The 140,834-nt window shown below is 32.3% G+C and overlaps 16 protein-coding genes across 30 annotated transcripts; 12 read left to right on the forward strand and 4 right to left on the reverse strand.

Annotated features, from left to right (window-relative positions):
* The first annotated feature begins 16,008 nt into the window (after positions 1-16,008).
* Positions 16,009-31,538, forward strand: LOC107944374 (kinesin-like protein KIN-12D). The gene is made up of 38 exons (XM_041089216.1): positions 16,009-16,207; positions 16,304-16,937; positions 17,116-17,271; positions 17,353-17,436; positions 18,041-18,160; positions 18,254-18,367; positions 18,447-18,539; positions 18,658-18,818; positions 18,926-19,000; positions 19,116-19,203; positions 19,291-19,349; positions 19,454-19,517; positions 19,605-19,670; positions 19,753-19,932; positions 20,034-20,138; positions 20,222-20,457; positions 20,535-20,604; positions 20,692-20,757; positions 20,950-20,994; positions 21,079-21,158; positions 21,268-21,349; positions 21,561-23,948; positions 24,068-24,517; positions 24,891-27,137; positions 27,233-27,340; positions 27,423-27,544; positions 27,640-27,727; positions 27,894-27,968; positions 28,076-28,318; positions 28,605-28,703; positions 28,899-28,973; positions 29,055-29,113; positions 29,231-29,342; positions 29,800-29,910; positions 30,009-30,179; positions 30,264-30,329; positions 30,414-30,533; positions 31,289-31,538. The coding sequence occupies exons 2-38, from the start codon at positions 16,305-16,307 to the stop codon at positions 31,415-31,417; spliced, it is 9,240 nt and encodes a 3,079-aa protein (XP_040945150.1). The 5' UTR covers positions 16,009-16,207; position 16,304; the 3' UTR covers positions 31,418-31,538.
* A 291-nt stretch (positions 31,539-31,829) lies between these two features.
* On the reverse strand, positions 31,830-36,143 carry LOC121214847 (serine/threonine-protein kinase SRK2E). Of its 3 annotated transcripts, none has more exons than XM_041089217.1 (9): positions 35,505-36,140; positions 35,116-35,190; positions 34,444-34,545; positions 34,307-34,360; positions 34,121-34,213; positions 33,894-33,986; positions 32,676-32,780; positions 32,493-32,591; positions 31,830-32,394 (listed from the first exon to the last, which is right to left on the reverse strand). In XM_041089217.1, the coding sequence occupies exons 1-9, from the start codon at positions 35,679-35,681 to the stop codon at positions 32,101-32,103; spliced, it is 1,092 nt and encodes a 363-aa protein (XP_040945151.1). In that variant the 5' UTR covers positions 35,682-36,140; the 3' UTR covers positions 31,830-32,100. The 3 variants fall into 3 exon arrangements, with proteins under 3 accessions (XP_040945151.1, XP_040945153.1, XP_040945152.1); XM_041089219.1 differs by having other exon boundaries at positions 35,513-35,580; XM_041089218.1 differs by lacking the exon at positions 35,116-35,190 and having other exon boundaries at positions 35,505-36,143.
* A 7,195-nt stretch (positions 36,144-43,338) lies between these two features.
* Positions 43,339-48,666, forward strand: LOC121214848 (trichohyalin). Of its 4 annotated transcripts, none has more exons than XM_041089220.1 (9): positions 43,339-43,756; positions 44,133-44,247; positions 44,366-44,540; positions 45,481-45,787; positions 46,212-46,323; positions 46,448-46,622; positions 47,193-47,252; positions 47,402-47,577; positions 48,376-48,666. In XM_041089220.1, exons 1-9 carry the CDS (start codon positions 43,458-43,460, stop codon positions 48,499-48,501), a joined length of 1,545 nt encoding a protein of 514 aa, XP_040945154.1. In that variant the 5' UTR covers positions 43,339-43,457; the 3' UTR covers positions 48,502-48,666. The 4 variants fall into 4 exon arrangements, with proteins under 4 accessions (XP_040945154.1, XP_040945156.1, XP_040945155.1 ...); XM_041089222.1 differs by having other exon boundaries at positions 47,199-47,252; XM_041089221.1 differs by having other exon boundaries at positions 45,484-45,787.
* Positions 48,667-53,446: 4,780 nt separating this feature from the next.
* Positions 53,447-56,870, forward strand: LOC121214849 (la-related protein 6C). Of its 2 annotated transcripts, XM_041089225.1 has the most exons (9): positions 53,448-54,006; positions 54,568-54,649; positions 55,267-55,361; positions 55,466-55,617; positions 55,716-55,794; positions 55,888-55,935; positions 56,017-56,085; positions 56,170-56,295; positions 56,388-56,870. In XM_041089225.1, the coding sequence occupies exons 1-9, from the start codon at positions 53,584-53,586 to the stop codon at positions 56,619-56,621; spliced, it is 1,308 nt and encodes a 435-aa protein (XP_040945159.1). In that variant the 5' UTR covers positions 53,448-53,583; the 3' UTR covers positions 56,622-56,870. The 2 variants fall into 2 exon arrangements, with proteins under 2 accessions (XP_040945158.1, XP_040945159.1); XM_041089224.1 differs by having other exon boundaries at positions 53,447-54,006; positions 55,716-55,935.
* A 14,557-nt stretch (positions 56,871-71,427) lies between these two features.
* On the forward strand, positions 71,428-72,052 carry LOC107927914 (uncharacterized). The gene has a single exon (XM_016859037.2). The coding sequence runs from the start codon at positions 71,591-71,593 to the stop codon at positions 71,954-71,956; it is 366 nt and encodes a 121-aa protein (XP_016714526.2). The 5' UTR covers positions 71,428-71,590; the 3' UTR covers positions 71,957-72,052.
* A 4,949-nt stretch (positions 72,053-77,001) lies between these two features.
* LOC121214850 (peptidyl-prolyl cis-trans isomerase CYP40) lies at positions 77,002-80,597 on the forward strand. 2 transcript variants are annotated; one of them, XM_041089226.1, is made up of 10 exons: positions 77,002-77,400; positions 78,401-78,901; positions 79,021-79,108; positions 79,192-79,244; positions 79,383-79,487; positions 79,706-79,781; positions 79,919-79,956; positions 80,051-80,114; positions 80,211-80,216; positions 80,409-80,597. In XM_041089226.1, exons 1-10 carry the CDS (start codon positions 77,227-77,229, stop codon positions 80,531-80,533), a joined length of 1,230 nt encoding a protein of 409 aa, XP_040945160.1. In that variant the 5' UTR covers positions 77,002-77,226; the 3' UTR covers positions 80,534-80,597. The 2 variants fall into 2 exon arrangements, 1 of the variants encoding a protein (XP_040945160.1); XR_005910582.1 differs by lacking the exons at positions 80,051-80,114; positions 80,211-80,216; positions 80,409-80,597 and having other exon boundaries at positions 77,003-77,400; positions 79,432-79,487; positions 79,919-79,949.
* Positions 80,598-81,879: 1,282 nt separating this feature from the next.
* LOC121214851 (sodium channel modifier 1) lies at positions 81,880-84,583 on the forward strand. Its single transcript, XM_041089227.1, has 3 exons — positions 81,880-82,409; positions 83,577-84,029; positions 84,269-84,583. The coding sequence occupies exons 1-3, from the start codon at positions 82,218-82,220 to the stop codon at positions 84,311-84,313; spliced, it is 690 nt and encodes a 229-aa protein (XP_040945161.1). The 5' UTR covers positions 81,880-82,217; the 3' UTR covers positions 84,314-84,583.
* A 5,432-nt stretch (positions 84,584-90,015) lies between these two features.
* Positions 90,016-91,113, forward strand: LOC121214852 (uncharacterized). The gene is made up of 2 exons (XM_041089228.1): positions 90,016-90,339; positions 90,612-91,113. Exons 1-2 carry the CDS (start codon positions 90,148-90,150, stop codon positions 90,744-90,746), a joined length of 327 nt encoding a protein of 108 aa, XP_040945162.1. The 5' UTR covers positions 90,016-90,147; the 3' UTR covers positions 90,747-91,113.
* Positions 91,114-95,286: 4,173 nt separating this feature from the next.
* On the forward strand, positions 95,287-100,274 carry LOC107944406 (CDPK-related protein kinase). 3 transcript variants are annotated; one of them, XM_016878240.2, is made up of 11 exons: positions 95,287-96,060; positions 97,462-97,592; positions 97,756-97,797; positions 97,898-98,006; positions 98,201-98,279; positions 98,359-98,655; positions 98,728-98,840; positions 99,198-99,302; positions 99,382-99,444; positions 99,529-99,696; positions 99,785-100,274. In XM_016878240.2, exons 1-11 carry the CDS (start codon positions 95,572-95,574, stop codon positions 99,923-99,925), a joined length of 1,737 nt encoding a protein of 578 aa, XP_016733729.1. In that variant the 5' UTR covers positions 95,287-95,571; the 3' UTR covers positions 99,926-100,274. The 3 variants fall into 3 exon arrangements, with proteins under 3 accessions (XP_016733729.1, XP_040945163.1, XP_016733730.1); XM_016878241.2 differs by lacking the exon at positions 95,287-96,060 and adding an exon at positions 96,412-96,710; XM_041089229.1 differs by lacking the exon at positions 99,785-100,274 and having other exon boundaries at positions 99,549-99,621.
* A 316-nt stretch (positions 100,275-100,590) lies between these two features.
* LOC107944404 (pentatricopeptide repeat-containing protein At5g39710) lies at positions 100,591-103,959 on the forward strand. 2 transcript variants are annotated; one of them, XM_016878237.2, is made up of 2 exons: positions 100,591-103,365; positions 103,676-103,959. In XM_016878237.2, exon 1 carries the CDS (start codon positions 101,064-101,066, stop codon positions 103,299-103,301), a length of 2,238 nt encoding a protein of 745 aa, XP_016733726.1. In that variant the 5' UTR covers positions 100,591-101,063; the 3' UTR covers positions 103,302-103,365; positions 103,676-103,959. The 2 variants fall into 2 exon arrangements, with proteins under 2 accessions (XP_016733726.1, XP_016733727.1); XM_016878238.2 differs by having other exon boundaries at positions 103,696-103,959.
* Positions 103,960-105,004: 1,045 nt separating this feature from the next.
* Positions 105,005-106,852, reverse strand: LOC107944405 (protein ALP1-like). The gene has a single exon (XM_016878239.2). It carries the CDS (start codon positions 106,609-106,611, stop codon positions 105,238-105,240), a length of 1,374 nt encoding a protein of 457 aa, XP_016733728.1. The 5' UTR covers positions 106,612-106,852; the 3' UTR covers positions 105,005-105,237.
* Positions 106,853-108,159: 1,307 nt separating this feature from the next.
* LOC107928010 (zinc finger protein ZOP1) lies at positions 108,160-111,636 on the forward strand. 3 transcript variants are annotated; one of them, XM_016859167.2, is made up of 7 exons: positions 108,257-108,457; positions 108,727-108,927; positions 109,016-109,097; positions 109,816-109,911; positions 110,018-110,432; positions 111,102-111,217; positions 111,338-111,636. In XM_016859167.2, the coding sequence occupies exons 1-5, from the start codon at positions 108,449-108,451 to the stop codon at positions 110,380-110,382; spliced, it is 753 nt and encodes a 250-aa protein (XP_016714656.2). In that variant the 5' UTR covers positions 108,257-108,448; the 3' UTR covers positions 110,383-110,432; positions 111,102-111,217; positions 111,338-111,636. The 3 variants fall into 3 exon arrangements, with proteins under 3 accessions (XP_016714655.2, XP_016714656.2, XP_016714657.2); XM_016859166.2 differs by lacking the exon at positions 111,102-111,217 and having other exon boundaries at positions 108,160-108,457; XM_016859168.2 differs by lacking the exons at positions 111,102-111,217; positions 111,338-111,636 and adding an exon at positions 110,597-111,095.
* A 1,794-nt stretch (positions 111,637-113,430) lies between these two features.
* Positions 113,431-115,106, reverse strand: LOC107927845 (uncharacterized). The gene has a single exon (XM_016858970.2). The coding sequence runs from the start codon at positions 114,870-114,872 to the stop codon at positions 113,568-113,570; it is 1,305 nt and encodes a 434-aa protein (XP_016714459.2). The 5' UTR covers positions 114,873-115,106; the 3' UTR covers positions 113,431-113,567.
* A 3,182-nt stretch (positions 115,107-118,288) lies between these two features.
* Positions 118,289-121,693, reverse strand: LOC107927939 (polyadenylate-binding protein RBP47B). The gene is made up of 6 exons (XM_016859073.2): positions 120,948-121,693; positions 119,716-120,196; positions 119,371-119,438; positions 119,163-119,293; positions 118,857-118,953; positions 118,289-118,601 (listed from the first exon to the last, which is right to left on the reverse strand). The coding sequence occupies exons 1-6, from the start codon at positions 121,302-121,304 to the stop codon at positions 118,455-118,457; spliced, it is 1,281 nt and encodes a 426-aa protein (XP_016714562.2). The 5' UTR covers positions 121,305-121,693; the 3' UTR covers positions 118,289-118,454.
* Positions 121,694-128,089: 6,396 nt separating this feature from the next.
* On the forward strand, positions 128,090-129,467 carry LOC121214853 (B3 domain-containing protein At3g17010). The gene is made up of 3 exons (XM_041089230.1): positions 128,090-128,276; positions 128,468-128,927; positions 129,019-129,467. Exons 1-3 carry the CDS (start codon positions 128,215-128,217, stop codon positions 129,265-129,267), a joined length of 771 nt encoding a protein of 256 aa, XP_040945164.1. The 5' UTR covers positions 128,090-128,214; the 3' UTR covers positions 129,268-129,467.
* Positions 129,468-137,377: 7,910 nt separating this feature from the next.
* Positions 137,378-140,644, forward strand: LOC107927970 (B3 domain-containing transcription factor VRN1). 3 transcript variants are annotated; one of them, XM_016859111.2, is made up of 5 exons: positions 137,378-137,732; positions 139,110-139,551; positions 139,621-139,677; positions 139,747-139,946; positions 140,037-140,644. In XM_016859111.2, exons 1-5 carry the CDS (start codon positions 137,673-137,675, stop codon positions 140,307-140,309), a joined length of 1,032 nt encoding a protein of 343 aa, XP_016714600.2. In that variant the 5' UTR covers positions 137,378-137,672; the 3' UTR covers positions 140,310-140,644. The 3 variants fall into 3 exon arrangements, with proteins under 3 accessions (XP_016714600.2, XP_016714599.2, XP_016714601.2); XM_016859110.2 differs by having other exon boundaries at positions 137,389-137,732; positions 139,603-139,677; XM_016859112.2 differs by having other exon boundaries at positions 137,391-137,732; positions 139,110-139,467.
* The last annotated feature ends 190 nt before the right edge of the window (positions 140,645-140,834 follow it).

Genomic DNA, 140,834 nt, shown 5'->3' on the forward strand with positions numbered 1-140,834 from the left:
TATTTTCCTCCATTCTTCATTTCTTTTAACATATTTTTTCTATGTTTTCCATTTGTAACTAGTCTACAAGCTCGCCTCACTCGAAAAAATTAAATTGTTCAAAAAAATTAAACATAGAAAAACTACGTTGAAAGAAATAGAGAAGAGAGGAAAACAAAGGGAGAAGCATAAGAGAAAGGAAAAAAAATAAAGTTAAAAAAACATAAAAGAAAAAAATTAAATTGCTCCAAACAAAAAAATATGGGGATCGATTGTATAAATTAACCTAGAATTTTTTTTTTGAAATGATGATTTAACGTGCTACATCAGTTTACCGTTACACCGTTAATAAAAACTAACGGCTCAGTGACTAAAATGTTACAACGTGATAACATAAATGACTAAAACGTAACATTTCAAACATAGGTGACTAAAATGTAACCTGAGCCAAACAAAAGTGATTATTTTGATAGTTTACCCTAGAAATTAAAACTAGACTAATAAATTTTTTTATCTATTTTAGAAAATCAAAATTTTGAAAAATTCAAAAAAAAAAGCCAAAGGATGAAACTTTGGCGGTCATCGATTTAAATGATGATTGCGGTATGAGTATTGTTGTCAATATAAGAGAACGTGAATTTACTGTTAATACAAAAGAACGTGAATTTAAGTGGTTGAAATGTATTATTCTCTTATATAAAATTTGAAAGTTTGATTTGAGCTATGGTAATTCCAAAATAAAAAAATTAAAAAGGGTTAGTATAGGAAATTAATATTAAATAAAATATATATTTAATTAAATTATACAAATAGAAACTTTAAAATTACAAAAAGAAATTTAAAAAATATATCTTCATTGATAAAAAGAATACCTAATCAAAATTCAAAATTCTCATATAATGAAGCAAAAATCCAAAAAAAATTGTTGAAAGTTAAAGAAATTCAAATAGAAAATAGACTTTTCCAGTCCTTAAAATACATGATTAGCCTAAATTTACACATTCAAATTCCCAAACGTAGCTAGTAAAGCAACAATAGCAAAAATTTGAAGAGGATTCAAACCGATCATTTTCTCTAATGAAAAGGAAAAAAGAAGAAAAATTCAGAAAATTGAAACTGATCATCAAGGAAGAAACCCGACTAAGGGAACCGGAGTAGCGAAGGACCGGCTAGCCGTCATTACTGGCGGCGAGTGGTTTTGATGAATGACTATTCCGACTGCTTCGGCCACAACCACGACGAACTCTACGGCTAGTTTCATCAATTCAACGCACATCTCCAATCTTTGAAGCACCATTTTTGCAAAGCTCTTTAATCTTTTCTTTCTTCTTTTTTTCCCCTTTTTTTCTTTTCTCTTCTATCAGCTGACCTCTAAGATGCCTTTATTTATAAACAATTAGGTGTGAGTACTTTTGTATTTTATTGGGTAAATTTCATAATTATATATGAACTTTTGTCAATTATGCAATTTGGTATATGAACTTAGGTTTGGTGTAATTGTACACACGAAACTTTAATTTTAATTCAACTGCATACATTTAAGAAAATAAATATACTAATTTATTTTAATATTTAATAAAAAAATTATTTGTGTATGCAATATATAAATATAAAACGGTAATATACTAAAAATTAATCAATCAAATTTTCATATATAAAATTACACAAAATCGAACTCTAATTATATTATATGAAATTTAAATTATTCATGTATTTATATTAATGTTCATATTACTTTGGTTTAATTGCACCAAGTGCTCCTAAATTATGGCTTAAATTTGAAGTTCAGCTTTAAACCTCAAAATATTTCAATTAAAATTTTATTTTAAAAATATCGTTTCGATAAGGTAATTCAACCAATCTAACTATCAGTTTTGATATTAAATTTCGGTTATGTGTTTATAAATATTTATTGATTCATATGTGTTTAATAAAAGAATCCGAACATACCTAAACTAATATTTAATACCAAAGTTGATGGCTTAACTTACAAATAGCATGGTTAAAATGGTACTTCAATTGAACTCCGTGTGATGGCCTGATGATCAAAGGTGTTCATTGGTCTAGGTGTGGCTTGGGTTCGAGTCACGCTAGTCGCGTTTGTTGTTGTTTTTGTAATTAAAAACAAAAACAAAAAAAGATACTTCAATTAAAAAGTTCAAATATATTGTATTGAAGTTTAAGAATCAACTTGAAATTTAACCTATAATTTAAGGACTTCTGATGACTTTAGCCCTTTTTTTTATGTTGTATTTAAAATATTTATATATTTAAAATAAATGATCTAATATTATTTGGGAGTTGGGAAAGAGCAAGAAAATGATTGCTTCAAGTAGATAAATATGGCCTTTTGAAACACCTAAAGGTCGGATTTTGCCCTCTCTTTTTTTTTTGGATAATTCAATTATCCCAAAAATAAATAATAATGTTTATTAAAAACTGTGTTATATGTGTATATATATTTGTTGAATTTAATAATATAACATACTAATTACGTATAATTTTTAAATTATAAGTTTTGAATTTAAGCTGATTGAGTATTATTTCGATTGACACGTATATTGTTGCCAATGTAGGATGACATAAGTTTAAGTGCGCTAAAACGTATTATCTTCCTATTTATGAGTTGGGAGGGACTATAGATAATTCTAGACATTATGTAAAAAAATAGTAAATATAATCAAAATCTACGAGGTTGTTAAAAAAAGTTATGAATTTAAGAATTATAACATACTAATAAAAACACTTTCTTACATTCCTAGGTTGTCGTCTACTTTCTATATTAGTCCTTGATTTTTAAAATGTTTTAATTGAATTCTAAAAGTACAAATATTATATCAATCATATCTTTCTATCGACTTGAGCATTAAATGTTAGTTCGAATTTGATGTAGGCATATTTAATGTGGATTAATTTGTAAACATGTTTATATCTATCACATAGACATATTGAATATGACGTGTTAAAAAAAACCCTCTTTAATATTAGTGACGCCGTCTGTTTTTTAGCATATTAAAATCGAATTGACATTTAATACCCAAGTAGACGTTAAATTAATAAAAAACATAATTAAATCATAATTTAAGGGAAGGGATTAATTTAAATTTTAAACCATAATTTGAAGAAATATGATAAAACTAACCCTTTGAAAAATAAGTAAACATTCATTAAACAAACCCATTTACCAAAAAAATTGAATTTTGATAAAAGTGCCGTGGAGGTCCCTATATTAAGAGCTAGATTGCATTTTGTCCCTTTATTTAAAAATGAACAAAGTGGTCCATTCAATTAAAATATTCATCCATTTCTACTAGTAAAAACTAGTATGGCTGACAAAATAACCAAATAGCTAGACATGGCGTACCATGTGCACCTTATACATGTACCAATTTTTAACAGTAGAAATAGATGACTTTTTTTAACAAAATGGCCAGTTTATTTTTTAATCTAATATATAATGACTAATTTACTCGTTTTTTGAATATTAAAAACAAAATACAATCTATATTTTAATATAAAAACTTCCATAATACTTTTACTCGAATATTAGATTAAACAACCACATACATAGTTGGCAACAATAATTTTGCAAATCTGCATCTTATCCAAATGAAAGGGAAATGTGGGATAAAAAAACCATAAAAGCAAAATAAAATATTGTTGCACTTGTAAAAGGCAACTGCTAAGAGAAAAAGACATCAAATTTTGTTCAATTTTGGTATATAAAATTTATTATTAGTTTATTCTCCATTCCGTACAGTGATTTAATTTTAAAATTATAGTAATAGCAATTAGGGTTCTTATTTATAAAATTCCCCAAATTACAAAACAACCATGCCATTTTTTTATTTTGTTTGTGGATAAGATTGAAGATTTATTATGTATTCGATTAGGACATCTATTATTTAATTAAAAGGGATTTTAATAATTGATTTGGGATGCTTTATTGGGTCTAGCTTATTCGACTTGAAGGGCCCATATATAGTGGTATTTAAACGGTCAGTTCGGTTATTAATTGAATCGAATTATTTGGAATGTAAAAGTTTTTAACTATTAATCGAACCGATTTTTTTAAATACATTAATCGAACCGGAATATTTCAGTTAATCAAATTAACTGAAATTTATATGTTTTTGTCTTTTGGTTAAAATAAGTATAAAACATATAAAAAATAATAGTTCAAAAAAATATATTATTTATTTAAAGTAAAGTAAAAATAATGTTCAAAAAATATATTACTAATATAAAAAATACTATATATAATATATATTATTTATTTCGGTTAATTCTGTTAATTACTCGATTTCGAACCGATTTAACTTATAATTGAAATTTCAAAAGTTCATTAACCGACCTCCGACCAAACTAAATTTGATCACCGATTGATTAACCGAATTAGATCGATTTAGTTGGTTAATTCAATTTTAACCAAAATATGAACTCTCCTACCCACCCATTTTATATATATAGGCTTATTTCGAGGTTTTCATGGGTTAAGCAGTCCACTCAACATGGTTGGTTCGTCTTGCTTTAGGCTAAGTTTGGGTTTATGTTTTTCAACTTTAAGTTGATTTGGATTAATCCATTTTATCGTTCAAAAACAATAAAAATTATTATTTTTTCGAACAGAGCAATTTGAACAAGTTAAGATCGAATTTGATTTTTTTTAATTGGGTATTGATCTGGTTCAACTCAGTTTATGATCACTTTTAATTAAAAGGTCAAGTTGATTATTCATTGAAGTCTAAATGTTTACCTGATTTTAGAAAAGGCTTCGGGTAAAGATATAAATCCCCAAAAATGAGTTTAGACAAAAAAAAATGTTAAACTTATTTAAAATGTGGACCAAATTGAGTTTTAATAAACTTAAGCTTATCCTGTTTTGAAATTTCTAATGTTGAATATGATTTTTTTTTCTTTTATGTACTATTAAAATTATGTTAAGCTATTTATATTTGGAAATTTAATAAAATAAAACATACATAATGATGGATAAAGAAATGTATATATAGAAAATTAAGAAATATTAAATAAACATAATTTATTTAAATAATTTTTTAAAAAATATGGAGAGACCTAAATAGGTTTGAGTTAATTATTTATAAATATAGATAACTTTGTGCAAGTTTTGAATCTTATATTTCTAACCGAATAAGGCTTAAACAACCGTGCATGCTTTTAATACCATGCATGATCTCAACCCAAACCTAACCCTTCCTTTCCCTTATTCAAGGTTGTTTGAACTGGACCAATTCAGATGGTCGAATCGGTTAGTTCAGGAACTGATCAGGATATCAGTTCAGAGAAGGGCATTGAATCGAGTGACTTGAGAATCGATACGAACCAGTTGAGTCAGGGGAAAAACTAGTTGAACTGAGAGGCTGAACTGGTTGAATCGGATTTAAAATTTTTATTATGAATTTTTAATGATTTATTTAATCGAACCGGTGACCTTACTGGTTCAACCGTCAATCTAGTTATGAAAAACTCTCCCATATTATAATTATTGTCGTTAATTTTAAGAAAAAAAAATCAATTCTATCCCAAATTTTAAATAAAATTCTTATTTTTGCAATGCGATTGCATTGAAGAGCTCAAGGCCAATAATGGTTAGGAGTAGTATTGGTTTAGTTCAATCACGTATTTTTTTATCTTTGAATCGTGTATTATAATTCGATTCGGTTCTCGGTTTTTTCATATATTTTTTTTGGAGTTTAGACTATGATAGAACAAGCTTTGTTTATAGTTTTTGAATATGATTTAACAAAATTTAAAGTCATTTTCATAAATATTAAAAAAATAATTTTTCAAGTAAATAAAAAAAATCAATAACTTTTATATGGTGTTTTTTTAAAATACTTTTTTATATAAAATATTTATTTTTATATCATAAAATTAAAATTAATTATATATATTTAAACAAATTGATTTGTTGGATGCAATGGTAAAACACATTATACCTTCGAGTGTCATAGTTAAAAACTTTAAATTGAAGGGTAAGTTGGGAGAGTGAATTCATTCTAAATGTACAAGAACGAGACTTGAATAGTTAGTGATTGGTTGGGGTTAAATAATTGTTTACACTATTGTTTTATAGTGGATTTGTCTTCGAGCAAAACCCTGTAAATGTAGAATAAACCTAAATTGTATAAAAAATTGTTGTATTTTTTCTTATGTATTGCACAATACTTGTTACAATAAATAAATATAACAACTCACTACCAAACAAGTTTTATTTTACACTACCAAAATATAACTTATAATGAAGGTTCTTAGAATTAGATTGGTGGTCAAACTAGGCAAGCCACTGATTCGTCAGTTTGTCTAGTTTGATTAAATAATTTATTAAAAAATAAAAATTTAGTTCAACCTTTTTTTAGTCCAGTTCAACTAATCTGAATTAATTTTTAAGTAAATCGATTTGATGTCTCTCTCCAAATCGATATCTTAATCAATCCAGTTGAAAGAACGATGTTTATAATGTCAAAAGAAAAAGGGGTTTTAGGCTAAGGAAACGTCCTAACATAACTAACAATATTGCTTATGTTATATAGTTGTCCCACCGTGTGTGAATTTGATATACTACCTATTTCTATCATGATCCTTTCACAACTTTTAAATTTAAAAAACGCGTTTAAATGCGTTTGAATTTATGTCTTAATTGGAGTAAAAATACGTTTTAAGCACACTTAAACATGTCTTACTAATTATTATAATAGCAACAAATCCAACTAAACCTAAACTATTTTGTTTTATTAGTTTTTTTTCCGAATAATCTCATTATAGGTTATGCTCATATCTACTCTTTTTGATACGATGCTTAGAACTATCCATAGTCCCTCCTCAACCCATAAATAGGAGGATAATGTGCTTTAGCACACTCAAACCCACATCATCCTACATTGGCAACAATGTCCATGCCATTCGAACTAAGACTCAATCGACTTATTTTATTCATTTTTTATGTAGCCTTTTACAAAGGAACCATTTTCATCACGAATCACAATAGAAAAAACATAAAAGTTGGACCATACTAATAGACTAGCATTAAAGGTGTTCATGGGTCGAGTTAGGTTGGTTCAAGTCGGGCCTAGACGTGATATTAACTTACTTTATGTTTGTCAAAGCCCGACTCGACCTGAAATCAAGGCCTACAATTTTGTCCAAACCCGTCCATATTTGCAAAAGACTAAACCAAGTCCATCTTAAGCTCGCCATATTATTTTAATGTGTTTTAAATTACATAATATTTATATTAGAATTAAGTGACCCAAATTTTTATTTAAATAAAATACAGTGGTAAACTAAAATAAAAGTAAAATCCATATAGAATTATACTTCTTTTATTTTATTTTAGAATAATGTTTTTTAAATTTTATTAAACTCCATCTATTTGATATTTATTAGAATAAGGAGTTTCACTCCTATTAGAATAAGGTTTTACAAGCCTATAAATAGACATAGTCTACTCTTCTTGTAAAAAAATTCGAATTTGACATAGTGAATTTTCTTCTCCTCTGCTCGTGGTTTTTTCTTGAAATGGTTTCCACGTAAAATCTGTGTGTTCTTTATTTTTATTTCTCTTTTCTCTGTGATATATTGTCATTATCGATATTCAATTTTTACAAACTGGTATCAGAGCTCCTGGGTTGTTCATCTCAATTACGGTAATGGTTTCTTTGAAGTATGAAATTTCGCTGTTGGATCACAACACCAAATTCGCGTTATGGCAGATAAAGATCAGGCAGTTCTTGCACAGATAGGCTTAAAGTAGAGGTGTTCATGGGCCGGGTCGGGCCGGGCCCAGAAAAAAGTTTTGGCCTGGGAAAAAATTCATAAGCCCGGCCCGACCCGTTTTTTAAATAAATACCAAAAATTTATTTTAAAAATTAAAATAAAAATTAAAAAAAGTATTTTAAAATTAAAAAAATTAAAAAAAAAAGGTATTTTAAAAAATTTTAAAATTAAAAAAATTAAAAAAATGTATTTTAAAAGTATTTTAAAATTAAAAAAATAAAAAAAAAATTATTATTCGAGCCGGGCCCGGGCCAAAAAAGTGGTGCCCGAGGCCCGGCCTGTTTTTAATCGGGCCTCGTTTTTTTGCCCAAGCCCATATTTCGGGCCTATATTTTTACTCAAACCCTCCCATATTTCGGGCGGGCCATCGGGCCGAGCCGGGCCACCCGACCCATGAACACCTCTAGCTTAGAGGAAGCCCTGCTAGGGGTAGATAATATGCCTTTAACATTAACGGAGGAAGAGAAGAGCAAGGATCGAAAGGCGTTAACATAATTACATCTACATTTGTCTAACTAAATTTTGTAGGATGTGATGAAGGAGAAGACAGGCGCTGGATTATGGAAGAGGTTGCAAATATGTATGTCGAAAACTCTAACTAGTAAGCTGCATATGAAGCAGTGTCTTTATGCTCATCGTTTGGAAGAAGGTACGTCTGTACACGAATACTTGACAGTGTTTAAAGAAATTCTCTCAAATTTGAAGGCCATTGAGGTTCAGTATGATAATGAAGATCTAGTGTTGATTCTACTTTGTTCGTTGCCCCCGTCTTATTCAACCTTTAGAGATATGATTTTATATAGCCGTGAGTCTCTCACAGTTGATGAGGTTTATGATTCTTTAACCTCGTATAATAAGATGAAGCATCTTGTGGTTAAAACCGACTCTCACAGAAAGGGTCTTATTGTTCGTGGGAGACAAAATCGGAATGCTGATAATGATCGTGGAAGGACACAAGAACAGAATCCTCGTAGTAAATCTAAGGGTAGATCAAAGTCTTCAAAAAGAGGTAAAACTTGTAACTTCTGCAAGAAGAAAGGACACATTAAATCTGAGTGCTATAAGCTACAGAAAAAGATCAAAAGAGAGGCTGCGAATCAAAATGGAAAACAACCAGAAAATTCTGGTAAGACTGATGGTGTAGAAGATTACAGCGATGGTGAACTTCTAGTCGCTTCTGTCAAAAATTTTAAAGTGAACAAGGAGCAGATCCTTGATTCGGGTTGCACCTTCCACATGAGTCCCAATCGGGATTGGTTTACAACTTACAAAATAGTGTCTGAAGGTGTTGTTTTTTATGGGAAATAATGCTTCATGTAGAATTGCAGGTGTTGGAACAATTAAAGTTAAGATGTTTGATGGAGTTGTCAGAAAACTTAGTGACGTACGACATGTTCCAGAATTGAAGAGAAATTTAATTTCGTTGAGTACTCTTGATTCAAAAGGGTATTGTAACACCCCTAACCCGTATCTATTGCCAAAATAGGATTATAGAGCATTACCGGAGTTTACAAATTAATTTACAGACATTTTATTTCATCAAGAATTCATATTTAAAATCAATCAAAATCAAAACATTAATGAGCTAACGTTGGCCAATTTAACTTATACATGTCATTCAATGCATTATTTCCCTAACATGCATAAACTCAACATTCAAGTTAGTTCAATAATTTCCATGTATCAATAATATATATACCAAGATTGATGAGCTCATCAATACCATGATTTCCATTTTCTTATTATTTTTCCATATTTATCCCGTTGAATTTCTCGAAATTTCGATGAATTTTCAGGGGTACACCTAAGTGTACAAATCCGGATCCGTCAATTCATATTCACGTGCGTACATTTCCATTTCAGAGAGCACACTCCCGCGAACCTTATCCTTACAGAGGGATTACTAGTCCAGGCCAAATCCCTTGTAATATAAACTCATAGAGTATTGTCGGGATTACCAGTCCAGGCTAAATCCCCTGCAATGACAATTACTCTAATGAGCTTGGATCCGAATTACCAGTCCAGGCTAAATTCAGACCCTAATTCGGATTACCCGTCCGGGCTAATTTCATTTTCCACATATTCTTCGAGAGGGCTATATCAGGATAGGATCACCCGTCCGGGCTAGATCCTTTTTTTACCATCAATTCCTTTTTAGAGATCCATCGAATTTTCTTTCCATTCAACCGGATTTCTTCCCCTTTTTATCAAATATATCAATGTTTCATCAATTTTCATACAATGAACATTCAAATCATATTCACATCAATAACAAACATTTCAGGCATTTAAGAATATAATTCAAGTTACATGAACTTACCTGGCTAAATTGCAAAAATACCAGAATTCAGGGACATTTTAGAAATTTTCTATTTTCCTTGAATTTCCACCCAATCTTGATCTAAATTAATATTTCATTAAATTTATTAATTTAAATAATAAAACAATTCATTTCATGCAATTTGGTCACTTTTTGACATTTTTACAAATTTACCTTTAAAATATTACTTTCATTCAATTTAGTCCCTAAACCTAAAACATGCAAATTAGCCATTTTTAATGCAAACTCATGCTAGTTGAATACTCATATATTTTTCTCCTCCTCCTCCCCATTCCACATCCTTAATGTATATAACATGCTTATATGTAACATTATCTATAATTTCACTATTTATTTATTTGTTCATTCAAAGCTATCCACTTGAGTTATAGTCACAAAATTATTTATATCTTGAGCTACTTAACTCCGAATTGAGATCCGTTAATTTTTTATGAAACTAGACTCACATGTCTTCTTACTATAAAATTTTTAGAATTTTTGGTTTAACCAATAAGTACATTTTATTCTTTAAAATTTCCCCTATTTCACTATTTGACAGTTCCGACCCCTCTTCACTAAAAATTAATTATCTCTTTGTACAGAATTCGGATGATGTCCCTGTTTGATTTTATTGAAAATAGACTCATTAAGGATTTTAAAAATATAAATTATAACCCATAATTATTTTTATACAATTTTTAATGATTTTTCCAATTCAGAACAGGAGAACCCGAATTCATTCTGACCTTGTCTCACAAAATTTATTATATCTCATGATTTACAGTCCATTACTTACACCGTTTCTTCTATGAGAAACTAGACTCAATAAGATTTAATTCATATTTTATTTATACTCTAATTCAATTTTCACGGTTTATGGTGATTTTTCAAATTTAACCTACTGCTGCTGTCCAAAACTGTTTTAGTGCAAAATGTTGATTACTAAATTTATAACACCCTTATTCCCTTTCTCTATAATATTTACCATCACTTTATCTTATTTTCCTTCACTAATATATCAAAAACATAAGACCTTATATAAGAAAACTCTACTATAACATCATTTTCCTACTTTTTCAATAATATCACACTTAAAAATACGTTGAAATCTTGATGTTCTTACCTTGTCCTATTGGTTTCAACCTTTAACTTGATTTTCTCTCTTCTCCAGCTTCTATTACTTGAATCTAACTTGATATTCTAGCTCCCCATAGTCTTCTTGTTATCTTTCTCTCTTGATGGTTATGGAAATTCTTTTGATTTCTAGGTGAAAATGGTAAATTTTTGGTGGAAAGACCAAATTGTAAAGAAAGCAAAACTTTCTTTCTTCTCTTCCCTTCTAACGTGAAATGCATGGGAAAGATGATGATTTCTCATCTTTCCTCCCTTTTATATTAATCATTTAATAATAAAATAATACTAAAATCTTAATAAAATATTAACTAAATAACATTTATCTAATTAATTAATTAAAAATATCACCAACATCATCATTACCTTCTAGAATTCTCTCTCTCTAATTGACCATTTTGCCCTTTATAATATTTTAAAATTCTATCATTGAGTCATCACTTAATTTGGTAAAATTATAATTTAGTCCCTCAAATTTCTTCACATTTTTAATTTGGTCCTAATTCATCCATTTTCCTTAGTTTCTAGATTATTCCACCATTAAAATATTTACACTATTGGTCCTTCAACGTTTTTGTATTTACACTTTAACCCCTCAAATTTTGAGTATTTACTCTTGGGCAAAAAAAACTTTTCTCACTTTTGCGATTTAATCCTTTCTTGAATTAATATGTCATAATATATTTCCCAATGTTGACATAACTCAAAATTACCCTTTTTATCACTTTATTTCCTTATTTTTCTATATCGAGAATATTATCTTACTTTCTTATTGTAGTAATTTTTGGGGTATTATAGGTACAAATACACAACTGAAAGTGGGGTTTTGAAGATTTCCAAAGGTTCCCTCGTTGTGATGAAAGGGCAGAGAAAGACTGCCAAGTTATATATTTTGCAGGGTTCTACTATTACGGGTGATGTAGCTGTCGCATCCTCTTCCTTGTCAGATGATGATATTACTAAACTTTGGCATATGCGCCTAGGGCATATGAGTGAGAATGGTATGACAGAATTGCGCAAAAGAGGACTTCTTGATGGGTAAGGAATTTACAAATTGAAGTTCTGTGAGCACTGCGTTTTTGGGAAGCAAAAGAGAGTTCGATTCACCAGAGGAATCCATAACACAAAAGGAACGTTGGAGCATATTCATTCTAATCTGTGGGGGCCATCTAGAATGCCTTCGAGAGGTGGAGCTAATTATATTTTAACTTTTATTGATGATTTTTCCAGAAAAGTGTGGGCGTTCTTCCTGAAGCAGAAAAGCGATGTGTTTTTCACATTTAAGTCTTGGAAAACCATGATTGAAAAACAAACGGGAAAGTGAATAAAATATCTCTGCACAGACAATGGCTTAGAGTTCTGTTTTGAAGAGTTTAATAAACTGTGCAAGTTAGAAGAAATCGCGAGACACTTGAAAGTTCGTCATACTCCACAGTAAAATGGCGTTGCAGAATGAATGAATAGAACGATCATGGAGAAGGTTCGATGTATGTTGTCAAATGCCAACTTACCAAAGTCATTTTGGGCAGAAGCAGCCTCTACTGCATGTTTTTTGATCAACCGATCTCCATCCATTGCCAATGAGAAAAAGACTCCATAAAATGTATGGTTTGGTAATCCTGCTGACTATTCTGATTTAAATATCTTTGGTTGTCCTGCGTATGCTCATGTTGATAATGGAAAATTGGAACCGAGATCCTTTAAATGTGTTTTTCTTGGTTATAAAGCTGGTGTAAAAAGGGTATAAGTTATAATGTCCTGAAATTTGAAAAGTTGTGATTAGCAGAGATGTTGTTTTTGATGGAACTGCTATGCTACCTAAATTAAAGAAAATCAGTACAAAAATAATACAGAAAATCAAAAGCAGGTGTAAAAGGGTATAAGTTATGGTTATAAAGTTGTGATTATCTCTTAAAGACTCTTCCAATAAAGAAAATCAAAAGCAGGTGGAGCATCAGATTAATACAGAATATACAATAGAGTTGACTACTGAAACTAGTACAAAAATTCAAAATAGAGTTGCTTCTTCACCACAATACTCTATTGCCAAAAACAGAACTAGAAAGGAAATTAAACATCCAAAGAAGTATGCCGAGGTTGATCTAGTTGCTTATGCTTTAAATGTGGCTGAAGATATAGACGCAAACCAAGAGCCATCTAATTATTCTGAGACGGTTAGTTATGAAGACTCAGAAAAGTGGATGTTTGCTAGGCAAGATGAGATGAAATCACTCCACAAAAATAAAACATGGAATCTTGTGAAACTTCCTAAAGGTAAAAAGGTTGTTCTTTGTAAATCGGTGTTTAAAAAGAAATAAGGGACTCCAAGAGTTGAAGAACCCAGATATAAAGTAAGGCTTGTTGCAAAGGGTTACAGTCAAATTCCAAGAGTGGACTTCACAGATGTGTTCTCTCCAGTTGTGAAGCATAGTTCGATTCGAGCTTTGCTTGGTATTGTGGTCATGCATGATTTGGAGCTTGAGTAATTAGGTGTAAAAATTGCATTTTTGCATGGAGAACTTAAGGAGGATATTTATATGCAACAACCAGAGGGTTTTACGGTCTCAGAAAAAAGTACTATATTTGCTTGCTGAAAAAGTCATTTTACGGTTTGAAACAGTCACCAAGACAGTGCTACAAGAGGTTTGATTCCTTTATGACTTCTCATGATTTTAAAAGAAGTAGTTTTGACAGTTGTGTTTACTTTAAGAAAAATAGTGATGGTTCTTTTATGTATCTACTCATTTATGTTGATGACATGTTGATAGCAACGAAAGATAGATGAGAGATAAGAAAGGTCAAAGCCCAACTAAGTGAAGAATTTGAGATGAAAGATTTGGGACTAGCAAAGAAGATACTTGGTATGGAGATTTTTAGAGATAGAAAAACAAGTAAATTGTACCTAAGTCAGAAGGGGTACATTGAGAAAGTTCTTTGCAGATTCAATATGCAGAATGCTAAGCCTGTTAGTACTCATTTAGCAGCCCATTTTAGACTTTCATCGGTTTTGTCTCCACAATCAGATGATGAGATTGAGTACATACTCTAGTACAGTGAGATCTCTCATGTATGCTATGGTTTGTTCACGTCCAGATTTATCATATGCAGTCAGTGCAGTTAGCAGATACATGGCGAATCCCAATAAAGAACATTAGAAAGCAGTTCAGTGGATTTTAAGATACTTACGAGGTACTACTGATGTTTCTTTACAGTTTGGAAGAACTAGAGATGGAGTCATTGGGTATGTTGATGCTGATTTTGCTGGAGACATTGATAGAAGAAGATCTCTCATAGGTTATATTTTTACAATTGGAGGTTGTACAATCAGTTGGAAAGCCACTTTGCAAACTACAGTTGCGTTTTCTACCACTGAAGCTGAGTACATGGCGATTACTGAGGCTTGTAAATAAGCTATTTGGTTGAAGGGACTCTTTAGTGAACTCAATGAAGACCTTCAAATCAATACAGTATTTTGCGACAGTCAGAGTGCTATCTTTCTTACAAAAGATCAAATGTTTCATGAGAGAACAAAACACATTGATGTTCGGTATCATTTTGTTCGTGATATTATTGCTCGTGGTGATATGTTGTGAGCAGAATTAGTACTCATGAAAATCCTGCAGATATGATAACTAAGTCACTTCCTATAATCAAGTTTGAGCATTGCTTAGACTTGGTTGGTGTTCATTGTTGAAGTTAAACCTTTAAGGGGTTTTATGGAAGAGGTGGAGAACTTGTTTGTTGATAGTTCGCGATGAAGAACTTGTTCATTAAGAATTTGTGTCAAGGTGGAAATTGTTAGAATTAAATGACCTGAATCCTTATTTAAATAAAACACAGTGGTAAAATAAAATAAAAGTAAAATCCCTATAGAATTATACTTCTTTTATTTTATTTTAGAATAAGGTTTTTTAAATTTTATTAAATTTCATCTATTTAATATTGATTAGAATAAGGAGTTTCACTCCTATTAGAATAAGATTTTACAAGCCTATAAATATACATAGTCTACTCATTTTGTAAAAAAAATTGAATTTGACATAATTTTTTTCTCCTCTGCCCGTGGTTTTTACCTGAAAGAGTTTTCACGTAAAATCTATGTGTTCTTTATTTTTATTTCTCTTTTATTTGTGATATATTGTCATGACCGATATTCAATTTTTACAATATAAAAATAACATAATATAAAATATTATAAACTTAAAACAAGCCAGGTCAGGCCGGGCTAGGGCTTTGAGCCTGACCCATATTTTAAATGAGCCTAATTTTTTTGTCCAAACTCTCCTAAATGTCGAGTGAGTCTTCGAGCTTGGACGGATAGTATATGTTGCATGCCATTTAAACCATTCGACACTTGATTTCTTTCAAGCCTACATTACATTGTTGTAATAATTATTGAATGAGTATTAGCTTAGTTGATGTTATTACTATTGTAATAATTTAAAGGACCTAAAAATTTAACATGCTTAAGTGCCTAATATCTATCACTTTAGGATAGAAAATTATTGGTAATTTAAGCATCTTTTAATTCAAAATTTGAATGTAAATAAAAAAGTTTAACTCATTCCCAGGGCCTAGAGTACAACCAAAAGAAATTCCACAAATTTGAAACTTTAGCCGTTGAAAATTTTTAAATCTGTGTCATAATTGCATATTACACCCTCGTACTTTCCCCTTTTTATAACCCAAAGCGATTCGCAAATTCAAATAAAAGAACCGCCAATTACGTCCATTTTTCAAAATCTAGAACCCAATCTCCACCGTCCATTTTAAATTTTAATTCCCTTTTCCTCCCATCCAAATGGACCCCTTTCACTGAAAATCCAGTAACAAGCAAAACCAGCTTATAGCTTAGCTAATTCATCACCAAAATCTTCCAAGATCTGACATGAAATGAAACCCTAATATCTTATTTTTCTTATCTCAAGAACATATTGCAGGAAATCGATTTCGTATTCTGTTTTTCAATTCCACTTTCAGGTTCACATTTTAATCTTTTTATTCTTGGAAATTTTTATTTTTATTTTATGGATTTTCAGCACTTTTTTTTTATGTTTTCTAACATTGTTTTAGCAGAATGTTGAGAGATTTCAAATTCTTGAGGCGAAACACAAGCAAGAACGAGGAAGTGGAGAATGTTCCAGTAAACCCTAGAGATTCACTAGCTTCTCAACAGAGCAATGACGGATCGAGTAGGCCTCCTCTCAACACGATTCAAGATCCAACGACAAAACCTAAACTGGAGCAAGAAGGAAGTGTTCGAAGCCGAATCGATAGAACTCCGACTAAGCCTAAACCTAAACTGCCGGATTCGACATTGCCTCTCAAAACACCAGATAAACATGGGTTTTTGTCGAAAACTAGGTATGGTTGGGCGAAGAATGAAGCAGCTGAATCGGATTCGCGTAATGCGGGGACTACAAATATGACACCAAGGGTGAGTAGGGGAATAGGGAAGGCAACTTCGAGTTGTTATTCGGAGAGTAATTCAACACAGAGTACGCCAACAAAGAGTGTTAGTAAGCCTCCGGTTTCGGGTTTTAGGAACAAATTTGATGGGAATGGAGGGATGCGTGGAGGGAATTTTGCTGCATTGTACAGAGGAGTGCCTAGTTCTTCTGGTGGCCCGGTTACTGTTGTCAGTACTGTTGAAGTTCCTCACTTCGACCTTAAGGAAGACCCGTCATTTTGGATGGATCACAATGTACAGGTAAATAATCCTAAAATCCATTTTTACATTAATTTATACATAATTTTTCGATTTTTTTTTTGTATAGAAATAGGAATGGCTGTTGTCTCAATTGCCCAATTTATAGTTCATTGTGATAATTAAGGACAATTCTGGACTAAATTGCTGATTTTGGTGATGAATGTGAAAACTTACTCAGGTTCTTATTCGTGTCCGTCCTCTTAATGGAGTAGAGAAGAGCACAAATGGCTATAACAGATGCTTAAAGCAAGAAAATTCTCAGACTATCGCTTGGATTGGGCAGCCAGAAACTAGATTCACGTTTGATCATGTGGCATGTGAAACAGTAGACCAGGTTTGGTTAAAGACAAATTCACATTTGTATGCAGAAAGATTTTCTTTTTCTGTAATCTATTTTTCACATTATCTTTTGCAGGAAATGCTTTTTAGGATGGCTGGTCTGCCAATGGTTGAAAATTGCTTATCAGGCTATAATAGCTGTATGTTTGCCTATGGCCAGGTACTTTCTTTAAAGCTTAGGATGTTATCATAATTTCATATCATTTTGTTTTAGCTGGTATTGCTAAACAGCAAAGTAGCCAGCAGTAATAGTTCGGCATGTGTGGGTGAGAAAAATATAGGTGCAATTCCCAACTTGGTTTCCTGTGATATTATAGACTTATTTAACGAAATCACTACATCAGTGTTGGGTAATCAAGTGCCATATGCTCCTTACAACTTGTGTTTTTTTCTTTTGAGCTTATACCATGATAATGTAACACCCTTGTCCAGGTACCTTAAGCTTCATTGTCAGAGTTTCAAATAGTATGTATGTGCTAAAACTATGACGAGAACTAGGAAAAAAAACTTATCTGAAGGAAAGTAATTTTGTTTGTTAGGCAACTTTTGTTCTCATTGCTAATTGTGGAAAGATATGCACCATGAATCTTACCTTTCTATCACAAGCCTAAAGAAAATGATAACCTACAGTATCCAAATTCCAAAGATCGGAATTGGTTGCTTAGTTCAACTCTCATGACTCAAGCCACTGAAGCAACAAATATTTTATTCCCTTCTTCTTAACTATATCAGTTATCTTGATATTACTGTGTTTGGACATGCAGACAGGAAGTGGAAAGACATATACAATGCTCGGAGAGATTGAAGATTTGGAAGTCAAGCCAAGTACACAACGGGGAATGACACCACGGATATTTGAGTTTTTGTTTGCAAGAATTCAAGCTGTAATTGTCTGAAGTTCATGCTAGCTTCTTGAATTTTAATGCATAAGCATGGAAACCATTTTATTTAACGATTCTCTATCTCTTTAATCACAGGAAGAGGAAATCCGAAGAGATGAGAAGTTAAAATACAATTGCAAGTGCTCTTTCCTTGAGATTTACAATGAACAAATAACTGATCTTCTTGATCCTTCTGCTACCAACTTACTTGTGAGTTTACTACTTTCTTTACCTTTGCCATTTATTTTTTTTCCCAGCTATTTTTCATTATGTAATTCTTAATTTTTAGCTAAGGGAGGATGTTAAGAAAGGAGTGTACGTGGAAAATCTCACTGAATTTGAAGTTCAGACCGTGAGCGATATTTTGAAGCTTTTATCTCAGGTGACAATCCTTATCAACACTTTGTGTAGTAGGAAACTACTTCTTACTCTCTCATTACATTTTATTTAAATTTTATATATATTATTGTTTTAAGTCGCTGTATGTTTTTTTTGCATAGGGTTCTCTAAATAGGAAAGTTGCATCAACAAATATGAACAGGGAGAGCAGTCGTTCACATAGTGTTTTTACATGCGTTATTGAGAGCAGGTGGGAAAAAGATTCCACAACTAATTTACGGTTTGCAAGATTAAACCTGGTTGATCTTGCTGGTTCAGAAAGGTGCGGTTAAACCAGTTTGTTGAACTCTCTCTCTGCACCTGTGTCTATATATATATGTTCTAGCTTGTATTTGTGTAATGAAATTCCTGTTTGATATTCTACTATAGGCAAAAAACTTCTGGGGCTGAGGGTGAGCGTTTAAAGGAAGCAGCTAGCATAAATAAATCTCTATCAACACTAGGGTACTTAAAACCATTTCAGTTTTTCTTCATCAGATGTTGATTTTTTTTATATATCGCCTTTGCTTTACCTTTAGTCCTTGCTAGTCAAATTATGAGTACATATTATCATTTGCAGTCATGTAATTATGATTCTTGTGGATGTGGCTAACGGAAAGCAACGACATGTTCCATATAGAGACTCAAAGCTCACCTTTCTTCTTCAGGTCAGTTTCTGATTCTCTTTTATTCTTTGTCTTTATGTATTGTGGTTACGGTTTATGATGTAACGTTTGATCTTAAATGTGATACAGGATTCACTTGGTGGAAATTCTAAAACAATGATAATTGCTAATGTCAGCCCTTCTATCTGGTTGGTTTCTATTTGTGACACTTCCAACTTGAACACGAATATCTACGGTGATTCTGATTAACTTCCATTATCTTACATTTATTTATCTCTCTCTTTTTTTTCAGCTGTGCAATTGAAACGCTTAACACTTTAAAGTTTGCTCAGCGAGCAAAATTAATACAAAACAACGTGAGTTTACTCCTATTGCATGTTGTCACATATTGTATAAAAATACTTCAGTTTTCACTATTGAAGTTTCTCCTGTTGATGGTGTAGGCTGTGGTGAACGAAGATTCCACTGGAGATGTCATTGCACTACAAAACCAGATACGACTTCTAAAGGTGTGGGACATTCATCATAGTGTATTTATTTTTTCTTTCGAAATTCATATGAATTATATTCTGAACTGGTTTTCTTAAACAGGAAGAGCTTTCTGCTCTTAAACGTCAGAATGTGTCCCGGTCCCTGTCTTTTGGTGCAGCAATCACTGGTACAGTGCAATTGGAAGAAAGTCTTGATGATGGTAACACGTATGATATGTGTCTGGAAGAAGATGATTTGGGATATGAATCCAAAGGCACTGTGAGAATGTCCTTTAAGCAGGTATCTGGCATGTGCTGCAATTGTGGTTATTATTTCTTTTACAGAGTGTCAAATCAAGTGTATTAACATTTATGCTCTTTTGAACTCTGAAAACTTTGCAGTTAAACTCTTTGGAAGCAACACTTGCTGGTGCCTTGAGAAGGGAGAAAAAGGCAGAAACTTCTATCAAAAAGCTTGAAGCAGAGATTGAACAACTGAATCGTTTGGTATTCTTTTGTGCCTCCTGACTTTCCAATTCTGTTCTATCTTAAACTGCTACCTTAATTTTTCAACACCAAGTACTTTACAGGTTCGTCAAAGAGAAGAAGACACCAGAAGCAGTAAAATGATGCTTAGGTTTCGTGAAGACAAGATTCAAAGAATGGAATCACTTGTTCGTGGCTCATTACCTGCAGATTCTTTTTTGCTCGAAGAGAATAAAGCACTCTCTGAAGAGATTCAGTTACTTCAGGCTAAAGTTGATAAAAATCCTGAAGTAACTCGTTTTGCATTGGAGAATATAAGGCTTTTAGACCAACTTAGAAGGTAGATTCTAAAAACACTTGATAGTGCCGATATTCTACAAATTATTTTTCTATTTATTTTCTTTGTGGGACTTATAGATTTCAAGAATTCTACGAGGAAGGGGAAAAAGAGATACTATTGGACGAAATATCCAAACTGCGGGATCAGGTATTAATTCTGGCCCAAAATCTTGTTATTCTTTTGTTTGATTTTTTTTTTTTGGATAATGGCATAATGCAAAATTTGTACATGCAGCTGCTGCGATTTCTTGATGGGAAGTCTAATCATCTTAGCTGCCCGAGCTCAAATGATCGTCTGCAGGTTCACTTTATATACAACCTATTATAATATTTTTAACACTTTTTGTCACCCAAACTTGTTTGTATAGAGAACCTACAAGAGGAAGGAAAAGTTCGTTTTTCTTTACATTAGTTTTTTGAATGGAAACAGAGGCCTCAAAGTTTATGAATATTGGATTACCTAGGATTTATTTCGTTCTTCTTCTAAATGCAGGAGGCTGTTCGCATCAGCAAAGAAAATGACTCCCTACAGTCTGAGGTTTGTTTGTTCATTGTTTGGCAGAAATATGCATTTAAGATTAGTCTTTGAGGCTTACATGTTGTTCTTTGTTCATTGTTTCAGTTAAAAAACACTCTCAATGAGTTAGAAGAATGCAGGCACAACCTTAATTCTTGCTTGGAGGAGAATGCAAAACTTAGTAGGTTAGATAATCTGGTCTTCTTTTCAGCTAAACTATGTCTTTCATTATTGAATGTTTAAAACAGGCATTTTCTTTCTTTCTGAGGTAATTTTCTCTTGCTTCTTCTGCAGAGAAATTAACAATTTACATGCTATGTTAAATAGCCTCAAGTCTTCAGCTTGTCATCAAGATGGCAACTCCAAAGCCGTAAAGGTACTTTTTGTTTTGCTATTTCTGTTGTTTTAGCTAATGGGATCTCAAACTAGGATAGAAAAAAGAACACACACAGGTGCCGAGTTTATTTATTGATTTAAGGATGATTGTAATACCTATGTTGCTAACAAAATGGTTGTATTTGACCAGCCATTTGTTGCCATTTATTTTTGCAACCTACTTGCTAACAAGAGGTAAACATCAATTTCAGGATTCAGACAGAAATGGGGAAACAATGGAGATGAGTTCAGTTCAGAAAATGACAAGTGAGGAACAAATTATGGATTTGCAGTTGGAATTGGATATACTAAAGATTATTCTTCAAGAAGAGAAAACATCTCATGCTGTAGTTGAAGAAAGAGCGGACTGCTTGACTAGAGATCTTGAGATGGCAAAAGGCAAACTTGTGATGCTGAACAAAGAAATCGAGGATGCAAATGGCGAACTAGAGGAGGCAAAGTCTGTAATTGAAGCACTTGAGTCCCAACAAATTTTTTCAATCAACGAGATGGAGGACTTGAGGAAAAGCAAAAGTGATCTTGTAAAGCTTTTGAGTGAACAGGAAGCTGAAATTGCTGCCTTGAAAAAGCAACTTTCCGGTAGAACTTTTAAAGATGCTGCACCACCTAAAAAGATAGAGAGTGAAGAATCCAGCCTACAGCTGAAATTGAAGAGGATGCATGAATCCCTTGAGAATGCCAAAAAGATGAATATCTGGTACCAAACTGATCGTGCTTTTAAGGCATCTAATGAAGAAGAAGTGGATGAAATCTGTCGGCAGGCTGAAGCTGAAACTGCTGAGGTTATTGTCTGTTTGCAGGAAGAACTTACTCTTCTTCAGCAACAAATCCAAGATTGTCATTTGAAGGAGGTGGAGGCTCAAAATGGTGCTGTCTTTTTAGAAACTGAGTTGAAGGAATTGCAAGAAAAGGTAGGTATGTTGACTGAGGATAATAAACAGTTACTTGGAAGGCTTGAAATGAAAGATGGGGAACTAAGAACATTAATGGAAGAGTGGGAACTGCTAAGTTCTGAGATTGAAACTATACTAGCTGATGGTCACGAGGAACTTGTTGATGCTGGTAATCAACTGGAACTCCTTTCCAGTTCTTTTCCACAGAGAAGGATTTGGATTTCTGAGAAAGTTGGTAGGGTGGTCAGAGTACTCTCAGAAAAGGAATTACTGATTGAAGATCTTGGAAGATGCCTGGAGGATGCAACAGATAAAAGAAGTGAGCTGGAGTGCATGCTGAAGTCTTTGAGAGGTGCTGCACTGATTCTTAATGAAGCACAGCAGCAAGAATGCAATGAAAAAGAGAAAGAAATTGTTCTACTGAAGAAAGAACTGAACGTAAAAACATCAATCATTAGAAAGCTTGAGGACAGAATGAAGATGGCTGAAGATGACCTGAGAAATGCATCTACTTGTGCAACTGTTGCTTTTGTACTTGTGAATAGATTATCAGAGGCAAACCATAATCATCTCAATGCATTGAAGGGTAAGGACGAACAACTTGCAGAATCAGCGGAGGCGATCTTGAGTAAGGATGCTCTTTTGATCAACCAAGCTACCATGATTGAAGAAGCAGAAAAACATATTCATTCCCTTGAAACTGAAGTTGAAAAGTCAGAGGAAGCTTGCACTGAACTTAGCCAGAGGCTTCTGGAGGAGGAGCAGCGTGCTGCTGCTATTGAACAAAAGCTTGAAGATATGGTGGAGAATGACATTTTGAAGACACAGGAGGAGCTGTCTAATCTTAAGGACAGAATGAAGATGGCTGAAGATGACCTGAGAAATGCATCTACTTGCGCAACCGTTGCTTTTGTACTTGTGAATAGATTATCAGAGGCAAACCATAATCATCTCAATGCATTGAAGGGTAAGGACGAACAACTTTCAGAATCAGCAGAGGCGATCTTGAGTAAGGATGCTCTTTTGATCAACCAAGCTACCATGATTGAAGAAGCAGAAACACGTATTCATTCCCTTGAAACTGAAGTTGAAAAGTCAGAGGAAGCTTGCACTGAACTTCGCAAGAGGCTTCTGGAGGAGGAGCAGTGTGCTGCTGCTATTGAACAAAAGCTTGAAGATATGGTGGAGAATGACTTTTTGAACACACAGGAGGAGCTGTCTAAACTTGAGGACAGAATGAAGATGGCTGAAGATGACCTAAGAAATGCATCTACTTGTGCAACTGTTGCTTTTGTACTTGTGAATAGATTATCAGAGGCAAACCATAATCATCTCAATGCATTGAAGGGTAAGGATGCTCTTCTAATTGACCAAGCTACCATGATTGAAGAAGCAGAAAACTATATTCGTTCCCTTAAAATTGAAGTTGCAAAGTCAGAGGAAGTTTGCACTGATCTCCAGAAAAGGCTTTTTGAGGAGGGGCAGCATGCTGCTGCTATTGAACAAAAGCTTGAAGATATGGTGGAGAATGACATTCTGAAGACACAGGAGGAGCTGTCTAAGCTAAGAACAGGTGTATCCACACTCAGGGCTCACATGGGCATGCATAGAGATAGTGACAGAAGCCCTGAAAGAAGTGTTAAAGAAAACCTTTATGCCTCTAATGATGGCAGGGATGAAAGACGGGTAAGCTAATGCTCTTGGTTTCTGATAGACAGCTCATTCACTACAGATATTCACTTCTGTTGTAGTTATTCTTTGAAATGGGTGATCAATTTTTTTACTCCACCTGGATGTTATTGCAGTCAAACAAAAGGGCAGATCCCAAGAATTTGCACTCTCTTCAGAGGCAGGAAACTGGTACACCTGATTGTTCTTTAAAAGTTGTAGAGAGTCTACATGGATCTCGATGTGATGAGAAAACTATTGAGTCTGGAAACACTTGCAAGAACAAGTGCAATAGAGATGTGACTATTATTCTTCTGAAAAAGGAAATAGAATCTGCCATGGAAAGCTTGAAAGAGGTTCAAGCTGAGATGGCCAGAATATGCAATGAAAAAGAGGAGATTCGGTTGTCTGAGAAACAGAGCAAGGAAGGCCTACAGTGCCTTGCAGCACATGCGCTTGCTCTGGAAGAAGCAATGAATGACTACGGAAAGCTGTTGGAAGTCAAGATTGGAGCTGTCCATCAAAAGATAAATACTGTTGAGCAAACCATGCAAGAAATCTGTACTCATTGGTGCCAGACAAAAGAGGTAAATTGTTTAAAATGTTTAGATGTATAATTTTAGAACCATGAAAAAAACATTTCTGATGTTGTTTACGTCTCTCTGAGTGTTTTTAAAAGGTGACTATTTGCAAGGGTTAGATTTTTCTTGCCCGTTAGTTTTTAGGCTAGCCATCCCTCTGTTTTGGTTGGTTTGGCCGTTTCATCATCCACAGAGCTTTTTTATCCACTAATCAGCCAACAAAAGAGCACTTTGCAAGAGAAGAGTGGAGTGGCTTAGTCAAGTGGACAATCACAATAACACATTCTCATTTACTTTTACCTTATATGTAGAAGTAACCCATATTTTAGTTTAAATAATAATTAATCTTATATTTTCCTTTTTCAATGTTCTTGGGCAGTTCCTTGAACTTGAAGTTGGCGATGCAAAGATAATTGCAACTCAGAAAGCTTCAGAGGCTTCTTGTATTCTTGCTAAATTTGAAGAGGCGCAAGATACCATAACAGAAGCAGATATTATGATCAATGGGCTCATGATTGCTAATGAAAAAATGAAACTTGATATCAAGAGGCGGAAGCAAGTGGAAACTGCGCTACTAAATGAGAGGGATGAACTAATTAATCAGGTTAAAAGTTTGCAATCCATTAATACTGTGAAGGACCAGCAACTTGAAGACCTTGAAGAGCAGTTTGGTTCAAGTTTGACAGAGACGAGATTTATGGTTGCTGAACTGGAGGGTCTCATCACTGAACTGCAAACTGCTTTTTCTCAGAGTGTCAAGGCTGTAGCTTGTGATAGTCATTGCCTTAAGTCTCTTCTGTTTGATTCAATGAAGCTAGCACGCTCATGGCTTGAAGATGTCTGGTCAGAGATAATTGTGAAAGACTGTGCAGTGTCAGTTCTTCACTTGTGTCATATGGGAATTTTGTTGGAAACTTTGACAGGGCTGAATGCAGAAAATGGTTTGCTTCAGCATGGATTGTCAGAGTCAAATGCTGTTATAGCTGATTTGAGGGAACACAATTCCAGGTCAAGAAGAGAGCTTGAAATGTGTAGAGATATTAAGGGAAAACTTCTAGCTGATATTAAGAATAGTTTTGATCGAATATCAAAGAAGGAAGAGGAAACTGGTGAGCTTAGTATCAAATTAGTCACTTTTGAGAAAAAGATATCTGCATTACAGTTTCAAGAGGAAGTTATGTTGCAAAGGTCTAACTATATGGGATCTCAGCTTGCAGTTTTAATGAAGGAATTAGATTTGAGTAACACAAATTTTGTATCTTCCCTTCTTGATCAAGAGCAACTGCTCAAAGATAAAGAAGTGCAGCTGGAATCTCAGGCTGAGATTTCTATGGTAGACTTATGTACAAAAGACTTTGAGTCTCTTATTTTCTCTTCAGAGATGAAACAAAAGATTGTCCACTTAGCTGACTCTGGGAAAAAGCTTACCAATGCTTATGCTGTCCTTGATGGTTTAAAGAAAGAAATGACTTTTACAAAATTAGATGCATGTTTGAAAGAGCAGCTATTGGTGGAGCGGGAAAGTGAGTTGTCTTTTCTCCAAGAAAAAGTTGAAGAAGCACAGATTGAGTTAAGAATGTTGAAGAAAGAGAACTGTCTACTTCTCCAGGATTTGGAGGAGCAGAAAGCTGACTCTGGAAAAAAGCTTGCCAATGCTTATTCTGTCACTGATGGTTTAAAGAAAGAAATGATTTTTGCAAAATTAGATGCATGCTTGAAAGGGCAGCTATTGGTGGAGCAGGACAATGAGTTGTCTTTTCTACAAGAAAAAGTTGAAGAAGCACAAATTGAGGTAAGAAAGATGCAGAAAGAAAACTGTCTGCTTCTCCAGAATTTGGACGAGAAGGAAGCAGACACCGGAAAAAAGCTTACCAATGCTTATGCTGTCATTGATGGTTTAAAGAAAGAAATAATTTTTGCAAAAGTAGATGCATGTTTGAAAGAGCAACTATTGGTGGAGCAGGAAAGGATATCAAAGTTTATAGAAGAGTTTGAGTTCTTAGAGAACCGAACTGAAGAGCTGGAATCTGAAAATATGAATCTTCATGCAGAGTTATCAAGGAAAGATGAGGTTTTAAAGGGTCTTTTATTTGATCTCAGCCTGCTACAAGAGTCTGCTTCTAATACCAAGGATCAAAAAGATGAAATGGAGGAAATGGTTTCTACTTTGGAGGCTTTAGAAGACGAGCTTGCTGTAAAATCAAGTGAACTTAGCGAGGCTGTTAGTCATAGTCATATGCTCAAAGTGCAACTGCAGGAGAAGCTAGAGACGATCACCAGTCTTCAGTTGGATATTAAAGGCGAACGTGAGTCTTTGAAGCTTCTCTACTCTGAAAATCAGGAGCTGAAATCTCATCTTGAGGATGCCTTGGCAGTAAAAAGTTCTCTTGAAGATGAATTAACAGAGAGAAAGAAGATCACTGAGAGCTTAGAGGTGGAAATCTCAGAAATGAATAATGCCCTTTCCGAAATGAAAGATACCATAGAGTTCTTGAGTAGTAATCTAAATGAAGTTTCGTGCGAAAGAGATGAGCTTCACATGGAGGTGCTTAGCTTGGAAGAAAAGCTTAGAAAGGCACAGGCTGAGGCGAAACAAAGTGAAGCCATTGCAATGGAAGCTCAACAGGTACGGTCTATTTTAACAATGTGTAAAATATTATTTCTGTTTCCTTTTAATATATAATCTTATCTTATAATTGTATGGATACAATTTGATGATAGATGGCTGAATCAAAGAAGACCTATGCTGAAGAGAAGGAAGCTGAGGTAAAACTATTAGAGAGATCTGTTGAAGAGCTAGAATGTACTATAAATGTATTGGAGAACAAGGTAAGATGTCGCACAATTATAAAGCTGTATGAAGGTACTACTTCTATCAAAAACCTGTTAATAAATCCCAAACTTGTTTTAGGTTGACATTATCAAAAGGGAAGCTGAACGTCAGCGATTACAAAGAGAGGAGCTAGAATCAGAGCTGGATGCTATAAAAGTTCAGATGCAGAATGTTAAAAATGCTGATGCAGACATGAAAAGGTATGCCAATTCTATCTCATTTGTAATGCCTATACCCTTGCTAAATGATGACAAATTGTTCCAATTGGCAATATATGATTTCTTTCTATCTGTAGGTGTTTGGATGAGAAGACGAAGGATCTTCAACAAGCACTTGATCAGATACAAATTCTTGAAACTGACATATCTGACAAGGATAGAGAGGTGAAACCTTTTTGTTTAGATGTGGTTTAGTTAGTTATCATTGACTTTCTCTTGAGCTTATAATCCTGAAAATGCAATTTTCTGAAAAATTCTTGACGTCTTTGGCTTCTGCTTTTCAAGATATGTTCTGTGTTTCTATTGATAAGTCTTCATTATTGTTCAACAGATTGCCCAATGCATAACACATATTTCTGAACTAAATGTGCATGCCGAAGCCCAGGCAAAGGAGTATAAGCAGAAGGTATGCTAAAGGTTCTTGATTGGATTAGGGTGTTCTGCTGCATTTTTTTCCTAGCCATTTTTCCTTGATTTTCTAACCATTTCAAGAATTATTAAAATTGGAAACAGTTCAAGGCATTGGAAGCCATGGCTGAACAAGTTAAACCTGAAGGTTATGCCAGCAATGCCCAAAGTCATTCATCAAACAAGTTAGAGAAAAATGTGGCAAAGCCTCGAGGCTCTGGTTCCCCATTCAAATGCATTGGTTTGGGTTTGGCACAACAAATGAAATTAGAGAAGGATGAGGATCTTACTGCTGCAAGGCTGCGCATTGAAGAATTAGAATCCTTAGCAGCAAATCGCCAGAAAGAGGTAAGCTTTATCACATGGATGCTGGTTCTACAACTTTCTTATAAACTTTAGAGTATGGTTTTTGGAACCGGACGGTGATCGAACTGGTCAGGTCACCAGTTCTTGGTCTGATCGTCAGTCTAGTTTAAATTAAAAAGTTATAAACCTGGTTTAACCATCGGCACAACTGGTTCAATAAATTCGACCTCTTAACCCAGGCCAGTATACCGGCCAGTTCAGTTCCAACAACTATGCTTTTGAGTTTGCACTTGCTAATTACTTTCTCTAAACATGTTACTTGCCACAGATATTTTCTCTCAATGCAAGACTAGCAGCTGCAGAGAGCATGACCCATGATGTGATTCGGGATCTGTTGGGAGTCAAATTGGACATGACCAATTATGTGGTAACCAAATTTACTTATATCCATCATTTTAACAATGGGTCTTGGAACTGAATAATATATGTTGAATTTCCGGATCAAAGAAGAAATTACTTTTTCCTCATTGGAAGAATTTCAATAATACACCCTGCCCCCAGCAAAAAAAACAACAGTCTAACCAAATTTTCCTATCTTATTATTCTCTTCCTTTTAATGCAGTCATTGTTGGATAATCAGCAAGTGCAGAAAATAACAGAGAAGGCTAGACTTGATAATTTAGAATCTCAAGTGAAGGTATGGATTTCTGGGGTACTTTGAAATTATTTTGGGCACTATTATCTGTTCAGATTTATTTGAATTATGTCATGCCGATAGGATCACGAGGTTGTCAAGCTCAAGCAGCAGCTCAATGAATTTGTTGAGGAGAGGCAAGGGTGAGCAAACATAACTTTACAAATAGAACTTATGATATGTTAATGTGGGCTAATCAACCTATTAGTTATTTCATATTGTTCAGTATGTTCAGGTTTTGTTGCATCTTATTTTGACAGGTGGCTTGAGGAAATTGATAGAAAACAAGCTGAGCTAACTGCAGTGCAAGTAGCATTGGAGAATGTTCGTCAGCGAGATCAGTTGCTTAAAACCGAAAAAGAAATGCTCAAGGTTAAGATCTTGAACTTTTGTACTTAATAAAGGGTTAAAATACCTGGAAAGTCCTGTGGACTGGATCATATTAGTCCCTCTATTATTAAATGAATCAATTTAATCCCTATACTGGTAAAAAGAATCAAATAAGTCCAAATTGTAACAGAATTGATATTTATTGTTATAAAAAATGTTTTGAAAATTACTTTTTTCAATTGCAGTTCAATTCCAAACAAAAATTTCATTTACAGAATCATAATAATTTTAAAAATATTAACTCTGGTAAATAGTAAATGTTAATTCTATTCCAATTTTGACTTATTTTAGTAGTACAAGGACTAAATTGATCCATTTAATAGAAGAGGGACTAATTTAATCCAGTCCCTATAATACAAGGACCTCTCAGGTACATTCATCCTTAGTGAAGTGTCAGTTTTAGTTGCTTCCTGGACCTAATTCCCTATACTATCCGCAGATGGAGAATGTAAACTACAAAAAAAAGGTATTGGAACTTGAAGGAGAAGTAAAGAAACTATCTGGCCAACAAAACCTCCAACAACGAATTCATCATCATGCCAAAATTAAGGCAAGTTTTTATGCATTTTCTTCCTCTAGTGGACTATCTCCTTCAAAATCAATGCCAATTCTGAATCTATTTTTATTATGTTTTGAACAATGCATTAGGAAGAAAATAATATGCTAAAAATCCAAAATGAAGAGCTTGGCGTCAAGCTGCGGCGAACAGAGGTTGTACTTTCACGTGTAAGAGAAGAGCTAAGTCATTATCGTGCTTCTATCGGGAAAAGCCCTTGCATTAATTTCGACGAGGAGCAATGTTTGAATAACAAACTGAGGGTTAGTCCCTAGAGGTGCCCTTTTTATAGTAGGCTTAGCAGAGTATTAAGAGTTTGTTTAAAATCATCTTTAAATCATTTACAGGAGTCTGATGAAGATCGGGTGCAACTAGCGCACAAGTTACTGGCATTGTGTACAAGTGTTTTAAAGGTAAAGTCAATGGTGATTGATGTCTAAGGATTTCTTTTATCACGATCACGGATTTCGTTTATCTCATTCAAACCAAACTTTCAGGCTGCCGGTATAACAATGCCTATTTCTGATATATGCCCTGCGGCTGCTGAAGAGGCACTTGAACAACTCCAGAATAAAGTCATCTCACTTGAAAGAGAATTGCAAAGTTTGACACTAAAGGTAAATAACACACACTAGCTTTTTACTTGATTATACTGTTATATGCTGGAAGCTGGTTTTCGAGTTAACTCAATTTACATTAAATTTCTGATGATAGCTTGTAATCACATTACAAGCATGCTAATATACCCGAACTCGTGATGAGTGTTGGATAGAAGTATTATTGTCCGATATGTACATGCAAGTTTCATACATGCATACACATGCATATGTACATGCTTGCTATATGCCTGAACTCGCGATGTGTGTCTGATAGAAGTGTGTAAATATAACAGACACACTAGCTTTTTACTTGATTATATTGTTAGACACTGAAAGCCGGTTTCCGAGTTAATTCAATCAACATTAAATTTCTGATGATAGCAAGTGTGTAATTACATTACATGCTTTCAATATGCCCGAACTCATGATCAGGGTTGAATAAAAGTGTGTAAATAACAGACAGATAAGCCTTTTACTTGATTATATTGTTAAATATTGAATGTTGATTTTCGAATTAATTCAATCTACATAAATTTCTGATGATAGCATGTAACTAATTACATGCTTGTGATGAGTGTCGGATAGAAGTATGTAAATAATAAACACACTAACTTTTTACTTGATTATATTGTTATAAACTGGAAGCTGATTTTCGAGTTAATTCAATTTACATTAAATTTTTTATGATAGCAAGTGTGTAATTACATGCAAGTTTCATACATGCATACACATTTTTTCTCAACTGATATAAATAAACAAATATTGTTGTGCAGAATAAGATTTATAGTGAAAGAAACAGATTGTCGGAACTAATGCCGCAGACTTCCCCTCCGGCGAGTGCAAGAACAGATGAAAACTGTCATACCCCGAAAAGGCCATTTCTTTCCACATTAGATCGATAGCCTAAGTCGTAAAATTTGATCTTAATTATTACATTTTGTGTATATATATTAATCTATCTTATTTGTATTTTTACACAATTGTATATCTAATCAAAGAAAGTATACCTCGCGATTTCTTTTATTCAAAACTACGTATTTTGAGTATTATAGAGATGATTTATGCTAAAAGTTAAATTGTAATTTGTTTTTATTTAAAAAATAAGTAAACTAAACTCTATATTTAGATAAAAAGCAAACTGATATTTTTTGTTAAAAATTTATTTATTTTTACTGTTAAAAACTAATACGATGCAACTCTCTGTACAAAAATTTTCATGATACTTCTACCCGTATTTTAATCCTTTTTCTCACATCATGCTAATTTAGTAGAAGGTGCTCGGTTAGCTCAGTTAGGGTTTGCACATAGGATTCATTTCATGAACTGTAAAAGTCTATATAAAACAAACTTTGCTAGAAATGGAGACAATGAGTCACCACACCAGTTGCAGTTTAAAGACAAATTTCAACACTTTCATTACATTGTGTTACAAAAAACAGTACATAATGGACACTTCAAACAGAAATTCCTTACCCTATATTTTTCGGTCTCTCATTTTTCGTCCCTGGAAAAGGTTGTTCAAAGGGTACACACTTCGATTAACATTGGATGATCATCCTTCTCAGCATACGGACACGATTCACAATCACATTGCATATATTATCTCTCCACTACTATCAATGTCAAGTTCGGGATCGCTGTCCAGGTCCTCTTCCATATCATCGTCAATGTCAAGGCTACCGGTTAAATAATGATTGAGACTATTCGTATTGGCTGCAGGGATAGTAGCTTCGGAAATGATCTGCATGATTTCGTCGACACTCTGCATCGGTTGATCAGCTTCTTCAAACTGGTTGTTCATTGTGTTCTCGTCCATGAGATCTGCCGGTAGGTTCTTTAGAAACCACTCATGGTTCCTAATTTCGGGAATGGATATCCTCTGTTGCGAAAAAAATCGAATCGAAGTTCCTACAATTAGAATTTAGGAACCAAAAGGCAAGAAAAATTAACTTGGGTTTCAACAAAGAGAGAACTAACTTTTGAGGGGTCGGCCACAAAGATCCTCGAGATCAGATGACGGCACTCGGGAGATATATGGACATAGTCAGGGATCGAGTACTGGACATTTAAAATCCGCTGCAAGAACGAATCGATTATTTCAGTCAGTCAACATTCTATAGTAGTTTCCACTTTCGGTTACTGAACAAGGAATGCATTTACATGAATTGTTTTGTGGAAGTTCTTAGGATCCTCGGGGTCTTCAAAAGGATATGCTCCGACCAACATGACATATAAGGTTACCCCACAAGACCAGACATCTGCAATCTGACATATTTTGTCAGAAAAGAAGATTTTAGCGTATAATTTTAACCATAAAACCTTAAGCAGAGCAACAATCGAGTGACACGACCATCGAAACTATTAAAAATAACCTCGGCAAGTAAGTGACAACGTCATTCCTGCCAGACTACAATTCTAATCGGCCTCTACAGTCCTACGTTATCCGTTGATCCTAACCATAACCAATACGGCTATCGATGATTCAAACAATTCTACATCCCTCGTTCTACATATTATCAAGTTGTCACAATTGCTAGGATGCATCGCTAGCGGCTATTCTTAACCTGTCCGAACTAGACACTGTAGATGACGTGTAGTAACATAAAAGCATGGAAAACACGGACCAAACTCGATGTTGAACAGTTTACATTGCCTAATCCCTGAGATTTGCACTGTTCATTTTTGGCCACATTATAGTAAGACATACGGGGTAAAAGCACCATAGAGGCTCCTGTACTAGGAGTCAGATTGCATTTTGCACTCTATACTCAAAAAATAGGCAAATTAGTCCTTGTACATTAGATCAAAAATCAACTTAGCCTTTCCCATTAAAAATTTCATCTATTTGTACTATTAAATACTGGTGTGCCTAACAAAATAACTAGATAGTAACATGTGGCGTGCCACGTTTACGTCATGCTAACATACAAAGACCAGTTTTAACAGTAGAAATGGATGGAATTTTTAACAGAAGAGCTAGTTTGCTCTTTGATCTAATGTATAGGAGACTAATTTGCCCTTTTTTTTTAGTAGAAGAAGTAAAATGCAATCTGACTCCTACTACAAGGGCTTCCATAATACTTTTGCCAACATACTGTTAATGTTATTACTCTGAAATGACAGGTAAAGAACTTTAAAACACGAGGCCAGCAAAACAGTATAGCAATGGAATAATTGAGACAGGAGAGTATGGCAACTAATAAACGACAATCGGAATAGATCATTAATGCTATTATCAAATGTTTAAAACAGGAAAAGGGTGCACATACCGCAAGACTAGAATAAGTTAGTTGAGAACATAACGTTCGTGGTTAGACGTAAGTTGCACTACCACTGGTATACAGAAGTTTAAATCAGGAAAATACAAAGCAATATTACCTTTCCATCATATTCTTTCTTGAGTAACACTTCCGGAGCTATATAAGCAGGAGTTCCGACCGTCGATTTTGGTTGAGAATGCAGCACTGAGGACTGGAAAAAAGCATGCGATGTCAACATAAATGTATACAGGAAATCAAGATAATGATGTTTGCATGCTTTGCAAACAACCTTTGAGGCAATAATCAATAATGGTACAAGCAAATGGTAATAGGCATATCTTGTACCTTAGAGTACCCGAAGTCACAAATCTTCAAACGAGGAGCAGGACTCCCATCGAGTAGCGTGTTCTCCAATTTCAAGTCTCGATGGCATACTTGCTTTAAATAGAAAATCAGCAAAAAGGGAGGTCAGTTGAATCATAACTCGAATTCTCTTCCAGATAAGGCACAAACAGAACCAAAGTTACTCACCATTGCATGACAATAACTAACTCCCGATATAAGCTGTTGAAAGAAGAAACGTGCCTGCAAATACACCAAGACAGGTAAATGAAAATTCCACATTACTATCACTAAAACAACAAAGACGGGGGTTGGAAGATAGTAACCTCATCCTCACTAAACCGGCCTGCATTACATATCCGCTCGAATAGCTCGCCACCGGAAGCATATTCCATCACAATAGCCAAATGGGTTGGTGTTAATATTACCTATATGTGACATAACAGTTTCACAAGTTTAAAAACCTTTCTCGAGGATGATAAACATTGCCAAGACTTTCTTCGAGCAGTGTTTAGAGCTTTTGTCTGGCAATTAGATGATACAGGTTCAAACCCTGCATCCCTTTCCCCAGTTTTTGATGTTACTAATTTGGTAAAAGTACCAAGGCCCTTATACTAAGAGTCAGATTGCATTTTGCCCCCTTTACTTGAAAAACAAGCAAATTAGTCACTGTATGTTAGATCAAAGAGCAAACTTGTCATTTTATTAAAAATTCCATCCATTTCTACCGTTAAAAACACATAGCACGCCACGTGTAATTATTTGGTTATTCCATCAGCTACACGAGTTTTTAACAATAAAAATGGATGAAATTTTACCATAAAGGGCTAGTTTACTTTTTGACCTTATGACTAATTTACCTATTTTTTGAGTAAAAGGAGTAAAATTCAATCTGACTTAGGCATCCATGATACTTTTACATACTAATAATATTAGTAGTTAAGCAAACATCAACTTAAATAAATAAAAAATGATAAACATTTAACAATGGAACAAACCTCTTTGAATCTAACAATATTAGGGTGCCTTAGTGATCTATGGTTGATAATTTCCCTTTGTACATTTTCATCTATCTGTTCACACACAAAAACAATGAAAATAAACACAAAATCAAACTGATAAACATGAAATTTCTAAATGTGAATACCATTTATGTAATAAATTGGAAGTATGAATCAAAATTTGCAGCTGCAAAATTGAACTCAAATAAGAAATGCAATTAAGTTGATCACCAGAACTAGCGATAAACTTAACAAAAAATTCACCTAACTCCTCACCAAATTAAACTCCATTCAGGCTCTCAATCACCAAAACAAGAAAAACCCAGAAAAATTACTAAAAATTTTAGAAAAATTTTAGGGTTTTTTGAAATTAAAAGAACACTAACCTTCTCACCTCTCTCGATATACTTAACAGCAACAAGCTCCTCTGTTTGTTTATCTCTCATCAACCTAGCTACACCAAAATTCCCAGAACCAATATCCTTAACAAGTTCATAACGATCACTATCATGCATGATTGGCATATCCATCCCTGGTCCCACTGTAAGTGCTGATCGATCCATTTGCTAAACTCAAAGCTTAAACCTTTAAAAAGAGGCAAAACCCAAAGCTTTTTTTCACATTATCATCATGTGGTAGTTTCAGGAAAAAAAACACAAACCCAGTTTGAGATCAAGCTTGGCGGTGATGTTGGTGAGGGTAACGTGGCAATACAAGAATTGTTTGATGGGTTTTTTTTTTAAATTTAAGCTTTGGTTGGTGATGAAATGGGATTTTGCCCGTGAAATCTTCACCAACTTGAAAAAAAAAATTCAAAAGGGTCTGATGACAGATTTTTGAGAAATAAACACAGAAGAAAACTCGTGAAATTTTGTGGCTTTTTTTTTTTTTTTGCCTTTCGTTCTTCTAAATTCTGATCCCAAATTTTTTTTACCTTCTTTTTATAATAATAAAAAGAAGGTTGTGATCTTCTTTTTTTTAAGAAAAGTTACCAACTTTTGTTTTTGGTTATCCAAAACTGACATGAAGTGTGACAGAAAGGAAAATTTTTTGGGAAAAATTCTCAGTGGAAAGAAAGTTTTATGAACGATGATTGGTCCATGAACACAGTGAAAAAAAATATAGGTTTAATTTTAGATTAAGTCCCTGTATTTTTAAATTTTTTTAAATTTAATCTCTTTCCTTTTGATTTTAAGAATTTAATCCCTCAACTTATTAGATTCAACCAAAAACATTATTAATGTTCTTTGGTTAAATTTGGTTTAATTTAAAAACTAAAGTTTAATTGATAATGTAAATTCAAATTTAATATCTGCATTTGTGAAATTTAGTCTTTTTATTTTTATTTTTATTTTTAAGAATTTAGCTCATCTACTTTTTAGATTTTAAATTTTAAGTCGATAAAATTCTTTTGTTAAAACCCCCATAAAATAGAAAATTTTCCATTTAAGTCATTTATAATTTATAAAATTTAAATTAATAATGGTAAAATTGTACTTTGACCCCCAAAAATGATAAAAAAAACTTGATTTAATCCTTTAAAAATTATAAAAAGATATAGACTATTAAAATGGTGAAATTTCATTTTTACTATCATAAAAATATACAATTTAATTTTGGCTCTCCAAAACAAAACTTTCTAGCTCTGCCACTATTGATAGTTCAAATGTGTACTCTTCATATTTGTGAAATTCAGTCCCTTTATTTTTATTTTTAGGAATTTAGTCCATCTACTTTTTAGATTTTAAAATTCAAGTTTAATTGTTAACATTGATAAAATCCTTCTATTAAATTCGTTGTTATGACATTTTAAAATGATAAAATACTCCATTGATAATCATGTAACGGAAAAAAAATGTTGTAGAACCTGAATTTAAAAGAAAATTTTTAATAATGTTAACAACTTGACCTAAATTTAAAAGTAAAAAAAATCTAAATTCTTAAAATTAAAAATAGACGAACTAAATTCTAAATGTAGGAATAAATAGTACAGGGATTTGGAGCGTATTTTAACCTATTACCTACGGAAGGATTAAATTACGAAAATTGAAAGAGTATATAGATCGAGGAAAGAATTAAACTAAAAATAAAGTGTGGTGGAATTACATAAATGTCCCGGGTTGTCTTTTCAAGTGAGGGACAAGTGATGTTATTTCACCTTCCTTGGATAAGGTTTCGCAACTTACGAGGCCAACTTCTTTTTCTGGATTGACACCGAAACTGAACCAAACTTACGGAATAATATAATTTTTAGCCCTTAAACTTGATAATTAAGTTCAATTTGATACTTCTTCTTTATTTTTGTCCACTTTGATCCTTAAACTTGGAAACTCTATCCGTTTTTATCCCTAAACTCGGATTTTGACAATATTTAATGATGTGATTGATGTGACTGGAACAATACCAAGTCAGGTATATTGAGAACCGATCGATGTAACGGTCTGAACAAAAGAGTTCAACCAATTAATTCAAAAAGTGCTTGAAATTGGTAAGAATTGAAAACTGAAACAAAAATCAACTGTTGAACAAGTTAAACCGATTTATCAGTTTTTAGTTTTTTACACTTTTTATGAATTTTTTATTTATCAGTTTTTAATTTTTTACATTTTTATGAATTTTTAAGTATTTATTTAATTATTGTTGGTTTGACGGTCAAACCAATCAAATTAGTTGAATTCAGAATCGGTGGTCTGACCTATTCAACCATTGTTATTAAAACATTGTGCTACTTTAAGATTGTACCATACCATCACCTGAAAATTTATATTTAAAATTTTCAAGTGATGATGTAACACAATCGCATAGTGTTATATCATCAAAGTCTTATATTTTTCCGGACTAGGGATCAAAATGGACCTAACTATCAAGTTTAAATGGCAGAGTGGACAAAAAAAAATACAAGTACCAAAATGAACTTAATTGCCAAGTTCACGAATAAAAAATTTATATAATCTCTTTATTATAAAATTAATGCAATTTAATATTGTTGTTGTTGTTGAAAAACGTCTAGGATGTATTTGGTGTTGTTTTTTAATGTCTCGAGAAAATCGGGATAACAATGCTAAACAATGGATTTTTTCTTTTTTTAAAAGTAGTTTTGAAAAATTAAGTTAATTTATTCATTTTGTTTCTATTTAAGTTTGAAAGTTTGTCCGAAATTTAAGAGTGTTCGGCAAAAGTATTAAATAGAGGTGAAGTTGAAAATTTTGTTTGGGGAGTCAGAATTAAATTGTATATTTTTACGATAATAGAAATACATTTTCACCATTTGAATGGTCTATATCTTTATAAATTTTAAATGATTAAATTAAATATTTATCATTTTAGGGGTTAAATTGTAACTATACTATTATTAATTTAATATTTTATAAATTATAAAGTAACTTAAATGAAAAAATTTTCATTTTAAGATGTTCGGACTTACCAGTCCTCTTAACCTTACCACTGGTATTTAAGGCTCGAGATTTTGTCGGATTTTTTTTAAGTTTATAATATATTGGTTTATGCAAAGGTGATGTTTGAGCCATGGCCAAATTCCCAAACATAGAAAAGCCTGTCATTGCCAAACTATGGGCGACCCACTGTTTTCAGCATTGCCTATTGTCTCCTTATTTCATGGTCCCCAAATCCCAATAGGAAAAAAAAAAGTCTAATTTCTTTGGTTAATTTCCTCGGATGTCCTTAAATATTATTCAAATTTTAAATTGGTCCCTGAATCATAAAACATTTTAATCGAATCTTTAAAGTAATAGTATTACATCAGGCAGGTCCTTTCTTTAATCTAGCAGTTAATTTGGGTATTAAATGTTAACTCAAATCTGTCATGAAGCATATTTAAGATATATGGATCATATTATAAATAAGTATGTGCCTATTGTATAGATATATTAATAGCTAGCCCCTTAAATTTTATTGATATTGTCTATTTTTTTAATACGTCATGTTCAAGCTTTATATGTAGTAGCCAGAAATGTGTTTATTATTTAATCTACTTATTTTAAATAGGCTTAATATAATATTTGGTACATGAACTTGACACTTTTTTCTAATTTGGTATCTAAACTTTTATTGGTTTAATTTGATACTCAAACTTGACACTTTTTCCTAATTTAGTACCTAATTCGACACTTTCTTTTAAGTTGGTACAATTTGGTACATGATCTTGATTCTTTTTCCTAATTTGGTACCCTTTTTTTTGTTCGATTTGGTACTTAAACTTGTTAAACATTGTACAAATTACTCCAATATATTAACAATGTTTTTTTTATAAGGTAGCAAAAATGATTAATGTATGACTGACATGTGATGGATGATGATATATTTTTTTGTAGTTTATTTGTTCAATTACTTTTAGTTTTATTTATTTATTTATTTATTAATTAAAAATAATTAATTTATTTCAAATTGGGTTTTTAAAACTCTCTTTTTCTTATTTAATATTACTTCGTTAAGTATAGCTCAATACTTTCTTTTTAACATGAATTTCCTCTAATACAAACAATATTTTTGTAGTATAATAAAAAATTTAACACCATTAGTGTTTTGCGTAATTTGTATAACATTTAATAAATTTAGATACCAATTTGATCCTAAAAAAAGCTTAGGTACCAAATTAGGAAAAAAAAAGGTCAAGTTCAAGTACCAAATTGAGCTAAAAAATTTAGGTACCAAATTAGGAAAAAGTGTCAAGTTCAGGTACCAATTTGGGCCAAATAAAAGTTCATGTACCAAAATAGAAAAAAAAATACAAAGTTCAAGTACCAAATGTTATATTAAGCCTTTTAAATATGTTCCATTTCATATCCAAATCAACATTTAATGTCTAAATTAAGGGCTAAGATGGTTAAAAGATCTTTATTAATACGATATTGATGCTTTGAGGACTCAAATAAAACGTTTTAAATTTTTAAAAACCAATTTAAAATACGAACGATAGTTCGAGGACACTTGGTAAATCAACCCATAAAAAATGCTCCAGCTCCCTAAGAGACCTTTATTGATACAATACTAATACATTAAGGACTTGATTAAAACATTTAAAAATTTAAAAATCAAATTAAAATCTGAACAATAGTTCAAGGACACTTGATGAAATTAACCCATAAGAATTGCCCAAGAGATCAGGTGATGAGAGTCATTTTCAAGCTTTTTAGTTATACGTTGGTGGTGGGGATTTTGCAGCCCAAAAAGTAGATATAAATTTGCCAACAAGGACTTCAAATTGATGCCCCCAAATTATTGGAACTTTTTAGAAGAAAAAAAATTAGGGTTTCCCTGTCAAAGAGGGAAAAGCCCAAGCATTAATATTATGTTGTTTGGCTGAAATGGAAACTTTGTGATTTCCTTAATTCAAAAACCCATCAAATTAATTTATAAAGCTATCCATACATTATCCAAATGAACTACTTTTTGTTTACCCTATGAATCCCCTATCTAGGTTCTAGAGAGCTTTGAATATGTGTCAAAATTATAGTGGCTTAACTGTGAGAGATGAAAATTGATTATGTAAAAAGTTTATTTCTATGTTTTGATCCTTGAATTATTATTTTTTTCATTTTGAGACATGAACTATCATTTTTGTCTCACTTTAACTTGAAATTCGGGGCTAAAATGGATGGAAATGATAATTTGTGTACTAAAGCGAGATAAAAAAAAGTTTAGGCTCTTAAAAAAAACATGTATAATTCAAGGGCCAAATAATGAAAAATGTGAAGTATGACATATTCTTATTGGTCATCGGTTAGGGTAAAATGGGTTGAAAATAATAATTCAAATACCAAAGCGAGATGAAAAAAAAGTCTAGATGTCAAAATAGAAAAATAGATATACTTCAGGGACCAAATAATGAATAAAACCCAAGTGAAAATGGGGTCATTGTATAGGGACAGCCTTTTGCAATTCAGGTTTATGATGATCTTTTAGTTAATTAATGCCAACAGAAAAGAGCTCTGAGGATTAAATTATGGCAAAAAGATTAAATCATGGACTGAAATAGAAATATCCGTAGATTCAAAAAATACTTTTGATGCCTGAAGTAATTACTACTCTCTTTTTTTTTGAATGACAAGCTAAAGTCCAAACAACAAACGCGACTAGCGCAAATCAAATCCAAGACACATCTGAGGCAGTGAACACCCTTAAGCCTTGACCATCATATGAGGTTATACTTAATTTAGTTTTTGAAAGCGAGTTTACATAAATATGAATATTCGTGAATATTAATTTGAATTGTTTTCGGGAATTTAAATACTGTAAATTCAGATTTTAAAAATATTATTTATAGTAAATTCAGAGTAAATACAAATAGATATTATGAATATCCAATTATTTGAATTTACAAATAGATGTAAATTTGAATTTGAATTTTTATGGATTTAGATGTCAAAAAAATATTAATAAAATTAAAATCTTTTTTTTTAATTCATATATCTAACTAATAATAATATTTAATTTGAAATTTGGTATGTAAGATTTTTTAATTTGAGTTATTCTTTATTCCATACAAGTACTTAAATTTTACTTTAATGTTCAATCTAGTACCTAAGTATTCCTTTTATCCCAATTAAGTACCTATTTTTTACTAGAACACATATGTCAAATATTATTGAACCACATGATATTGTTTAGTTTGAGTTACAAATTGAACATTGAAGATAAATATAAGTATCAAGTGATATATTAACCCTAAAAAAATTTAAATCGTCTAACTTAGACAAGTTGATTCGGCTCAACATTGCATGAGAGATACATATAAAATTTGGGCCACTGTTCACTAAACCTCGTGAACTGGTTTCTACATTTATGCTGGTTTAAGTCTTTGAGCAAAAGCATCAGGGCGAAGTCAAATTTGTTTTTGGAGGGGCGAAATTAAATCATTATGTTTCATTATAAATTTAAGAATTTTATAAATTTTACCGATTGGGTTTTAGTTCGATTAGCATGCGCATTATTGTCAATATAAGAAGACTTGGGTTTGAGTACACTAAAGCGTATTATTCTCCTATTTATAGGTTGGGGAGGGGCTATGTGTAGTTCTAGATAGGGGTGTGCATAATTCGGGTAAAACCGAAAAAATTCGGTTAACCGACCGAATTCGGTTAATCGGTAGGTTAACCGAATTTTTTCTGTCGGGGGTCGGTTAATTTTTTTATGATTTTTCGGTTAACGGTTAATTCGGTTCGAAACCGGTCGGTTAACCGAAAATTTTCGGTCAACCGAAAAAATTAATAAATAAAATTATCCAACCCAACCCAAACTCAATTACCCAACCCAATAAAACTAAAACTAAAGTTTACCCAATTACCCAATCCAATAAAACTAAAACTAAAAGACAACCCAATTTACTAAAGTCTAAAACCCAATTTACTTTAATAATTTATAATTTTTTTAAATTTTAAAAATAAAAAATAAAAAAAATTCGGGTATTTTTCGGTAATTCGGTTAATTCAGTTAATTCGGGTAATTCGGGTAATTTTTAACCAAAAATAAAAAATACATAATTTTCGGTTAATTCGGTTAACCGACCTTATTAACCGAAAAAATTTCGGTTCGGTTAAATTTTTTTTAAAAAAAATCGGTTCGGTTAATGGTTAAAATTTTTGGAAGGTCGGTTAATTCGGTTATAGTAATTTCGGGTCGGTTAACCAGTCGGTTAACCGAATGAACACCCCTAGTTCTAGACATTGTTTAAAAAAGAACAGATATGATCAGAATTTATAACGAAATTGTTAAAAAAAATTATAATTTTTAAAAAGACTAAATCATAATTTTATCATTTTAAGTAGATCAAAATACAAATTTATCATCATCAATTTATAATCTTTAAATTTAAGAGCCTGCCCTTCTCCATGCGTCATCTAAGTATTAAACGAGAACTCTAATTATTACTCATAGCAAAAAGACAAATTTATTTCCTTTTAAATTGGATATATTTTGATTTTAATCCATTTGTATATTAAAATAATTTAATTTTAATTATAAAATCAAAAAATATAATTAGCAGGCTTCGGCCCAAACCAATGGGCAGAGAGGGTTCAAAGCCCAAACTCTAACCCTAAAACCCAACGATAAATTTTTTTTGGTCAAAAAAATATCTCTCAGACAAATGGATATTATTATTAAAAACGTCGTTTTCATTTTTCTTAGAAGAAATGAAATTCCAAAAATGCCCATTACTTGTCCTGCCCTTTCTTATATTTTATTTGTTTTTTTTAAAGCTTGTTAGCCTTAACTTGCATGCGACTCCATTTTTCGGAAAAGACGGCTCGTTTTTCTTACCGGCAAAAATATCACCGAACCGGAAGAAACCGGATTCGTTTTATTATACTTCAAAAAAGAAAATGGTATCGGATTCGGACCTCGTGGCCCGGCTCCGAGAAATCCTCCGGGATTCGGACCTCGACACCGCCACCGCCGGTAGCGTAAGGAAACAACTCGAGAAAGACTTCGGCATCGACTTATCTGATAGGAAAAGTTTCGTTAGGGACCAAATCGACATTTTCCTCGAAACCCTAAATCAAGATAATGAAAAAGAAGGAGAAGAAGAACAAGCGCCGGAATCTGAAAATGAGGAGCTTCAAGAAGAAAACGATGATGAAGAAGAAGAGGAAAGCAAGGGAGGAGGAAGTCAAAATACAAGGCAGGTTCTTTTTTTTTTCGTTTGGTTGTTGAATAAATAGTGATTTTGTACAGAAATTAGGCGCTTTAACTGTTCAGTGTTCAATTTTGAATGCAATGATTTCTCGAGTTCGATTATTTAAAAATTAAAGTAATTTGTTTTCTTTGAAGAATGAATTAAGCAAAATTTTTATATAATTTGGGTTTTTCTTGTCAGTTATATTTGCATTTCAATAATCAGTTCATTCACACAATAATAGATTTGTCGATGACAATAATTAGTTCAGTTTATAAGTATTGGTTTGTCATAAAAAAAATGCAAGTATATATAGTTGTTTCTGGTAGCAAGTTTCTGGTATTAATATTATGAATAGTTTCCGCCCTTCTCCTTTATGCAGGAGAAGTAAATCTGATAAGAAAGCGAAGAAAAGAGGAGGTGGTTTTCAGACAGTGTGTAGCCTTTCTCCTCAGCTTCAAAAAGTAGTAGGAGAATCTAAATTGGCTAGAACTGAGGTATGATTCATATATATAATATATTTTTTTTATTCTTTCAGTTTCCCAGGATGGTATTGTTGGAATATTTGAATCCTAATTTTGAATTTTTATTTTGTCCACTTCATTATGCTACCAGGTTGTAAAGAAACTTTGGGTATATATCAAGGAGAAGGATTTGCAAGACCCAAAGAACAAGCAGAATATTATCTGTGATGAATTACTTCGTGACATTTTTCGAGTAAATTCTATTAATATGTTCCAAATGAATAAAGCCCTGACCAAGCATATCTGGCCGTTAAGCGTAGAAGATGGTATTTACTTTAAACACAGTTAATATTATTTGCTATGAGTGTTCATTTTCTCAAATTTTTTGCCATGTGGCTTATATTTAGTCTATCAGGGTGATTTCATTTTGATTACCTTCTATGTCTATACATTGATCGTTGCAATCAAACAATTATTCATGAAATGACACTTAGACACATGACACACGAGGATCTCAAATTCTAACTTTGCTAAAAGTTTTCTCTGCATTTATTACTTGCAAATACTGTGAGGAATGCTGTCATTCTTTATCGTGACTCCTTTATTGCGGTTAATCTGACTGAATATTTGGTGAGAGAACTTTCTACTGGAGGTGTAACTTGTAAGGCACCATTTTTTCCAATTTAAATGTACACATGTTATTTATGTCAGTTCGTTATAATTTGCTAATGCTAGTCTTAGCTGAAGATGGTTGCAATTGTGAAGCAATACTTTCCATCAACTATGAGGGCCCTAGCACCTTTGCTATTGACCCATCTCCAAAAGTTGTGCAGGAAATGATAAAATTGAAACAGTTATAAAAATTTAATTCAACGTGGATAAGTAATGTACAAAAGTATATATGACCTGTTGCTGAAAAATGGAGAAAATTTCAAAATTACGGATTATGTATCGATAGTAATTTCTATGCTCATTATTTTCTTTGTTTCCGTAGGTCATTTTTCTTTCTAATGGATGTCATACGTAATATTTCCAATGTGCAAACTAAACTATTTCTTCCAGTCTTGGATTACCTTAGGATGTTTACATTTTTCTGCAATTTCAACTTCAACTTCCTCAAACAAGCTTCCACATTGAACTACAGTTTTGTACCACTAATGGTATAATGTAATTTTCTTATGTCTTTCCTCTGAAGGCATTGTCGTGAACTTGCATGATTTCTGTGGTTGTTTAAATTTTGATGCTGTCCCATCAATTTAAATTCAGAAGATTCAAATCATGAGATGGAATGTGAAGACAACGATGATTCTGCATCCATGAATGCTGAAAGTGCGAAGGGAGAAGTGAAAGAAGAGGAAAAGGAGAAAGATGATTCTGTATCCATGAATGCTGAAAGTGCGAAGGGAGAAGAGAACGAAGAGGGAAAGGAAGAAGATGACTCTGAATCTTTAAATGCTGAAAATTCAAAAGAAGAGAAAGAAGAGGAAAAGGAAGGGGAGCAGGAGGAGGAGGAGGACAACGAAGAAGAAGAAGAAGAGCAAGAGGGTAATTCACGTAGAAGCAAGAAAAAAAGGTTTATTTTCCCTTTTTATTGCAACTTTTGCTGTTTTTTGCTTATACTCTCCTAACCATTGATCAAGTTGTACAAGTTCATTGTCAAATTTATATGCTCAATGTTGCCTGTATTTATGTGATGCATGTTCCTTTTGAAACTAGATTATCAATTGTCAGATAGACTGGTACTTAATGCAACTATACTGTTAGTTTCTGTTATATGCTTATGTATTTGCTAAGGTTTGTAACATTTTTTTCAAGTTGTGAACTTGCAAGATCCCTGGATTCTGTGGTTTAGGTTGTCCTTATTGGCAGTATCCTGGTTCCATTAGATAAGTGAAAATAGATTATTTCTGCAATATGTTGCTATTGAGCATCTACTTAAGGGGAAATATTTTTTAAGCTACTGGTTGCTAATGCAAGTTTCTAACAAATTATTGTAGGTCATCTAAAGGAGATAAAGATGTGAAGAGAAGAGGTGGGTTTACTAAGTTGTGTTGTCTTTCTCCACAGCTTCAGGCATTTATTGGAGAATCTGAGTTGGCCAGAACTGAGGTTTAGAAATTTCCATTTCAACATGCTAATCTGTATTAACCAAGTAATTTTTTTCTAATCAAAATCGTACATTGGTTATCTGTTGATTTTTTTTCTTCCTTGCCTTTTCTTTCTTTACTTTTAGGTTGTCAAGAGATTGTGGACCTATATCCGAGAGAAGAATTTGCAAGATCCAAAGGACAAAAGAAATGTATTATGTGATGACTCATTGTATGCTCTTTTTCGTGTGAAGTCCATCAACATGTTTCAGATGAATAAAGCTCTGTCTAAACACATATGGCCATTAAATGAGGAAGAAGGTATCACTTAGCACAATTCCCCTATTAGTTTATGAGACTGATATAAATGTTTATTCAATCGTTTTTTTTAACATCACATGTTGGCTTGTTGGCAAAGCTTAGCATGACTCTTCTTGCCTAACTTTTATTCTATTAATTGCTTTAAGTCTTGAACAAGGTGGCCTTTTCAAAATATTTTGTATAATTGCAAAGTTAGCAATTTTGGCCCTTTCAAATTATTTCTCTAAATGCAAAATTGGTAGAGTTTTCTTTTAAGGGATCCTTTGACCCTTCTATTTGTATATACCTATGTTTGAAGGGTGAGTATGTATCTTGAAGGGCTTATGTTTTTCTTTGTGTTTTATTCATTGGAAGATTTGAATTCATTCATTGCAAGCATGCACAGTTGGATAGTAGAAATTGAAACTTTTACTCCTTCAAAACAATTGGGTTCTGTATCGTGCTGTCCAAGAAACATTACCCAAACACTTTTTCTTTATTGAAATTTGATAGCTTTAATATTTGTTTGCGGGTTTGCTCATATGCATTACCATTTGACTTGCACTACACTTGTGTGTTTTTTCCTTGAAGTGACAGTTCAAGCTGACTCTGCAAAAACAGAAAGAAAATCTAAACAAGCAAGGGAACGGGGTGAGTAAATTTTCCGTTCTATTAATTACGAGGGTCCTACAAGATTTTGGCTGCCCATGTGAAGCAACGAATAATTTACCTTGGTTTACTGATGATGGATGTGAGGTTTTCTATCTAACAATTTTGTTTTTTTGTTTTTAACTTATCAGTTGCAGATGAACCAAAACAGAAAGAAAAGAAGCAGAAGAAAGGGGCATCTGGTTTTCTTGCTCCTCTTCCTCTTTCAGATGCTCTAGTGAAATTTTTTGCTACTGGTGAAAATGCATTATCTCGCGCTGATGTTGTGAAGAAAATGTGGGAGTACATAAAACAGAATGATCTACAGGTTTGCTTTGTTGTTTTCTATCATTATTTGTTATTGGTTCTGATTTTTGGCAAACTTTAAACATGTTTTGGATGATAAGATCTCCATTTCATGCATCGAGTATCTGAACCTCTTCCAAAAGTTATTTTGATAAATATACCATGCCAAGCTCCCTAATTTATGATTTAGTCCTAGGCTTCTTACCCATTTCCTAAGTTGGGGATGCACTATTTACAACTCGGCACTGAATGCAATATATGTGTATATGTATATGTATATGCTGTTAAAAGTATCATAGAGGCCCTTGTACTAGGAGTAGGATTGCATTTTGCCCCTTCTACTAAAAAAATGGGCAAATTAATCTCTATACATTAGATCAAAGAGCAAAGTGGTTATTTTGTTAAAAATTCCATCTATTTTTAGTGTTTACTAGTAGAAATGGATGAAATAACAGAAAGGACTTGTTTGCTTTTTGATATAACATACAAGGATTAATTTGCCCATTTTTAAGTAAAGATGGCAAAATGTAATCTGACTTCTAGTAAAGGGGCTTTCATAATACTTTTACCTATATATGCCCGTAGTTGTAGTGTTGTTGTAAGTCTAAAAAACCATTCGGTTACCTGAACTGTGCTTGGTGCGTTTGATATTGATATTGTTCCTTTGAATCGTGTCCAAGTGTTATAACAATTACTTGTCAAGATGTCTCTTTCAGTCCTCGTATCAGCATTTTGGAATTTTATCTGCAAATTTTGAATCTATTGTTTAGTATGAACTCTTTATCTTATTATGGTGTTTCTATTTTTGGTGTTCCAAAAGGATCCATCTGATAAGAGGAGGATTTTATGCGACGATAAGCTCAAAGAACTTTTCGAGGTGGACTCCTTCAATGGCTTTGCTATGACAAAGCTTCTGACCACCCATTTCATCAAGATGGAACAGTGAGTCCGTTTTCTTCTGTATATACAAAACATAAACATAAAGTCCATGATTTAAAAAATGGGCAATTTTGCTTGGAGATGAAAAATAGGGTTATTGCTGTTGTCTGGTAATTGTTACTTTCTTTTTAATTTTATGTGCTAGAAATGGAAAGCAGCATCTTTGAGGAAAGTTGTTTAAAAACTTCATGCTGTTAGCCCTCATGATTATCAAATTTTATGCATGCATGTTTAATAGGTAAAGTGTGTTTGAGACTAAATGCATGATCAACCTATCAATTCATGTATCATTCAAATTAGCTCCTCACATGGGTATCTATGTGTATTTTTGTATAGTTTTTCATTTATCAAATTTATGTATAGTTTTGTATATAAATTATTATTGTTATTATCTCCATGTGATATTATTAAATGGATTTTTTAAAATAGTAGTTTGATATTTTTAGTTAATTTATCAAATTTTTAGTTTGATATTTTCTTCTAATAATTGTTTTTAAAATAATTAATAGTGAATTTTAATTTATTGGGTGGTAAAAGTTTCAACTAATCAAGGGATTATTGATTGATAAGATATCTCTATGGGTCTGGTTGGACAACACATTGAGTAAAAGTGTAATTATTAGTGTAATTACATTAAATCTTTATATTTATGTGTACTAATACAAATTGTAATTATATAGTTACATAATTTATATTTAAAAAAATATTAAATACTATAGAAAATATTAGCATGATAAAAATAGTTTTTAAACAAGTAACAAAAATTAAAATAAAATTATGCTAGTTTAAAAAAGTAGATGATAATACAATTACTAATAAAACTAACAAAAAATAAGTATTGTATATAATTTTATCTAACTACTTTAGTGCATATTTATTGGATTGTTCTATCTTTAATATTTAAGATATACTCTTTATCATCATCTATTAGTTTTTGATCGTGTTTATCTTTCATATGCTCTTTGAAATATATAAATTATCTCAATTCATCTATGATTAAAGTTGTAAAATATTCAAAATGTTAGTACGATCTGTTTTTTTTATGCTATGCTAATGTGATGTTAATATGAGAAGCATTTTTTTAGAACAATAAGTGTCTTCTCAACCACATTTCAGAAGTTTTTAATGTGTCAAATTAAAGAGTTTGTGAGTTGTTTATTGTGCTTGCGTCTGGTACTATTTTTTTAAATAGTATCATACACCATACGGTGTAAGAAAACCTTTTCTATTTGCATAATTAGCACTGATCTTATAATATTTAGATTCATGGTTCAAATAATTTGTAGCTTTAAGTATAAAATTTTATATAAATTTAATTTGGAGAAAGACTTATCTTAGGTTTATATCCGTTTTTTATAATACATAAATTTCAAAATGATATAAAATATATAATATTTAACCTTTATAAAAAATGTTTTATAAGTTGTCCAAAATTTTCATAGCACATTTTATAAATAATATAATTTTTTGTTATTATTTTCAGAAGTTATTTTTATAAATAAGTTATATCCATATTTGATCATAAATTATTATAAATAAATATATTATAACTTTTTTTATAACTTGTAAATTATATTTTTATAATAAACTTTTTAACCATAGCTTTAGAAATTTTTTAGGATTTATAATATAAGAAATTTTTGGCAATAACTATTCAAAACACTCATACATGTCATACTTATAATATAATTTTATAACTTGCATAAAAATGATTTTTAAAATTTAAATTTGGGTGTAATTATCTGTGTAATTACTCTAATTCTCACATTACCTTTTAAGAATTGAAAAGTGTAATTAGAGAATCCCAATTACACCTAATTCGGTAGAATCCATCGAATACAAAGATTACCCGAGCATACCAGCTTTATGTAATTACAAACAGTTACACTTAAATTCAATTATCAGGTGACTTTCCAAACACTATCTGTATACGTTATAATTTATTTATTTATACTCTTAACTTGCAATTAGTTTTGAGTGTTGAATTACGTATATTAGTAAGTTAAAAGGGTGGAACCCACATGTAAAACTAAAATGATTTTAAATTTTTTTCGTAATTTTTATATGATTAATGTTTCAACAATCTAAATATTAAATTTATCAAGATATTTTTTTATCAAGATATTTGTATGTTATGCATGTAAATTTTTAAATCGATCCGATATCTTTATCATATCGATCTAAAATATTGTTTATATTAATATTTAGTTAATGGTTGAAAGTTTTTTTATATATATAAAACAAATAGCTATAATTTTTTAATTTATGCAAAACTTAACATTTATGATTTATATTAACAAAGTATGAAATATGACGATTGAATTGCTAAAATATTAACCGTATAAAATATTTTGAAAAAATAAAAAATAAATTTTAATTTTATATTTGTGTAAGTGGATACTTCTCCAACTATATTGAAAATCGCATTTTACCAATTTCATATTTAAATTATGTATATTAATTACTTGATAATCAAACTACTCATGTACATATGCATATTAACCACTTTAACATAAGAACTTTATCCAGTAAATAAAAGGGGTAAGCTACATCACAGGTCACCTTAAAATAGTATCGTTTTTATTTTAATCATTTTTTTTTCAATTTAATTATTCTAATTAAGATAATTACTCGAATTGATCACTGTCGTTAAATATTTCATTAATCCACTAACAAATTATTGACATGACATTTTCTTAAAATTTTGACTAAAACTAAATACCTATCTATAATTAACCCAAAAACCCTTTTTTTTAATCATTTATTTGCAACAAGCACCCATCCTCATCTTAAAATAGTTCCTGCCATTTCAATATTTATCAAAACCTTGAAATTTCTATGGAATGTAGACATCTTCAAACGGAGCTGCCATCACTGCTAACATAAACAGTTGAGTAAGGTGGTGGTTATGGTGTGGGGGCGATGGAGTGAGGAGTAATATAGACGGGCGAGTAGGGAATGGACGGTGATACGTATCGGTGCTTCTTATGTTGCAAAAAAAAACTAAAAAAAGGTGTTTTGGCCTATTTATAGAGATATCCTTAAGTTTAGTCAAAATTTTAAAAAATGCCACATCAGTAATTTGTGATTGCATTAACGAAATTTTTAACGACAGTGACCAATTTGAGTAATTATCTTTATCAAAGTGACTAAATTGACAAAAATTTTACAGTTACCAAAATAGGAACAATGTTATTTTAGAATGACCTGCAGCATAGTTAAAAAAAATAACTTTATCAATAATCAAATACAGTAAACCCTCTCCATAATATCCACCCGCTATGACAGCTTGCTATAACAACTAGGTTCCTAGTAGAACCAATTTTTTTATATTTTATTTTAATCCTTTCTAACAACTTTTCACTTAAAATAAGAGCAGTAGTTCTCTATAACAACATATTGACTAAAATTTTAAGTAAAATTATAGTTATTTCATATAAAAAGCCCGTTAATTATCATTTATGAAATGAAAATGATCTTAATTAAATTGTTATTTCAATAAAACGATTAAATTTAATGTGAATGAGTGAAATTAAAAATATCAATACAATAAGCTATTAAATTTCCTAACTAAATATTCTACCATAAATTTGAAACATCGTAAACTTATAAATTGATTACTTGAATTTAGTAATCAGTGATAAATTAATGAATTAAATTTGATAACTCATATTGATTAATTGAACTTATTAGACTTATGAACTATATAATTAATCATGCGAAAGAACGAAAAATAAAATATGCATAAAAGTAATAATACATGCTCTTGTTATACGTCTTGTAATTTTATTGATTTAATTCTCACTTTCTTTCTTTTTTTCAACATAATTCCAATTTTTTTTATTCGATGGAAATTCACGATATGAATTCCGTGGTAAGTTTACAACGATTATCTATCTCTCTATAACAGGCAAAATCTAGACAAACAAAAGAGTCTGTTATAGAGATGGTTGATTGCAGATATTAAATATATTAAATATCATAAAAACTAAATCAATATATTTTATTCATGAACTATATATATCATTAAGTGATCGAGGGTTTGATCCTCGCATTGAGTATGGAATAGCTTTAAAACTTGTGACCAGCATCTACCCCTTAATGGGCCTACAGAACGTAGAACGAGAAGATTAACTATTGAGCTTACTCCAGTTGATACCTGGAGGAAAAAAAAAACCTATTCTTTAAATTTTGTAAATTTAGTTTTCATATTTAATTCTATAAATTCAGTCTTTTTATTTCCCTAATTTAAAAATCAAAATTTTAAAAATTTCTGTTAAATTTAAATATATAATATTTTAATATTCAAATATTCTAAGCTAATATTTTTAGGAAGTTCACAAATATAAATATGGTACAATTATCCGTACAAATTATCCGTACAAATATATGCTCGAATAATTATGAATATAATCAAATTAATATAAACCATAAACGGATGAATAATCAAAACATTACCGGACAAAATTCATCCATCACAACTGCTCATAGTGACATTGAAGACGCTAGATGACCCTAAAAATACGTGAAATTTGTCATTAAGCCTTTTAAAAATTTTAAAAATTTTAATTAAACCCTTAAAACTTAATGCCATGTTCCGTCACTCAACTCTCACATAACAATTACACATTGAGACTCAAACATGAGTCCTCATTGCCTAGAATTAAAAGAAGAGAGACTAAACTTCAAAAAACAAAAGAGTAAAAGGACTGAAAGTAGAATTAAACCTAACCTTAACCAGAACCTAATCCTCCTCAGCAAATAGCCAAATCAGACCCTTCAAGAAAGGGTCAAACCCCAAAAAAGCAGCGGTAACGTGTAAGAAAATCGACTGTTTCTTGTCTCTTTGGCCACCAAATGTGGATTCAAAGCACTCAAATTTATCAAACTTTACAGTTAGCTAAACTTCAGGAGATCAAAAACAAAAACCAGAACAAACAGACAGACAGACATACACAATATCAACAATTCTTAAAAAACACAAATGAAACAGAGCAAAACAGAGAACCAAAAGAAAAAAAACAGGACATCACTTTGAGTTCCTTCTTCTTTTTGTAATTAATAAACCCCATTGAAAACACAACACAATATGGCACAAATCCAACCTGAAGAAAAGCTTAAAGAAGAACCCCAAACCATTACTATGATTTCTTCTACAAAACCTACATCCAGTTGTAATAATAATGCTATTTCCATGGCTGCTGCTAAACAGGGGACTAGTTGTAGTAGTGGTAATGGTAATGGTAATGGCAATGGCAATGGTGTGACGTTCAAATTCAATGCACATGCACCGGAATTTGTGCCTAAATCACATACACAAATGCCCATTTCGGGTTATTACTACCCTTGTTTTCATTACCTAGGTGGTGCTGCGGCTGCTGCTTCCGACTGGTTCTTTCTTGGTGAACAAGAACCTTCTGCTTATTTGAGTTCTAACCCTAATATTTCCATACCTAATTGTTCTTCTAAGAATGTTCTTACTGATGATCTTCGACAAAAGATCATTAAACAGGTCCATCTTCATTCTGGCTTTTTTTTTTTATGATTCATTAATTGTTTGATTATATTTCCTTTTATGGTTAATATAAGTTTTAGTCCTTAAAATTGGTAATTATGTTCACTTTGGTGCCTATACTTTTCTGTCCGGGCAAACTTGCACGTTTGCCATATTCAGGGACCAAAATGAATACAACTACTAAGTTCAGAGATTAAAAATTATATTAACCCTTCCTTTTTAAGACGATGATAGGGTGTATCCATGCATAGATGTGGTGTGACCATTGCGAAATAACTCTAGTATAGTGATTGGATCAAATTAGGATTGGTTTGGATGAACAGAACGTTTGTCTGCGGCTAGTGTAAAAATAACGGTGACGGTGAGATTAGATATTGTAGTGTGAAAAAAAAAAGTAAGCTAAACGCACAACACCGCATCCAATTACCCATCTAAACCCCTAACTTTTTTATTATTAGACGGATTAATTTAATCTTATAATATTAAAATACAACTCCGTTAAATAATAAATAAACTAATTTAATCCGGAATCTGATACTAATTGTGTGTGTAAAACAGGTGGAATACCAGTTCAGTGACATGAGTCTTCTAGCAAATGAATCTTTGTCAAAGCAAACAAGTAAAGATCCTGAAGGTTATGGTGAGGAAACTTATGAATCTATTAGCATTTGTTGTCTGGTTAAAATATACTCTAAATCTTTATAATTTTCGTAAATTTAGAATTTAGTCTCTTATTTTTATTTTTAAGAATTTAGTGTTTTTATTCTTTGGATTTAAATATATAAATTAAATTATTAATTTTGGTAAAATCCTTTTGCTAAATTCATGAATATTAGAACATCATTTTATCAGTTATATAGCTATCAAGTGAGTTTTTATTTGTAAAAGTACCATGAACCATCTCATATTAAAAGTCAGATTATATTTTGTCTCCTCTACTTATGTTCGATCAAAGAGCAAACCAGTCTTTTCTGTTCAAAATTTTATCCATTTCTACTTTTCAAAGTTAAAATGACTGACAGTATAACCAGACAGTACCTCATCCTGGTGCATCTTGACTAGTTTGCTATTTGATTTAACATACAACGATTAATTTAAGTAAAAGGGGTAAAATACAATCGAATCCTAATACAAAGACCTCTATAATACTTTTACCGTTTTTATTATTATTTCAAAATGTCATTCGAATATAGGAACTTAGAACACATTTCGACCCGAAATTGAATATCTAAAAAGTATCATGGCCTTGTTTTTTAGTGCCGATATCTTTCATTGCTTCAACAAAGAAAATCAAGTCCCTTATTACCAATCACCAGTTGCTAGCTCAAGCACTTCGTTCCTCTTTAAAGCTTGTAAGTTCTTTTAGTTTCATTGTTCTTTGTTCAACTGTAAAAATCCTTCTCCTGTTTTTTAAAGTGATATCTATGTTCTTTTGACGTGCAATGCACGGTATAAGGTTGTGAGCGACGACGGCAAGAAGGTCCGTCGTAAGCACCCATTCACTGAAAAAGAACGAGAACAAGTGCAGTCTCGTACCGTTGTTGTTGAGAATTTACCTGAAGATCACTCTCATCAGAACCTTGACAAAATTTTTAATGTTGTTGGGAGGTTCGGTTTTTTGTCACTTTCGGTTTCTTGTTTCTTGTTGTTTGTGTATGGGTGGAAAGTTTCGCTTGCAACTCATGCTATTAGTGTTATCGATACAGTGTGAAGAACATCCGAATATGTCATCCCCAAGAATCGAATTCGTCTCGCTCGAAAATCGACTTTGTTATGTCTAACAAGGTAATGAAAGTAGGGACCAAACATGTTTTTTTAGTTAAGACTAAAAGATTATTACACAACTTGGCCTTATGGTTCCTTTTCCTGTTCTTTAAGCTACATGCACTTGTGGAATACGAGTCGACGAAGGTCGCTGAGAAGGCGGTATGTTAAAAGCGTTTTAGCTTGCTAGAACTTCTTGTTTTTAATCAAATTGTTTCTGTAAGTTCCTTTTTTGCAAATCAGGTTGAGAAGTTAAATGATGAAAGGAATTGGAGGAAAGGGCTCCGAGTAAGGTTGTTGCTTAGACTCTCGGTATGTCTGGATTACGTATTCATTACATTGCGTCTTTCACGATTCGTGTACGATCTGTTTAAGTATTATGATATGAACGTGCAGCCAAAATCCGTTTTGAAAACTAGAAAATCAGAATTCGATGGGATACTAGATGACGATGATTCACCGCGCGATGAACACTCGGAAGGTTCTTCTCCACCAAACAATGCTGAATCATTTGAGAACATTGTAAGCATCAATGTTCCTTAATCATGTCCATTACTAAGTTTAGACTATCGTGTTAAGAGTTGACCGGATAAAAAATTTACCTCTTCTGGTAGGTTGAAGATAACACAGTGGGATCGAAAAAGGGATGGTCTAAAGGCCGCGGGAAAGTCCGGGGATGTGCCCAAAACCACAGTGGCCGTGGGTTACTCGCTGCATCACCTCAACCTAGCAATGCAGTCCAATGTGAGGCATCTGTGAAACAGATTACCAAGGGACCGAGAATGCCGGATGGAACTCGGGGTTTCACCATGGGACGAGGCAAACCATTAAGTTTGCCATTGGAGTGATCGACCGCACATTATTTTCATTTTCATTTTTTTCTTGCCTGCGATCTACATTAACCAAACTACTATTGAAATGCTTTAGTAGCCATGCATAGTGTGGCCTATATAATATGTTATACCAATAATGCAAGGTTGTATAGTTTAGTACTGCTTCTTCCTTAGATAGCCATTTTCTTTTGGCACATCATCATTCTGTTTTGGTTCTGTAATGTATCCGAAATAAGATCAGAAACGTCGCGTACGGTTTTTTTCTCTTCTTCTGTCAAACCGGTGAAATTACATCTATTTCGAACAATAAACATGACCTAAACAGATAAACCGACTCGGCACTCGTTCGCTTCGGCTCTCTTGATAGCTTACCGTAGACTCCTTGATACAGCAATGATAGGATATCTTAAAACTGCTGCAAATGGTTAATTATTATAACAATTTGAAATGTGTATAGATTTAATAAAAAGGCCAACAATGTGTGTTTAGATTCATAATCGAATATGAAAGTATCAAGAGATATTCTTCGAAAGAGTTCGAAGTACCGTTGATTGGGAACAAGTTGGTACCGTAATCACTGAATTTTGTCCAGGAATAATTTTGTGTTTTAAAAAAAAAATTTGCATTTTGACCCCTAATTTTTTTTCAAAATTATATTTTTACCCCTAAACTTTTTGAAATTACATTTTAACCCATAAAATTTCTCTAAATTACGTTTCGGCCCCAAAAATTTTCCTGTGTTTGCATTTTAGTCCTTATGTCAGAAAATCCCCAATAATCCGGCGGATTTCGTGCACTTGCCCCACGATTTCCGGCCGCCGGCCTAGGGCATGGCCTCCCTCTCCCCTAGCCACCTACCACCTGCAAAATGAAGCAAAAATTATCTATAAAAGGGGCTTTTAACCCCAAAATTCGGGGGGGCCGAATGATCAAAAAAATTTCAAAAAAGAGAGAGAAAAAGCTTCGAAAAAAAGAAAAGAAGAGAGAAAGAAAAGAGGAAGGAGAAGAAGGAGGAGTCAGCGGCAGCAGTCGACGGCGGAGCAAGCAACGGTGGAGGCTAGACTTTGAAGAAGAAGAAGGAAGAATAAGGAAGAAGAAAAGAGGAAGAAGAAAGAAAAAAAAAAAGAAAATCCTTTTTTTAAAATCAGGTTGACCCGACCCGAACCGGTCGACCCGACTTACGACCCGACCCGACCCAGCAGCCCAAGAAAAAACAACAAAAACAAAAACAAAAAAAAAGGAAACAAGCCCAAAAAAAAAGAAGAGCAGGCCATTTCTTAGCAGACCAGCAGCAGCCCAAGCCCAGGCCCAGCGCAGCCTAGCAGGCCAGCACCAGCAGGCCAGGCCCGCACGCACCAGCCCAGCAGAAGCAGGTCCAACGGGTTGGCCCAGCAGAGAAAAAAAAAGAAAAGAAAAAGAAGAAAAAGAGAAGGAAAAAAGAAAGAAAAAAAGAAAAAAGAGGTTCAATTCGTGTAACCCGTTCGACGAAGCTCGTGTTTCGGTAGCTTTTCGGTAATTTCGTTTATTTTATTTTTAATTTAATGCTCGTATTTTTATGTTATTTCGTTTTAATATTATTAGCATTTTATGCATTTTTATATTTATATTTTTAATTTAATTTGATTTTTATTTTATTTTATTTTAAATAATTTTAATAAATAAGGCAACGAATCGATTTAACATAAAATCGTTGATTTCATCGCTATGTTGGGTGAATATCACCGCTTTGCGTTAAACTCGATACGCCATTTTAAAAATAAAAAAATATTCAAAAAAATTGTATTTTCAAAAAAAATCCTCGGGTTTCGAAATTTTCGTGTCTTCAAAAAAATTTCTCGTGTTTTCAAAAATAAGGTAACAAATCGATTTGACACTAATTCGTTTATTTCATTGCTATGTTGAGTGAATATCATCAATTAATGTTAAATACGATACGTGCTTAATAAAAAAATCGGAAAATTTTTCGTGTTTTCAAAAATTCCCGTGTTGCAAAAATTTTCATGTTTTTCAAAAATTCTCGTGTTTTCAAAAAAATTCCAATTTTCAAAATTTTTCGTGTTTTCTAAAAACTTCTGTGTTTCAAAAATTTTCGTGTTTCTAAAATTTTCGTATTTCAAAAATTTTCTTGTTTTCAAATTTTTCGTATTTAAAAAATCCTCGTGTTTTCAAAATTCCAGTGTTTCAAAATTTTTCGTGTTTCAAAAAAAAATTCCCGTTTTTCAAAAACTTTCGCGCTTTAAGAAATTGACCGTGTTTCATAAATTTTCGTGTTTCGAAGAAATCTCGTGTTTCAAAATTTTCATGTTTTTTTAAAAATTCGTGTTTCTAAAATTCTTGTATTTTAAAAAATTCGTGTTTAAAAAAAAGGAAAAAGTTGTTGTGCTTTAAAATTATCGTGTTTCAATCGGATCACGACTAATATTAAATTGAACTCGTATTTTTGAAAATGAAGACAACGCGCGTTTAACGAGATACCAATTTTGGGCGTTGCGAGGGTGCTAATACCTTCCTCGCGCGTAACCGACTCCCGGACCCTAATTTTCTCTGGATTTTTACGTGGACCTAAAATTACCTCTTTTTTAGAAAAGTTTAAAAATAAATTTTTCTTCTAAAAAGAGAATTTTGTAGGTGTCCGATCACACCTAGAAAAAATATCGGTGGCGACTCCTTTTTCAAATAAAATCGAGATTCAGTTTTCAAATTTACAATAATTACTTCGACTAGCGCCCGTGCCGAAATTTTTAGGTCGCTACAGCTGGCGACTCCACTGGGGACCTTTTTTCGAGAGTCGAGTCTAATGTTAAACGCGTGTTGTCAAAATTTTCAAAATTTCTTGTTCAAATTAATTTTTAACCGTGATCCTTGAATTTTATTTTTTTTAAAAAAAGTCATGCATTTGCATTCGGTTTTTAAATTAATAATTTTCTAACGTATTTTATTTTTCTGTTTTTTTTTCAGCATTAAGTTTTACGTTTTTTAGTTAGTTTTTTAGTAAAAATAAAAAATAAAAAGGTTTGTGAGTTTCTCCCCACACACTGTGCACTTGCATTCTTGCATAACATGAGCTCTCTACCCGGGCTCCGTCCGTTTAAGTGGAAGTAAATGCTACGCCTTCGTGAGTTAACTCGTCCCTCCGCACAGGCTAGTGAAATACTTCTAGGTTACATATGACTTATGCTTTCGTGAGTTAACTAGTCTCTCCGCATAGGCATAAGTAAATGTAATCCCTCGAATTGAGCTCGCGAGCCCTGACGGGCGATAACGAGGCTCCTTACTAACCTTAGTAGGTGACAGTATGGACAATTCGAGTACTTCTCTAGAACCGAAACCGCATATAGTGAACCGTACGAGCCACCCGAGTAGAGCCACGCCGAACTTCTGTCCGTTTGATAGTTATCAAAATAAGTACACGGGAGAAACGCCTCTTACCTTTTATTTCTTTTACATTTACAAATGAATTGAGTCTATTTAATAAATTGGGTCGGATAGATTGTCTGATGGTATGTGGGGTAGGTTTTTGTAAAGCTTGTTGGGGCAAAAAAAAAGTGGGTCTCTTCCTCCAAATTGCATGATTGATTAGCTTAAATTGTTAAACTTTCCGTAGTTCTTATTTTTCTTTTTTCCTCTGTTTATATCTGTTGTGATCACTAATCGAGGTTATTCGTTTTTATTATTCTTTTTGTCATCATGCATCATAGGCATCTCATTAGGAGGGTGTTGATTAGAGATTGGTTGCCAAAAACGGGTTTCTGATGGAGGAGTCAATTACACGAGTAACCGAGAAAAATACTGTAGTCCGAGATTGTTCTTGGAGGACTCAAAAAGCGAAAGGGGACAGTTTGAATGAAGGATACACCTCTGATATTCCCGAGCGTGTGACCTTGAATGTGCATCAGGATTATCTTGAAGACTTGATTGGGATTTGGAAGTAGTGGGACTCAGATACTAGAGGCATCTTTACTGAAAAATATGGGAATATAGCTCACTTGGTAGCAATCAATGTGAACGAGCAGTTGACCCAAGCCATGGTTCGATTCTGGGACCCTGCCTATCAGTGTTTCACTTTCAATCAAGAAGATATGACTCCGACTATAGAAGAGTATGTTGCCTTGCTTCGCATCGACAATGTACAATTCAATAAAATATATGTGAAGGAGCCTAAACCAATGACCTTCAAGAAGAAGTTAATGAAGTTGACAGGGATGACTGATACATGGGCTGAAGTTTAGTCAATGAAATTTTTTGTAATGGGCTCTTTTGATTAATGAAACGCCAAAATATGGGGCTATCTTGAAATCAACACCAAATTCTTGTATATTTATTCATGACTAACATTTACTTGTCATTCATTCATTCATTCATTCATTCATTTATTCATGTATTGCATGTACATATCACCCTAACCATTCACTAAGGCTAGAACTGCATAATCCACAGTTGTGACACTACAAGTCTGGAATCACGTCATTCTTATAGAACGCATTTAAGAGCTAGAACTATGGATGCTGAGCTCAACAAGAGTGATACAATTGGGGATGTTTCAATGATACACCCCTGTCTTCCATGATATATTTTGAACAATTGGACTGTTGAGGACCTTCTTATAGTTTTTAAGTCCTCTCCAGAGTAATGCCCAATGTTACTTCTCCATTTATTTTGTGTGCCCCTAAATAGTGGGATTCCTTTTGTAGGAGCTTATGTTTGCTCTTTATCATTTCAATGAACATTAATGAATGATGCATTTTGTCATGATCTTTTCATTTCTATCAGTTTCATAATTACCCCCATCGCTTCATATCCTTTCTCTCCATGTATCTCATTCCATAACATTGTGTGTGTTGATTCTAATACTTGGATGCTCCTCCATAGTTTTCTTTCCCATTCACCTTTCAGGTGCTCAGATATCAATGGCATGAATAATCCCGTTATGAATCTTGAAATCAATTTTGAGAAGGCTGTTTGTTTAGGAGAATTCGAGGCTGACGAAAATGCTGAAGATTGTGTATCGTCTCCTGACTTACTGAGAATGGTGGAACAAGAGGAGAAACAGATCCTGTCCATCAAGAATCTGTTGAGGTAGTGAACTTGGGGAATGAAGAAAGGAAACAAGAAGTGAAGATTGGGACTTCCATTTCAGAAAACACAAGGCAAGATTTGATCACCTTACTCCATGAGTACAAGGATGTGTTTGCCTGGTCTTATCAGGATATGCCAGGATTGAACACAGATGTTGTGGTCCACAAGCTCCCACTGAAACCAGAATGCAAGCCCGTTCAGCAGAAATTAAGAAGGATGAGACCCGAAATGCTGTTAAAGATAAAACAAGAAGTCAATAAACAATTTTACGCTGGCTTCCTACAAGTCTCCAAGTATCCAGAATGGGTAGCTAATATAGTCTCAGTGCCGAAGAAAGATGACAAGGTGCGAATGTGCGTGGATTATCATAATCTGAATCAAGCAAGCCCTAAGGATAACTTTCCTTTACCACACATCGACACTTTGGTGGATAATACGGCGAAGCATTCTCTGTTTTCTTTTATGGATGGCTTCTCAGGTTATAATCAGATAAAGATGGCTCCCGAGGACATGGAGAAAACTACATTCATAACAATGTGGGGAACCTTTTGTTATAAGGTAATGCCATTCGGACTAAAGAATGCTGGGGCAACGTATCAGAGAGCCATGGTAACGTTGGTCCATGATATGATACACAAAAAATAGAAGTTTATGTCGATGATATAATTGCCAAATCTCGGGAAGAAAGAGAGCATGTCGGGAGTCTTAGGAAGCTGTTTGAAAGATTAAGAAAGTTCCAGTTGAAGCTTAACCCGGCCAAATGTACGTTTGGGGCTACCTCAGAAAAACTGCTAGGTTTCATTGTTAGTGAAAGAGGTATCGAGGTTGATCCAGATAAGATAAAAGCTATACAAGAATTGCCTCATCCGCGCACACAAAAAGAAGTCAGAGGATTTTTAGGAAGGTTGAATTACATTGCCCGATTCATTGCTCAACTTACCAATCAGTGTGACCCAATTTTTCGACCCCTTCGAAAACGTAATCCGGGAGAATAGAACGAGGAGTGCCAAGTGGCCTTCAACAAGATAAAACAGTATCTATCTAATCCTCCTGTGCTAGTACCGCCGACCCCTGGAAAACCCTTAATATTGTACCTGACCGTGTTTGAGAACTCAATGGGTTGCGTACTGGGGCAACATGATAAGTCAGGGAGAAGAGAAAAGTCAATTTACTACCTCAGCAAGAAGTTCACAGAATATGAGGCAAAATACCCTTCAATTGAGAAGTTTTGTTGTGCATTGATTTGGACGGTTCGAAGGCTCAGACAATACATGTTGTATCACACGACATGGTTAATTTTAAAATTGGACCCAATAAAGTACATGATGGAGTCACCTGCACTCTCAGGGAGGATGGCCCGATGGCAGATCCTATTGACTGAGTATGACATTGTATATGTGAGCCAAAAGTCGATAAAGGGAAGCGCAATAGCTGGCTTCTTGGCAAGTCGTACAACGGAGGAATACGAGCCTTTGAGATTCGAGTTCCCGGATGAAGATTTGATGTGCATTTTAGAAAAAGAGGGCGAGTCATCAAAAGAAAAGTCATGGAAGATGAACTTTGATGGTGCATCAAATGCATTGGGGCATGGGATCGGAGCAGTCTTAGTGTCACCTGAAGAGGACCATTACCCACTCACTGCCAGATTGGATTTCTTCTGTACCAATAATATAGCGGAGTACGAAGCTTGCATCATGGGGCTTCGTGCAGCTATCAAGAGGAAGATCAAAATTTTAGAGGTACACGGGGACTCAGCATTAGTCATTTATCAAATTCGTGGAGATTGGGAAGTGAGGGATTCGAAATTAATCAAGTACCATGATCTCGTTGCGAAATTGGTCAAAGAATTCAAAGAAGTGACTTTTAACTACTTTCCACGAGAAGAAAACCAACTGATACCCTAGCCACATTGGCTTCGATGTTCAAAGCAAACAGGGAAACTGAGATAATGCACATCCAAATGAGTATATATGAGACCCCAGCACACTATTTTAGTATTAAGGAGGAGTCAGATGGACGACCATGGTTCCATGATATCTTGGAGTATATCAAGAATCAAAGATACCCCGAGCAAGCAAATGAGAATGACAAAAGAACAATCAGGAAATTGGCGATTAGATTTGTTCTTGACGAAGATATTCTATACAAAAAGGGAAAAGATCAAGTGCTCCTGAGGTGCGTAGACGCTGTTGAAGCCAGAAAGATACTTGAAGAGGTTCATGAAGGAATTTGTGGAACACATGCCAGTGGTTTCACCATGGCCAGGCAGATTATGAGACTTGGTTATTATTGGCTGACGATGGAAAGGGATTGCATTGGTTACACACGAAAGTCCCACAAATGTCAAATTTATAGCGACAAAATTCATGCAGCCCCATCACCCCTTCATGTCATAACTTCTCCGTGGCCTTTTTCTATGTGGGGCATGGATGTTATAGGGCCAATTTCCCCGAAAGCTTTCAATGGACATCGATTCATCTTTGTGGTTATAGACTACTTCACAAAATGGGTAGAAGCCACTTCGTTTGCTAATGTGACCAAGGCTGCAGTCTGTAGGTTCTTAAAAAAGGAGATCATATGTCGATACGGTCTGCCCTAAAGAATCATTTCAGATAATGCTTTAAATTTGAACAACAAAATGATGAAAGAAGTGTGTGAGCAATTTCGGATAAAACATCATAATTCTTCGCCCTATCGCCCAAAGATGAACGGAGCAGTAGAAGCCGCTAATAAGAACATTAAGAGGATTATCGGGAAGATACTGAGACATATAAATACTGGCATGAGAAGCTACCATTCGCTTTGTACGCATATCGCACTTCTGTACGGACGTCTACAGGGGCAACTTCTTTTTCTCTGGTCTACGGGTTGGAGGCCGTTCTGCCCATCGAAGTAAAGATCCCATCCCTGCGCGTCTTGATGGAGACAAATTTAGAAGAATCAAAGTGGGTTCGAACTCGATATGATCAGCTAAACCTTATTGAAGGGAAACGCTTGAAGGCAATTTGTCATGAACAGATGAACCAGAAGAGAATGATCACAGCCCATGATAAAAGTGTACGGCCAAGAGAATTTCGTGAAGGGGAACTGGTACTAAAAAAGATCCTCCCGATACAAAAAGACTTTCGAGGGAAATAGTCGCCAAATTTAGAAAGGCCATACGTTGTAAAAAATGCATTCTCAGGAGGGGCTCTGATTCTCACTGAGATGAATGGGAAATAATTACCTAATCTAGTGAACTCAAATGCTGTGAAGAAATATTATGCTTAAAAAAACAAAAAAAAAAAGAAAAAAACAGAAAAAACAGAAAAAACAGACAAAACAAAAAAAACAAAAAAACAAAAAAAAGAAAGAAAAATCAAGATGAAAACCCGAAAAGGGCGTCTTGATAAACAAAAAAAGATTAGGATGAAAACCCGAAAGGGCGTCCTAATGAAACGGACTCGAACTTAAGGAGCAAGACGACTTGAATGGGGAGTCGAATGGCGAGATTACAATATTTGAAACATTCTCAAAAGCTCAAAATCTTCTACACAAGAAGCCGTGCTCGAAAAGATCCAGGATGAAGAAACGTGGGAAGTTCATGCATTGGATATCTAGAGCATTTGTGGCCATTGAATTCACTTTCCTTTCTTTATGATGTTTTTTTATTTGAATTTCTCCTTGTCAATTTTCTTTGTTTGTTGCTTTTGAAAAAATGAATGTGAGGTATTTCTTTCATGCCTACTTTGCCATTTTTCATGCATCTCATGGTTGATTCATTTAAATGATAAATAGTAAGATGACATACTCTAAACAAAAGGAATGTTGAGCATTACCTGGATGAGAATTTGATAAATACAAGGACCCTGAAGCAAGAACAAAGGTTCAACAGGGGGCAGGAAGGTGGTGTACGAAAATGTGGGTTACTCACAGAACTTGAGGATGAGTACAAAATTAGAGAGAAAAGTCAAGAATTGAGGAAATGAATGCGGACCCTCACGAAAATCAAAAGTGGGGCACGTGACAAACAGCCCAGGGTGCATTACATGATCATGTAGACACAAAAGCATTTAGGACAAACATGTGCATATCATAATAACATCATACATGACATATACAGGTATACTAGTAGAGCAAGGAATACTAGGAGAAAGCTGCACAGAATCAATGAAGAAGAAGGCTTTTAGTTCCACTAGATGTTTTTGAAACCCTGTTTCTTTCAAGAAATATTTTTTAAAATTCTATTTTTTTCAAAAAATCAACTCATAATACAGAGGTGAGTTGAGCCTCGGGTCACGCTGAGGTATTTTTTTAATTTAATTTCTGTTTTTTCAAAAAATCAACTCATAATACAGAGGTGAGTTGAGCATCGGGTCACGCTGAAGTATTTTTTTAATTTCTGCTTTTTTCAAAAAATCAACTCATAATATAGAGGTGAGTTGAGCCTCGGGTCACGCTGAGGTATTTTTTAAATTTTTGCTTTTTTTTCAAAAAATCAACTCATAATACAAAGGTGAGTTGAGCCTCGGGTCACGCTGAGGTATTTTTAATTTATGTCTTTTTTTTTCTTTCAAATCAACTCATAATACAGAGGTGAGTTGAGCCTCGGGTCACGCTGAGGTATTTTTTTTAATTTCTATTTTTTCAAAAAATTAACTCATAATACAGAGGTGAGTTGAGCCTCGGGTCACGCTGAGGTATTTTTTAAATTTCTACTTTTTTCAAAAAATCAACTCATAATACAGAGGTGAGTTGAGCCTCGGGTCACGCTGAGGTATTTTTTTTAAATTTCTGTTTTTTTCAAAAAAATCAACTCATATTGCGAGAAGTGAGTTAAGCCTCGGGTCACGCTGAGGTATTTTTCAATTTCTGTTTTTCAAAAATCAACTCATATTGCTAGAGGTGAGTTGAGCCTTGGGCCACATGCCGAGCTATTCTCGACTTCTATTTTTCAAATAAAAAGAAAATTTTGGACAGTCGAACAAAATTCAGTGCTTTTAAGTCTTTGCTCTATTCCTGTTTCACAACGATGAGCAAAGAGGGGCAGCTGTAATCACTGAATTTTGTCCGGGAATAATTTTGTGTTTAAAAAAAATTTGCATTTTGACCCCTAAATTTTTTCAAAATTACATTTGACCCCTAAACTTTTTGAAATTACATTTTGACCCCTAAACTTTCTCAAAATTACATTTTGACCCCTAAACTTCCTCGAAATTACATTTTGGCCCCAAAAATTTTCCTGTGTTTGCATTTTAGTCCTTCTGTCAGAAAATCCCCAATAATCCGGCGGATTTCGTGCACTTGCCCCACGATTTCCGGCCGCCGGCCTAGGGCATGGCCTCCCTCTCCCCTAGCCACCTACCACCTGCAAAATGAAGCAAAAATTATCTATAAAAGGGGCTTTTAACTCCAAAATTTGGGGGGGCTGAATGATCAAAAAAAATTTCAAAAAAGAGAGAGAAAAAGCTTCGAAAAAAAAAGAAGAGAGAAAGAAAAGAGGAAGGAGAAGAAGGAGGAGTCAGCGGCGGCACCGTGGCATCGGCGGCAGCAGTCGATGGCGGAGCAAGCAACGGTGGAGGCTAGACTTTGAAGAAGAAGAAGGAAGAAGAAAAGAGGAAGAAGAAAGAAAAAGAAAAGAAAAATCCTTTTTTTAAAATCGGGTTGACCCGACCCGAACCGGTCGACCCGACTGACGACCCGACCTGACCCAGCAGCCCAAGAAAAAAACAACAAAAACAAAAACAAAAAAAGAAACAAGCCCAAAAAAAAGAAGAAGAGCAGGCCATTTCTTAGCAGACCAGCAGCAGCCCAAGCCCAGGCCCAGCGCAGCCTAGCAGGCCAGCACCAGCAGGCCAGGCCCGCACGCACCAGCCCAGCAGAAGCAGGTCCAACGGGTTGGCCCAGCAGAGAAAAAAAAAGAAAAGAAAAAGAAGAAAAAGAGAAGGAAAAAAGAAGGAAAAAAAAGAAAAAAGAAAAAAGAGAAAAAAGAGAAAAAAGAAAAAAAAGGTTCAATTCGTGTAACCCGTTCGACGAAGCTCGTGTTTCGGGAGCTTTTCGGTAATTTCGTTTATTTCATTTTTAATTTAATGCTCGTATTTTTATGTTATTTCGTTTTAATATTATTAGCATTTTATGCATTTTTATATTTATATTTTTAATTTAATTTGATTTTTATTTTATTTTATTTTAAATAATTTTAATAAATAAGGCAACGAATCGATTTAACATAAAATCGTTGATTTCATCGCTATGTTGGGTGAATATCACCGGTTTGCGTTAAACTCGATACGCCCTTTTAAAAATAAAAAAATATTCAAAAAAATTGTATTTTCAAAAAAAAATCCTCGGGTTTCGAAATTTTCGTGTCTTCAAAAAAATTTCTCGTGTCTTCAAAAATAAGGTAACAAATCGATTTGACACTAATTCGTTTATTTCATTGCTATGTTGAGTGAATATCATCAATTAGTGTTAAATATGATACGTGCTTAATAAAAAAATCAGAAAATTTTTCGTGTTTTCAAAAATTCCCGTGTTGCAAAAATTTTCATATTTTTCAAAAATTCTCGTGTTTTCAAAAAAATTCCAATTTTCAAAATTTTTCGTGTTTTCTAAAAACTTCCGTGTTTCAAAAATTTTCATGTTTCTAAAATTTTCGTATTTCAAAAATTTTCTTGTTTTCAAATTTTTCGTATTTAAAAAATCCTCGTGTTTTCAAAATTCCAGTGTTTCAAAAATTTTCGTGTTTAAAAAAAAAATTCCCGTTTTTCAAAAATTTTTGCGTTTTAAGAAATTGACCGTGTTTCATAAATTTTCGTGTTTCAAAGAAATCTCGTGTTTCAAAATTTTCGTGTTTTTTTAAAAATTCGTGTTTCTAAAATTCTTGTATTTTAAAAAATTCGTGTTAAAAAAAAAGGAAAAAGTTGTTGTGCTTTAAAATTATCGTGTTTCAATCGGATCACGACTAATATTAAATTGAACTCGTATTTTTGAAAATGAAGACAACGCGCGTTTAACGAGATACCAATTTTGGGCGTTGCGAGGGTGGTAATACCTTCCTCGCGCGTAATCGACTCCCGGACCCTAATTTTCTCTGGATTTTTACGTGGACCTAAAATTACCTCTTTTTTAGAAAAGTTTAAAAATAAAATTTTCTTCTAAAAGGAGAATTTTGTAGGTGTCCGATCACACCTAGAAAAAAGATCGATGGCGTCTCCTTTTTCAAATAAAATCGAGATTCAGTTTTCAAATTTACAATAATTACTTCGACTAACGCCCGTGCCGAAATTTTTAGGTCGCTACAGGTACTGTCTACTATTAAGGTTTTGTCTCCTCTTTTGAGAGCATGAATACTTAAGACTGCCTGAAATGGAAATGAGTTCAACAGAGTAAGAGTGTTACAGGCCAAGACTTTAGCTCTAATCACTTGTGGCTTTAAGCCCTATTCTTACGACAACAAGCTTAAATCGACCTCCTTTTCCTAACCATTTTGTTAAGCAAATGCAATATTACTAATATGTTGATCCATCTTCATCACCACCCAACTTTATGTTGAGGGGATTCTAACGTACTTTTATGGTTTATGGTTGGTAGCATTAAAATTCATGAAAAAAATGAATACTATGGTCGCAAAAAGTTTTGGATTAAATTTGTGATTAAACTTATAGAAATTCATGACTCAGGCTGATTGAGTTTTAGCTCGTTGGCATTAGTATTGTTACCAGTGTAAGAGGATGTAGGTTTGAGCGCTCTAACATGTTTTATTCTCTTATTTAAGGGTTTGGGAGGGTTATACCCAGTCAATGGCGTAACGTAATAGAAGCCTAGGGAGCCATGGCTCCCTTAAAATGATAAATTTTTAATTTAGGTCATTTATAATTTATAAAATTTTAAATTAATAATGGTAAAATTGCACTCTACCCCCCAAATGATAAAATTTTGATTTAACCATTTAAAAATTATAAAGATATAAACTATTAAAATGATGAAATTGCATTTTTACTATAATAAAAATATACAATTTAATTCCAACCTCTCAAAAAAATTTTCAAGCTTCGCCATTGTACTTGTAATCCAATGGTGCCATGTGGTAACCTTTCAGAACGACATGGGGTAAACTAATGATGTTAGTGCGGAGGTACCAAACTAGTTGCTGGAATACAAATTCAAGGACCAGCTAGGTACAAATAGAAAATTTTAGATGCCAAATTATATATTATCCTATTTTTAAATTAAAAGTTTTTTTAAAATTATTTTTAAATAGAGAGGAAGAACATTGGACAATTATTATTATTTAAATAGAGAGGAAGATTATATAATGTTACATTAATTTTAATTCCAACTTTTTTTTATTTTCTTTTTTTTATAGAAAAAGGGAAAATTATATAATGTTACATTAACTTTATGCCCTTTCTAACAAAGGCACAGTCATCTAAATCCAATGGCAATTAAGTATAGAAAAACAACTTTGTATAAACTAGTAAGTTGCTTTGCCTTATGGAGTAAGGCAGTTCAGTCTCTATCCACTGCATTAAACAAAGCATTTCCTAACTTAATACATCAATTTAGGGGATTAAAATTTGATTCGATTTAAAAAAATTGAAAAAAAATTTAAATTTAGAGTTATTCGAGTCAACTTGTATAAATAATTTGAGTTTCAAGTTGAATTTTACAATTCAAATAACAGATTGGTGTAAATACTTCTTTAGTCTCTGTCAATTTTGAAAATGAACAAATTAGTCTCTCTCTCAACAAAAATTACAAAAAAAAATCAAAATAATTTTTAAAATTTAAAAAATTTATATTTTAAAAAAATTTATAAAAATTTTAGAAAAATTCTAAAGAATATATAAAGAAAGTTACAAATTATTCAAGTTTATCATACTAAGTATTTTTTTTTTGCTTTGAAAAAGTTTTCAAATTTATGTGTTTTAACATGGAATTAGTTATACTATAATAAAATTTTAATTTTACATGTTTAATTTTTTTAATTTAACTCGAACAATTTCACTCGATTTGATTCGACTTGACTTGAATTTTATTTCACTTGACTCGATTTGAAAAAATTTTAAATCAAGCTAGGATGATAAAATAGGACTCGTCAACTCGACTAAGTCGAAATTTTTTCACACAATTCAATCGAATGTTCTCTCCTACATAAATTACTTATACATATCAATTGGAATTAAGCATAATAAACTTAACAACTAAATTCTAATCAGATCTGTTCATGGGCCGAGCTGTGGCTCAGCTCCAAAAAATTTTCAGGCCCAGGCCCATTTCCAGCCCAACTCGACCTGCCCATAAAACTCGTTCCACAATTCAAAAGATAATAAAATATTTTTATATTAATATTTTATTATTTATATTGAATTCCAACTTAGCCGAGCCAAAGCATAAACAAATTTATTCAAGCTCGACTTCACTTAGGCCCAACCTATAAACAGATCTAACTCTTACTAACTAGAATAAATATGGAAAAGAACTCAAATACTTTTTTTATACAATATCTACTTTTACCTATAACTCTCTCAATCTAAAAAAAAAAACACATTTAAACATGTTCAATCTATGTTCTCGTTATTGTTGCAATAATAACTATGTCACTTGAACTACGATTCAATCCCCATCTTGACTTCCTTTTCATTAACATGATATTTATCTCTCCTACATGCCCAATCAACTTTTTTTTTCCTTTTAAATTAACTTTTTAATGTTCTTTTCATGACACTAAACTTGTCCAATAAGCAAAACCCCAATAAATCACTCACCATTTTCATTTTCATTTTCATCCATTCTTATTACAAACTAAGAAGCTTAAACCCTATAAAAGCCCACCATAAAATAATTAAGAAAAAAAAACCCTTCAAATATTTACATATATTCATAAATAAAATTTCTCTTCTTTTATTATTTTTTTCTTTTTGCTGATGTCTTCCACACCATTAGAGCAGCAATCACCACCACCACCACCATATGGAGGAGTGACCCAACAAGCCTACACGGTTCATAGGGGTCACGGGTCGGTTGGACCTGTCATAGCCGTTCTTACAGTGATCACAATCCTCGGTATCATTGCTGCAATGATCGGGAGACTGTGTTCAGGCTGGCGTCGTATCATGGGCCATGCTCCATCATATGATTGTGAAAGTTGGACAGAGAGGAAGTGCTCTTCTTGCCTTGACGGTCAACCCGACTCATCTCCGCCGCGGGAGGCGCCGGTTGTGACGGTACCTATAGAGGATACTCACCAAGAAATCAAGGAAGAAAAGAGTGAAATAAGGTGCTCGAGTTAAAAGACAAAAGCAACATGAAAGTAGGAGTGAAACTTAATTATTATTATCAGTTTGTAGTGTTTTTTTCTAATATACAAATAGATTCATTCAATCGAATTAATCAAACCAATAAATTAATAATTTAAGTGATTCGATCATCGATTCGATATAAAAAAAATATTATAAAAAAATTATGCGATGATCACTGTTGATTCTACACCATTTTTTTTTAAATTTATTTATGAATTCATCACCTTAGTTTATAAAAAAAATAAGATATTAATATATAAAGTATTAGCAAAAATATAAGCAATTTAACGATTTATCACTTTTGTCTCGAGGCATGAACTTCATTTCCTCGAGACTTGTAAATATCAAAATAAAATTTCAAAATTTATAAAGAAGTCTATCTCGAGCATGTTGTTAAAACTTGAGAAAAAAGAATTTAATACGAGATTAAGATTCGAATCCAAATTCAACCTAAATCTTAACTGATTAGATTATGATTAATATGTATCTATGATTTAATTATATAGATTTTAGTATTGTTTGACATTGATTGTTTTGACAAGGAAATGCGATAACATACATTTGAATCCAATGATCGAATCAAATATAGTGTCGATTAATTCACTTATTTTTTAATAAAAATAAAATACAATTTAACTCTCCGTAACACTTTTAAAAAAATAAATCTATCCAAACCAAACTAATCCAATTGTACCCAAAATAATGAAATTACAAACCTGTTGCTGGGTTGATGGGCTTTGGGGGCTGAAAATTGGGCTTTCATGTTGGCCCATTTCAAACATTTTCATTAGTATATAATATGAATCATATATTTCTTTTCTCTTTGTTTTTAAATTTGCTTTTTTATGATTTTTTTTACTTTAACAAATTTATTATAAGTTCTGATCATATCTATTTTTTTACAAAATTTCTAGAATTATCCATAGTCACTCTCCAACTCATAAATAGGAGGATAATGCAACTCTTCATTTTCTCAAAAAAGGTTTATATGATCAAAACTTAACGAATTTATTAAAAAAAACTCTTCAATTTTTATAAAATAAAAAAATTACATGTCGAAATAAAAAAAATTCTCAATATTTATAAAATTTTAAAAAAATCAAATTAAATCAAAAAGTAATAATCATCAATAAATCATTTTCTAAGGGTCCCATAGGTGGGTGTTGACGAAAGATTTCTTCCTATCCAATTTTTACTTTTTAATGAAAACTTCCAAACATTTCAATATAATTGCCTCATCTTTTCATTCTCAAAAACTCCACAACTTTTCTTTAGTCAATTAAGTGATTTAATAAAATATCGAGAAATTATTTTATACATTATCAGTGAAATAAAAAAAATTATAAATTAACTTAAAATATTGTCATATATACATATATATTTATAAAGCAAAAAATACATATAATAGCACCGTAAACCTACTTATAATTCTTTTCGTAAAAATATCTCTTTAATCTCTTTCAATCTTGAAATTGAGTAAATGGGCCCCTTTCAACGAAATCGGATCAATCTAGTTTATGTGAATTTCAAAAGTGAGCTACCGAGGAAAATTAATCATAGCGTCAATATTTTCCGTCAACTCTATGTAATTTTGATTGATATAATAATAAACTTAGCCCTGAATGTGTACACATTTTGTCAATGCAGTCATGATCGAACAAATTTTGCCCCAAACATTTGTGTAAATTTGCAAATGTTGAGGTTAAATTTATTAAACTTTTTTAGAATCAATATCAAATTGACAAAATATGTAAATATTGAGAGCTAAATTCGTTATTATACCAATCAAAATTATGTGCAATTGATGAAAGGTATTAACTTTGTGATTATTTATCTTTAATTACTCACTTTCGAAATTAACAGAGATTAATTTACTTCATTTTTTAGGGACTAAATTGTTCAATTTTAAAATTGAGAAAGACTGAAAAAATATTTTTACCTATTTTTTTTCCTTTCAACGATTAGGTACAAAATAATTATCCTAAAATATGAATACACACATGGAATCAATTTTAACATACCCAAAACGCAGGCCATCTTGAAGCATGATCATTGGATATAAGTGGCTGCAAGTTGTAATTTGAAAATCATCCACCACCGCCATCACCGCCACTACTACCACCGCCACCCCAATTGAAATTTGGGTTAAACATTGTTTTATATTTATGTGTTTGTGTGGGGCCACTTTGAGGACAACATAGTAGCACTACAAATTATTATTTTTATTACCATTGACATATTTAACAATGTTATATAAGGTATAATGATTTTTTGGCCCTCTAATTTTATAAAAAAATTATTTTAGTCTTTTTATTTTATTTTTCGCCTTTTTGAATTTTTAAAATTATAGTTTTTGTCAAATCATCTCAAAATGAATGAAAAAGTTGACGTTTGTTAACTTTGCCGTCGTGGCATACACATGGATTGCCACGTAGACGACATGTCAGCATTTAATTATTTTATTTGAAAATTTAAAAATATAATGTTTAATGGTTTTTTAATTTTAAAAATAGTTTTTATAAATTAAAAAAAAATAATTAAATGTTGACTTGTCATTCACGTGTATGCAACGTCAACAAAGTTAAAAAATGTAAAAATTTTCATTCATTTTAAGGTGATTTGACAAAAAAATACTAATTTAAAGGCTAAAAAAGATGAAAAATTAAATAGAAAATTAAAATATTTTTTTAATTAGAGGGTCAAATAAGTTATTATGTTTTAACATTTTCTCGTGACAATGTTTTATTTGGATAATAAGTGAAATTTTTAATGGTAAAACGATAACGGCAATACAACAATATTTTCTAGTCAATTACCCAAAAGAAACATTATTCAAATAAATTATAATTTATTTAGTGTCTATATAGGAGGTAAAAGTACTGTTGAGGTTTTACACTAATAGTGAGATTACATTTTGTCATCTTTACTAAAAAAACGGAGCAAATTACTCCCTATACATTAGATCAAAGAACAAACTGATAATTTTTGTTGAAAATTTCATTTATTTCTACTGTTAAAAACTGATTCATGTATGTCAAAATGAGTTATATGTGGCGCGTCGCATGTAATTGTCTAGTTATTTTGTCAACTGCTTTAGTTTTTAACAGTAGAAATGAATGATTTTTTTCACAGAATTAACCAATCTGCTTATTGATATAATGTATAAGGCTAAGTAGAGAGAACAAAATACAACTTGACTCCTAATATAAGCGCTTTCATAATACTTTTACCCATAGATGATGCAGTAAAAGACTTCTATTGTACATAAACAAAACTTCTTTATAAGTTTTCAATTAAAATCGATAATTACAAATACTAAATTAAATAATTCAATACCGTTAATGACCTAATTCATGCATAATTTGTACATAATGGAATGGGATAAATATCAAATTTATACATAAATTTTGGTTTAATGTGTCATTTTATACATTAACTTTAAATTTGTGCAGTTGTACACATGAAATTTTGATTGTGGTTCAAATGTATACATGAGATCTTAATTTTGATTCAGTCGTATACATCTATAGAAATAAATAATCAATTTATTTTTATACCGGATATATATAATTATTAATGCATGCAATATATAAACATAAAATGATACTATCTTAATATTTGTATTAATAATTGATGAGAATTGGATCAAATAAAAATTTTATGTATAAAATTGTATAAAATCAAAATTATTGTATAAAAGTGTATATTAGACCAAAATTCATGAATAATTTTGAAATTTATCCCTCGTGGAATTTCATACTTATTATTAAATTATTAAATATTTATTATTAAATTAATTAGGAATTGAGAAATTATATTTGGTTTAAATAAAATTACATGGTTCAACCATAAATTATAGAAAAAGATTTTATTAAAGTATGGCCAATGAATGTTCTAGACTTCAAAGATGAAGTGACAGCAAATTGGGGGTAAAAATTATAAACCCACAAAAATAGTGTCCTGAAAAGAAAATACAAAGAATTATAAAGAAAGGTCATGGAATCAATGTCAATTTGTAGTTTTGGTCCCTCTATTATACTCAAGATTTGATATTTAATCTCTATAATTTGATTCCCATGCTTTTATAATGATTCAAGTTAATCCAAATGGTCAAGGCTGCTAGTAATTTCAACTAAAATTTGAATGTGATTTTTTCAAGTTTCTCATACTTGGATAAGTGGTCGAACTAGTTCGGTCGATTCGCTTAATTTGATTAAATAAATCATTTAAAGTTCATAAAAAAGATGGCTCAACTGGTCCGTATCAATTCTCAGACCAATCGATCCAATGCCTTTCTTCGGACCAATACCCCAACCAATTTTTGATCCGATTCAAACATGAATTTTTAATTCAACTCTAAATTTATTATAGTAATAATAAGGATAGAGACCATAGACTAAACCTGAAAAAAATTATACATTAATACAAGTTTAATTTTTGGACAATTCCTATTTTTATCCCTTATCGAAAAAAAATTAAAATATGCTATCGGTCTCTATACTTTTTATAAATTTGAAATTTAGTTTTTATACTTTTATTTTTACGAATTTAATTTTACTACTTTTCAAATTTTAAAAATTAAGTCCAATTATTAATACTGTTAAAAAATTTCATTAAATTTGGAAAAATACTCACTGTAACTAAAAATAATAATGTTGTAATCAGCCTGAATTTAAACTAAAAAATTACGGGTAAACTTCAGAAGAGGTCACCAATTATGTTTTTTTTTTCTTTTTTGATCACTTAAATATGAAAAGTTATAAAATTGTCATTAACTATTCAATTTTATCTTTTTTTTTTCACCAGCCAACTAATGTAAAAATGCAAACACCCAAAACTCCAAAATAGTTGCGTGACAAAAAAAATACAAAATTAAATAATTAAGTGACTATTTTGTAACTTTTCATAGTTAAAGAGACAAAAAAAGAAAAAAGAACATAGTCGGATGACTAGTAATGTAGTTTACCCAAAAATTATTCATCAAAGAAAAAAACAAATAAACGGAGAGGTACAGACAAAATGCTTACCCAAACTCCAAAGAGAAGGTGAGCCCCCATTTTTATATTTGAAAAAAAAAATTAAAACGAACGAAGCGGGATTAGGGTTTTACATAGAAGATGAAGAGAAGTCTCTAGAGAGAGAAATGAAAGAGTTAGGTAATTTACTGTATGTATATTTATATATATAAAAACATACAAACGGTATCAGCAAGAACAGAGAGAAAAATAAAAAGACATTAGAGAGCGATATACATTTGGAATATGATGAAGAGGCAACGGTGTTATTTGGATATAAGTATAGGAGAAGAGCTTGAAGGAAGAATAATAGTTGAACTGTTCAATGATGTAGTACCCAAAACTGCAGAGAATTTCAGGGCTCTATGTACTGGTGAAAAAGGCATTGGTCCTAACACTGGTGTGCCTCTTCACTATAAGGTCCTTCTGCCTCTCTCTTTCTCTTTATTTGTTGGTATTTTTGGATGTAGGGGGGTTTGCTTATCTGGGTTTATTTTGGTTTATGGTTATATTAAATGATTTGTTCAAAGCCTTTTTTTTTTGTTTCTCGTTGTATTCTTGGAATGAAAGATTTGACTTGTTTTTAACTGTTTGAATTAGTTTCTTTAGAGTGAGATCTATAAGTTTTTTTCTTCTTGATTTTAATATATGTATGTATGCATTTGGTGATAGTTGTTGCTTATTTAATTTTGTTAATTGATTTTTCTTGATTTTAATATTGATTTTAAGATATGTATTATGATGCTTTTGCCTTTTGTTTGGTAGAATGGAAAGAAAATTGGAAGATTGAAGGAGTACAAAAATAGGAAGATAGAAAATATAAAATTTCTTTCCATAATTGTGTTTGGTTGGAATGATAGAAAAATTATAATTTTCTTTCCATTTATTGTTTGGCAGATTTGAAAAATAAGAGAAAGAAAATGAAATTTTTAACAAATGCATAATTTTGAACTTCCATACATTTTTCTCTCATTTTCTCTGCTCTTATCGTTCCAATTTGGAATGACTTATTTTTATGTATTAGGATGGAAAATTGTCATCTCTTTTATTTTCTTTCCTCTCAGTTTTTTCCCCTACCAAACACACTCAAAATTTATTTTCTTTCAACTCTTCCTTTCCCTCCAATCCTTCATTTTTTCCACTAAATCAAGCACACCCTTAAGCTTTTCTTGGTATAGTGAAAAGAAAATTGGAAAATTGAAGGGGAATATAAACCTCCTTTTCCATAGGTTTTATTTGCATTCATTGCTCGGTAGAGTTGAAAAATGAAAGTAAAGAAAATAAAACATTTGAAAAATGCATAATTTTGAACTAACATACACATCTCTCTCATTTTCTCTCCTCTCATCATTCCAATTTGGAAGCATTGGTTTTTATGTATTAGGATGAAAAATGCTCATCTCTCCTATTCTTATTCCAGGGAGTTCGTTTTCATCGAGTTATCAAAGGATTTATGGTTCAAGGTGGGGATATATCTGCTGGAGATGGTACTGGAGGAGAGTCAATTTATGGTTTGAAATTTGAAGACGAAAATTTCGAATTGAAACATGAAAGGAAAGGAATGTTATCTATGGCAAATTCTGGTCCTAATACCAATGGATCTCAGTTCTTCATCACGACAACTCGCACATCTCATTTAGATGGGAAACATGTTGTGTTTGGTAAGGTAGTCAAAGGAATGGGAGTTGTTCGATCAATTGAACACGTAACAACCGGTGAAGCTGATTGTCCCACTGTCAATGTTACAATTGCTGATTGTGGAGAAATCCCAGAGGGGGCAGATGATGGGATATCAAATTTTTTCAATGACGGTGATATTTATGCTGATTGGCCTGCTGACCTTGATGAGAGCCCCAACGAGCTCTCTTGGTGGATGACTGCTGTAGAGTCTATTAAGGCTTTTGGAAATGAACATTATAAGGTAATCGGTTTATGTGTTAATGAATTATTCGGTTCATTGCCGCATTGTGCTCTCTTGATGGTGCTTCATTGGTTTATTGCTCATTGTTTCTCGTTTGTGCTAATGAATGTTCTTAACAGAAGCAAGACTATAAGATGGCTCTCAGAAAGTACAGGAAGGCTCTACGATATCTAGATATCTGCTGGGAGAAAGACCGCATCGACGAAGGTGACTACATTTCTTTGCTCTAAAGGGTATTGTATTGTATGATTCTCGATTCACCGTGCATATACTATGTTGTGGCTTTGCAGAGAAGACTTCGAGTTTGAGAAAAATGAAATCCCAGATATTCACAAATAGCTCTGTAAGCTTGATTCCCCTAAGCTTGGTATCTTAGAGTTGATTAAATGTAGACTGTTATTGTTTATTCTATTTGTCTTTTGGACTAAGCATAGTTATCTTGCATTTTTTTTATACTACATTATGGATTATGCGGCTTTAGGCCTGTAAACTAAAACTAGGGGATCTGAAAGGAGCACTATTGGACACAGAATTTGCTATGCGTGATGGAGATAACAACGTGAAAGCCCTGTTTCGGCAAGGTCAGGTTAGTATGTCTCTCGTCGGTAACGAGTTTAATCTCTTCGATGCTAGCGGCTTTAGCTTATATTCAGTCTTAAGCTAATCATCTCTCCAGGAAAATTTGTTGAGATGCATACTGTAGACCTTCCTTAGAAGCTACCTTTTCGGTTATCTTTCTTATGCTTTACTTTGTGTTAATTCAAGCGTTTTCGTGCCCTAATGATTGTGATAATTATCTTCCAGGCACAAATGGCACTTAATGATGTTGATGCTGCTGTTGAAAGCTTCAAGAAAGCTTTGCAATTGGAGCCAAATGATGGTTAGTAATCAACTTAGTATTGGATTTTCTCCCTTTTAGAAGTTTGTGAGATTCCCAGGAAGTTAATGTTATCTGGTCATCAACATTAAACTTATCGAGACTTTTTACTAACTCTTTGTCATGTATTCCGCGTCCAGGTGGAATAAAGAAAGAGCTTGCTGTTGCTATGAAAAAGGTTGGTAGATAAAACCGAATTCATATTATCTTGTGGCAATCTCAAACATATATAAAACAAATTGTATTTATGCAACGAAACTTGGTGATTGCAGATCAATGATCGACGCAACGAGGAGAGAAGGTGGTACCGTAAGATGTTCCAACCAAACTCAACCGGTATGTCGAGTGTGCTGGTTTTGGCTTTGCTCGTTTTTCTTATTTCCACTCGTGACATGAACGATACCTGATGTTATATGCGAATGTACAATGCAGGTGCAGGTAACCAATAACCTTTTGCTGTTTTACGTATAGCAAGATAGTCTCTTACCTTTCGTACAAAATACTAGGTAGGTATGGTATACGGGTGTTCTGTGTCTGCTTTTCCGGTGAAACTATCTGAGAAACGAATTGGAAACTGTGAAGGGTTATCTATAATCTTAGAAATTGAATGTTTTATGTTGATTTTATCAGGTTTCAAATGGAAGCATTTCAAGCAAAAATTGAACTGTGATAATATGAGGCTTGAACCAATTGTTGTTAGATTAAAAGATATGATGAAAAGGTTAGCTCAGAAGATCCTTTTGGCCTTTTCTTAGAACAGTTGGTATAAAATAAAAGTGTAGAATTTTTGTATTGTATCAATGGAACAATTTCTTTTTAGTTGGGTGTCATGGAAATTTTACCTTCTTTTTATCAGTCTTTTATTATTGGCTTTATTGGTAAATTAGCCCCTAAAATATGCTTCAATTCTCGGATTGATCTTTTAAAGTTTTTTTAGGGGTCAAAAGTAGTTTTTTTAACCTATGTCCTAGTTTATAACAATATTAGCTGTCGTGTACTTTTTGGGTAAAACTGATAAAATTGATGGTTTAGGGTCACTCTTGGCAAAAAAAGAGAGGACCAATCTAGGAATTGAGTTATAGTTTAGGGATGAATTTATGTATAAAGCCTTTTTAATCAAACAGAAACCATTTGGTTGGGGTCTGCAGAATATTTTTTTTTCAAAAGAATGTATATTTTTTATGATTCTCTGCAAATGGGAGTGATAAAAATATAATAAATAAGACATAAATTAACGATGCTTAAAAAGAATGTCGTGTCAAATAATTTGAAGAAATTAATGAATAATAACATCAAATTAGAGGGGCCTGTTATAGAATTTTACCCAAAAAAGAAAGAAGGAAGAAAGCATAGACCCAGTGAATTTGAGACAAAAGTATGCCTAAGTGATGGATCATCTTTCCAGTTGTTAATATACAAATAATTTAATTTGAAGGATTATTTAAAATATGAAAGAGTTTAGTGATTTATAAAATAAATTTGTTTAAAATATGGGTCGGGTTTAAGTTTTAACATTTAATGTTTGAATCTAATTTCATTCGATTTGGCTCGTTTTATATTTTTATAGTATTTTTATTTTATCTTCATATATTATATATTTTATATATCACATAAAAATAAAAATATAATAATACAATAATATACTATACACTTCTATGTTTTCAATTTAGTTAAAATATGCAATAAGTTCTTGTATTCTTTCTAAATTTTGAATTTAGTCCTTATACTTTTTTTTTAGGAATTTAGTCCTACTTTTTATATTTCAAAATTTAGATCTAATTATTAACATTATTAAAATTATTCGGTATATACTCATTTAATAGTCATACAATTAAAAAATAGCATTGTAATAAACTTGAATTTAACCAAAACAAATTTAATAGTGTTAATGATTTAATTTGAATTTTAAAAACTAAAAAGTAGAGGGATTGAATTTTAAAACTAAAAATATAGAGACTAAAATTTAAATTTAAGAAAAGTACAAGGACTTAGGACTAAACAAATTAATGTTATCTATTTATAAATATGATTGAATTTAGACAAATTTTAGATTCATCGAGCTAGATTTAGAGGATTATTAAGTATACTAATATGATAGGGTAAACCTTACTCGAATTTCATTGGGTCAATAAGGCCAAAGTCAGAAAATTTTTTTGGGAGTCGGAATTAAATTATATATGTTTATGATAGTAAAAATGTAATTTTTCCATTTCAATAACTATCTTTAAATTGTTTAGAGGATTAAATAAATTTTTTATCATTTTGAGATCAAAGTGTAATTTTATCGTTACTAATTTAAAATTTATAAATTATAAATGGCCTAAATAGAAAATTTTCCATTTTTGGGTCTAAATAACACCCCGATAAAGAGGCGGCGTCGAAACAAAGAGAAAAAAGCTTTGGAAATTTTAAATCGGAAAAAAAGGGGGAAAACGAAGAATGAGTGTGTATGGAGGGGATAGTTGGGGAAGAGAAGCACAATACCGAAAGAGAAGAATCGATGAAGTTGTTCTAGAAGGGATCGAAATTGATGATGGGCATGGCTCTTCTTACAAGAAGCTCGCTTCTGGCAAATACGCTTGTCTTGTCTGCCCTCAAAATCCCATCTTTGATACTCCTCTCATGCTTTCGGTAAGCTTAGCTTCGCTTTTATTCAACTCTTTTTAAGTTCTATACTTCTATTATCATATGAAAATTTTCTGCAAAATTGTAAAAAACACATGTTTATAATTATGTTAATTGAACTTTGGGGGGGGGAATTGATGGTATTTTAGTTTATATAGGATAGGTTGATTATTGGGAAGTGACTAGAATGGCTTTTCTGTTGCTTAATTTCATGAATTTGGAAAGATAATTTAGAGTGAAGGAAGAATATGCTTTTTATCTAATTGTTCTAATTATGCTTAATGTTTGGGTTAATTGATTCTAAATTGGCCTTAAACTTCAAAACATTTTAATTGAGTCCTTGCAATATCGGTATTGTATTGATGATGTCCTTCCTTAGCTTAGCCGTCAACTTGGGTGTTAAATTCTGGTTCGGATACTATGTTGTGCTTAATTAAAACACATGTGTGCTTCCTGCATGGATAGCTTGGATATGATGTGTTAATAAAATTTATTAGGGCCTGTCTGTATAGTAAGTACATACATGTTTACAATTTAATACAAGTATTTTAAATGTGTTGCATGTTGTATTTGAGCTGGTTTTTAATGCTCGAGGTAATAGTTAGGTTGACCGAAGCACTTGATTGATACGATACTAATACTTTGAAGATTCGATCAGAATGTTTTAAAGTTTTTGATCAATTTAGAATTTGGGTTATAGTTTGTGGACATCGGTGCAATTAACCCATTAACGTTTTGAGTCTAACGTTGAATATGGATATGGATGTGTGTATGATGTTATGTTGTTTTTCTTATGATTTTTGTGTATGATGTTATGTTGTTTTTCTTATGATTTTTCATAGTCCTCGAATTCTAGTTGTAGGAATATCAATATACCATGTCACTTCCTTTTCTCTGTAGCCATTTGAGAATGGAATACATCTTTCTATGTTTTCTTTCTAGATTGAATTATTTGCCTATTTTGCTTGAATTGGGAATATGGACTTTGTTTTGTTCCTTTTTTTCACTGGGATTTTGGGTGGAAGAGTAGGGGAAGTTGTTTCCGAGGCACCAAACTCGTAAACTTTTTTTTACTTACGAAATTCGAACTTCAGTTGAGACTTTTTTTTCCTTTCCTGTCTGGTTGTAAGATAGTTTATCTTGTTTTCTTGATTGTTGAAGTGATTTATGCAGATGCATTGCAAAGGATCACGTCATTTGGCTGCAAAGTCGAAGGCGAAAGAAAAGGAACTTACGAGACAAAACGAAATAAACAAGAGACTAGCTTTGGAAGGCTCTTCAACTACTTCCTCTATTAACTCGAGTACCACTAAGCAAAATGCTCGTTTACCTAGCAAAAGCAAACCATTGATCCAAATGGCACAAAAGGCTGCTTCTGAGATACTTGGTAATAAAAGACTCGAGGTTGACTCAAGAAACGAAAACCACAACACGGTGGTACCGAGACAGAATGATGTTAAAAATGCAACACTGGGTTTCTCTTGGGATCACAATTGTTCGAATGAAACATCCCACAAGCTAATACAGAACCATCTGGATTTCCGGGAATGTAGAGAGAGAGAACTTAAGTTTACATCTGCAGGTTGGAAACGTGATTGTCATGGTAAATGGTACAAAGATGAAAATGTGAGCTTCTTTTCCCCTGAATATAGTGTAAACATGTTGCTAAGTGCTATTTTAATCCTCCCAAAACCCTTAAATTGAAGGAAAATATGTTCTTAAATGCAGCAGCAACTGTGCTAACTAAGTTAAGGCTCAATCGGGTTGCTAAGTGCTAATTGAATTGCTTTAATATTTGTTATTGTCACTTTTGATTTATGATTTCTGCATAATGGCGCCATTTCCCCCTTGTAACTTGCTTGCAGGTTGAATTTGACTCGGATGAAGAAGATCCAAACTCATTATTTTGATGGAAGATCCCGGAGATTTCAGCATCGGTCCACTACTCGCGGACGTGGGGTGCAAAATTGAGCACTTGTTTCGTTACAAGATCCTGATTAGCCCTTGTAGGCACAATGTGCTGGAGATAGGAGATTAACTATTGAAACGAGAAAAGATTGTATGAAACAGTGATACCATGTCAACGTATAACACTTTCATTCAAATCATGTCACGCAATCAAAGCAAGTAATCCTTTCTCCAATTGAAACATACTGGTAAAAGTAACACGGAGACCTCTATATTAAGAGTCGGATTGTATTTTGTCTCTTCTACTAAAAAAGATGGGTAAATCAGTTCTTATATATTAGATTAAAGAGTAAATTTGATTTTTTTTTGTTAAAAAATTTTACCTCCTTGTACTGTTAAAAATTAACTTGGCAATAATCGGATAACAATATAAGACATGTGCTAATATACAGGGATTAGTTTTTAATGGAACAAATGGATGAAATTTTTAACAGAAAGATTAGTACTCTTTAATCTAATATACATAAATTAATTTATCTATTTTTTAAATAAATAATTAAAATACAATTTCGATTCTTAATACAGAAAAACATACCATGTATTCTCACAATGCTAATTCCAACGCATTGTACATTGTATTTCACTTTTTTGGGATTTTCATTTTGGACGGCATTTAAACGAACATCTGGTGGGTCTATTATACAAACCTTGAAATTTGTACTAAAAACACAACCCTTTATAAACTTTGGGTAATGGAAACTAATCTATTTTCACTTTATAAGAAAATTGTCAAATCATTTAATCCATCCATAACATTTCCAATGACTAACCAAAAAAAGGGGTCACATTCCAAAGTATGAACATCACTTATCAATCTAGTTTTGATGCTAGATAAAAAAAAGTGTATCAAATCTTGGACCACAAATTAATAAAGAAAAAAAATTAAAATGTCATAAGCCCCTGTACTTTTAAGATGTTAAAATTTAAGTTCTATTGTTAGCACTGTTAAGTAATGTATTAAAAATAATGTTATAATGAATTTAAATTTTACAAAATAATTTAATTAGTCATGCATTATGTGTATAATTGTAGATTTAATCTATATTCTCTAATTGAATAATTCTTAGTCGCTATAATTCTCAAATTTACCACCTTAAAATTTAAAAATAATAGAACTTAATGAATTTGAAAGTTGTCTTTTTGTCAAGACTAAAATTTTAAAATTTGAAATGTACATCCATAATTTACGCATAATACAGGGACTAATATCATAATTTAACCGTTTTCTAAACGGGATGTTTTAGGGGGACCATTTGGAAGTTTCTTTGTAGGTTTGTGTGCATTGAATAGGTCACTGTTATTAGTGGGATAGCTATCAGACCCATCTGGTCTGCAATGGCTATGTACATATATATATGTACACATTACAGATTTGGTGCAAGTTTTTGAGCATCAAATGGATAACGATGTGTCCCGAGGACCACCGGTCTATGAGCTGTCGAGGCTTCAGCTTTCCCAATAGCTGTTCTTTGGCCCTATAAAAAGTAGAAACTCCCATGAAATATCATTCTCTCAACCCCATCCCGAGTCTTCTTTCGGGTAAATTGCATCAAACATCCTTAAATTATTGTTCAAATTCTGAAATGTTGTGTCCTTCTAGTTTACTTGTTAATTTAAGTGGCAAATGATGCTTTGGATTTAATGTTAAGCATGTTTAAAATATGAGGATATATATACTTATTGTACTTAGATTTGACGTGCTAAAATATAAAACAAGTATTAACCAAAATTAGGGGTGTTGTTTTTTAACATGTTGATCTGAATTGTTCATATGATTGGTTAAGGGTGAAATTAGAAAATTTTTAAGAAACTAGAATTAAATTATAAATTTTTAGAGGGGTTAAAATATTTTTTTTATAATTGTATTAACATAGATTTTTACAACTTTTAGAGGGTTTTAAACTATAAATTTACCATTTTTAAAGGGAGGTCAAATACAGTTTTACATAATTTTTAAAGGGGTTAAATATAAATTTACCATTTTAGAGAGGCAAAAGCTCATTATCCTACCCTGCAATAGCTGCACAGGTATTTACAATTTGATTTATTTTAAATAAGTTCCATGTCATATTAGAATTGATATTTTAGCAAACAAGCTAATGGTTAAACTAATAGGACCTAATTGATAAAATATTAATACTTTAAAGATTAAATTAAAATGCTTTAAAATTTGGAGACCAATATAAAATCTATACCATAATTTGAGGACATTTGATTGAATTAGCCCTTTTTTTCTTTTTTGGGTTATTATGTGTCATCCCTAGAACTGTTTTATAACACTCCATTAATCCCTTCTTTCCCTTCAAGCACTCTCAAAATACTATTTTCATGTTCCCATAGTTGCAAACAAATGATGAACAACCAAATCACCATTTTTTTTTATTTTCCTTAACTCGAGTTTACGTAATTACTCGGATTGATATTTAACAAGTTTGAATCACAATCAATGTCGTACATAAATTTTCTTTGTACTCTATACATTAATTTATACATAATAGGCTATCATTACATGACATCGCAAAAGAATCTTTTTATATATTTTTCAATGTCAAAGAAAATGGTCTCTTATTCCTAGAGAAAACCCGATTTTTAGGATTTCATTAACACCCGAGAAAACTCATCTTTTTAGAGATATTTCTTCATCGTATTTTCAACCATTTAATCTTACGATTCTCTACCTTTCGAATATGAATCTCAGGAATGATGCCAGGAGGCAGGCAAGGGCCCTAGCCCCTCCTTGAATGGAAAATTATTATTTTAGTATTTGATGTTTCTAAAATTATAAGTTAGTTTAACAGTAAAAATACACTTTGTCCTTCCAAAAATAAAAAATTTTCAATTTAATCCTTTTAAAATTAAAAAAAACAATTTCTTTAAAATTTTATAATTTAATTTTGACCCAAAAAAGAAAATCCTAGCTTCGTCCCTAATGAACAGTCTCCAAGTTCCCAATCCAAAACTCGAATCTAGTGCATAAAAGAATAAGAATTTAATTAAGGGTAATTGATGAAAGCTGAAAAAGAGACTGGGTATACCTGCAATGAATGCAACAAGGTTTTATGGCAGTCCACATAGTGATGTATATATATGTACTTAAAAAGTGTATATGATGAATATAAATTAAGCAAAGGGCCAATGCCAAAAACCCAAAGGAAGAAACAAAAGAAAGAAAGAAAGAAAAATGATGGATGATTTACGTGTGCATTATGCAGGAGCAGATGTATACCCATCATAGATGCGTGGGGCGACCCCAAAGTTGACAGACTTATATATACAGTATTATGGCAATGGCTATCATCGTCTATGGAGTTAATTATAATTAATCCTGACATATGGGACTACTGGTTTTGGTTATGGTTATGGTGCTTTCTTTTATGTTGGTCTGTCATCCATGGCGGTGCATATCGTATGATTTGGTGAGGGAGCTAAGCTCATTGGAGAATGTTGGACTATGTTTTGTTGGGTGGAACTCAAATAATACAACCAATACGATTGAAAATTCAGAAAATTGGATATAAAATTGGTCCGAAAAAGATAAAAATTCACGAGTTAAGAAAACTTCACTAAAACGGTAAAAATCAAAAGGGGAATACAAGATGGATAAACAAACAAACCTTAAACTTGAAATACAAAGTTCTCCCGGAATTCTCACAAACTCTCTTATCTACGGTTGCTAAAAAGTCTATTTATAGGTTGAATTTCGTGTACAAATATGACTAAAATATCCTTAAAATAATCAGAGTTAGACTGAAAAATATATCAGAGTTGTTGACACCATTTTTTGGATGAAACGGGGTCGACTTGGATTTTGAAAAAAGAATGAAAACGGGAGTCGCCACCAATCCTTTTTTGATGAGGTGTGATCGGGTCACCTCAAAAAGTGGTTGTTTTTAATAAATGATTTAATTTTATTAAAACAACGATTTTGGTCTACGAAATTCAGAAAAATGAGTTCGGGAGTCGGTTACGCACGAGGAAGGATTAGCACCCTCGATACGCCCACAATTGGTACCTAGTTAATTAGTTAGTGTCTTAATGTCGAAAATTAAAAACTCGAAAAGAATTTTAAAAATATGATCCCTCCTTATATCGTGTTATTTTAAAAATACTCGAATAAATCAAAATGGAAAATGCCTCCTTATCACGAAGTAACAAGATGTTACATCCAGTAAGTTAGGACACGACACCTCATGTTTTTGAGAGTAAACTTGCCTTTCATTTTCTTTATTTAAACCTCATTTATTTTAATTTTAAAAGGATATTCGATTACTTAAAATCAACGAGAAAATCGAAGCTCAGTAAGTTAGGGCACGATTTTCTCGAATTTTCTAAATACGGAATATTGCCTTTACTTTCGAAAAATCCTCATATCGAGAAAACCACGTGTCATATCCAATGCGTTAGGACACAACATATTGAAATCCCGATAATGAGTTTTTATTTATGTTTTTTATTAAAGAGCATTCTCGAGCATTTAGATTCAACAGAAAATTAGAACCCAGCACGTTAGGGCCCAATTCTCTCGAAGATCCCAAGTATCGAGTATTGCCTTTATTTCCAAAATTTTCCTTTTTTACGAATTTGGGTAAAAATTGATGTGACGGAATAACAATTACGATAATGCGAGCAAAAATAATACGAGCAAAAATAACAAAATAAATATATAAAAAATCAATTATATACAATAACAAGTAAATAAACAAAATAAAAAACGAAAACATTTTTTAAAATAATAATGGACACATAAATAAATAAATAAACATAAAGTAAAACAATAATAATAAAGAAATGAATAAAATTATAAACATTTTAAAAATGTATGTATGAATTTTAAAAAATTTAAAATACAAAAAAAAACTATGTAGGTATATATATAATGAAAATATGTATGTCTATACGTATATATATGTGTATGTATAAGAATTATAAAATATGAAAACATAATTACATATATATAAAGAACATGCGCATGTGTGTATATATATTACATAAAGACAAAAAAGATATAAATATGTATATTATAAAAATAAAATAACGTAAGTGTGTACATACATTTATAAGTATATGAATTAAAATATGTAAATATATAAGTATATATATGCATGTAGAAAATACGAAATATAAAAATATATATTTAAAATAAATAAAGAATATGTACATGTATATAAATTATAAAAAGAATATGTATGTGCATATATGATGACTTAAATCAAATAATACAAATAAAAAGAAAGATATTAGGTAAATAATAAATATATATAACTTAAAATAAATAATAGAGGAACTCCCCTTTTCTAAAAAAAATAATTAAATGAACTAAAGGATGAAATTAAAATCAAATCAAAATCCGGGGGTCCAAACTGTAAATATATGAAATATGTGGTAAAGGGACTGAAATAAAAGGCGCCGAGGACATGGGGGACCTTTAGGGAGATATTCCCCATCCCAAAACGCAGTGAGAGTCTGCGCATGGTCCAAGGACCAGATTGAAACAGACGCCATATTTGCAGCCCAAATCTAAAAGAAATAAAGAGTTATATTGCACCTCCACGCAAGATGGAGGGACCAAATGTGAAAATTACCCATTAGGGCAAAGAGGCGCGGGTCCCTCCCTCAAATGGCGCCGCTTTAGCTTCTATAAACAACAAAAAAAACAAAACAAAAAAAAACAAAAAAAAACAAAAAAGTCCTCTCCTTTACTTTTAGAAAGAAAAAACAGAGAGCCAAGGGTCTCTCCCTCTCAGCCTTTCCAGATCCGGCCAACAAGGCCATTGCCATGCACCGTCGTGATCGCCTTGGACGGTGGCCGTCGCTGCGCATAGGGGCTACTTTGAGCCCCGTTTCAAATCCTGTTCAGAGGCCGAGCTTGCTTGGCCTGAATACCGAGAGAAAGAACCTTTTGGCCCCGCCTTTAGAGCCGATTTCGGCGACGGAGAGGGCTCCGACGACGCGGCCAAGGGCGCCCCAGGTATTTCTTTCCTCCTTTTATTTTCGTTTATCAAAAAAAAACAATAATAAAAAAATAAAGGTAAAAGAATATAGAAAGATTGAAAATAAAGAGAATCCTTAAAACTTTGTTTCTTTTTTTTTATTTCTCCAGATTTGTCCAAGAGAAAAAGCCAGATTACAAGTCTTTCATTTTTGGCTTTATAGCCAATCTAAACAACTTCTTAATTTCTATTTTTTGTCTATTTGCCCTTCGTTTCTTTTGTTGTTGCGTGCCTTTTGTTGGCTTTGCAGGTGCCCGTGGCCGATAGTGGTGGCAGAGGCGTGCGAGTGGGCGTGGCAGACGAGGAAGTGGAGCGGCACACATGCGGCGCTTGGAGGCTAGGGTTTCCTTTGATAGCTGAAATTTTTTTAAGTTTTGTGGGTTAGGGTTTTCCAAATTTTGGGCCAAATTTTGGGCTTGAGATTTTATTTTGGATTTTATTATTTGGGTTATTTGTTGGTATGGGCCCGGGCAAAAATGGGCTTTTACAAGAGTTTAACTAGGAGAATAAAGCCACTTGAGTGGAGAACACGTCGCTATCGGTTTGTCAGGACGTCCTTCTTCGCATCACCGGGATGTGGCTTTACTTCTTGTTAGGACATCAACTCTGTTGTGGTTGAAATACGAGGCACATTCCACATGTTTGATACTAAGATTTCAATCACGTTATAGTTTTGAAAGGAGAATTCGTGTTCAAATATTAAAAATGACATTGTTATAAGAATTGATTACGAATTTCAACATTTTCATTTAGATTTGACTTTTTTCAAAATAAAAATATCAATATCACACTAAACTATTACAGATAATGTGAAATCACTATTTCATATAATATTTTCGGAGACTTACCGACCAGACCATAATGATAGATGAAACTGTTTTCATGAATAGCATTATAATTACTCTTTCCGCAGTGACTTCTGTTAAATTATTATTACCAAACAACTGAAGAATAATGATTTGTTGCAATCATAATTCTTTAGAAAAAAAAACCAATTTTCTTTAATTCCAATTTTTTTTATATTTCTAACTGTAATTTCTTATTTTCATAATAACTTATAATATATTTTTATATAAAATTTAATATCAAATAAATTTTCGAGATTAAATTTCAAACGGATGCTAAAATATTAAGCAAAGTTTAAAACAAATTTAAGCATACGAGTAAAAATCGAGTCGAAATTTATTACTATCCCTAATCCCGATCCAACCCGATTTAACTATATATAAATGGGACCAAACATGAAATAGAGAACATTTAACTTTAATCGAATGCACTCATAGTTTTGCCCTTTAATGGTCAAAAAACATATTCATTAAAAAGATAAAAGCTTTTCTGTTTGGGAATTTAATTCCTTACAATGACAATTTTTTTTATTTCATTTTAGTCCTTTAGTGGGATCCCACTTTTTTTTTACCCTTTTAATTTATAACGATGACATTAAGACTTAAATAGAGGAAGAGAAATTTCAAAAAAAGTTATTTTCCCCTTAAAATAATAAGTTTTGAGGAGTCTTTAAGGAACAAAAAGAAAAATGAGTGTAAAAAATTTAAAGTAGATAAGCTTGTATTGGTTGGTGTATATTGTTTCAGTAATAGATTAGAATATTAAACTTCTTTTTTTTGCAATTTTGAAAATTTTGGGTTGTATCGGTCGCACTGACTTATGTAAACGTTGAAGGTTAAATTTTTTAAAATCAAGATCAAATTAACATAATGTGTAAATGTCGATGGTTAAAGTTGCTATTATACCAATTTTAAAAGTTACGTTGTTAGCCAACTGGTGACAATTTTGTAACTTTTCATAATTGAGTGATCAAAAAAGAATATTACTAATAGTTAGGTGACTACTAGTGTAGTTTTACCCTATAATTAATCCATTGAATCCAAGAATTTTTCTCATTATAGATTCCTTATCATATCTGCTTTTTTTGATACAATGTCTAGAAGTACCCATAGCCCATTCCCAATCTTTAAATAAGAGAATAATGTGATTCAGTGTACTCGAGCCTACGTTCTCTTACACTAACAACAATACCAATTTTAATCGAACTGAGATTCAATCGGAATGGATAGTAATATTTTAAGTTAGCATTGTTGCCACTTTCATACTCGATAATTAATTATATGAACCAACTTGTGGTGTTGCTTAAATATTTAATTTTTTTTAATCATCTCAAAATTTAAAATAATGTGCATGTCAATTTAATTTGCTGGCTGCATGTGCATTTATTACAAGGTCAAATATTTTGGATTCCTTGAATTACTTTTAAAAAAAACTTATATATATACTTATTATAAAAATGTTAACTGGGTTAGTGTTACAGGTTAATCGAGTATTAATTTTATCAGAAAATACCTCTTCTTTTAAATGATAACTAATATTGTCATGATGGTGTTTTCGTCAGTAAAAATATTATTGAGGTTCCTATACTAAGATTTAGATTGCATTTTGTCCCCTCTATTAAAAAAACGAGTAAATTAATTTATGTACGTTAAATCAAAGAACAAATTAATCATTTTCATTAAAAAAGTTCTTCCATTTGTACAGTTAAAAACTAACGTGGTTGACGAAATAATCAGTTAATAACACACGGCGTGTCACATGTAATTCATGTTAATGTATAGGAACTAATTTTTAATAGTAGAAATGATCAATTTGCTCCTTGATCTAAACGAAGACAAAAAATAATCTAACTCTTAATACAAGGGCATGATACTTTTACTTACTTTTGTTTTTGTCATATTTTATATAATCATTATATAAAACAACTAAAAAAAGCATATTCAATAATCAAACACGTGTTTAATAAAATTTATCCATCAATTTCGGAAAAACTCATTTTAGTATTTAAAATATTTTATATTAATATTTATATATCTTTATACTTTAAATACAAACAACAATTTTTTTTCTAGTTAAATAAATTCCAACTAAATTTTTTTACAAGTTTTATCCGATTTAAATAAAATATTTTTGAATCCAACAAATAACCCGACGTTTAAATAAATTTAATTAAAAAATATATTTAAATTAAGAAAACAATAAGGATAGTGGTCCAACTTTAGAGTACATTCCAAGGGCCAACTAAAACTGTTGTAAACCCTTAAAATCAAAGTAACAAAATGCTACAAACCCCAAAGTAGTAAATTGAAAGATAAATTTAATCCTTTTTTACCTCACTTTGTCTCACATGAGATCTAATAATAAATAATTTAAATTTAGTCCTCAATATTTATATTTTTATCAATTTAATCTTTATTTTTTAATTAAATTTAACCTTCAATCTTTTAAAATAAGTTGACGTGGAGCATTAATTTTTCAAAAAAAAGTTAGATTTTTGGCTTTTTTATGAAAATGTTGACTAATACGTTAATTTTTTACACATGACAATCCACATATACTCTAAGTTTTTTTTTGTATATTTTATAATTTTTAATCTATTCGTTGATGTGACATGTAAAATAAATAGTTTACGTGTACTATCACGTAAGTTACCACGCCAATATCGTTAAAATGATTTTACTCAATATTTTCATTAAAAAAAGTGATTTGACTTATTTAAAAAAGGTTGAGGGCCAAATTTAAATTTAAAAAAAAGAATAAAAGTTAAATTGACAAAAAAAATATAAAGGTTGAGGATTAAATTTGATAGTATGCCCTTTTTTCCTTTCAGTATTTGGTAGTTACACCAGGATCAATTAAATTCAAAGTCTAGTAGAGTCAAATCTCTAAATTAATGACAAAATTTTTCTATTTTTTCTTTATTCACAAATATCAAATATCTTCGCATTCGACCCGAACATATATCGGTATATTTGCACATCAAGGATTTTGATTAATGTAAAAAATAAAATAAATATAAAATATTAGGACTTGTTAACTAAGTGATGTAATTGTTAAGTTTGTTTATATAACAAAAATGGGCAAATTATTGTAAAAGAGGTCAACTTGAATAATATGGCAAATGATTGTCCTTATTTTTAATCTAAACTAAAATTTAAAATATTAAGTTAGTCGTCCAAATCCAATCCCTAAAAAGTAAGAAACAATAATTTTTTAAACCCTTGGCATCATTTTAGTATTATCAATTTTCGTGATTAAATAGTTTTTTATTCATTCTTTTATTATTTCTTTAAGAAAACATGATATTGTGAATGATAAGTTGTGTGTTTTTATTTTATTTAATCCGATTTCGGATATTGATGGTTAGATTAATTTGAATTTAATGTATATTTTTTTATTCGTCGATGGGTATTCATCCACCATATTGGTCGTTAAATCATCGCTTGAAGTTCGCTAACTGGATTTAAAAAAAAAGACTTAATCGCTTGAAGTTCGCTAAATCATTTTGTAACTTTTTGAAGTTGAGTGACTAAAATGTAAACTTTACTAATAGTTGTAGTGACATTGAGTGTATTTCACCATTCATTTTATTTAAATATGGATTAGTATTGGTACCCGATAATGTATTTTTTTTATTCCACGAGTAGCTGTAAAAAATTGCTGTGTCTCTTTTATTTGATATGTATTTAGAATCTGGCTTACAACAAAGTCAAATCATGAACCAATTGACTTGTATATTGCTCCGAACAAAGAGTTGAACCGGTATCCCTGTTCAATTGATATTATCAGTCTAACTAGCGCGATTAAATAAATTATTAAAAAAATTTAAAAATAGATAAAATCAGTTCATAGGCCAACTGGTTTGACCCCTTATGTTGAATCCGTGTCTCGATCGGTTTCTAGTTTAACCGATCAATCCGATGTAGTTTTAAAAATAATACTCAGAACTCGACTAAACCGAAGAATTAAACTAATTGAAAAGAACTAATAATCTGACCGATTTGATACTTATAGGTATTAAAAAATCCAAGAAAATATGAAAAAATCATATGCATGCCAGGTGGCAAAACAAGATGGTACAGCCCTACTTGAATCATTTATATTTCACTTCTTCATCATAGAAAAAAACATTAAAAATAAAGAAAACAGCAAAATCTCACTTTCGCCTTCTCTGTATATAATTATATATAAATATAATTATTTGTTTCCTTAATCTCTCTCCATTTGTTTTTTTCTTACAATAAGCTGAACACAACATTAAAGATCTCTGCAAAAAAATGCAAACATCGCCAGTTTCCTATTAAGTGTTTTTCTTTCTTTCTTCTTCTTCTTCTTCTTCTAGATCTTCTTCTTCTTCCTTTACAATGGGAGGCTGTACTTCCAAGCCTTCAAAACCCAAAGGCAATCATCACAATGACTATCCTACCCATCCTCAACCACCCAAATCTCCACCACCGCCGTCGCTCCTTCCTCCGACTACCCCTTTTCTTCCCACTTACACTCCCAGTCCAGCTCACCCAACCAAACCCAAAACTCCTTCGACTCCTTTAAGGTTTCTTAAGAAATCATTTCCTCCACCTTCTCCGGCGAAACACATCCGGGCGGTGTTGAGACGGAGGAAGCCTAACAAGAAGGCGGAGAAAGAGGCGGCGGCGGGGATTGCGGAGACGGAAGAGGATGAAGATGGGGTTGAACTAGATAAAAGATTCGGGTTTTCGAAAGAATTAAGGACTAAATTGGAAATTGGTGAAGAAGTTGGGAGAGGGCATTTTGGGTATACTTGTTCTGCTAAGTTCAAGAAAGGTGAATTCAAAGGACAGCAGGTTGCTGTTAAAGTGATTCCCAAATCCAAGGTAACACCTTTTTTTTTTCACTTTTCTCTATTAAAATTTCGAAGATACGTGCTTTAAGATATTGAATTTTAGCTTGAAATTGCTTAAAGACACTCTTTTTAGTCTTGTATATGAGTGAATTTACTGTTTTTAGATCTTCTAGATGGAGAAAAATGGTGGGTTGAGTTCATTTTTTTTTCATGATTGTAAAACAATATAAAGTGGCCAACTTGTTTTGTTTATTGATTATTTTTTAAAGGGTCAATTGGTCCACATGACCCACTTGTATTATTATTTGATCTAGCTACGCTTACCACATATTTACATGGATATATATATATACACACACACATATTAGGTCTAAATCATATCTGACCTTAAAAAGTGCTTCTTTTGCATCATTCATTTGTGTATGGTTGGATCTGGATGTGAATAGTGTATGATAAGTGATTGTTGAAATTTGCCAATGAACTTGTCGACTTATCGGAATTGACAGCCGCGATTGGAGCATTACGGCTCGATGGTTATGAATTAGACTGAATTAGAAAATATCTTTGCTTCGAATGGGGTCTTTAACTTTCGGCTCGTAGTTTTCATGCCGAGCCGGTTAACTAAATTGGTGTTCTTTTATCAGTTTATACTTGCTGCTCAGCCGAAAAAAAAAACAAATGGTTTGTGTTGTAGTTGATTGCAAACCATTATCCGGGTTTGGTACCATTCATTCGTATGATAAAAGCGTGTGTTTTTGGTTGTCGAGGTGTCCGTTTATTCTAGGAAATCAACGACGTTGTTGTGATAATTATAGCCTGTTAACCAATACGGTGTTTTCTTTTACCAGCTTGTCCTTAAGGCTTAACCCCCCAAAAAAACAAATGGTTTGTGTTGTAGTTGATTGCAAATCGTTATCCGGGTTTGGTACCGTTCATTCATATGATAAAAGTGTTTGTGTTTTTGGTAGTCGAGGTGTCGGTTTATTCTAGGAAATAAAGGACGTTATTGTGATAATTATAGCCTGTTAACTAATACGGTGTTTTCTTTTACCGGCTTGTACTTATGCCTTAACCAAAAAAAAAGAAATGGTTTGTGTTGTAGTTGATTGCAAATTGTTATCCGGGTTTGGTACCGGTCATTCACATGATAAAAGTGTTTGTGTTTTTTGCTAGTCGAGGTATCCATTTAGGAAATAAAGGATGTTGTGATAATTATAATGATGAATTAAGTGTTACCGTTTCTCAGTATTTGTTTGTTGACATTTAAAATACGATGACAACAGAATGAAGAAGAGGCAACCTGCCAGCCTCTATCGTTTCTTTTTCTAGCTTCTTCGATCAAATAGCAAATGAAGTGTTGAGAGAACACTTATGTCTTGTGTTTGCATTTTTTTGTTGGCTAATGACAGTTACTATCATTTTATGTTGGCAGATGACAACAGCTATTGCGGTCGAGGATGTTAGAAGGGAGGTGAAGATATTGCGAGCCTTGACAGGACATAGCAATCTAGTTAAATTCTACGATGCGTTCGAAGATCATGATAATGTCTATATAGTAATGGAGTAAGCCTTGTAACATGTTCTGCTATTCGTATTATCTTTGTTTTTAATTTTGCATGGGAATTAATTCGAGAAGTCAATAAGAACAATAAGCCCGAATGCTCCGGCAGTTGGTTGTTTCTTACTTTTCAGGATAAAATTTTGAGTAATGTGATTGAAATTACAGGTTGTGTGAAGGGGGTGAGCTTTTGGATAGAATACTCGCAAGGTGATTATTCTATTAATATATAGCTAACATTTCGGAATTGTTTGTTCTCGTATGTACCTAAAGAGTAGCCTCTAACGTGACGGTATATTATGCTTTGTAGGGGTGGAAAATACTCAGAAGACGATGCAAAGGCGGTAATGGTACAGATACTAAACGTCGTTGCTTTTTGTCATCTTCAAGGTGTGGTGCATCGAGATCTTAAACCCGAGGTAGAGCAAAGTCTTGTTTTTGTTAATATTTAGAAGCGTAAATGCGTGACTTGGACATTTTGAGCCGCCCAAGCCCATGTCTGCTAAACTTTCTAGGACATTTTCGTACTACATCATCTTGAATAATTGATTTCTAACTTTTTTACTGGTTTTAGTTACCATATTGGAATCTAATTTGCACTTTTGTCGACCAGAACTTTTTGTACATTTCGAAGGAGGAGAACTCTTTGCTGAAAGCCATAGACTTCGGTTTATCGGATTTTGTAAGACCAGGTTTGCACTCAGCTTGTTCAGTTTCCTTTTGCTCGACCTTCAGGGATTCTTTTTTCTCTAGCGCTTCTCATGTTTCCAGACGAAAGGCTTAACGACATTGTGGGAAGTGCATACTATGTGGCACCTGAAGTTCTACATAGATCCTACGGTACGGAAGCTGATGTTTGGAGTATAGGAGTAATCGCTTATATTCTTTTATGTGGGAGTCGACCATTTTGGGCAAGGACTGAGTCTGGAATTTTCCGAGCAGTCCTAAAAGCCGATCCAAATTTTAATGAACCACCTTGGCCTTCCTTGTCTCCCGAAGCTAAGGACTTTGTGAAGCGACTCTTGATCAAGGATCCTAGGAAACGAATGACAGCAGCTCAGGCATTGTGTACGTGCATCGTTTTTTACATGTTGCTTACATCGTTGAGCCAGAGTAACTGACCATAATCTTCTTTTACAGGTCATCCTTGGATCCAGAGTCGTAACGATGCCAAGGTTCCACTCGATATTCTAATATTTAGGCTTATAAAGGCGTATATGCGATCATCACCTCTACGGAAAGCTGCTTTAAAGGTGTGTATACTAACAGGTTAGATCAAAGAGTAAACTGGTCTTTCTAATAAAAATTTCATCTATTTCTGTTGTTAAAAATTGGTCCTTGTACATTAGCATGAGGTACACGTAACATGTCACATCTGTCTGGTTATTCCGTCAACCACGTCCGTTTTTAACAGTACAAATGGATGAAATTTATAACAGAAATGACTAATTTGCCCTTTAACCTAATGTACAGGAATTAGTTTGCCCATTTTTTTAGTTGAAGGGGCAAAATGCAATCCAACTTCTAGTATAGGGGCCTCCATTGTACTTTTACCGTCTCATAACCTCTATGCTAACATTTATCTCATTCTTATTTCTTTCTCGATGCAGGCATTGTCAAAGACATTGACTCCGGATGAACTCTTTTACCTTCGAGAGCAATTTGCATTATTAGATCCGAAAAATGGTAGCATAACCTTGGAGAATATTAAGACGGTTAGTCTTCCTATCTTGGCCCACTTTCCTCCCTCTCTGATAATACACTTATTACGATAATGTGTTTTCTTGCAAACAGGCCCTAATGAAAAACGCAACCGATGCAATGAAGGAATCTCATATGCTGGATTTTCTCTTATCGGTATGAACTCGGTTCCCATTCTTTCTTTTTTCATAGCCATAGCTTATCTGAGTACCTTCGATTTAATTTTCCATTGCATGACAGCTAAATGCACTTCAATACAGAAGAATGGATTTCGAAGAATTTTGTGCAGCCGCATTAAGCGTCCATCAGCTCGAAGCGTTTGATCACTGGGAACAACACGCTCGTTGTGCATACGAGCTTTTCGAGAAAGATGGAAACCGGGCTATCGTCATCGAGGAACTTGCATCTGTAAGTGTCGCAATTCTTTTAGCTTTCTAAATAACACTTCACACGATCTGTATCATAAAACGAAATCATCTTCAAATGAATGACTCAGGAACTTGGTCTCGGACCCTCTATTCCGGTTCATGCCGTTCTTAATGACTGGATAAGGCATACCGATGGGAAATTAAGTTTCCTTGGGTTTGTGAAAGTGTTGCGCGGTCCGTCCAGTCGTGCCGTTGCAAAGGCACAATAATCATGTTATGTTGTTGATTCAACGAGACAGGGATGTAAACACGGATTCGATCTTTTCCGGGGAGTTTTGGAAGGAAGCTCGATAAATCGAGGTTCGGCTCGGATTATGAAGGCTTTAACTTTTATGTTAAATTCTTTTGAGGAGTTTAAAAAGTTGTGGGATACTTTGAAAAGGCAGTGAAAAAGATATATAATTGGCAATGGCAAGCAATCAAAAATGTAGAGAATATATATATATATATGGTTAAGCTTTTTAGCTTTTTGTTGCTTCAACGGGGGCTAATTGCATTTGTCTATTTTTCTTCACGTTTTTATTATTTATATAAATGTTTGATTTATTATTTCCTTAATTTTAATTTTGGGGAATTAATTACTTTTATTTACATGAAATAAATTATATAAAATTAATTAATTTAATTTAATTGAAAGCCCAAGTAGATAATTAACCTAATTGATATAGTATTGATAAATTTAGGATTTAATGATAATGTTTTGAAATTTAAGGATTAAATTAAAATTTTAGTTATAATTGGGAGATATTTGGTGAAAATACTCTATTTAAAATAAGGTTAATGTACTTTTTGTAACTTATTTTAGGCTTCAATGTTTAATTTGGTATTTGAGTTCGGCTTTAATGTTTAGTTTGGTACATGAGTTTTTTCAAATTGATACTTGAAAATTTTTTGTCTTGTACAAGTGTCTAAGCTTAACTTCGATGTTCAATTTGGTGCTTGAGTTTTTTTTTGTCTTACGTACTTATGTTTTTTTACTAGAGCACACGAACATGATGTTGTTTAGTTTGGGTACCAAATTGAACATTGAAATCAAATTTAAGTATTAAATTAAGAAAAAGAACTCAGGTACTAAATTGAACATTAAAACCAAATATAAGTATCAAATGGTATATTAAACCTCTAAATTTAAAGCCCAACTAAATTATTTATTTATTAGGAAATAAATTCTTCAAAATTCAAATGAAGGAAAATAAATAAATAATTGGGTTTTTTTTTTAAATCAAAGAAAAATAACCTCCAAAAAGGAGAGAACTTTTTTTTTTTGGCTTCAATGGCCTTTTAAGCTTCTTCTTCTTAAAGGCTAAAGAGCCTCTGATAAACCCTAGCTTTTGTGATTTTCCCGAAATGCCCTTCCCAAACCTCCATATTCACCGTTCTCTCTCTTCTCTTTCGTCTCCCTTCTCCGACGCCTTCCTCGCCGACAAAGCCTTAACTTTCCTCAAACGCCACCCTTACCAGCTAAATTCCCTCTTTTCCAATTTTACCCCCGAAGCAGCTTCTTTTTTACTACTCAAGTCCCAAAACGACCAAACCCTAATCCTAAATTTCCTAAAATGGGCGCACCCTCACCCGTTCTTCACCCCTCGCTGCAAATGCCTCGCCCTCCACATCCTCACCAAATTCAAGCTCTACAAATCAGCACAGTCCTTAGCAGAGGACCTCGCCGTCCGTACGCCCGATCCGAAGGGCAATTTCGTCTTTCAGTGCCTTAAAGAAACTTACCAATTGTGTGCTTCGAGCTCCGCGGTAATCGACTTGGTGGTAAAATCTTATGCCCATTTGAAATTCATCGATAAGGCTATTAACATTGTTAATTTAGCTAAAATTAATGGTTTCATGCCTGGGGTTTTATCTTACAATGCTATTTTGGACGCCGTGATTAGATGTAAAAAGCCCGTTAGATTTGCTGAGGAAGTTTTTGAAGAAATGGTTAGAAATGGGGTTTCACCAAATGTATTTACTTATAACATTTTGATTAGGGGTTTTTGCTCGGCGGGGAATTTGGATATGGGTTTAGGGTTTTTCAGTGAAATGGAGAGGGATGGCTGTTTGCCTAATGTGGTTACTTATAACACGTTAATCGATGCACACTGTAAGTTGAAGAAGACCGATGATGCATTTAAGTTGTTTAGGGCAATGGCATTAAAGGGTTTGAAGCCGAATTTGATTACTTATAACGTAATCATCAATGGGTTGTGTAGAGAAGGTAGGATGAAGGAGACGAGTGAGGTGCTTCACGAGATGAATCAGAAAGGTTTCGTTGCGGATGAGGTTACTTATAATACACTCGTGAATGGATATTGTAAAGATGGTAATTTTCATCAAGCACTTGTTTTGCATGCCGAGATGGTGAGGAATGGCTTAACTCCGAATGTCATTACTTATACTTCGTTGATTAATAGTATGTGCAAAGCTGGGAATATGAACAGAGCAATGGAGTTCTTTGAACAGATGCATGTTAGAGGACTTCGTCCTAACGAGAGAACATATACTACTTTAGTAAATGGGTTCTGCCAGCAAGGACTTTTAAACGAAGCGTTTCGAGTACTAAATGAAATGGTTAGAAACGGATTTTCACCTTCGTTAGTCACTTATAATGCTCTTATTAATGGGCATTGTATGCTTGGAAAGGTGGAAGAGGGTTTAAAAATGATAGAAGATATGGTAGAGAAAGGTGTAGCTCCGGACATAGTAAGTTATAGTACAATTATTTCTGGTTTTTGTAGATACCAGGATTTGGAGAAGGCGTTCCAAATGAAGCAGGAGATGGTCAAGAAAGGAGTTAAACTGGATGCAGTTACATATTCATCACTGATTCAGGGTCTGTGTGAGCAAAGTAGACTTGCTGAAGCTTGTGATCTTTTCCAGGAGATGCTGAATGCAGGTGTGACTCCCGATGAGTTTACGTATACTACGTTAATTTATGCTTATTGCAAAAACGAGGATATAAAGACGGCTTTTCATTTGCACGATGAAATGGTTCAGAAGGGCTTCCTTCCTGATGTTGTTACTTATAGTGTGCTTATTAATGGTCTCAATAAACAAGCTAGGACAAGGGAAGCAAAAAGGCTTTTGCTCAAATTGTTTTATGATGAATCTGTCCCAAGTGATGTCATGTATAATACGCTGATAGAGAATTGCGGCAATATCGAATTTAAAAGTGCTGTAGCTCTTATAAAAGGATTTTGTATGAAGGGTTTGATGAACGAAGCTGATCGAGTTTTTGAGTCAATGCTTCAGAGAAACCATAACCCTGATGAAGCTGCATATAATGTTATCATACATGGTCATTGTAGAGGTGGGAATATTCAGAAGGCGTATGATCTATACAAGGAAATGGTGAAGATAGGTTTTGTTCCTCATACTGTTACTGTTATTGCTCTGGTTAAAGCACTATTCATGGTTGGCAAGACCGATGAGTTAAGTCAAGTCATAACAAACATACTTAGAAGCTGTAAGCTTACTGATGCTGAGCTTGCTAAAGTACTTGTTGAAATAAACCATAAAGAAGGGAATATGGATGCTGTTTTCAATGTACTTACTGAAATGGCCAAGGATGGCCTCCTTCCAAAAAGTGGCTGAACTGCATATGCTGGTGAAGGACCGAGCACAATGGACCATAAAACTCATGAGTTCTCCATAAAAGGTAATGGCTATGAGGACATTATGAAGCTGGCCGAATGGCATAGCGTTCCTGATTTTTGCAATCTTCAAATATATGAATGAATCTTGTCATGCATGCTAGTCAGGATAATGCCTGGGCTGGGATTTCTTTTTGGGGACTGCATCTCAATTTCTTCTAGAAACTCAAATTGGTATTCAAGTTCCATTATGATGTACATGCTTAAGTAGCGACAATAAAGCTTGTGGATCTGCATACACTTTGTATATGGAGTCTCAGTTATTTCTCATAGCTCATTTGAGAAGATTGATTTAGTTGTTATGTTGACTATTAGTTATTATTGAATTGGTAAAGAAGAGCATTGTGGATCTGCACACATGGGGAACTTTGATCCGCACCGACATCCTTTGTGTTGGACTCTGGAACCATGAGCTTAAGCACAAGTTTCTCTAATGGAATGCAACAACAGAGAGCACAACTTACAAACTTACCGAGGAGCCTTGTATCTCATTCATTTTGTTCTGGCAACTTATTGAGGATCCTTGTATGTCATTCATTTTGTTCTTTGGGCAGAGCTTGAACTAATCTATGAGCTTTTTATTGATGGGATTTCAACTATTCATTGTGTCTTGAATACAATTGACTCATTGTACAAATAATAAGCAATGCATCCATACAAAAGGTTCCTTCGCAATTCAGGCAACAAAGATTTTAACAAGTGAAGGACAAACTTTGGGTCTAAAAAAAACTTTAAAAGAAAAGGAAGGTCTCATTGGCTGGTCTGATAGTCCATAAAGAAGACACGATGCTTCTTACATCTACCTCAACTTCCTCTAACATGCTTAGGTCAATGAACATCCATCTTAGGGCCATAGAAACTAGGTTATCTGGTTTTGGAAATCCTACATGACAAGACCATAACTAGGCGGAATGGCAGAATGCCACTAGAGACTAAACCATCAAGGAAAATTAGATAAATGAAGGACTAGGATAGCAGCAAAAAGACATGATGCCAATGATTTTATAGACCAGAAAAACATTACAAATTCCCTCTTACAGTACCTAGGAAACAAATGATATGTGCGTAGTCCACTATTTAGCATTCCCTGTAAATACAGGAAGTATAAAACAAAGGGAAAAGATCTTGGAACTCACAACCATGATATATCTATATATAACCATTGAAATGGCAGATGAGCCACGATAGAATAAGCAGCCAGACCCATATTCCACTGGCAACAGTTACACTGACAATTTCAGTTAATTTCCCTTACCAGTGAAATCTATAATATAATGCTATTAGCAACTAAAACCATCTCACAAAGATTGATACCATAAATAAGTGTTCATAATACTTAACTGCAAGTGAGGGAGAAAGAAAGCAAAAGCAAGGCAAGGCAACACAGGCAGGTAGGGAATGTTAAAGAAACTAAAAGCTAATGCAAGCTCTCACAATTTATGAATGCATACACTATTTTTTTTCTTTCAAATGCTACAAAGTCAATTTAACATGGTATTCACATTTAAGAATATATGATACATCAAAGCAAATGATATCCAACGGAAGATAATAAAAGCATCAAAGGTTTAAATTCATAAGATGAACTTAACCAGAGCAGTAATAATTTTGCAATGCCGATTCTTAAAATCAGAACATTCTTAGTTTCCACCAATACCAGGTTAGATTACCATAGCAATTAAAAATAAAGTCCCTACATATCAAATATCAAATTTACTTAATGGAATCTGTTTCTATTGCTTACTAAAACAAGGATGAGAAATTCGATAAGCCTGAAATCGGGCAAGTTATCTCAGCCATGTTAGAAACTACTCAAATACATATTCTTACAGATAACACAAGGTTAAAAAATCAACCTCTTTTCAAAAGTTCATAACTTATCGGGAAGAAAGCCTTTGGTGCAAATCGTCTGCCAATGCCTGTCTCAAACTTTCCCCGAAATAATAGAACTGCTTCTCACTCTCAAGCACCCTCGCCGGAGCCCCAGTTTCATCGGGATCCTTTTGAACCTTGGGCTCAGGCTCTCTTGCAATCTGACACAAATTATGCAACACGCAACAAGCAACAATTGTTTGCGGTGCATGATTAAGCCCCACATTCAAATCTTGAAGAATTTTCCACCTAGTTTTAAGTAAACCAATTGCTTCAACCACCACAGACCTCCCTTTCATCAACATCCCATCGAACAAATTCTGTGCTGGAGTCCCGGCCCCATCAGGAGAAAAGGGTGTCATCAAAAACGACAATAAAGGATAACACCAATCTCCAACAATATAAGGCCTAACATGATGACCCCTAACATTAATTACTTTATCCCAAACAATATCACCTGAAGTAAGCCTATTATACAACAAACTATCTCTAAAATGAGTAGCATCATCTGCCCCACCAGGAGCTTTAACACAAACATCCCAGAAAATTTTTCTATGATCAGCAACAACCTGAAGCAAAACTGAATCATACCCATATTTGCATTTATAAGAACTCATCGAATTCCTATCAAGTTTCAACCCACGGACCTTAATCGGACTCCCATCAATAGCTCCACAAATGTTGGGCAATGAAGTAAGCTCCTCGAACCCTTGGGTAGTCTCAACCAATCTACGACGAGAAACAGGGATCTTGATAAACTCTGGGTATAGCTTAGTAGCCAAAAGCCGAGTCACCATGTTAGTGATTTTGGAAACGATGTAAGGGTCCAAAGAAGAACGGGAAGCGATGGTTTTAGCAGAGTAACCATGGCAGAGACGAGAAAGGACCATAGCTACAGCATAATCAGAAGGAAGTGAAAGATTCGAAGCGGTTATAAAAGGCTTGAGTTTCTCAACCACGGTGGTGAAAACAGGGTAGGATAACCCATACAAGGACCGCCACTCAGCGTCACGTATCGGGGCATCCATGGACCAAATATGGTCGGTCGAGAGAGCACGGAATGCGGCGACGGAGAAGTGAGAAGAAGACGACGGAGGAGGAGAAGGCGATGAATTGGGTTCCCTTTTCTTCGACGAAGGAGAAGAATCCAATGACCCTTTCTTAGAAGAAGTAGCGAGGAAAGAAAGGAGAGAAGCGAGAGTGAAGAAGAGAAGAGGAGCAGGCGAAGAAGATGAAAGAAGAGAAGATGGAGAAGAAGGGGAAGGAGATGAAGTAGGAGGAGAAGAAGAAGAAGAAGGGGAAAGAAGGGAAGTGGTGGGATCAAGAGAGTTGTGAAGGTGGAGGAGATTTGATAACATGAGCAAGAATGTTTCATCCATTGATGGAGCACAAAAAAAGGGGGTTTCAGTGAAAGATTTAGGGTTTTTTGAGATTGGATTTGGGGGAAGGGAAGATGGTGGAATTGGGGATTTTGGGTTTGATTGTTTTCAGTTGAATTTGAAGAAAAACATTAGCTTTGAGAATGGATTCAAAGTGTTATATGTTTCTGTTTTGATTCTCAAATCTATGTTGTAAATGAGAAAAAGGGTTCTCTGTTTCTGAGTTCAGTTGAAGCAATTACACCCAATGCTATAGGTTAAATTTTGATTTAAGTCCCTTTATTTTTCATATATTTTGAATTTAGACTCTTTCATTTTAGGTCAACTACACCCAATGCTACTAATTATTAGTAAATTTATGTTTTGATCACTCAACTTCAAAAAGTTACAAAATGGACACTGGATTATTTAAAAGTTTTTATTTAAGTCATTAAGCTGTTAAGTTTTTATTTAAGTCATTGACCAGTACGATGGATTAGTATCTACCAACAAATAGAAGAACATACATTAGATTCAAGTCGATCTGATAGTTAATATCAGAGATCGGTACAATGACTTCAATAAAATTTTTTGATTTTTTGTAATTATACCTTCATAAATTTCTAGTTTTATTTTATTATTTAATTTTTATATAATTTTTAGCTTAGTCAAAAAGCTTAATAATAATATAGATGAATGCATCAGTAGAATAAAAAGTTGTCAAATATCCTTATATTATATCAAAAACAAAAAATCAATAAATGATTAAATAATAGTTTCTTAAATTCGCTTATAATTTTTTTTAATTTCAATAATTGTGTACTTTATAATAATTCTAATATGAATTTTATTTCCCTAAAATCTTTTATAAATATATAAATTTACTAAAATAACATAATTTTAATATTTATACAAATATATGTGATAATATAAAAGTATTACATAAATATCACACCAGCATCTTTTATGTGTCTTTTATTATTAAACTAAATTAACGGATTCGTAGATTAAGTCTTAGCTTGATTAGCATGTGCATTGTTGTCAATCCGGGAAGACATGGGTTTAAGTGTGTTGAAACGCATTATCTTTCGACTTATGAGTTGGGGAAGAGTTATAGATAGTTTCAAATTATAAATGTATGAAAAAAAATAGTATTATTATTTTGGACCTATGAATAACATTATAAAAAACCAAAACAGAATTACACCAAATTAAAGTAAAAATATTTAAATATAAAAATTCATCATAGTAGAGGGACTAAAACTAGGATTGGACCATCAACCGATAAGATAAAAAGGGTTAATATATTATTTGGTACTTGAGTTTGGCTTAAATGTTGAATTTAGTATGAGTTTTTTTGTCTTAATCTAGTTCCTGAGATTGGCTTCAATATTCATATTAGTATATGGGTTTTTTTCAAGTTGATACTTGACTTTTTTTTTGTTCAAATTAAGTACTTGAGTTTGGCTTCAATGTCCAATTTGGTATTTAACCCTTTTTTTTTGTCCCAATTGAGTACCGATGTTTATTTTACTAGAACACAAGTGCCAAACGTTTATCGGATCACATTATTCCATTGGGACTAGGTACCAAATTGAACATTAAAGCCACATTTAGGTACCCAATGGTACATTAACCCATCAAACCAGGTCTGGTTATCCGATTTGGATCCGGATCCCGTTAGAAAAATAGGAAGCAAAAAACGTCCTAGCGATTCAATTATTTCGATCCCACCCCAATAATCCCTTTTGAACGAAAAGGAAGAAAAATAATTTTAGGGTTTAAAGAAACTCCTAATCTCACCTTCATTTAGCAATTTTCGAACAATTGGCCTTGTAAGGATCAGATTTTCGCAGCTATGACTGAGGTAATCAAATCCCAAAGCTTTATTTTTAAAAAAGAAATTATTTACTTACAATCAATACAGAAATCAAAACCCTCAACTTTTTCTCTCCTTATTCTTTGATTCTTGGTACTATAGATGAATTCCCTTGATACTTGTTCTTATAACATTGTTTATCGTGATTATCTTATAGTAATATCTTCAATGAAATTAAGTTTATTTTTTAGTCGTTGTCGCAGTTATCTGTCTGTAGTTAAACAAGCTTTTATCTTTGTTTTTTTGTTTTTTTTTAGTATTGGGTGAGTCAGGGGAATAAATGGTGTGATTTCTGCAAAATTTTCATATCGAATAACCCATCGAGTATTCGAAACCATGAGCTCGGTCAACGGCACAAAGAGAATGTTGCTAAGAGACTTACTACTATGCGAAAAGAGAGTGCAGCCAAAGAGAAGGAACAGAAAGACGCTGCTCGTGCTCTTGAACAGATCGAAGCTGTAAGTAAACTCTTAAATAGGTTTTGCTTTTTAATGCTTCATGCTTATTTTGTTAATCATTATAATATTTCTTAACAATGTTTGCTAGAAAGCTAAGCGGAGTTATCAGAAGGACGTTGCTAGTTTTGAGGCGAGAGATTCTAGTGACCAAGCATTAGACGGTCAAGAAGGTAAGTAAAAGTCATTTTTTACTTCCATTTTATTTTAAGCAGTAAAATGTCATGGTAGTAATGCAAGTTTTTGGTTATTCTTGAAACTTCGAGCTGCTGTTGTTGGCTGCTCAATTGGCTGATTGCATGGTATTGATGAAACTTTGGGGTTGCTAGATGTTTACTTTCCGAGAAGTTATAAGTTTGTTTATTGTGGTTATGTATTTGGTTTAAATAGGAGAATATCGAGCCTAGGCTATATGCATCCTATCTTGGCTTTGATTAGTAGTTCTGCTTGAGTATTTACATAACACCAAGGCTGGTTTCATCCACCTGTGCTTAATGGTGGAGCTTTTGAGTTTGGGTTTTATCTGGAAAGTGAATGTCTAATCTAGTCTATTTTCTTTTAAAGACTTATTAGAATTACGAGTCTTGTCAAACACGTTTGATCGTGGCAATACTTATTCCTAGACTCGATTCAACATAAGGCGAGCCCGAAGAATCAACAACTTCCATTAGTTGCATTCTTGGTCAAACCCTCAAAGTCAGTTCACCTGTTTCATTGTCCTTGTTCCGCTGCTTCATATTTGTGCTGGCTTGGTAGTTGATGCCCAATAAGCTGGCTTGATGGATATGCAGCCTTATTCTTAACCAGGCCGAAATATTACTTTTGATTTACAATTATGGCATATGATATCATTTGGTTTATTGCTATTCTAACTGTTACAGCTTGATGCAGATTGGGACTATGACGGTAGCTCGGGTTATTACTACAATCAAAACAATGGGTTATACTATGATCCAAAGTCGGGATTTTACTATTCTGATGCTATAGGTATTAATCCGCACTTGAACTTTAAAGTTTATTTCTTTTTTTTCTTCTTATAATATATTAGATTAAATGCTGTTTTTGGTATATTTACTTAGAAGGAATGCAACAGGCAGGTGGGTGACACAGGAAGAGGCATACTCCAAGGTTCAAGCTTCATCAAATACCAAATCAAGAGATCCTATTTTGAAAAAGCCATTTCCAACTTCAGGGACGGGACCAGTTGCAGATAACAAAAGTGTTGCTAAAAGTCAAAACAAGACCGCACCGGGGCCTGTCATTTCCGCTACTTTAAATCCCATGAGATCTGTTAAAGGTGCTTCATCCTCACTTGCTGTTAAGAGAAAAAGACAAGATGAAAAACCCAAGGCTGTATCTAAAGAAGAGGTGGCTGCACTAAAAGCAAGGGAAGCTGCAAAGAAGAGAGTTGAAGAGAGAGAGAAACCATTGCTCGGTTTGTACAAGGGATCTCGTTGATACGGAATGATTCAAACAAGCAAGCATCCTGCTGATTCTTGATTCAAGGGGTATGTTTCAGCATCCTACTAGACTTTCTTTTATTCTTTTCTTGGTTTGGGGATTGGGGCAACTTAACTTGACCACATTCCATATGTTGCACGACCATAATCGAAGTCATTAGTCTAATCCCTCGTTTGTTTTTGCATTTGTCCTTATTTTGCATGAACTGCAGAAGCAAAATGTCTTCAAGGAGTGGATGACACAAACTTTGGCTGTAGGATAGCCAAGTAACTGGTTGATTGTCCAAGCTGCATCTTAACATATCGATTTATGATGTTTTAAGCTGGAATTTAGAGTCAATATCGAGTCTTGGTTAAGCTTAGTTTAAATACCTTTTGTCGTCTTCTAACACTAGCAGCTAATAAAATGTGCTTCTTAGGACAAAACACCAGGAGGTAAAAGTACCATGGAGGCCTCTATACTAAGAGTAGAATTGTATTTTGCCCCCTCTACTAAAAAATTGAGTGGATTAATCCTTGTAAGTTAGATCAAAGAGTAAATTAGTCATTCTGTTCTACTGTTAAAAACTGGTACTTGTACATCAACATGGGGTACACGTGGCACACCATGCGTCACATTCTGGTTATTCTGTCAGCGACGTCAATTTTTAACCGTATAAATAAATTTGCTCTTTAATTTAACGTATAGGGACTAATTTGTTTATTTTTTGAGTAAAGGTGGCAAAATGCAATCTAACTCCCAATATAGAAGCCTCCATGGTACTTTTACCGACACCGGGATCAGTGCCCTCAGCCATAGATTTTTGTATGAGAAGAATGGGGTAGATTAGAAGGTGGTCACCATTTTTCTCTAACATGTGATTCACTTTTATAATCTCTTAGTTACAATTAGAAATACCAAATTGATTTATGGCATTAGATTTGATTTACTTTCATTGCATTTCGATATGCAGCTGCCGAGATCGTGTCGAAGCAGGTTAGGATATTTTACATAACATGAATGCTGTATTGCTGTTGAACAGTGAACCAATATGGCATATCTTAACACATTGTTGTTATTGTAAAATATTGGGCTTTTTTTCTTGTGTGCTAAAACTTTGTTAGTGTTTGTGGTGCTTTGTGTTGGAATTTTATCAGAATTTCCTTTTAATTGACATTTTGATACTTGATTTAAAGTCCAGTGATTTGTAATTTATAACTTTGGAATGAAGTGCTGTTGCTAATGCGATAAGAGGTGGTTTGGCTCGTGGAATCTCACATTCTCGGTGATAATGTAAAATTTTGAGGATGTAATTATCGTGTTTAGATTTTAAGCATTCTCATGAGGTTATAATCTCGCATTCTCAATGGTGTTCAGATTTCGAAATATAGGGATAATCTTAATGTCACTTGGTAAATATTATTTGAGTTAATTGCATAAAGCATCTCCAAACTATGACTATCATTCGTCCTTAAATTTTCATTAAATAGTACATAAAATCTTATGTAACATAATTTAAAATTAAAATTTAAAGAAAATAAAATCGAAAAAAGAAAGAGAGATAAATAGTTTCTGTAAAAGTTCTGGAAATATCAAAATTAAGTTTTTTACAATATTTAATTTTTTTTTAAAATTATGCCACATACGATTTGACCTCTCATATAATATTTAAATTAATGATTTTAATAATGGAAGACCTTATCGATATAACATTATGCAATTAACTTTTATTATTTTAATCAATTTCATTAAACATAAGTCTAATTAAAAAGTGGGGTTTCATGAGTTAGATTGATCGATGATGCAATAACTTTTAATGAATTATTATAATTAAGATTCATAAATATATTAATATTGGTTGTAATAAAAATTTTAATAATGACAATTTAGTTTTTTTCTTGGGTAATTTTAAATTTCGTCAATCAAATATTAAAATCTTATATTTTAAATAATGTAACATACTCGATAATATGTTAAGTAATTTGACATTTCAATAATCTTATTATCAAAAATAATTCTACATTTCTCAAATCATATACATGCAAAGTATATCTTAAAAAATATATTTTATAATAATAAAATTCGATATTAAATCCGAATATATATAATATGATTACTTGATAATATTAGATACATTATGATTGTTTGGTAATATAATTACTTAATAATACTAGAAATGATATAATCAAAATATATAAACAAAACATGAAAAATAGTTTAAAGCATTAAAAATATATAAAAACATGAAAATCTCTTTCAACGTTGATTTCGCCGAATTAAGGACTTGGTGGTGAGTGTTGAAGTCAAAGAAAACCAGCCATGTACGTACGAAAGATAATATTAAAATATTTTAATTACAAATTGACCCAATTTGCATGCAATGGCAATCTATTAGGGTTTCCTCGTCAAAGATTTGGGGCTTAGTCAAAATTATAGTGTCTTTTAGTCAATATCCAATCTTTAACTGCCCCAGTTCTCAATTTGATTATTAAAATCAAAATTAAACTAACATAATATATAATTATTGAGAGTTAAAATTGCTATTAAAAGCTACCATTGTTAGCTAATTGATGATTAAAAAAGATAAAATTAAACAATTAAGGGACCATTTTATAACTTTTCATAGTTAGGTGACCAAAAATGAAATTTACTAGTAATTGAGCAACCATTTTGTAACTTTTCATAGTTAGATGATCCAAAAAAATACTAATAGTTAGATGACTATTAGGTAAAGTATAAGTAAGTTTACGTTTTGATTGTTTAACTTTAAAAAATTATAAAATGATTATTAAACTATTCGAAAGTTTTTATTTAAGTCATTGGACTGTTAAGTTTGTAGCGATTCGACAAACGATATAGTGGATCAATACTCATCGACAAGTAGAAGTGCATACCTTAAATCTAAGTAGACTTGATGATCAACGTCAAAGATCGAAGAAGAAAATTGTTCGAATTTTGATTCATAAATTCGTGATATTTAAAACTATTTTATCAAAGAAAATAGAACTGTAAAAAAGAAAAAGAAGAAATTTTTGTCGGTGCAAGTAGTGCGAACAGAGAAAGTCATACAGTAATAATTTAACAACCTAATGATTTAAAGCGAAGTTTTCAAATGATTCAATAATCATTTTGTAACTTTGATTAAATCGTAAAATCAAACATAAATTATTTTGTTTACATAGGGCTTAAATAGCAAACTTTGGTCATCCACGTGTCAACGACCCAATACCCGTAGAAATCTCATGTATTCCACAACCAGCATTGAACCCCAAGCATCCAAGGAGCCCCTTCTTGTAAGGTAAAAATGTCTTCCTCCTCATCTCCTCCGAGACCGCCCGGTTCTTCGTGTAATGCAACTCGTGAGCCGAAACCGGTCCTCTCCTCCTCGAATTAGAAACTGAACTAATACTCTCAGTAGACCGGAAGCTTGCATTTTTCACATCCTCCGATTCTTTCCTAGACAAAACGGCACAATTCAACTCGTGAACCGAAACCGAACTGATACTCTCGGTAGACCGAAAACTTGCACTCTGCACATCCTCCGATTCTTTCCTATACAGAACATCATAATTCAACTCGTGAGCCGAAACCGGTCTTCTCCTCCTCGAGTTAGAAACCAAACCGATACTCTCACTAGACCGAAAGCTTACATTTTTTACATCCTCCGGTTCTTTCCTATACAAAACAGCACAATTCAACTCGTGAGCCGAATCCGGTCCTCTCCTCAAACCGATACTCTCAGTAGACCGAAAACTTGCATTCTTCACATCCTCCGGTTCTTTCCCATACAAAACATCATGATTCAACTCGTGAGCCGAAACCGGTCCTCTCCTCCTCGAGCTCGAAACTGAACCTATACTCTCAGTGGACCGGAAGCTTACATTTTTCCTACACAAAACCGGATCTTCACTTATTGTTGCTCTGCTTTCTGATTTGCTCCTAAACAACAAAAGGTCTTTAAGTTTCCATTTTTTGTTACCTTTTGGTAACGAAAAAATCGAAAAAACAGAAGATTTAGCATTGAATTTTTGAGATTTCGATGAACTTTGCTCTGTTTCCAGCATAATAATATCATCGGATACTCCAAAAGAAGACAAAGATTTGCTCTTTTTATGAACAGTGTTGAGTAATGTTACTCTTTTGCGGCTCTCTTCCATGGCTGTTTCAAATGGATCCAACTGTTGGGGTTTCAAAGGTCGAATCTTTCCCCCATCGAAAAGTTCATCGGCCGACAATGGAGTTTTCTCTAACTGCCCAATGAAATTGAACTCAAAATCTTCACTCCCACCACCGTCGCCTCCTTCGCATCCGCCGTCGACGGATCTTCCATCGTTTTCAAGGTGAGGACAGAAAGAAAAAACGCGAGTAGGAGTGGTTGGGACGCTGTAGAGGAAATTGCCGAAGCGTCGAGGACTTGAAGGAGCAGTCATGTATGGAGATGAACATGCGCTATCGAAGTTGAATTCCATTGATGGGGTTGAGGTTATAACTTGTATCTCCATCGCCATTGCTAGGGTTTTATCAGAGATTTTTGAGGTTAGGACCCGAGGTTGAAGATGATAAAACGAGAGGGTTTTATACTGTAATAGTCAACAGTCAATAGTCAATAGTCATGGATGCAAGATATTCGGTATAGGTTAAATTACCGTACAGACACTTGTAGTAATTGCATTTTACTCATTCTACTTAAAGAATAAGCAACTTATTCCCTGTATATTACATCAAAGAGTAAATAAGTTCTTTTGCTAAAAAAATTTATCCATTTATACTGTTAAAAATTAGCTTTTATACTGTTAAAACTTAGCTTTTGTATGCTAATGTGAGGTACATGTAGCACGCCACGTGTAATTGTCTAGTTATTTCGTTACTCATACTAGTTTTTAATATTAAAAATTGATGAAATTTTTAACAGAAAGAATTAGTTTGTTCTTTAAACTAACACACAGGGACTAATTTACTCTTTTTTTGAGGTAAGGGGCAACATACAATTTAACTCCTAGTATAAGAGTCTCCATGATACTTTTACCGATAAATATATCATTTTTGTTTTGTATATATCTATACCATATGTTTTGGATTTATAGTTAATTTTTAAAAAATGTAAACATAACTCAATTACATACATATAGATATATTTTATATCAAAATATTAATTTAAAATTCATAAATAATTATATATTTTTAATGCAATATTAAAAAAATAATTTAAATTATTAAAATCTTGTACCGACCAATACGGGTCGATATGCATTAATACATATCAAAACGGATCAAAACGCTCTAGTACAATTGATATCGACCAAAATTAACCCCAAATTAAAAACTAGAACTTGTTGTTCTAGTCTATATGAGCACTATCGATACAAAATTGACTTCCTTGCACAAACGAGTCATCGTGGTGACATTACAATCTACAAAGGATTAATTGCACCAAACTATCTTTAAATGACGATTCTAATTATAAACTAGCTTCTAAATTTTAAAACGTTTTAATTGAGCTCTCAAAGTATCAGTATTGTATCAATCAAGTCTTTATGTTAGCTTATCAATCTAGACGTTAATAGTCAGTTCGGATATGACGTGAAGCGTATTTAAAAAAACATGGATCAAATTATAAATATATGTACCTATTATATGGACGACTTGGATTTTATATTTAAAAAGCATAATTTGATACATCATACCTAAGTTATCAATACGATAGATACACATATATTTATAATTTAATTCATGTGTTTTAAATATGCTCGCATCATATTTGAGTAGCCATTTAACGTTCAAACTAATGGATAGATTGTTGGAAGGACCTAATTATTACGATATTGATACTTTATAGACTTAATTGAAATGTTTGGAAATTTGAAATCAAATTAAAATCTGAATAATAAATCGAGGATGTATGTTGAATTAACCCCATATATTAAATGACATAATCATTGTACCATTTGGTTGAGTTGTTTGTGAGTCAAGCCGGGTCACGATCTGATTCCAAAAAATTTTCAAACCTAGGTGGCTTGGCCCAGCCCATAAACACGTTTTACTATTCACTATGTTAATAAAAAATAAAATTATTTTATAATTAAAATTAAATATAAAAATTTATTTATTTAAATCAAATTTGGGTTGGACTAGCTCAAAACAAGAAAATTTGTTCAAACCCAGCTAAAGTTGAGTTAGACCTATTGAGTGAGACGGATATTCGACCCTTGGACAACTATGATAGTTCGACTCATACCTTACATAAATTATGCATGAGTTGTCACCGGATTTATTATTGTTTACATCTCACCGTGTGGTTTTTCTTTTCAGAACTATTCTAGATGGGTTTTGGATATATTTCGATTATTAATTTAATTATATTTTGTAATACTTGATTTAATTATAAATTATTTGGATATTATTATTTGTAATTGTAATTATACTTATAGCTTTAAAAAACTATAAAAATATTTTTCCCATTATTTTCGTTTTCCATTTTCCCTCCAGCATTGGAAAAACCTCAATTAACGAATAAAATACACCAAAAGTCCCTATACTCTTTGAACATTTGGAATTTAATCCTTACATTTTTATTTCTAGGAATTTAGTCTTAACGATGTTAAAATTATCTTGTTAAATTTAGATTTTAATATAGTTGGACATGAATTTTAAAATATGAAAAATAGAGAGACTAAATTTTCGAAAATAAGAATATAAAAATTAAATTCTAAATTTTGAGAAAATACAAACACCTGTGACAAATTTTAAATCAGATTAATGTTTTTGTTAACTTTGATATTTTAAACAAGGTTAATAATACAATTTTGTAACATGTGATTAATGTTTATGTTAACTTTGATATTTTATTTGTTATTTTTGATGTCAAATTTGATCAACTCATTTTCATTTTCTTTTTATATTTTAATGAGAAAAAAATGAACCTACTAGTGTAACCATTTTAACTAGGGATAATAATTTAATATATATTTTTTTTAATTTTAACTTCTCATTAGACATATCAAATGCTGAAAATTGATAAAAATTAATATCAAATCTATGAAACATAATTTATTTTTTGAAAAAAAATATTTAATTACTCGACCCATCACAGATGGATACCAAAAATAAATAAAAAAAACCTTAATCAATGTTTTAAAAACCGAAAAAAAATGGATACCCATCAAATATTAACCAATGATTTTTAATTGAATAGATAGTTAAGTCAATTAGATCACCGATTTTCAATTTAACTGTTTAAATCGATATAATCATCAATATAATAATAATTAATTAATTAATTAATATCATAAAAAAAAAACAATAAACCGATTCAACCATAAGTTTATCTTGATTTTTGATTTTTTATCAATTCCAAATGGTTCACTCATAACTACTTCAATACTTTTGTATGGAACAATATAATGATTAATTCTTTGATCCAACAAATCAATCCAATTCGATTCCAAGAACACCGAAAAGCTAGTTTACCAAATAATTGAAACAATTGGGTATCAGTAAAATATAATGGAAAGTCACGTACTAAGAGAACTCAAAAAGTAGACAAACTAATCCTTATAAGTTAAATTAAAGAACAAATTCATCTTTTTATTAAAAATTTTATTCATTTCTACGGTTAAAAACTAATCCCGTATATCAGCACAAAATACACATGGCACATCACATGTCATTATATAGTTATTATGTCGGTATAAATGGATGATACCAATTTACTCTTTGGTATAATATACAATGACTATTTTGCTCATTTTTTAAATAGAGGGAGCAAAATGCAATTTAACTCCTAATTCATAGTACTTTTACTATATATAATTTGGTAACTCAAGTCCAACCTTGTTAACTTTAAATTAAATGCAGAACGATTTTTTTTATAGAAAATTCTCCAACATAATAATAACAAAACCTCTTCTCAAACACAAAATCAAAATTGTAAAATAACATATTAATAAAGTTGTAAAAACAAGTCCAAAAGATACAAAAACAAAATCCAGCTACAAAACTTATGTAATCTGAATATCAAGCTAAAGCAGCAATCAAAACCAATCCTACTTAAATAATGAATAACTTGTTAAAACTTCCATACCTCACCACTCTTAAGAAGCACTAGGAACGGCAGCTGCAGCAGCGTACATGCTAGGACCCGGACTTGGTGGAGTTGCACCGTAACCGTAACCATAACCACCATAGCCTTGCCGTCGATAATAACCTCCATTCCACTGGTTTCCAGAATCAGCTCTCCGCTGTCAAAACCGGTTTTAAGTAAGCTTTGGTGCACTGCAATGTCTCATGCTATACTATTTGTGAAAGGATGTGCATGATATAACGTAACTTTATTCTATTTCGATTCTCTGACAGCAGATGCCTCTTATACCTAGGCTTGGACCAGGTTTGACCTCGGAAATATAAATCGTCCAAGCATTATGCAATGAGCAAGGCAGAATTAGGCTATTTAAGACGGTTGCCTACGAAGAATAACTATTTCGGCATAAATTTACCTGTTTGTTTCCAATACTTCGACCCCAAGAAAGTCGGACGGTCTGCTTGCCTATGGTTGTTCCGTTCAAGCTCTGGATTGCTTCCTCAGCGTCCTTCCTATAAGCAAACACATTACATTACAACAGGCATCATGATTAAATAACGATATTAATCATGATACCAACTGACAGAAACCTATGACTCTGCATGCAATTTCGGAATATGTCTGTTGATATTTGTGAATGTACCATTACCGATTGAGCTCCAAATAAGAATACTTATCGATAGTACTACAATGTGGTGAAGTACATATAGGAAGCAGTCACCTGTTTGCAAATAGCACAAACCCACATCCTTTTCCAGGCGGTATTTTCACAGAGATGATCTCACCAAACTGGGAAAAGGGTTGTCTAAGATCATCATCACTAACATCCGAGTCAAGTCCTCCAACAAAAATCTGCAAGAAACAAAATATTGTGGTCAATTTGTAAAATATAGTGGTGAGATAGAACGAATGGAGGGAGAAGGACTCACAGTAGCATTGTTCGAGTCATTATGAGAATGAAGACCTTGTTCCACAGCACCATTCGATGCTTGTCTACCTGCCAATACCAAACCCAATAATAAGGATAATATAGATATAATGATTCAATTTACAATTGGTACTGAGCTTTAAGACACAAAATTGATACAAAGAACAAAAAATCACAATATGATTCCACTTAAATGCTCAATAAGGCCACCCGGGTATCAATCATCTCACCATTACCCTTATGGTGTCATATAGAACCCGGAAAGGACCCTATATTTTCACCCATTACAATTTTATGTGACGGGAAACATTTGGACTAACTCAGTAAGGATAAAATATTAGGTTACCTTGTGAGTAATACTGTTGCTGATATCCAAATGCTTTCTTGGGAGTGGCAACACTAATCCTCATTGGTCTACTCGAGCAATACACTCCATTCATTTCAGTCATGGCCCTCGACCTTTCATTTTCATCACCGAATCGAACGAAACCATAACCTTTCGAACGACCGGTATTCGAATCGATAACAACTTTTGCTCCTTTGACCGATTGAAATTTACTAGAAAAGGTTTCATGCAACACCGTATCAGTTACATCGGCAGCCAAATCTCCTACGAATATAGACAGATCAGAGCCAGCATCAGATCGTCTTTCGTTCACACCGAACGAGGCCCAGTTCAGATGGAAAGGCTGCTCTGTATTTGGCATCAGAGAACCATTACAGCTCTGTAAAACCTTTTCAGCCGTTGCTCGAGAGCTAAACTCCACGAATCCGTACCCTTCAGACTGTCCGGTTTGCTTATTTCGTATGATTTTTATAGACGAAACCTGGGTTTTCAAATACCAAATGTTAAACAAACGATGATGACAAAAACAATATATTTACTTAAAACTCACAAGAAATTATTGTCTGCATAATCAAATAATTTTTTTTTTAAAAGTACTGCAAAATATAGTAGGTAAAAGTACCAAGGAGGCCCTTACACTATAAGTCAGATTACATTTGCCCCCTCTACTCAAAAAATGGGTGAATTAGTCCATGTACATTAGATCAAAGAGCAAACTAGTCCTATTAAAACATTCATCCATTTTTATTGTTAAAAACTGGTCCCTGTAACATGAGTTACACATGGCATGCTACATGTCATTTACCCCAGTTTTTAACTGAAAAAATGGATGAAGTTTCTAATAGAAAAGACCAGTTTCCTCTTTGACCTGAGATACAAGGACTAATTTGCCATTTTTTTTAGTAAAAGGGGCAAAATACAATTTAACATGGTACTTTTACCCAAAAAGTATGATGAGTAAACAATTAGCTAATCTAGCAAGAAACCATAACTTTTACACTAAATCCAGAATCCAAAACAAATGGTATTCAATTTCAAGTCTTCATCAAAAGATCTTGTATATTGAACAAAAGGGTCTCAATTTCTCAAAGAATTAGTTCATTTTCAAGCAAGATTTGATTTCATCATCTAAAACCTCATAGCTAAAAACTCTACAACAAATTGAAAAAACCAATAAGAACCCTTAAATCTATCACTTCAAGCTATTACAATAATGGGTTTTTTGTTTTTACCTCGCCAGATTGAGAGAAGAAACTATGAAGATAAGTTTCATCCATCCAATGAAGAAGGTCACCAACCCAGATCGTTTTAACCTCATCTGAATTAGATCCTTGTTGTTGTTTATGCAACTGTTGTTGTTGATACTGTTGTTGATAATGAAAATGAGGGTTATTATAAGCCATGTAATGATGAGGAGGATACATCATCATCATCTGTTGTTGTTGCATCATTGCCATAGCAGCCGCCGGGTATTGCATAGCTCCCATCCATTGGTTCGGCATCCATTGAGGCTGCTGTGGCTGCGGCGGCGGTGGGGGCTGCTGTTTTTGGTGCTTTGAGCTCAGATCAGAACCGTTGGTTGACTGCATCTTGATTTAAAGAACAGGGTGATCTGAGACTCTGGGTGTTTTTTTCTTTTCGATCGAAAAGAAAGAGAGGGGAGAAAAGGGTAAGGGAATGTGAGGGTTTATAAAGGGAGGCGGTGGATCTGAGTTTGGGGTTAAAAAAAGAATGGTGACTGGTGTAGTAGGCCTCGGTTACAACTTTGGTGGGTGCTTGTTTGGCGTGTTTTGCTGGCTGCCGACAGGGAACCACTGAGTCGTCGTGTTGTGGGGTTGATATGATGACGTGGACGGTGTAGCCGCCACCGGCGGTCTCTATCACCTTCCTGTTTTGGGGTTTTAGTTACCTTAAGATAGGTCGGATCTGGTTTATTTTAATGAAGGTAAACATTACACATGCTCATTGTTAAAACTTTGAAAGAGACTAATCCATCAACTAAAACTCAAACAGTTTTTTTTTTTTTTTTATCTTCGGCATTCATCATAAAATCAATTTGGATTTAAGTATATTCTTTTACATATTGATTGTCAAAATCTCGTTTGGAATACGTTAATCGGATTTAAATAAAAATTTTTAATAATTTAATAACTATTTTGTAACTTTTAAAGTTAAATTATCAAAATATAAATTTTGCTAATAGTTTAAAAATCTTATGTATAGTTAACCCTTTTCATAAAATTAGGGTTAACTCACTCTGTCTAACAGGCTTGCATTAGGCCATCGTTCTCACATTGATATTTGAACATCTTTTTGTCCAAGGTAATTGTTGAATTGAGTAATTATTCTTATTTTGCAGTTTGAATATTTCTTTGTCTAACCTATGAACTTAACAATTGTTTCAATATTGGGACCTAAAATTTTTTTGGATCAAAAAGTTAATCCATGATATTTCTTTAAAAAGAAAATTGGATAAAAAAAAGTTCAAACCCCAATGTTAAATTAATTGCCAGGTTCAGGGACCAATTTGAAAAAATAATTCATGTCTCAACGCGGGAACAATTGACTAATTCATGCTTCAACGCGAGAACATTTGCCAAATCTAAGAACTAATTTAGACAGAAAAAAAAGTTTAAGTCCTATAATAAGATAATTGTCAAGTTCAAGCTCCAAGTAATACATTAACCTGTGAAATTAATGTGTAAATATGTTTTAATTTTCAATTTTGTTTATTATTTGCATCAGATTTGATAATAATTATGGTAGTTAGATTTGTTCATGGTCAAGTCGAGTTGAGATCCAATACTGAAAAAAATAAATTTGAAGTCCGAACTTGGGTCTAGCTTGACTCAATCCTCTCGAATAACCCATTTCACTGTTTCAAGTCCAGGTCTGTGTACAAGGATTGAACCAACCTTTAAAACCAACTGTTGGATTGATTTATAATCCTTAAACAAATTTATTTATTTGTTTTTTTTAACATTAATTTCATTATAAGTTTTTATAATATCTGATATTTTTGATACAATACCTAAAGTTACCTGTAACTCATTCCCAACTCTTAAATAAAAAGATAATATACTTCAACGCACTTGAACCCACATCCTCCTGCACAGACAACAGTACCAATACTAATCGAGTTAAGACTCGATCGGCAAATTTCTAATTATAGTTAATTTAGCAATTCAACAATGCCTTAAAATTAAATGATAATTAATGAAATTAATACAAAGTTTTAGTTAAAATTAAGATGATGGATGATGAAGAAAGCGACAAAGCAACTATCACTGTCCTAAAATCCACTTGCTCAAATTGCCAATAACAACAGTTGCATTCAAACAAACAATTACACCTTATGATGGAAAGATGGCAATAATAGTAATAACAGTTTTTCCAGAACATTTAAAAAAAAAATTTTGCACCGATTCGAAAATATAATGTAATAAAATATTTTTACACCACAATACTCAAGCTCAAGTAGGGGTGTGCATAATTCGGGTAAAATCGAAAAAATTCGGTTAACCGACCGAATTCGGTTAATCGGTCGGTTAACCGAATTTTTTCGGTCGGGGGTCGGTTAATTTTTTTATGATTTTTCGGTTAACGGTTAATTCGGTTCGAAACCGGTCGGTTAATAAATAAAATTATCCAACCCAACCCAAACTCAATTACCCAACCCAATAAAACTAAAACTAAAGTTTACCCAATTACCCAATCCAATAAAACTAAAACTAAAAGACAACCCAATTTACTAAAGTCTAAAACCCAATTTACTTTAATAATTTATAAATTTTTTAAATTTTAAAAATAAAAAATAAAAAAAATTCGGGTATTTTTCGGTAATTCGGTTAATTCGGTTAATTCGGGTAATTCGGGTAATTCGGGTAATTTTTAACCAAAAATAAAAAATACATAATTTTCGGTTAATTCGGTTAACCGACCTTATTAACCGAAAAAATTTCGGTTCGGTTAATTTTTTTTAAAAAAAATCGGTTCGGTTAACGGTTAAAATTTTTGGAAGGTCGGTTAATTCGGTTATAGTAATTTCGGGTCGGTTAACCGAATGAACACCCCTAAGCTCAAGTGCCCCAGAAATGAAATATAATAAATAACAAAATTTATAATTATCTCGAAAAAATTTAAAAAAATTGCATCATCATACTCAAAGCTGAAGTGCTCCAAAAGTGAAATATAATAAATAATAATTTTAATAGTTATCCCAAAAGTATTCAAAAAAAATTTGGGCACCATACTCAAGCCTAAGTACCCCGAAAATGAAATATAATAAATAATAATTTTTATAGTTATCCTGAAAATTAAAAAAATAAGCATCACCGTACTCAAGCCCAAGTGCCTCAAAAAATGAAATGTAATAAATAATTTTAGCACCATACTCAAGCACAAGTGCCCCCAAAATAAAATATAATACATAATAATTTTTACAATTATCTTGGAAAAATAAAAAAATTTGGGAACCATACTCAAACTCAAATGCCCTGAAAATGAAATATAATAAATAATTGTTACACCGTACTAAAGCCCAAGTGCCCCGAAATTGAAATATAATAAATAATAATTTTATATTATCTCAAAAAATTAAAAAATATTTTTGCACCACCATAATCAAGCCCAAATACCTCGAAAATGAGATATAATAAATAATATTTTTTACAGTTATCCCGGAAAATTAAAATATATATATTTTTTGGTGCACCATACTAAAGCCCAATTGCCCAAAAATTGAATATAATAAATCATATTTTTTACAGTTATCCTGAAAATATAAAAAATATTTTTGGTGCACCATACAGTAGCTCAAAATGCCATGAACATGAAATATAATAAATAATATTTTTCGTAGTTGTCTCAAAAAATTAAAATAAATATTTTTGCATCACCATACTCAATCCTATATGCCTAAAAATGAAATATAAAAAATAATAATTTTTATAGTTATCCCGGAAAATTAAATCATATTTTTGCACCACCGTACTAAAGCTCAATTGTTTTGAAAATGAAATATAATAAATAATAATTTTTACATTTATCCCATAAAATTAAATATATATATTTTTTGTAGCACCATACTCAAGTTCAAATCTCCCTAAAATGCAATATAGTAAATAATATTTTTTTATATTTATCTCGAAAAATTTAAAAAAATATTTATTTTACCCCATACTCGAACTCAAATGTCTGAAAATATAATATAATAAATAATAATTTTTACAGCTATCCTTGAAAATAAAAAAAATTACAACATTATACTCAAGACAAAATGCACCAAAAATGAAATATTATTAATAAATAATTTGTACATTTATCCCGAAATTTTAAGAAATATTTTTGAGCACTATACTAAATTCCAAGTGATCCAAAAATGAAATATAATAACTAATATTTTTTATAGTTAACCCAAAAAATTAAAAAAAATATTTTTGACGCGCTATACTCAAACACAAGTGCCCTAAAAATGAAATATATTAAATAATAATTTTTATAATTATCTTGAAAATTTTTTAAAAAATATTATTGCACCACTGTACTCAAACTTAAGTGCCTCGGAAATAAAATACAATAAATATATTAGAAATTTTAAAATATATTTTGTGGAAACCATAATAAAGTATAAGTGCCCCGAAAATAATATATAATGCAAATAATTTTATATTTATCCCCTAAAATTAAATTTTTTTACAGTATCGTACTCAAACTCAAGTGACCAAAAAATAAAATGTAATAAATAATAATTTTACAGCTATCCTAAAAATTTTAAGAAATATTTTTGGGGACCATACTCAAGCTCAAGTGTTCGAAAATAAAATATAATAAAAATAATTTTTATAGTTATCTCGGAAAATTTTAAAAAAAAATTAGGCACTATACGCAAGCCCAAGTGCCTCAAAAATGAAATATTAAAAATAATTTTTTTAAAGTTATCTTAGAATATATAAAAAAATATTTTTGCAGCAACATACTCAAATCCAAGTGCTCTGAAAATGAAATATAATAAATAATAAATTTTACAGTTATCTCAAAAAATTGAAAAATATTTTTGCACGACAATTCTCTTGCCCAAGTGCCTCGAAAATGAAATATAATAAATAATATTTTTTACAATTATCCTTAAAAAATTAAAAAAATATCACCACCACACTCAAGCCTAACGAAAATGAAATATAACAAATAATAATTAGTACAATTATGCCGAAAAGTTTAAAAAATTATTTTTTGGGCACCATACTCAATCCTAAGTCTCTAAAAATGAAATATAATAAATAGTTATTAATATAGTTATCCCAAAAATTGAAAAAAAAATATTTTTGCACCACCAGATTCAAGCTCAACTGCCCCAAAAAAATAAATATAAAAAAATAATTTTTATAATGATCTAGGAAAGTTAAAAAAAATTCTTGGGGCACCATGCTCTATTTATAATAGGACTAAATTGAAAATTTTCATTTTTAGGGGTCAAAGCTCCTATTTGCCCCCCCTCAAATTCAATTTACTTCTCAATCTAACTTATAAGGACTAATTTGTAACATTTGCATCTTAATTCGAAGTTAGGTAGAGTGATGGATCCGGTTAAGAATTAGTGCAAAATTCTTACAATATAATAAATAGAAATTTTGAATATTAAATTAGGAAGTATTTAGACCCAATAAGACATTAGAAAATACTCCCTAGATAGGAAAATGTTAAATAGATGTATTGACTTAATTGAAAGAATAGTGAATTTGTTGTGGCCACAGTAGAAAAAACAATAAGTTAGGAGATACATAGTATTAAGAAGAAATTTAACCAAAGTGAAGTATAAGTCATCTTAGGAAATATTAAAGATAAGGAAGGACACGGTGATAATTAACCAAGTAGATATTTATTAGATATAATGATTAGGGGCTATAGTATAAAGACGGATGGCCATAGGGTTTATTAGCAGTTTTACCATTTTAATTAAAAATGATGAGATATTTTTGTGGAATTGTATAAGAAAGTGGTGAAAAATATATGAAAGTTATATTTTTCACCACCAAACCATCACCCCCCAAATTCCACCAAAACTTTTCTTTTAGTTTCCTTTGTGTCATTCATTCATTGTTGAACAAACCAAGCTCAAAACTTTCCATTTATTTGAAATTTCTTTGGTAAAGACTATAAATAAGGCTAGCAAGCATCTTAGGGCTTGTTTAGTAGTGTTTAAGAAAAATTCGTTTGGCTTAAAAAGTACTTTTTAGAAGGAAAGATGTGCTAAATAAATTGTTTTTGGCTGAAATTTTTAACTTTTCAAAAGTACTTTTGAAAATGAGAAACTTAAATTTTTAACTGTTTCTCTCTGAAAAGCACTTTTGGTGCTTAATTACTTTTCACCCCTTCGACAACATAACATTTTCCTCTCTTTTTTGTGCTTAATTATTTAAAACCATTAATTAAAAATGTTTTTTTAAATAATACAAATGTGTTAATATCTAATTACAAATATTTAGGGGTTATATTTAAATATTTAAATTATAGTTTATATATTATAATTAAAATTTATAAATAATTAATATTTATTACTTAAAAATATTTCAAATTTATTTTTCATATATATTAAAATATTAACAACAAGTTATAATAAATTATTTTTTATATTCTTACTAAAATATAATAACATTAACTAATTTGAATATTATTTAAATGCATATTTGTTACTTGATAATTCCATCTATAAAATGAACATTTTATTTTTCAAAGGTACTTTTTGACAACAATGCTAAACATTCCAATTTTAAACCAGACTTTTCAAAAGCACTTTTCCATAACATTTTTTAAAAACACTTTTCAAAAGTATTACTAAATTAGCCCTTAATCTCGTGAGGAAACTTCCATAGATGTGTTAAAAGATATAGAAGCAAGAGTTACAGTTTTGGGTTTTTAAGGAGTTAAGGTAAGAGATGATGAAATCATCATGTCATACATGTTTATTTTCGTTAACTAGCATAGAAAGTTATATGATTTTAGTTTTAACTTATAAATGATATATGTTTTTATATGAAATTTAAGAGAAAGAAAAGAAAGGAAAATATTAAATAAAGGGTTAAATTATGAAATTACGAGATTTGTAAATAGAATTATACGGGAAGAATATGAAATAGTATATTGCAGTGAAAGAAATATACGTGTGAAAAAGATACTATACATGTGACTTATTTATTAAGGATTAAATTGTGAAATAGGAAAAATATGAGTATCGATACTTTAGGCTTAGGTATTAGTATTGTTTTTCGTATAATAAAATGTAAATTTGAGTGCATTAAAGAGCATATTCTCTTTTTCAGATGAGTTTTTGATAATTCTAAATATTATATAAAACAAATATCAAAAGAAATCGTGATGCTACCCTAACTTGACTTCTTCGCCTAGCCTATAAAACAGAAAAATGGATCTCCCTTTGTGCTTATATCGCCAGAAAAAAGATGAGGAGCTCAACAAAGGACCTGAAGAGCGATATTCCCAATCATGACAACCGACCTAACTTCTTCAAGCTCATCACACATGATACCAATGCCAACCATAGCTGGGTACCTTCTTTTTTTTTTTTCCTTATAAATGCTATGAACTGCTGGCTATGGTGATTATGTTCAGTTTCAATGTCTTAAAAAACCAGTTTCACAATTTGTTTAATCTTTGTTTTGTTTTGTTTTTTTCTGTTTTATTCTCTCTCTCTCTCTCTCTCTCTCTCTCTCTCTCTCTCTCTCTCTTTTAATTACAGAGAATCCCACCAGCTTTTGTTTCAACTCATTTACCAAAAGAAGTACCCATTGAAGCCATTTTCAAAGGTCCTTCGGGTGATTGTTGGATTCATCACACTATGTCGAAATAAAAGAAACATGGTAATCCAACATGGTTGGGACCAATTTTACAAAGACCATTCATTGGGAGACAATGATTTATTGGTTTTTCGACCCAATGGGAACATGTGTTTCGATGTCCAGATTTTCGACAAAACCGGTGTCGAAAGGAAGACTGGCCCGATGACCGGTAAACACCGAGACTGTAGTGTAGAAATCAAGGAAGAAGATGATGCCAACCAAAAGAACATACCATGCCCTCCTGTATGTAAAAAAAAAAGCAAAGGAAAGCATTGTAAAGCAGCTATTGATTTCAGTTCTAAGTTCCCTTATTTCAAGCGTTGTTTAACAAGGTGCAATGTGGAGCATCCATTCCTACTGGTATGATTTACATATAAGCTTAATATTCGCATTACATTATTACGACTACGATTTTATGAGTGGCTGATATTTATAGGTTTTTTTTTGGCAGAGCGTGCCATCTTCATTTGCCAAGGCAAAATATCTTCCAGAAACCAAGGAATTTATTTTCTCGGCCACCAAACAGGGATATTGGAAGGTGGGTTTTGTGTGCAGTGAAATCGACAAGGTTTTCTCCCATGGGTGGCGCAAGTTTGTAAGGGATAACGAGCTGAAGGTGGGTAACAATTGTGTTTTTGAGCTGTGGCTCCTCGAAAAATCGAAGTCCATATTTTCCACAAGTTTTATCTGTAATGTGTAAGGTGATATCTTATTGGGATTTCGTGGGATAGTTTTTAAATCAGTAGTTAAAACCCCTTTTTATATATATATATGCTTGTTGAGAGGAGATGCACTCCGAAAGTGTAGCTAAAGTTGTATACGATTCTCCATAGAAGAGGCATAAAATTCTCTCCCAGAGACCATATCTTTCATTGTTGAGGGATCGAGTTGATGTCTCCAATAATTACACTTTAAAAATTGAGCAATTTACATTTGGGAGGCACTAAAATTAAACTACACCATTCATCCAAATAGGCCCAAGCCTTCCCTTTCCCCTACCCTCTGCTTATAAAAATAGAGAGATGAAGTTAAATTAAATTATATGAACTGAATATTAAATTGAGCCATAATAGAGGACTAAAACCAAAATTTAACCCTTGAAAAAGATTGCTTATTTTGATTTCTCCATTTTTACTGTGCATGTGATTCTGGGTGTGGTCCCCATTTACGCTAGCTTAACACGTGTCCAAAATATTTGACTTCTAAATGAATGAGACAAATAAAAAGATATGAGACTCGCTGGACTGGATAAACTTCGTTTTCCTTTTGCCTTTTTTGACTCAGTGCACTTTTTCCGTATTTGCAGAGTTTCCAACTCAGTTACCACACTGAGTTCAACCAAACTCGGTGAGTTAATAGGTCATCCACTTCCTTAAAAATTTAGTCCCTTTACTATTCATATTTTAAAATTTAGGTCCAACAATTAAAATTGTTAAAATTATTTTATTAAATTTAGATTCATTACAGCGTCATCTTTTTAGGTACATTACTATCAAGTTATTGTTATTTTTTAATTTTAAAAATCACACCAACAAATTTAACAAAAAAACAATATTAACAATTAGACCTGAATTTTAAAATCTGGAAAGTAGAAGGATTAAATTCCTGAAAATAAAAGTACAATGACTGAATTTCAAGTTTATGAAGAGTACAAATAACTATGACATATTTGAACTTATAAATAGTGAAAGACATAACTAAATAGTTAACTATTAATAATGCTATACGTGATACTCTAAATCCTAAACTTGCTAGTTATTAGTATTTATTTATGGGATAATGCAACATTTAGTCACTAAAATTGATAACTTTTCTAAATTTAGTCATCATACTTTTTTTGTCTATATTAGTATTCGAACTTAGTAACTTTTTCTAGTTTTAGTTTGTGTGATGACGTAACACTTTGATATTGCGTCATGTCCATCACCTAATTAGGTGATAATGAGGCACAATTTCAAAGTGTTATGTAACACCCCTTACCCGAGACCGTTTCCGGAGTCGAGCATGAGGCGTTACTTAACTTAAATGTTCAGGGCATAAAAATTTACTTTTAAAAGTTATTTCACTGTTCATAATAAGGCTGTCCACCTGCGCAACAGTCACTAAATTAATTATAAATCAAGCTACGAAACTCGAAATTTAGATCCATAATTTTTTCCTGAAACTAGGCTCATATATCTTTTTACTATAAATTTTTTAGAATTTTTGGTTCAGCCAATTAGTACAGTTTATTAGTTAAAGTCTCCCATGTTTCACTGATAGACTATCCTGACCTCTCGTCACTAAAATTCAATTATCTCATTTTACAGACTTCATATGGTGCTTCCACTTATTTCTACTTAAAATAGACTCATTAAGGAATCTAGACATATAAATTATAACTCATAATCCCTTCTGTACAATTTTTAATGAATTTCTAAATTCAGAACAGGGGACTTCAAAAACCATTTTTACCCTATCTCACTAAAATTCAAATATCTAAAAATATATAACTCTTTTGCTTACTCTATTTCTTTCATGTGAAAGTATACTCATTCAGCTTTAATTCCATATCTCACTCAGCTTCTAATTAAATTTAAAATATTTTTGGTGATTTTTCAAAGTTACATCAATGTTGCTGTCCAAAAACTGTTCCATTGCAATTTTATTTTATTTTTAAAAAAATTCAATATAACCCCTTTATAATTATCTAACCTTCCATGCAAATTTCAATTCACAACCAATTTCAGTATTTCAACTACTTCATTTAAATACTAATAAAGTTCAACCAATCAACCATTTCAAGCTAAAAACATGTATATTTCAATGTCTAACACAACCATCACATTCAGATTTACCTTGCCTACTTAGTCATTCATTCTATTACTTTTTACTTCAATTCCCTATACATGCCATATAAATCAAAAAGTTGTTTAACAAAATCTACCAGAGTAAATCTGGATAGTGTGATCGTTGATGTAGATCCGATCCTCCGAACATATATATATCAATCTACAAGAAATAATAAACACACACAAGTAAGCTTGCAGAAAGCTTAGTAAGTTCATAGGCTCATAATAAAATTTTACCAATATTTCACTAACAACATTAATAAACAAATAAAAATTCAACATTTCCTACCAACCACAACCTCAAACAATGAATCTATCCAATCGAGCTCAATATCAGATGTCAACTTCAATTCCGACATTTAGCTTCAATTGCACTTACAAATACATGTCAAATTAAGGATCGTCTTACGGATTTAAGTACATCGTTTGCCTGGTGTCACGATTTGCTTGAATATTTCACATTGCTATAACTCAGTATGGTTTTCTTCACGGAAATACCATACCTACTTTTCACAACTCAGTATGGTTTTCTTCATTGAAACACCATACCTACTTTCACAACTCAGTATGGTTTTCTTTACTGAAACACCACATCTACTTTTGACAACTCAGTATGGTTTTCTTCACTGAAATACCATACCTACGTCAATTCATCACTGGTTACCGAACGTATGTACTCAATCCTGCGTATCCCTTAATTTGAACTAACAATCTCATCTTATTCTCATTTTTACCATAATCATAATTTAACAATAATATACGAATTGATACATTATATCATTCCCAAATTAACAATTAATCATAAAATTTCAGCCATATGAACTTACCTGGGCCAATTCGTAAAAGTTGTAAAAGTTCAGAAACTAGTTCAATACTTTCTCTTTTCCGCGTTTATCTTCGAATTCCCGATCTATAATATAAAATTTTCCATTCATTAGCATATAATTCAATACTAATTTAATTCACAATTTATGCCTTTTAATTTTCAAAATTACACTTTTACCCCCCAAATTAACAATTTTTACAATTTGGTTCTTACTCAATTAACCCTTCAATTGATCTAATTTTTCTCAATTAACACCTTATCCAACCATTTTAGACTACTAAACATCCTTTTATATTCATAATTTCAGTACAAAATCCCAATTCATAACTTTTTCACAGTTAGGTCCTAAAAATAATTTTCTACTAAAATCACTTAATAAGATCATAATATAATGAAATTAAAACTTAAAATCTATAATAATTCATCATAAAATTCCAGAACTTATTGATGGTAACTTAAAAAATCACCCATGGAATCAAAAACTAATGAATTCAATAGTTGGACCTAGTTGTAAAAGTCACAAAACATAAAAATTTTAAGGAAAAAGCAAGAATTGAACTCACATGGTATAAAAATATGAGAAACCAACTTGTTTCAGACCTCCTATGGCGTTTTTTCTGATAAATTATGAAGAGATCTCTAGATTTTTCACTTTTATCTTTGTTTTATATATTTAATTTGTAAAATTTCTAATTTTGCCCTTATTTCTCCTTACTTTCTTGCTGATTTTTCTTGCCCAACCATCCAGCCCATATAATTTGGGCCTAATTGCCTTTTAAATCTCTCATTATTAGTCACTTAAGCTATTTAATCACAATTTAACAAATTTTGCACTATTTTCAATTTAGTTCTTTTTAATTAATTGACTATCCAAACGTTAAATTTTTCTAACAAAACTTTTATACTAACTCAATGACACTCCATAAATATGTATAAAAATATTTATGGCTTGGTTTATGAACTCGAGGTCTCGATACCTCATTTTAGACCCAATTTACCTATTAAATTCTTTTTAAATCACAAAATTCAATAAATCACAAAATTCACTAATTCAAAAATTATTCTAAAATCACACTTGACCCATAATTATTAGTTTATTAAATTTTAACTCATTGGCCAGATTTAGTGATCTCAAATCACTGTTTCCGACACCACTAAAAATTAGGTTGTTACATGTTACGTCATCGCATGGACCAAAATAGAAAAAGTTGCCAACTTTTTGTAATTATATGGATAGAAAAAAAGTTTAGGGACTCAGCTGGGATAGGTTGTTAAGTTCAATGACTAAACGTTACTTTATCTCTTAATTTATAACCATTATAATAATTAATCATGTTTAATAAAAATATTAGTACATTTGCTAATATTAAGTCTTTTATTAAATTTGATGTCACGAGTCAATCAAACATCAACTCAATTATATAATAACAAAAATACCCTTTGAGGGTGGGTTTTATTGTCATTTCATATATTTTATATAGAAATATAAATACAAATAATAGAATTTAAACTCATAGCACAATAATTTTCAATATTTGTATTTTACCATTCAATCAAAGTTTATTTTTTATGTTACTTATATTAGTTTTTTCAATAAATATATTAGTTTTATATATTCTTTACTTTTGCTTTGTTTTATTCAACAATGAAATTTCATTTATTATTTATGATGCATTTTATATTATATTTTTGTTTTCTAATTTTAAAAGGAAAATAATCCAATGAACTTAAAAGAAAGAAGAAGGAAAAAATAGCTAATAAGAGCAATAAATTGGGCAATTTACTAAAAAAAACCTATTTTTTTAAAATTTACCGAAATGGGCCCGATATTTTATTATTTACCGGAATGGGTCATTTTCCCCGAAATCGCGTCCACGTCAGCCCGATGTCAGGGTACGTGCCAGCAAATCGCGTCCTCTGAAGCGCGATTTGTTGCCATGTCAACAAAGCGCACTGACGTGGCCGCGATTTGCCCCGCGCGTGAATAGTGCAACGGTCAAAAAATTGACCGGTTGCCCCCCCAACGGTAAAAAAAAACTATAAATACCTCCACCCCTTTTTTTTCACAAACTAATCCTCTCTCAAATTTCCTCTCAATTTCTTCTAAATTTCCTCTCAATTTGCTCTCAAATTCCTTCAAAATTTCTCTCAAATCCATATTTATTTTCAAATTGCTCTTAAGTTCCTCTTAAATTTCTCTTGAATCCCTATTTTTAAATAATTTTAAAAAAAATATTTCTTAGAATAAAAATCGAGAACAAGAAATTGAAAATCAAATTGTGAAAATTGAGAGTTGAGTTGAAAATAAGAAAAGTTGGAGGGCTTTATATAAGGAAGTTTATGGTTGTTGGAGTCTCATTGGCATTGGAATTTTTGCCTGTTAGGAAATATTCCCGTTGGACAAAAAATGCCACATAAGAGTGTTTTTATAAAAGAAAAGAAAACTCGTCCTACAGGGTGTGCTTTCCCTGCAAGATAAGTGAAAGTGCGTCATGTAGGGTGCGTTTTATTTTCTCTCTCCAAAAACAACATAGATTAGTAAATTTAAAAAAAAACCCTAATTTCTCAAATTATTTTCTTTTCAGCATATTTAAATGAATTAACCTGAAACAGTAGTGTTTAAATTTCAAGCCAGCTTCCTTATGTTATGGGAGAAAATATAAATTTGAAAAATATTATTTAAATTTTTATTTGATATATAAATTTTTAAAAATATTTAATATTAAATAAGGGGCAAAATACCAAAAAAACCAATTTTTTTAAATTTACCGAAATGGGCCCGGTATTTTATTATTTATCAGAATGAGCTATTTTTCCCGAAATCGCATCCACGTCAGTGCGATGTCAGGGTACGTGCCAGGAAATCGCGTTAACGTCAGTGCACTTTACTGACATGGCAACAAATCGCGTCCTCTGAAGCGCGATTTGTGTCCACGTCAGTAAAGCGCGCTGACGTGGACGCGATTTCCTGGCACGTACCCTGACATCGCGCTGACGTTGACGCGATTTTGGGGAAAAGGACCCATTCCGGTAAATAATAAAATACCTGGTCTATTTCGGTAAATTTTAAAAAAATTTGGCTTTTTTTGGTATTTTGCCCCAATAAATTATATAGTTATTGTAAAAATATGGAATATGCCAATTTTTGCATAACGATAAATTTAATTTTTAATTTATATTTTTTGAGTAAACTATTAAAATAGTTAGTTTTGTTTGCTTCAAGTTATATTTTAATCACTTATGTTTGAAATGTTATGTTTTAGTCACTTACATTATCACGCTGGAATATTTTAGTCACTGAGCCGTTAGTTGTTGTTAACAGTGTAACGGTAGGTAGACGTGGCACGTTAAATCATCATTTCAAACAAAAATTTTAAGTTAATTTCTACAATCGGTCTCCATATTGTTTTCGTTTTGAGCAATTTAATTTTTTCTTTTATGTTTTTTTAACTCTCCTTTTTGTTTTTCTTTATTTTTCATTCACTTATGCTTCTCTCTTTATTTTCCCCCCTTCTCCATTTCTTTTAACTTAGTTTTTCTATACTTTTTTATTTGTTAAAATTAATCCCCATAGTTTTATTTTTATGAACAATTTAATTTTTTCAAGTGAGTCGAGCTTGTGAACTAGTTTTAACAAATGATAAATATTGAAAAATTACGTTAAAATAAATGAAGACGGGAGAAAAACAGAGGGAGAAGCAGAAAAGGATGGAAAATTTAAAAAAAAAGTTAAAAGAACATAAAAGAACAAAAATTCTCAAAATGAAAAAAAAATATATGGACCAATTGTAGAATTTAACCTAAAATTTTTGTTTGAAATGATGATTTAATATGCCACGTCAGCTTATTGTTATATTGTTAACGGTGATTAACGACTCAGTGACTAAGATGTTACAACACGATAACATAAGTGACTAAAAAGTAACATTTCAAACATAAGTAACTAAAATGTAACCTGAGGCAAACAAAAGTGATTATTTTGATAGTTTACCATATTTTTTATTGATTCGGTATTTATTTTTGAACTAAATTTGTTCCTCAACCTTTTAAAAAGATTCAAATTTTACCACCAACATTTTAAAAAGAATTGAATTGATATATTTTCTAATAAAAATATTAACTAAAATATTAAATATTTAAACATGGTCCACATCGTAGTCTACATGTATATCATGTCTTTTTTTAAATATTTATGAACTCTTTATATTTTTAATTTTATAAAATTTAAATTATTTGTTGATGTGACATATAAGATAATTAGTATCATGTCAATATGAAATACATTTAGACTGTCACACGAATTGTCATCGCAACGTCGTTAAAAATTAATGCTTTAGTTAGCATTTTCGTCAAATAAAAACAATTGGCTTTTTTTTTGAAAGGTTATTGACGAAATTTAGTTTAAAAAATAATGAAGGCTAAATTGACAAAAAAAAAAATTATAAACTTTGAGAAATAAATTTATTATTATTTCTCCTTCTTTTTTTTTCAAATAGAGGTCTCAATTCTCATAATTTTTTTCTTTTAACATTAATGAATTTGATTCTATTTATTATCTATACTACTAATAAAACTCGTGACTGAGTTGGTGTCATGGGTTAACTAGGTACCAGCTCGGTTAGTAAATGACTAATCGACCCTTTTATCAAATGACTACTATTATTATTTTGATGACATAAATTTTTTTTGCATTTTTATACTTCTGTATAGTTTTCAAATAAAAGAACTAAAATTAAAACATCTAGAGATTAGCCAAGAAGTGGTTGAATGCAATGTTAAGACGCATTATATTCTTAAGAGGAGGACTCAAGTTCAAACCTTTGAGACGACATTGTTGGCAGGGATATTCATGAATCCCAAATATGGATCGTAAAATAGACATGAATATAGAAAATATATCTAGATGTGATCACATACTTGTATTCTAAATACGTGATCACCAACTGGCTAAAGTACAAATAGAAACACCAAAAAATACAAGATAGTTGGGTGACCAAAAAAGATAAAATTGAATAGTTGAGTGACTATTTTGTAACTTTTCATAGTTGAGATACCAAAAGAAAATACTAATAGTTGAGTGATTATTAGTGCAATTTATCCAATATTTTAAAATTAGTAACGCCGATAAGGAATATTTTATTATTAAAAACCAAGGGAAGCTGGTGGTGGGTCACACGAAGAATGCCAGAGTTTTAAAGAAAGCGAGATTAGAACTCAGTGAGTGAGTAGCTGAGTTTACAAATGTTCCACTGATGAAAACTCGGTTCAACTTTTAGGTTTTTTTTTTCTTTTCAAAAAATTTCTCTATTTTCCATGTATAAGCCCTCAACAAAGTCTTATGATTTGATCCAGTGATATATATATAAATAAACAGTAGAATTATATATATATACAGCGAAAAAAGCTCAAAAAAGCAAAATCATTATATGATCTGACAATTTCTGCCAAATGCCACGCCCTTTTTTCCATAAGCTTATTCTCTCCACTACTCTCCAGGACAAGAAACTGGTAAAATTACTCAAAACCCAAATTTATTTTTGCTTATGTTTTTGTTTAGGGAGAACAAATATATATTGGGTTTAATTGAAAATTTCAATATAGGGTTTTTTTCCCTTGGGGTAATGGATCATGGGTTTTTGTTTGTAATGTTTTAATTTCGGGTTTTGGGGTTTGAAGTGTGTTTTATGAGATTTGGAGGTAATATTTGAATGTTAAGACCTGCTGAGAGTATGTTTGGTTGATGGAATTGGATGAAAATTAGGGAGAATTGAGAATTTTTAGCTTAATGTTTTTAGTAGCTGTGAATTGTGAAACTGGGTAAAGTAGAAGAAAATAGAAGATCCTTCAAATTTTGATGTAAAGTTTTTTTTTAATGTATTGAAGCTGGGGCGGGGGGGGGGTGCTTATTCGAATCAATTGAAATGCATGGTATATATTTTGCTTCATTTTGAGTAAATTCTATTGATATATCTGAATTTGAGTTAGTATATATCGGAGCGAAGCAGTCAAATTTTTACTGGTTCGATTTTGCAGGAAATAGTCTGTTTTGTAACCAATAAACAATTGTAACCAAATAGGGTTAAATGCTTGTTGCTTCATAGTTTTAAATGGTCCTCATTTTAATGGATTTCGTTAGCGAAAAAAGTTGAATGTCGAAGTTTTAATTAGTATAACGTTGTACTTTACCTTCCTATGATCTTCCTGCATGTGAGTGAAAGCTTATTAGTTTTTCACGTTTGGTCCGATCTTCCGAGTTTGGTATTAAGCTACTTTGGTCGTTTGTATGCACTGTTTAGCGTAAACAGGAAGTGGGGAAAGCACAGAAGGTCTATATGACTGTAAAATAAAGTTTTTTATTTCCTAGATTTTGTTGGATTGAAGAGAATAACTAGGCTTATTACTATGGGTCTATTACTTAAATTGGGTATATATCGAGTATCAATACATTGCCACAGGTCTGTTTTGATATTTCTCTCAGGGTTTTTACCAAATATGCACCAAATGCGAGGCTATTTCATAATGGTGTTTTATGAACAAGCAAGAAAGTTCATCTACATCATGTACACGGAATTTAATGTTAATCTCTTACGGTTTCTTTTTATGTTTGGTCTAGGAAAAAAGTATATACGGATTTGGTTATTGATTATGATTATACTTGCCATGTTTATGTGTGATGATTTTTATAATTACATCCTTTTCTTTGTAATGATTCGATCTTCTCATTTCAATGCTAGTGTTAGATAAGAAGACGGGAGTAGTTTTCTTCATATAACGTGAGGTGCAATAGCATGATGTTTTGAATGTTAATCTGCCAAGTACCATTTGAATCCCAATTTTCATTATTCGCCAGATAAATAGGCCTAACTTGCATTCCGGTGTTTGCAGAGGATACCTGATAACTTTATTAAGAAATTCAGGGATGAGCTTTCTGTTGCTGCCGCTCTCACCGTTCCTGATGGTCATGTTTGGCGTGTAGGAATAAAGAAAGTTGACAACAAGGCTTGGTTTAAGGAGGGTTGGCAGGAATTTGTCGAACGTTACTATATCCGTGTTGGCTACTTTTTGATTTTCAGATATGAAGGGAATTCCGCTTTCAGTGTTAGCATATTTGATTTGTACAACTCTGAAATAAACTATCAAACAAATGCTCTTGTTGGTACTCAATACAATCTCGGAAGACAATATCCATTTGAAGAACTTGAAGATGATGAATGTGTCTCTCCAGCGATGCCTAATTTGTTTGGTAGGTCCAAACTTAACTGTATAAACTGGAGTGGAGAAGTCAACCATCACGCACCTAAGGGTGTTAATAATCAACCTATTCGGGGTATGGCTTTTCATTACTGTATTTGAACTTAAAAAGATTCTGCTAATGAAGTGAAATTGCATTCTTCAGGTGCAGAGCTACCAAAACTGAAAAAACCAGGGAGGAAAAAACAGAAGTTTCAGCCTAGTAAGTCCTTTATTTGTTTTACAGCATATAAGGTTTGGAAATTTTCATTGGTTGTCCAATGAAATGTAGGTGAAGAGGATTCATCTCTTGGACATGAAGATGACATGGAAATGCGTAATAGATTTTATGAAAGTGCTTCGGCCAGGAAGAGAATTGTGACTGCTGAAGAACGAGAGAGAGCGATTAATGCAGCCAAAGCATTTGAGCCGACTAACCCTTTCTGCAGGGTCGTCTTGCGACCGTCTTATCTATACAGGGGATGTATAATGGTAAGCATTGAATACGATGTGCCATACATGCCCTTTTGATTTCACCTTATAGCACACCTCAGTCAACATTTTGATTTTTCTCTATTGCAGTACTTACCATCGTGCTTTGCTGAGCAACATCTAAGCGGGGTTTCAGGATTCATTAAACTTCAGCTTCCGGATGGTAGACAGTGGCCTGTCCGATGCCTTTATAGAGGAGGCAGGGCTAAGTTCAGTCAAGGATGGTATGAATTTACATTGGAGAACAATTTGGGTGAAGGAGATGTCTGTGTCTTTGAACTGCTCAGATCAAGGGAATTTGTGCTCAAAGTCACCGTATTTCGTGTAATGGAAAGCACTGGACTAATGGACCGGTCCCAATAAAAGCCAACTCGAGTTAAACCAGTTATTAGTATAGTGGCTGCCCGGCTGATAATTTAAGGAATATTAAACTCTGTTAAGCTACTCCTCCTTTCAGGTGACATCTAACTTTTACGGTCCTCCATAAGAAATTTAGCTTCTACCACCATTTTGATGTTCATAAGTTTTTATAATGGTACTTTTTTCCTGCTTAGGAGAGTTGATATGAAAATTTTGTGTCTCGACTAGGTCTGTAAATAGATTGCCCAATGAAGTTGAATTCAAACTAGATTGAAAAGAATGGGTACTTGACTTTATGGTCTTTTATTTTTGGTGGAAAAAAAGTTCCATTTACTGCTTGGATTGGAATTCCTAGTGATACTTTGATGCTGTGTCTTTAGAGCTGGTCTTTCATGGATGTGGATCAGTTGTTTCTAGCTTCTGTATCTTCCCCGGTTTATCTCGTGATAATAGATTAGCTATGGTTGTCATTGATAGGCAGTTGTTAACCATACGATGGAAGGAGATTAGGATTATGTGTATATATGT

This window comes from Gossypium hirsutum, chromosome D02 (assembly GCF_007990345.1).
Source record: "Gossypium hirsutum isolate 1008001.06 chromosome D02, Gossypium_hirsutum_v2.1, whole genome shotgun sequence".
NCBI classification, from domain to species: Eukaryota; Viridiplantae; Streptophyta; class Magnoliopsida; order Malvales; family Malvaceae; genus Gossypium; species Gossypium hirsutum.

Excerpts from the sequence above, each read along its gene's own strand:
- LOC107944374 (XM_041089216.1), top strand. The coding sequence starts at position 16,305 with ATGTTGAGAGATTTCAAATTCTTGAGGCGAAACACAAGCAAGAACGAG. Across the intron at positions 19,671-19,752 it reads ACCAGATACGACTTCTAAAG|GAAGAGCTTTCTGCTCTTAA; the intron begins GTGTGGGACATT and ends TTTCTTAAACAG. Across the intron at positions 20,995-21,078 it reads ATGACTCCCTACAGTCTGAG|TTAAAAAACACTCTCAATGA; the intron begins GTTTGTTTGTTC and ends TCATTGTTTCAG.
- LOC121214847 (XM_041089217.1), bottom strand. The coding sequence starts at position 35,681 with ATGGATCGATCAGCACTTACAGTGGGACCAGGGATGGATATGCCAATC. Across the intron at positions 34,546-35,115 it reads ATATTGTTAGATTCAAAGAG|GTAATATTAACACCAACCCA; the intron begins GTTTGTTCCATT and ends TGTCACATATAG. Across the intron at positions 32,781-33,893 it reads AGAAAGAATATGATGGAAAG|ATTGCAGATGTCTGGTCTTG; the intron begins GTAATATTGCTT and ends AAAATATGTCAG.
- LOC121214848 (XM_041089220.1), top strand. The coding sequence starts at position 43,458 with ATGGTATCGGATTCGGACCTCGTGGCCCGGCTCCGAGAAATCCTCCGG. Across the intron at positions 44,541-45,480 it reads GCCGTTAAGCGTAGAAGATG|AAGATTCAAATCATGAGATG; the intron begins GTATTTACTTTA and ends ATTTAAATTCAG. Across the intron at positions 45,788-46,211 it reads CGTAGAAGCAAGAAAAAAAG|GTCATCTAAAGGAGATAAAG; the intron begins GTTTATTTTCCC and ends AAATTATTGTAG.
- LOC121214849 (XM_041089224.1), top strand. The coding sequence starts at position 53,584 with ATGGCACAAATCCAACCTGAAGAAAAGCTTAAAGAAGAACCCCAAACC. Across the intron at positions 55,362-55,465 it reads TTCGTTCCTCTTTAAAGCTT|GTTGTGAGCGACGACGGCAA; the intron begins GTAAGTTCTTTT and ends GCACGGTATAAG. Across the intron at positions 55,936-56,016 it reads CGAAGGTCGCTGAGAAGGCG|GTTGAGAAGTTAAATGATGA; the intron begins GTATGTTAAAAG and ends TTTGCAAATCAG.
- LOC107927914 (XM_016859037.2), top strand. The coding sequence starts at position 71,591 with ATGTCTTCCACACCATTAGAGCAGCAATCACCACCACCACCACCATAT.
- LOC121214850 (XM_041089226.1), top strand. The coding sequence starts at position 77,227 with ATGATGAAGAGGCAACGGTGTTATTTGGATATAAGTATAGGAGAAGAG. Across the intron at positions 77,401-78,400 it reads GTGTGCCTCTTCACTATAAG|GGAGTTCGTTTTCATCGAGT; the intron begins GTCCTTCTGCCT and ends TTCTTATTCCAG. Across the intron at positions 79,245-79,382 it reads AGATATTCACAAATAGCTCT|GCCTGTAAACTAAAACTAGG; the intron begins GTAAGCTTGATT and ends ATGCGGCTTTAG.
- LOC121214851 (XM_041089227.1), top strand. The coding sequence starts at position 82,218 with ATGAGTGTGTATGGAGGGGATAGTTGGGGAAGAGAAGCACAATACCGA. Across the intron at positions 82,410-83,576 it reads ATACTCCTCTCATGCTTTCG|ATGCATTGCAAAGGATCACG; the intron begins GTAAGCTTAGCT and ends TGATTTATGCAG. Across the intron at positions 84,030-84,268 it reads AATGGTACAAAGATGAAAAT|GTTGAATTTGACTCGGATGA; the intron begins GTGAGCTTCTTT and ends ACTTGCTTGCAG.
- LOC121214852 (XM_041089228.1), top strand. The coding sequence starts at position 90,148 with ATGCACCGTCGTGATCGCCTTGGACGGTGGCCGTCGCTGCGCATAGGG. Across the intron at positions 90,340-90,611 it reads CGCGGCCAAGGGCGCCCCAG|GTGCCCGTGGCCGATAGTGG; the intron begins GTATTTCTTTCC and ends TTGGCTTTGCAG.
- LOC107944406 (XM_016878240.2), top strand. The coding sequence starts at position 95,572 with ATGGGAGGCTGTACTTCCAAGCCTTCAAAACCCAAAGGCAATCATCAC. Across the intron at positions 98,841-99,197 it reads TACGGAAAGCTGCTTTAAAG|GCATTGTCAAAGACATTGAC; the intron begins GTGTGTATACTA and ends TTCTCGATGCAG. Across the intron at positions 99,697-99,784 it reads TCATCGAGGAACTTGCATCT|GAACTTGGTCTCGGACCCTC; the intron begins GTAAGTGTCGCA and ends TGAATGACTCAG.
- LOC107944404 (XM_016878237.2), top strand. The coding sequence starts at position 101,064 with ATGCCCTTCCCAAACCTCCATATTCACCGTTCTCTCTCTTCTCTTTCG.
- LOC107944405 (XM_016878239.2), bottom strand. The coding sequence starts at position 106,611 with ATGGATGAAACATTCTTGCTCATGTTATCAAATCTCCTCCACCTTCAC.
- LOC107928010 (XM_016859166.2), top strand. Across the intron at positions 108,928-109,015 it reads CTCTTGAACAGATCGAAGCT|AAAGCTAAGCGGAGTTATCA; the intron begins GTAAGTAAACTC and ends AATGTTTGCTAG. Across the intron at positions 109,912-110,017 it reads TTACTATTCTGATGCTATAG|GCAGGTGGGTGACACAGGAA; the intron begins GTATTAATCCGC and ends GGAATGCAACAG.
- LOC107927845 (XM_016858970.2), bottom strand. The coding sequence starts at position 114,872 with ATGGCGATGGAGATACAAGTTATAACCTCAACCCCATCAATGGAATTC.
- LOC107927939 (XM_016859073.2), bottom strand. The coding sequence starts at position 121,304 with ATGCAGTCAACCAACGGTTCTGATCTGAGCTCAAAGCACCAAAAACAG. Across the intron at positions 120,197-120,947 it reads TCTTCTCTCAATCTGGCGAG|GTTTCGTCTATAAAAATCAT; the intron begins GTAAAAACAAAA and ends TTGAAAACCCAG. Across the intron at positions 118,602-118,856 it reads GAAGTATTGGAAACAAACAG|CGGAGAGCTGATTCTGGAAA; the intron begins GTAAATTTATGC and ends CGGTTTTGACAG.
- LOC121214853 (XM_041089230.1), top strand. The coding sequence starts at position 128,215 with ATGACAACCGACCTAACTTCTTCAAGCTCATCACACATGATACCAATG. Across the intron at positions 128,277-128,467 it reads CCAATGCCAACCATAGCTGG|AGAATCCCACCAGCTTTTGT; the intron begins GTACCTTCTTTT and ends TTTTAATTACAG. Across the intron at positions 128,928-129,018 it reads TGGAGCATCCATTCCTACTG|AGCGTGCCATCTTCATTTGC; the intron begins GTATGATTTACA and ends TTTTTTTGGCAG.
- LOC107927970 (XM_016859110.2), top strand. The coding sequence starts at position 137,673 with ATGCCACGCCCTTTTTTCCATAAGCTTATTCTCTCCACTACTCTCCAG. Across the intron at positions 137,733-139,109 it reads CTCTCCAGGACAAGAAACTG|AGGATACCTGATAACTTTAT; the intron begins GTAAAATTACTC and ends CGGTGTTTGCAG. Across the intron at positions 139,678-139,746 it reads AAAACAGAAGTTTCAGCCTA|GTGAAGAGGATTCATCTCTT; the intron begins GTAAGTCCTTTA and ends AATGAAATGTAG.